The sequence below is a fragment of the Manis pentadactyla genome, chromosome 8, assembly GCF_030020395.1.
Source record: "Manis pentadactyla isolate mManPen7 chromosome 8, mManPen7.hap1, whole genome shotgun sequence".
Classification (NCBI taxonomy): domain Eukaryota; kingdom Metazoa; phylum Chordata; class Mammalia; order Pholidota; family Manidae; genus Manis; species Manis pentadactyla.
The window spans coordinates 131,148,985-131,292,087 of record NC_080026.1 but is presented as its reverse complement, the minus strand read 5'-3'; the positions used below and the strand labels follow the sequence as shown (position 1 = coordinate 131,292,087).

At 46.3% G+C, this 143,103-nt stretch overlaps 1 protein-coding gene and 1 pseudogene across 4 annotated transcripts; one reads left to right on the top strand and one right to left on the bottom strand.

The window, feature by feature from the left end:
* Positions 1 to 33,779: 33,779 nt before the first annotated feature.
* Positions 33,780 to 136,275, top strand: FGFR2 (fibroblast growth factor receptor 2). 4 transcript variants are annotated; one of them, XM_036898519.2, is made up of 18 exons: positions 33,780 to 34,223; positions 38,098 to 38,357; positions 59,816 to 60,082; positions 60,963 to 61,040; positions 70,497 to 70,666; positions 81,503 to 81,626; positions 97,342 to 97,532; positions 99,924 to 100,068; positions 102,114 to 102,310; positions 113,665 to 113,816; positions 116,634 to 116,755; positions 119,422 to 119,532; positions 120,974 to 121,164; positions 127,429 to 127,551; positions 128,118 to 128,188; positions 129,870 to 130,007; positions 131,534 to 131,639; positions 134,590 to 136,275. In XM_036898519.2, exons 2-18 carry the CDS (start codon positions 38,192 to 38,194, stop codon positions 134,752 to 134,754), a joined length of 2,517 nt encoding a protein of 838 aa, XP_036754414.1. In that variant the 5' UTR covers positions 33,780 to 34,223; positions 38,098 to 38,191; the 3' UTR covers positions 134,755 to 136,275. The 4 variants fall into 4 exon arrangements, with proteins under 4 accessions (XP_036754414.1, XP_036754413.1, XP_036754421.1 ...); XM_036898518.2 differs by lacking the exon at positions 99,924 to 100,068 and adding an exon at positions 98,591 to 98,738; XM_057506397.1 differs by lacking the exons at positions 59,816 to 60,082; positions 99,924 to 100,068 and adding an exon at positions 98,591 to 98,738 and having other exon boundaries at positions 33,781 to 34,223.
* LOC130684519 (tigger transposable element-derived protein 1-like) lies at positions 110,654 to 112,438 on the bottom strand (annotated as a pseudogene).
* Positions 136,276 to 143,103: the final 6,828 nt, after the last annotated feature.

Here is a 143,103-nt window from a genome sequence, read left to right as displayed (position 1 = left end):
TTTCTCGCAATTTATGAGGCAACAGTTTCCTGTAGGAAATGGGCTGGAGAGCCAGAAATCATGTATTTTGTTCCTTCCCTTTCTTTCAAGGGGAAGGGGAATGCTCTTGGAAAATGAATCAGACGCACATGCCCACTTGGGTTTCGTGAATTTCAGGCACACTCGAGGGGGGGATGTGACTGAGCCTCAACTGGAACTTTCAGAGTGGGCGGGGGAGTGGTCAGTGGCAGAAAGAACCAGTTTGAAGCCTTTTTAGAGGCTCCTTTTCCTCAAACTCTGGGCAAAGAGGCCAGGAGCAGGGGCTGCCTGCAGGGCAGTCAGGAGTGTGAGAGGGTTTGCCAAGAGCCCTGAGCAGAGGTGCCCGGGCAGATGCTGGCCCCACAGGCCTCCCTGGTTGGGGGGACAAGGAGAAGAAGGCACCAGAGTGAAGGCTGACAGGGAACAGAGGGAGGGTCTTCTCAGAGCAGGAGGGTGGGCGGGAAAAGGCTGGGGAGTGGGAGGAACCACCCCTGAGAAGGAGCCTGCGAACCCTTCCTTGGAGGGAGAGCTTCACAGGTGTGTTAACTCAGTTAATCCTCCGAGGATTAGGCAGGGGAGTCTTTATGCTCATTTCACACATGCAAAAATTTAGGCCCCTTTAAAGGATGTCGTCACTTAAAGCCACAGGGTGGCCACTGGCAGATGGAGCCCCAGGAACGCCTGCGTACGCCTCTGTGCTCACCAAACGCTCTGGGTGACTCCAGGTGCATCACAGTGAGGACCTCCTGTCTGGGGTGGGGTGGGTGGCAGTGGCCATTTTTCAGAAAGGACCATTTTAGCTCTGAAAATTAAGATATAGGATCTGTGAAAGCTCAATAGAGAAAAATAGTCAGCGTAACATGACTTTCTAGGTGCATTCTGTGGATTCTCCTGGCGACTAATTTCTGAGCAAGGACTGTGGGCCACAAGAGTTTCACAACTGCCTGGCACTAGGCTGTTCAAAGAGCACTTATTATCATACATCTAGTTGAGAGTGGCTGGTGATTCAAGCTCCCTGTTTTCAAGCAGAATTGGGACAAATAGACAGTTTTATGTTTACTTAAGTTCCCATAAGGAAAGACCTTTGTCTTAAATATTTTACTGTCTCAGGGTTTTCCAAGCTGTCTCATCTTGATCTGTTGCGGTGCAGAACTAGAGTAGGTGTATAAATATTGAGTCACTGGTGGATGTTTCCCTAGTATTTTATGATATGCCAAATATTTTTGAGTTGTGCTTCCCTCCTAAATAATCATAAGGAGCCTGAGTTGGGTACTGCTGTTACCCTTATTTTATAGGTGGGGGCATTTAGACCCAGACAGGTTTGCTTGTTTGAAAATTTTTTGTTTTGGAAAAGTTCAAACATACAAAGGGAGAGATAATTGGTTAATGAACCTTTATGTGTCCATCATCCTCTTTGAACAATTAGCATCAATCTGCCATCTTGCTTTAATCTTTCTTCTTCACATTTGTTGATTTCTGGAATATTTTAATTCTAGATAGTATATCATTTCACCTGTAAACACTTTAATAAGCTCATGTAACAGATAAGAACTTTTCCAATTTTATGTAACTGTAGTACTATTATCATACCCCCAAATTATTCCTTTATATCATCTAATACTTGGCCCATGTTCAGTTTTCCCTGATTGCCCCCAAAATGTCCTTTTGCAGTTGGTATGTTTGAATCAAGGTATGACTACCAGACCCTGCATTCGGTTGATGTTTTTTAGTCTCTTCTAACCTGTAACAGTTTCCCACTATTTTCTCCCATGCTATTTATTGGTAAAATGTTCTAGATTTTGCTCTTTCTGTCTTGGTGCATCATTTAACATGTTCCTCTGTCCCTCGTATTTCCTTTAATTTGGAAGTTAGAACTAGAGATAGGATTCCATTGAGGTTTAATTTTTTGGAAATTAATTTCATGGGTACCACTCTTCTTCCCTATTACATGTACTGTCTGGTGATTTAATTTGTAATGATGTGAAGACCATTCTGTGGGTTCAGGTGGTGTCAGCCTGCGCACTTCATGACGCAGGTCCTTGTTGGTCATCCTTCTGTCTTAGCAGCCATCAGGGAGCACCGTCAAGGTCCATTGTATCACACAGCACATAGAACAGTGGGCTTCTCATCCGATGATTTCCGATCTGTATCCAGTAGCTGAGCTTCTTCAGAGAGTCGTCCCACATCAGCCACTTGCTAACCCAGGCAGTTTGACTTAAGAGTTTGTGCTCCGAGCCTGTGTTTCTCAAGCTTTCATGTGTGTACAGATCACCTGAGGGTCTTGTTAAAATGTAGATTCTGAGTCAGTAGGTCTGGCGCCTACTGGGGTCTGAGATTCTGCATTTTTAATAAGCTTTCAAGTTTTTTGCCGGTCTGCAAACCACACTTTGAGTAGCAAGGCCGATCAATCACCTCCCAATTAAATTTTCCTGACTGTTGCCTCTGTGGAATTATTGGCTTATCTACACATTGCCAAACAGTTGTGATGGTAAATTGTAATTGTGTGTTCACCCTTATACAGGCAAGACTACTGGTTTTTAAACTTCTTTCTTCAAAGTTGCCTCCATGCTTTAACCTAAGCTCCAGAGTATGTTGTTCAGAGTACAGAATGTTATTCTAGTTTAGAATCTTGTGATAAAAATCAACCCATCACAAACATAATACAAAGGTGCAATTTTTTGTTTCAGTTTTTTATTTTGTGTGTGTCTCACATTTTGTTAAAAGTCAAACGTTTTTCTAAGGGGAAAACAGCCTGGTGGTGTGCCAGGAGGAGAACCGTCATCTTTTGGGGATAAGTTTATAAACATCCGTGGTTTCTGGCCTCCCACCCCTGCCAACTACATCCAGGACCCTTCTTTTGTTAACAGAAACCTGGTGTTGCTTTGGAGAACTATCTCGTCGAGGTGCTTTGCTCTTGCTTAGTCAAGGGGTGGGCCAGTCAGGTCTTCTCTGTGAATGTAAGTCTTGAATAGGGTGACACTGGGACCGAAGATGGTTGCCCATGCTTATTTCAACAGCAGCGTCGAGAAAGGACTGTCCTCTCTGTCCTTCCTCTCAGGTTTCTAGAGCTGTCCTGGCCCTCTCTTTTCTAGGTCTGGTTGTTCGTCTTTGTTATGTCAAGCATCCCATAATTCCACATGATTATTTTCTGCTTAAGTTAGCCGGAGTTGCTCTCTGTGGCTCACAACCAAGAACGCCTCACTGGTAGAACCTCCATCAGAGAGTCTCCAATGGTGGGACTTACCCGCTAGCGCTGTGGCAGGAAGAGCAGGTAAACCAACAGGGAGATGCTCAGTCACTGGGTCACCGATCACCCTTCAGTAGTGGTGGTGCAGCAGAGGGCCCTGTGAGCAGGAGCGGAGATGATGAGTGGGGCAATGGGGAGACTCCTTGGAACGACGTTTCTTCCTCTTGACTTTGCCGATGAATCTGGTTTTGCAGGAAGTACACTTTTTCCCCCTGATCAGAGGGTCATGGGACTTTATAGGCTCATCTCATCTTTATGAAACAGCGGGAAAGGAGCGAGAAACTACCAGCAGCAAGGATTGGGTCCTGTCACAGGCTTCTCAATTCTCTGCCTCCCATAGCAACTTTATCAACACCTGTAGTTGCAGCCATATCCGAGAAACATTTCAATTATTATGGTCTCAGTGGAGTCCCTGAGTTGTCAGAAAAGTTTAGGTTAGTATATTTTGCCTAAGAAGGTAGATGGGTACTCATCCTCCCCAATTCCCAAAGAAATAAACAAATTAGTAAACAACAACAATCCACCCACCCTCACCCACCCCCCAAAAAACCCTACAGAAAACCACAAGTATTAGTTAAGCACGGAATTCCCTTCGTTTAGAAAAGGCATGACCTTGGAAAAAAACAGACAATTCTGATGTAGTACAGCTCCTGAATCCAAACCTATCTCACCCAGAAAGCAGAGAGGTGATTAAATTCAGCATTTTTACTAATGCTTTTCAATTTACAGAGAAACAGGATCTCTAGCAGAGAAGACAAGAATATGCAGAAAAGCTCTCTTGAGTTTGGAAATCCTTCAATGTCACCTTGAAACCTTGGGGGAGAGGAGAAGTTGCCAAAGCTTACTTACCAATGTGCAGGAAGCCAAAAATTGCCCAAATGTGATAGAAGCTTGGCTGGGTGGAAAAGAGAGAGCAGAGTCCAGGCTTCCAAGAGAAGGATCCTGGTCATGTTCCCCAACCCATGACCTGACCCTTCCCCATTTCTGTTCCCTAGACTATAAAAGCGTGGAGAGTTAGTAAAATCCACTACCACCCTGTAGCCTAAAGACAATGAGCCCTAGATAATGTGAAAAGGGAGTCTAGGATAATTCCCTCACATTTCAGAATAAATAAATGTGTACAGAGTTGCACTCATTCAACTTGAATAAGATAAGACATGGTATGGCAACCATGCAAATACATTATAGCAAAGAACAACATACAAAAGGGAACATAGCTGACAAAAAAATACATAAGCAGCCTGTCCTGGATGAAAATATATTCCAGGAACTACCTATGAACATTTTGGATAGTAGAAGAACTTACTAAAACTCTGAAGTCAGTAAAATAAGACCTCAAAAGTGAGAGAATATAAAATAATAGAATGATATTTTAAAAGATTTCAGTGCAAAGGAAACATAATGAGAAACTTCAGAATTATACTGATGACACAATTAGTGCATTAGAAGTAAAGAATAATAAAGACACTGCTGAGAGATCAAATTATGGACAAGGAAGAATTGCCAAAATTATTCTTAAACAGGAAAAAGGCAAAGATTAAAGTAGGAGATAGCGACAGAGGACAAAGATGATCCAAGACAATGATAATTGATGTCTCTGAATTGGGGACCCAACAAATGAAATAGGGAGAAATACAGTCAGATAGATAAATCATCAGAATGAAGTATAAACCTTTAGATCAAAAGGGCATCAGGAAAAGACTGGCCTGTAAGTACTGACATTAGCTGTGTCCTGGTTGAGATATTGAACTTGGAAGATAAACAAAGACTTCTCAGATATTCAGGCAGAAGAAACCTACTAGGGGAAGAAGTCAGGTGTTCCAGACTCATCAAGAGAGGACAATGGAGCAATGTCTGCAGTGTTCCGAAGGAAAGAAAGCAAAATTCAAAACATTTAATTGACAGGCAAACTGTCATTCAAGCAAAGGAGCAGTAGGCAGGCATTGCGGCAGGAAAGAATTCAGGACTTCTAGAGCTCATATGCTCCTCTGGGAAAGGGTCCAGCCAACCAAAAAGAGGAATTAAAATGAAGAATATGGAAATATAATACAATTAACAATAACTAGGGGGTGGGAGGAAATGAGTCCAAATTACCTCTTTTTAAAAAAATAATAAAAATTAAAACATAAAAATTTGAAAGAAGCTTAATGACTCCAATCACTTCATCACTTTTAATCACTATTTTAAAAAATTAGGAAGAACTTATAAGAACTAATATTTCTTTTGGAAACTCAGTAAACTACAAACATTTATTTGAAGTTTGTAATTCCATTAGCTGTTTTACCTTTCATAAAATTAAAATAAAATAAATTTCCTATTTTAAAATGGCTTTATGATAGAATACTATTCAGCTCATTCATTCAACAACTACTTATTTAGAGTCTTCTCAGTGCCAGACACTGTTCTGGGCACTGAGGAAAAGGAAGAGAGAGAAAAACAGAACACAATATTTTATCTATATATTATTATATGTAACCTTATTTTATTTATCTATATCTATGTATAATGCTTTAGAATTACTTCTACTCATCCTTCTGTCTCTCCTTAGAGAAATGCAGAATGACATCCACCAAATATTAACACTGTGATTCCTTGGTGGTGGGATTTGAAGTGTATCTTTGAATCTGTCATATAGATTAAACTGGTTTTATAAAGCATATGTATAACACTTTTCAATTGAGAATAGGTATTTTTTTTTGAAACTTGAATGCTTTAATTAATTGGAAATTGGGGAATTATTCCCTTTCATTTATTAATTTTGCAATTCTTTCATTACTAATGATGCTGAATGTTATTCCATATCATTGTTAACTAGGAATATATTAACATTTGTTTAAATATCTGTTATACAGTGTTTCATTTATATGCGTTTATATATAAATGTGTTCTTTTTCTCTTTGCTATATTCATCATGTTTCTTTACTGCAAATATTATTCCTAGTTTTGTTTGTGTATGTTTTTATTATTAAAACCATCTTTTTTTCTTTTCAAAAAGAAAATGATCATTGTAGAATAGGCAGATAAAATAAACAAATAGAAAAAATACCACACAATTCTACCTATTCAGATACAATTTCCATTAACACCTTGGAGTACATATTTCCAGATGCTTTTCTATATAAATACCAGTTGGGATTTTCTTTTTTTAAAACCAAAGTGTCACAATGCCACACTGTTTTGCAATATGTTTTTCTTCACTTAATTTACTGTAGACATCTTTCCATGTCATTAAAATTTTCCCCCAAACTTAATGATTATGTACTATTTTATTAGTTGGCTGTTTATTTTTAGTGAATTCACCCATGACCATTTAGATGATTTCCTGTCTTTCACTATTATAATTCATAATGCAGTTAATGTGCCTTATAAAAAAGTTAATTATATATTCATAATGCAGTTAATGTGCCTTATAAATAAGTTTTTGTGCACACCCAAACTTGCTGGGGCAAAAGCTAAACTCATTTTTAAAAGATGTTTGGCTATCTAGGAAGACTGACCAAATTTTAATCTCATCAAAAAAAAAGTAAGGGTGTTTTTACCCTTACAACTCTCTGTGTAGGCATTCCACTGGTGTCTCAAGCCCTAAAGGTTATCAACTGTGTCTGAAAGTTACTTTAATGTGAAATTCTTTGATGACTAAGGAGTTTACTTCATAATACTGATCGATCGTTTGTTTCTCGTTTATGAACTGCTTCTTCATGTTTTTTTACCATTAAAAAAAAATCAGGCATCTTTTTCTTCTTGTTGGGAAATAGTTATGTTGTAAAGATAGTAACTCTTTATTACACATTTTATAAATCATCTTCCAGGCTTGACATTTAGTTTTTATTATGATCTCAGTGCAGAAGTTTCATTCATTTCTGCTGCCAAATTTATCAAAATTCTCCTTAAAAAACATTAGGGAAGTGTACAGTGTACTATACAAAAGTTTCTATTTAATCCCAATGAAAATAGAAAACCTGAAGTGCCTGACCTTGTAAGCTGGTGCTCTGGCACTACTCCTTCTGTTGGTCTCCTATCACTCTGGTGCCATCACAGTTTGCTTTCATCTCTCCCCAGGACATTGGTGACCTATGGTCATGCATTTCTCTCTTCGGGAGCACTGGCTATTAGAAGGTTCTGTGGATGGGGAGACCAGAGAGATGGGGCCTGTTCTCAGGGCAGCAGGGCTTTAAGCCAGGCTGGTGGGGCTGCCACCAGGCACCAGCCCGGGTCCTCCTGCACAGGCAACCCCTTCCCTAGGGGGTACCTGCCATCATGCCAAAGGCAGGAGGTGTAGGCTTGGGTGCCTGGGGGATGTGGCCCCAGGTCAGGACTCCATCTCTGGGATGCCTGAGTGGAGCAATGTGATGCTTATCACAGAGAACCTGGGGAGTCAGCTGGGAGCCCTGGACCAAGGGAACGAAGGGGGCCTTGCTACTGACCGCCAGGTTTGTGGAAGCATAGTCATGAGGAACAAAGTGATCGCCAGGGTCCAGAAACCGGAGGTGGTCAGAGTACGGCAGCTGCCGGAAAGGGGTTCTGAAGGCTTTGACCTTTCTTGACTTTCCCCTCCTCAGGCCTGAGGCAATCTCCCCCTTCTTTGAGCGCCCAGAGCACTTTACCTGCTTGCTCTTTAGGATGCTTTGCGTTGTGTGAGGGTGACTAATGGTTACGTAGTATCTGCCTCCTGGATTGTAACCCTCTGCAGCTAGTCTCATCCTGGGGTTCCCATGGGCACCCACCGTAGTACTTGGCTTGCACACACCTTGCTGCAGGACGATCACCTTGCAGTGTGGTGTGACCATATTCCTGTCGTAGCTGTCAAATTAATGGTGGCGGCTGCTCCTCTGCCCCTCCTCCCATCATGATTGGGATGCGGCTCTTTCTCCAAGGTTGATCATGTCATTCATCTTGGAAGTTCAGTTAACCAGAATCACTCAAGAAACAGGGTTTCCCCAGCCATTCATTTTTGTCTTGAAGATGAGGTTTGTTGTTAATAAGTTTTTCTTTGTTACAAAGTGTGAAAAAGAGATCCAAAATTACATTTATGGGTAGGCTTTCCTGAGGCTAGATCTCCAGGCAGGAGCTCACAACGGTACTCCCTTATCGGCTTCCACAGGACGAGCCGGGACCATCCACCTAACGGGATTCAATAGTTCGATGAAAATGGAAGGCAGGTAAGCCTGTGTTCTGCCTGAGCAGAGTCCCGAGGGACACTTCGCTCCCAGGACCCACTTTATAATGTCGTAGAGGAAGGTTACCCTGAAACCACAGAGGCCAAGCAAGACCTAGAGACCAAGTAGCCTCCGGTTAGAGATTTGACATCCCAACCCCTGGGGCAGAAGGTTGTGAGAAGGAAGTGGGTCCATCTGAAAGACACAGCAGGGGATACTAACACTCCTGCGCTGTGGTCTCTGTGCCCAGCTTTTGAAAGATAGCTGCTGAACATGAATCTGAATTACTTCTTTTCCTGCCCTGCTCGCCCTTCTCCCTTCTTGCTGGCACCAGCCTAGAAGCACAGGGTGTCAGACAGCATTCACAGCCCAGCTCAAGTAATCAGCAGGCCCTGTGCGCTAAGCAGGCGTGGGTAAGGCCGACCTCCCCTCTCCAGCGGGCCCCCTCTGGGTCCCCTGCCTGGGGTCCTGCCAACAGCAAGGGTGAAACGCCCATGCGTGCAAGTGCTGGCTGACTGGGAGGAGAAAGGCCAGAGCCTGGGCTTGCCGACAGCCTGGTGCTGTAAACCTAAGATCCCCTTGGCCACCAGAAAGGAACAGAGGAGGGTTTGTTCTTTGAAGTGTGTCTTTTAAGCATCTGGCAAGTCACCGTACATAAAAGTAATGCATGTTCCAATGAAAGGAGGGTTTGAGTGAGTAGAGCTGACTATTCACTGTCTGGCCTGGTGTGTTTGACTTAGTGACAGTCAGGAGGACGAGTGCTCACTTGACATTTCTTCTGAAGTGGAGTGTCTAATGTGCTGCCAATCTGTCTCCAGGACGGGAAGTTAGCAGGGACCTCCTCTGTGTGTTCACCAGCAGCCGTGTGACTTCTGAGTCACCCAGCGTGGAACCGCTTTGGGTGAGAAAACTCAGGGATCTGCACTTGTTGGTTCCCAAACCAAGCTGGGGGTGTGGATTCCCTGCTTCCAATTTGAAGGGGGCCACTTTGTAGCTGTGTCACTGTGGGCAGGTCCCTTGGCCTCTCTGGGCCTCCATTCAAGCATTTGTAAAGAGCAGAGGGCCCAACTTGCATTTGTGAAAACCTTCTTTAGATCAGGCGCTGGCGAACTATGGCCTACGGATCAATCTAGCTTTTCTATAGCTTGTGAGTTAAGAAAGGGTTTTCTGTTTATAAATCATTGAAAAAGTCAAAAGAGTAGTAATCTGTGACACACAAAAATTACATGAAATTCACCTTATACCTCATGAAATAAGCCAGACACAAAAGGAGAAATACTGTGTGATTCCAGTTCCATGAGGTCCCTAGAGTAGTTCATAGAGAACTCAAGTTCATGGGGACAGAAAATAGAGGGGTGGTTGCCAGGGGCTGGGGGAGGGCAAGATGGTGTTTAATTTGTGTGGAGTTTCATTTTGGGAAGATGAAAACTTTCTGGAGATGATGGTGGTGATGGCTGCAAAACAATGCGAATGTACTTAATGCCACTGAACTGTACACTTAAAAATGGCTAAAATGGTCAATTTTATGTATATTTTACTACAATAACACAATGATATGAAATTTTGGTGTCCATAAATCAAGTTTTATTGGGATGCAACCATGTCCGTTCACTTACAGATCATCTCTGCTCCTTTTGCTACACCAGCAGAGTTGAATTGTTGCAACGGAGACCGTATGGTCACAAGTCTAAGTGCTTTCTACCCGGCCTTTTGCAGGAAAGTTTGCCGATCTCTGGTTTAAAGTTATAAAAGTTTATGAGGGGGGCATAGGTTAACATCAGAGCACTGATTCAGAAACAAACTGTATCCCCCACATATTAAGGCATCTCTGAATCCAAGGTGTCATTTGTGGAGACAGAGTGGTGGGACAGAAAGAGATGGTAATGTTGGGGGTCCAGCTCTGTCATACCCCATCTGGGTGACATTGGGCAAGTCCTTTCCCTCTCAAGGCCACAATCTCCTCAGAGGTGTCGGGGGAATGGACCCAACTCGAAATACCTATTTATATCAGTGTTTATACATAGTCAGAGCCGCTTCTGAGCTGTGGGATACTGGACTAGTTACTGTGCCGCTCTGTGCCTCATTCCTCATCTGTAAATGGGGATAATGACAACCTACCTCATAGGATTAAAGGGCAGATATGTGTAGTTTAGGATAATGAAAATGTCCTGGCGACAAATAATGGTGATGTTTGCACAACAACATGAATGTACTTAGTGCCAATGAACTGTCACTTAAAAATATCTGACATGATCAATTTGATGTTATGTATGTTTTGCCACAATAATAAAGAATGGATTGTGCATAGTGCTTAGAACTGCACCTGGCACACAGCAAATACACAAGGCAAGCCATCTGTATTGTGAAGGGGAGAAACTAGATGACTATAAAGAACTATGGTAATGGGCGTGTGCACTTTGGAACCCAAGTTCGTTCTGCACACGTTAATTCGTGAGAGCAGAATCTACTTGCTTCACATTCTCTTAGAGGGCTTTTGTTCAGTGCCAAACAGGGGAAGTTGGGTAGGTGCTAGGGTTTTCCTCCCATCGAAGGAAGCCAACAACCAGAGGAACATGCTTGAATTTTTCCTACTTGATACCCATGTGGCTAAAATATGGCTTCCATCCCCATAGTGCCCCCTGCACGTGCTCCACAAGACTCAAGGAACAACCAGCCTGAAACGACTGTGCACCATGAGTTTGAAATGAGAAGTTATTGGCAAGGTCCTTCCTTGATTTCTTGAACAAAGAGTTTTCTTTAGGATGATTAGGAATGTCACTGTTGCACAATTAACTTGTCTTAAAACCAGCTATCCCAATGCAGTGACTTACTATTTTTAGTAAGCTTTTCCAGCCTCCGTGTTTTGTTTCCAAAACAACTGACTTACTGCTAAATTAATGAGTGATCGGTTCATTGCTTTAAAAGGCTTGCATCGTCTCATGGAAACAGCCATTTCTAACGGAGTCAGAACACTCTGTGGAGGGCAGTGGAAGTTGTGTAAGAGTCCTCTTCAAGGTAAAACTTTGTCTTCAGTTTAAAAAATCATTGTTAGGAAACGCTCATGGAGAAAACCAGTTGGAGCCCAGCCTTTATGTATTGTTACCCAGAGATCCCTGGTGCATGGAAACTGACCAGAACTAGAGGTAGTAGTAAAAGGAGCATTTCACAATTCCAGCAGGCTTGCTGAAAATCACAATGTAGGTTGCAAAATGGCAGCTCAGGTTTCAGCCTCAGAGATTTGCTACAGTCTGTGACCATCCATTCAGTCAGGCTGTAACTTAGTTCTGTTGTAAATCAGTGTTGCTCCAAAGGAGATGTTTTTAGCCTGGGGGCGGTGGGGGTGGGAGTGGGGGGGGCTCTGCCCAGCCTTTTCTTGGCAGCCTTGCTGCTAAGAAGCGGTGTGTGCCTTTTGCCCTGGTCAGATCCTTAAAGGTGGAATTGAGAGCTGAGGAACTTCAGCCTGTTTAAAAGAAACTCAGTCCACATGTGGACCCAACCAGACCCAGGGCATGCTGGGCATCAACGCTGTGATGATTACACTTCGATTGGAACGTGGCAGGGAGGAGTGGAGGGGGACCGGCTCCTCTTCCAGCAAGTAAAGGTAAGTGTGAGATGACACGGATCTGAATGAAATTCCGAAAACACGTTTTTGCAAGAAGCTTAGTAAACGGACTCATTTGGGGAAGAAACTTGGTTGTCAAAGACTGTTGTACATGGTATTTCTATCTTTTGTAACGGTAGTGTGCTGACTGCCCGCGATTGCCGGGGAAGGGTAGAACTGAGAGAATCGGTAGAAATTGGAAGGGCTGAGTGAACAAATATGACACCTACAATCAGGGTTTTGTGCCACATGTCAGTAGTGTGCTGGTAAATGTTTAACAATTTACTCTCCAAAAAAAAAAAAAAAAAAAAAGGTGAAAAGCCCTGATTTATAGTATTTACTGATTCCTGTGGTGTAAATACTCGCACCGCGGCCACGTTCAAGCTAACCATGTGAACTCTCTGGACAAGGCCTTGGCAAGAGACGCACAGTTGCCTCCCGTGAACCAGGAGGAGTGGCTTGATCACATGTATGAGATAAACAGTGATTCTCCAGGATTTCAGAGAAACATGGAAATGTGCATGGGGGAAAAAGACCTGAATGGGAAACCTATTAGGCATAAGGTAGGCTCAGTTATTTAGGAAGGGGACTGTCACACATCATTTTTCCCTGGAAGAAGGACATTTCAGCAGGGACATTTGGAGCCCTTTTTGGGAATTTTCATGTCTCAATAGGCAGGAAGCTGTATCACTGTTGGTTCCTGTTGGATTGGCAGCATTGTGGCTGATACTGAGAACATTTACTTCCAGCAAACTTCTATTTGAGGGGGCAGTATACCACTCCTGTGCCAGGTGCAGCATCTCCTCTACAGAATTCAGCCTCTAGAAACAGACATATAAGCAGGTAATTGTACTCTGACAGAGATGTGTATGGGAGCAAGGGGCCGGGGGCAGTAAATTCTGACGAGGATGTCTGCATCGTGCACCCATCAATGACCAGGATGAATCGGTGGGCTCGAAACCCACTGCAAGAGGATGGGTGAACTAAAAGTAAGCTGCTGGTATCACAGCCAGTACAGCACGCTAAGGACCAGTGGTGCTGCTAGGAACCACGCAGTCAGTCCTACGCTTCTGTGGAAGAGTCCAGGAAACCGCCTGTGGTCCCAGCACCTGCACTTATGGCTGTGCAGCCTTGGGCAAGATTCTTACCTTTGCAGAGGTTGACTGTCATCCTTTGCAAAATGGGACCTCACAGCACCGCAGTGACAGTGAGAGACCACTTCCTCCTGGAGCCTCTCAGCCACGCTCATGTTGCGGAGGGTAAGGAGCTTAGCAGCTGCGCTGTGCCCCTGAGCCTGTGTTCTGCTAATAGACAGTGACTTTAGGTCACTCTTAACCTCCCTGGGGCTCACTGGCTTCACGTGTCCAATAAACCTGCTGGATTTGCTGATCTCTCTGGATCTCTGGTATTAAACAGTAATAGCTACGGTGACCACATGTGCTCACTTACCTGGACAGCTGCCTGCTGTTCTGGTGTGATTATTATTGTGCCCTACACGCTATCAGAAGTGTCCCCGTTTGGGACACATATATAATCACCTTTAATAGCTAACATTTTTCAAATACTTGCTACTTACCAGACAATGTACTCTGTAAATATGACTTCATTTATTGATTTTACCTTCATTTAAGCTTATGAAGACATCAGTTCAGAGAGCATAAGATCTTCCAAATCAACAGAACTGAGACTTGGACCCAGATTCTAGGTCTTTCTGAAGCCAGCGTCTCCATCCCCGTTAGCCACCAAACTTTGCTGCCTCAATGCTGTTCACTCAATAGATTTTGTAGAGTGCCTATTATTCCATTCTAGTCCTGTGGTTCAGAAGAGGTTTCCAGAAAGAGGTTCAGAAAGTTCTGCCTGTGAAGCTGGTTATGGCTAATACGTTAAAGCGTCATTAATTAGGCCCATGCCCATGCCACACGCTGGAGGCTTTCCTGCACATGGGCTGCACATGGCATATCCAGGCCTCAAGGAATCTTGCAGAAAACGAGCTTTGCCTTTTCAACTGGAGGCTTTGGGGAGGCCAAAATAATGTGAAACATTAGCTTAAGTAAAGCAGCAATTAAGTAGGTGTGTTTGGTGCAGGGCATGTTTCTGCTTGATAATTGTTCTTTATCATACACAGATGTGGGTCAGATTCCCAGAGATGCCCAACCCTGATGCCAAAGAGAATCAGGGAGACCTACCAGGGCCTTAAAGAGACAGTGCAGCTTTCTCAGGTACAGCTGGTTTGCTCAACACAGGGACTTCGAGATGAAGGGAAAAAGTAAGGGATCCTGTAGGAGGGAGAAGGCGAAAGGTGGGGAGATGTGGATTCACTGTTCCCCAAGATCTCTTCAGGAGAGCCCTGGTGTGTCAGGCACTGTTCTACACACCACTTTTGCGTGGTGGTTATATGAGACTTCTCTGTGACTCCCAACTGCTGTCACTCCCTCTCACTGCTGCAGACTCTCCTGATGCACCGAATCCCCAGAACTGTTGCCATGGCTGACTCTCAGCTGGCTTCCTTCAAATTCCCAGCTAAGAGTCCTGGTCTGTCTATTTCCAGGCTGGATAAACTCCTCCAGCCTTCTAAATCTGACCGCTTATTATATTAACCATGGCTGTTTGCTCTGATCACACCATGATACTGCCAGGAAAGGAGGGCAGTGTTATTGGCCCTGGGCACAGATGGACCACCAGGTTAAATGCTTGTTAGTGATGTAGCTGGGCTTGAGTGCCATCAAGTCCAAACCAGTGATCTTTCCACAGCAGCCAGGGCACCCGGGGACTGAATACAACTCTCAGCGACCCAGGAATGATAAAAGGCAGGTCCAAGTGGAGTGCAATGGCTGGGGTGCCCTGGAGATGTATCTTATGGCTTTAGTCCACACAAGTTAATGCATATCCCCAAACCCACTTTCCATCATTTAGCCATCCATCCACACCACACACCAAGCTGGAAGAGAATTTTTTTTCCCAGGCAAAGGTACATTTATTTGCTTGTTTTGCAAAGATCCTGGCACCTGGTTGAGATACCTCAGAGCTCTCCCATAGCCACTGGCTGGGGTTTGCAGGAAGTGCTGGTGTTCTGTGGTCCCTGGACCAGCAGTGTCAGCATCATCTAGAAGCCGGGCAGACAGTATCTCAGGCTCCAGCCCAGAACTACTGAATCAGACTCTGCATTTTTACAAGACCTGTACACACCGAGGCTGGGGGCTCTGTAGGGGGCAAGTGGAGACTGCAGCTGCCCACCTACAGGAGGCTGGGCTCCAAGCCAAGAATGAAGTCCCATAGATACTCCTCCTGACTTCCATCTTTTCCATGCTTGTTGCAATCTGTAATGTCTTGTTTAATTATTTATTTGTTTATTGTCAGTGTTCTCCAGAAGGTAAATTTTATGGAGGTAGAGAAGATAATTGTCTTATTCGATGCTGCATCTCCAGTGCTTTGTCCAGACCCCATAGGAAGGCAAGTGTGAAAATCTTAGTAGGTTGGCTGACTGGTTGGATGGAAATGAGTAAATGAATAGTGAATGAGTGAATATGGAGAGTAGGGAGAAGGGAGGAAAGGAGGAGGTGGATCTGTTGACAGCTGGCTGTTCTCTTCTTCAGTTCCCTAAAGGCAGCTCTTGTCAGCCTCACTTGCTTGTGAACTATTTGTCACTATTTGTCACAAAGCTGCCATTAGTAGAAATGTGTAACGTTTACAGATTGACTGTAAGAAATGGAGGTTGTTGGAAGGATCCTTCAGTCATCTAGCTCTATAGTTGTCACATTTATTTTCATTTTGCATTTTGTGAATGGAATCTGATGCATCATAATTTCATTGTAAGTGAAATTAGAGACATATGTAACTGGGATGTCCATTGCCCTGGGGTTCCAGATCAAGGGACACCGGCATGCTCAGCCCAGGGGACGCTCCCCCCAAAGTGCCCTGCGTGGCAGCGGGGTCTTCCTCCTGGGCCATTCTGGGGGCTGGTCTGGGACCTCCTCACTTCCATCTCTCTTGTTCTGACCCTGGCCTTCTTTAGAATGCAGCACAAAGCTCTCCATCTTCTCCCCTTCACGATGGGGCTCAAGGTCGGCAGAGTGACGCCAGAGCTGGTGTGCCCCTCAGATGGGGCACAGAACAACGGGGTGGCAGCCAGGCCCCCCGGGAGCCAGCAGCCTTCCCTGGTCTGCACAGGGGGAGCTTTTCACAATGACAAATAACAGATGGGTCCCTACCACAGCCGTGGGGTTCCTCCAGGGGGAACCATTCACCCAGTTGCCTTCTTGGTGCCTCTGAAGAACTGCTCAGTAAGAGAACATGGTCAGCCAGTCCTTCCCACCCAGTTTTGCACATGAGGAAACTGAAGCCAAAGAAGGTCAGCGACCTGCCTTTGGCCCCCAGGGTCTGAGCCAGGATGAGAATTGCTGTTCCCTGGGAGGTCTGGCTCTTCCTCCACCTCCTCAGGCTGACCTTCTTTTTTGGCAAAAGAAAAATGCGAAGCATTAGCGAGTGCTGTAGACGGAAGGTTTGTGTCCCCACCAAGTTCATATGTTGAAACTTAATCCCCAGTGTGACAGTATCTGGAGGTGGGGCCTTGGGGGGTGATCATAAGCGCAGAGCCCCCATGAATGGGATCCTCATGCCCTGATAAAAGAGACCCTAGAGAGCTCCCTCACCCTCTCCACCATGTGAGGACACAGTACGAAAATGGCAGTCTGTGCACCAGAAAACCGGCTCTCACCAGACACAATATGCTGGCACGTTGATCTTAGACTTCCTAGCCTCCAGAACTATGAGAAATAAATATTTGTTGTTTAAGCTACCCAGTGTATGGTATTTTTGTTACAGCAGCCTGAACTGACCAGGACAGCGTGTCACTAGGATGATGGACTGTAGGGGTGAGTCGTGAAGGGGTGGCTTGCTTTTCTCTGTCAAGCGTGCATTTACTGGTGTGAAATTTAGGCAAATCTTTGTATGCTATTTTGTGGCTGGGTCATTTAATCACATCCGGGGCTGTGTCAGTCACAATGCAGCAGCAGACAGCACTTGCTCTCAAATCACTTGTTCATGAAGCATTGCTTTTTCAGTCAGGACTTTGGTTTAGAGCTGCAGAGTCAAAATTGTGGCTTTTCATTGACACAGAACGGATAACACAATTCGTTTTCGCAGTAGGGAGCTGCTCTGTGGCCCTCTTCCCACCTGTAATTACTTACTGAACACCTGTGCACCCCCTTGACTGTGCGCCGCAGGACAGCAGAGGCATCTTGCTCACATTTGCTGCTGGTTCTGGCTCTGGCATCCCAGGTGCTCAATAAATGTTGACTGGATGACTGAATAAACAGATTTATACATCAGTGGAACTTGTTTGGAGTTTCTTGGTTATTTATTACTTGTTTGTCTATACAATGCCTTTTTATTAAATGCTCCAGTTACCTCCCAGATACACGTTGATGTGGAGATTGACCATCTTTTTTGTTTCATTTTGTTTGATTTTAAGTTTGCTTTGGGATCACAATGCAAAAGAAAGTAGAAGACTACGTTGAGACAGCTGACCGGCTACCCCATTCGTCACAGAGAGGGGGTGGTGCATGAATGCTGAGGCTGTGGGTGCTGCTGGGCCGCCCTCTCCAGCTCTGCCTCCATGTGCTCCGGAATTGCCTGTGGATGAGAAATCACTTTCTGGAAATCTGGGAAATCTGGTGTGTTTTTCCCATTACTCACTTAGGAGGCATTTAAAGCCAATTCTGACACCCACACCCATCCCCCCTACTTTTCCCAGGAACTGATTGGACTGGCCTCTTGGGTGGGTGTGCGGTGGGTCCTCAGGGGCCCAGCTCAGTGGTCCCCGCTGGGCTAAGGCGATATCTGCAGTCTGTGTATGTGAAATCAGGCAGGGCTGGGAGAAACGAATTAAACAACAAAAACAAGTGTGTTTCTTTCCAGCATGCCAGCCATGTAGATTTAAATGTACTACACATGAATTAAAAACCCTAGGTTTAAGCTCCTCTTTGTTTAGATCAAAGCACTGTCATATAAAAGAGGCACTGGAAAATGTTCTGGAACTTGGGATTGGAAGGCACAGGATGGAGGTGGGTTTTGCAGTCAGTCTGATCTCACCAGTAGACTATTTACCTCAGGGACATCCAAACTCGAAAGGAGAAGATTTTAAATGGCTAAGGCCAGGGCAATGTGGCTTCAGAGTCAAGCCATGCCACCTGCCACCGCTCACCCATTGAGGGAAAGATAAAGATGTTCCCCTGTTTCCTGACTTTGTGCCTCCAGACATTGGTCTTCCTGCTGGGTTGATTTTGATCCAGGACAGTTGTGTGGGTTGATCCTTCTGCGCAGACTGTTCTGAGTCCTTAGCCCACAAGCTGGTATCTTTAGCACCCTAACAATGTGGCCAAAGTAGAGTGTCATTCTCCATTCCCTGGTGATGCCACCAGTGGTGGATTAAAGATGGCTGCAAATTCTTTGCCACTCCTCCCCTGGAGGGGTGAAGATCTCTTTCCACTCCCCTGGGGTTTGGGCGGGCCTGGCTTGCTTTGGTCCATAGCAGGTGGAGGAAGTGCTGCAGTGCAACCGCCAGGGCTGGGCCTTAGCACACCTGCCGCTGGTGCTCCGCTCCCCTGGGCCACCCGCGCTTGGAACCCAGTGCTGCACTGTGAGCAGCCATAGAGAGGGTAAGAAACTGAGGGGCTTCTGCTGGCAGCCCACCTGAGCTTCCGGATGACAGCCAGTGCCAACTGCTGGCTCCGCGAGTGAGTGAGAATGTGCCATTCAGCGCAGGGAAACTCCTGCTGAAGAGCAGCCCCTGCTGCCACCACCTCGGAGCAGAAGAGTCCCAGCTGATCCGTCAGCCCATATGACTATGAGAACAACTGGCCATCGTTTGCAACCACTACCTTTTGGGATGGATTGTTATGCAACAATGGATAACTGAGAACCCAAAGATGGGCTTGCTAACAAGATTTCTGAAGGTTTGGAATGGACTTCCCCCATTTCTTATAAAGCAGTGTGTTTGGTCAGTTTTCCAATGAAGACAGCACCTGGCTGGTGGGTTCCTTAGTGTTAAAACCAAAGGGCTCCTTGTGGACCTCGCCACCCACCTTTGATTTCCCAGTAGTGGTGCCCCTGCCCCCAGGGTCACCTGGCAATCCCTGTCTTCGCTTTGGCATCAAGAAGCCTTTCTTTCCCTTGAGGGATCTTCTCAAGCTGTCTCCCTGATGTGGATGGCACAGCGTTGACACCTCCCGCCCCCCCATGGCCACCCAGCCAGCAACATCTGGATGCTTTTTCAAGCTGAAACTTGGTGCCCGTGGCCCCCAAAATGCCAAAGGTTGTCTTCATTCATCTTTGACAGGAGGAAAGTTGGGGAAGAGTTAGGGTACCCAGAACCTCAGTGCAGTCTCCTGCTGTCTCATGTCTGGGGGTCTCTTTTGAGCAATACTCCGGAGTCTCTGCCAGTTCTGGGGATGCCATAGAGTCCTCAGCGCTCAATGGACGTTAATCCCTGTTTCAGCTGAAATGCGAGCAGCTTGGGACTCAGGGCTTTGACGCTAGGAAGATTCACACATCACCAGGGAGGCACGAGGGAAGAACAGGATGCCTCTTGGATGGGGAGCGGAGGGCTAGGCGACTCACCTTCCTTCTCGCCCCTGAGTGGGCCTCTCTGTGATGACTGTCATGTGACCTTGACCAGCTCTATGCCCTCTAGGTCAAACCAAAGTTCAGCTTTTGCTATTGTTTTAAAACAGACTTGGAGGCACAAGGGAAGCTTCCTTCCTGGGACCACATCTGTGCAGGAATGAAGGAAGTGGGACTCAATGAGAGTGAATGGTGACATGGTCACAGTGAAGGCTGCAGGCGCCTCTGGAGCCAGGCTGGCCCCTCCGAGCTGTCTCTCCCTTCAGGGGACAGGCCTTTCTGGCAACCCCAACAACTTGGGTGACGAACTGTGGGTGCTCCCGGCAGGCGGCCTCGCAGTCCCAAGACGAGTCGGTCACCCTGTGGGTGTGGGCCGCCCTGGGAGGCGGTGTGGCAGCGGCAATAGGAGGGGTTTCTCTCTCCAGCGGCAGGTGATGCCCCGTGGGCAGCCCTGCTGAGTCACGGCTGACTCACAGCAGCCCAGGGAGCCGGCCCCTCAGTCCCGAGGGAGGACCCGGGCAGCCCTCCAGCCCCCCAGCCCTGGTTTCTTTCCTGCAGTGTTCCTGGCTGTGTATGAGGAGCCAGGTAGAGTTAAAGCAGGAGTTGGAGCGGGCCCAGGTTTCTTTCTGGGAGTTGGGGGCGTGGCCCCTTCTGCCTGGGTGTGCGTGCAGGGCTGGGCCCCGAGTCTAATGAAATCCTCTTTTAGTCAAATTTACCCTTGGAAATCTCTGGAGCAGAGTTTCTCAGGCAGGTTTCCTTCTGGGGCTGGAGCTAATCTCCAGGTCTTCGAGCATCAGAAGCAGAGGCCAGTTTGCATTTTGTAGCCGTATTGTCAAAAAAAGGAACACGAGGCTCTCCTCAGGGCCATGAAGTGCTGTGACAGGCACAGAGGCCCTGGGGAGGCAGATGCCAAGGTGCCTCAGAGTCGTGATAAAGAGGGGCCCCGGCTTAAAAGCCTCAGGTGGCCTCTCACCTGGCGTCCTGGACCTCACCTGCTTTAGGCTTAGCTGAGTCTGGCAGCAAGGTGTGCTGGTAGCCGCTCACTGGACCATGTGAAGAGTCACCTGGCTTGTGCCGCGGGCCTGCCTGGATGGCTCCGAGATGAACTGGAAGGATCTGCTGCCGGGACTCTCCCTTCCCCACGTCGTAACAGGGAGCATTTCCTCCGAGCGGAACTTTTACACACAGGCCATAGGAGGGGACCCATAAACTAGGTTTATTAACCAGCTGAAACGCGAGCAGCTTGGGACCCAGGGCTTTGACGCTAGGAAGATTCAAACATCACCAAGTTTGTTTATTTTTTTTAAAGTTTTTGAGCGAATGTATATTTCTGCATGTTTAGAGATTGGCAGCCCTGGAAAATGAAGTTTATTTATCTACCAGATACACATCATATAAACAGCTGCAAACGCCATCCCGCCCTCCCTTCCACACGGCTGTGGCTCTCAGCTCTGGCCTGTGGGACTGTGCGCTCTGCAGCTGAAAGGTAGTTGCATTTTCCTGCATGCTCTGCCCTTGGCCAGGCCTTGAGGTGATGGCCATGGGAAGGAGGCAGCCTGCATTCTGGGACCCAGGTGGGGCTGCAACCAAGACTCGGCTGCAAGTGGGGGCAGCTTCCAGAATCTTGTCTGCTGGCCTCAAATCACTTCTAGGTCTTCATCTACTTGTTCATTTGACAAACCAGTATTGATCTTTCCCAGGCCCTGGAGATGCCAAGATGATCAGCCTGGCCCCTGGAAGACCCTCACCCCAAAAGGGAGATCCCCCAGGGGCAGTGTGTTGAGGGCCAGTGGTGACTTCCCTCTGGGGCATCTTTCAGCCCAAAATGAGCCTGCCTGTCTCATCCATTCCCCAGCTGCGACAGCTGTCCCTCGTCCTCCCAGTTCCGATCCCATCTGTGCTGGGGGAGGGAGCTTAAGGACATTTCCGGAACTGAGGAGAGGTCAGGGTGCTAAAGTGTTTGGAAGTCATCCTGGGGAACGACTGCTGAGGCGCTGCTCTCCACCACACTCCACCTGTGGGGCTTCTCTGGGTTTGCACGTGTTCTAATTTATTAAATGTGGAGGTACTAAAAAATAGAGTGAGATTCCTGGACTGCTGATGGAATCTATCAAACCTTTCCTCCTTTGCATTTGAAGGCAGGCCAACACAATAATAATAAATGTGCAGGGGTGGTAATCAACCAATACCCAGAGTCTTGCATGTAGCACAGACCCCAAAAGAATTATGGCTCCTGGAAGGCTAACTTGGCAAGAGTGTTTGGATGTTTTTGTTTTTCTTTCTAGGAAGAACAATTCACATTTACAAGATGGATTATCATCGGACCAGGATCAGCAGGGGGTGCAATTTCTTGCTTGAAAATTACTCTTCTTCTGAACCTTTCAGGCCCTGAGTCAGCACTTGCTTTGTGTTCATTTCTCCCTGGCAAGGCTGAGTTTTCTATCTGCGTTTCCTAACGGGAAGCCTCTTTTTCCACCCAGCTGAGCAGCAGGGTTTCCAGTAGCATAGCCTCTCCCTTGTGCATTTCCAATCAGCCCAGCCTGCCAATGGGCACAGCACCTAAGGGGTGGCTTTCCAAACCAGGTAGGACTTGAAGAGTGGCCAAGATGTGGACAGCCTGGGAAAAGGTGTCACAGGCGAGGGGGCAGCCTGAGTAAAGGGGTGGAGGTGGAGTTGAGCACAGGATAGTTCAGTTACCAAGGCAGGACAGAAGGAGGCGTGATTTCTCAAGCTCTTACTACACACGCACTGGCCGACCCCATCCCTGCCCATAGCGCCCCAGAGCGCTTGACGGTAGACTTGTGCAATACCCACTGCTACTGCTGATAAAGCACTGGCCACACGGCAGGCTCCATACTAGGTGTTTTTTGGCATTACTTGTGTTTTGGGTTGAATTGTCATGTTGAAGTTTTAACCCCAGTATCTATGAATGTGACCTTATTTGGAAATAGGATCTTTACAGATGGAATCAAGTGAGGACAAGGTCGTTAGCACAGACCCTCATTCAATATGACCAGTGTCCTTATAAGAAGAGGGAAATCTGGACAGACGCACAGGGAGAAGGCCTGGGATGATGGCGGCAGAGATCGCAGTGATGCAGCCGCCTGCCAAGGAATGCTAGTCACCACCAGAAGCCAGGAGAAGAGAAAAGGGCTTCTCCTTTAAGGTTTCAGAGGGATGATGGCCCTGCTAAAAAACTTGCTTTGGGACTTCTAGATACCACAAGTGTGAGCCAACAAATTCCTGTTGTTTTAAGCCACCAAGTTTGTGACATATTTTTACAGCAGCCTTAGGAAACTAAGTCACCTTGTTTTACCCTGTAACATCAATTCCCTATCTGTCTCTGGCAGAATCACACCCCCCACGCCCTACCCCCAATGAAGATGTCCATCTTCTCATCTCCAGAATCTGGTCAAAGGACTTTGTAGATGGATTTGAAGTTATGGTCATCAGAATAGGGAGATTAGCTGGGTGGACCCAACCTAACCACATAAGCCCTCAAAAGCAGAGAACTTTAGCTGGAACAGAAGAGATGCAGCAGAGAGAAGTCAGAGGGGTGCAGATGTGAGGGCTTGTGATGTTTAGTTGCTCTGATAATGGAGGAAGGGAGCTGAGAGAGGCGCCTGTCTGGTGGCCAGCCAGGAAACAGCACCTGAGCTCTGCAACCCGAATGAAGCTGGAAGCAGATTCTTCCCCCAGTGTCTCCAGAAACACAGCTCTGCTGCCGCCTTGATTTCAACTGAACCCACCCAGGCTTCTGAACTAATACTGTGAACCAGAACTGTGACATAATACATCTGTGTTGCGTCAAGCCACTTAGTCTGTGGCGATTTGTTACAGCAGCGTAGGACACTGATATGCCATCTAGAAAACAGGTGCAGCAATGGAGGCACAGAGAAGCTAGGGAACCTTGCCCGAGTTCAGAGAGTCACTGAATGGAGAAGCTGGCATGGGAACCCAAATCTGACTGAAACCAACATCCAAGCCTTACCTGTCCGAAGCTGAAGGAACTTGTGGCAAAGGTGGACAATAGGAAAAGCAAGCCCAGATGCAGAGAGTGTCACCTGATGGGACATGACAGGGGCTGGCAGAGAGGACAGGTGGGGTGAGCAGTGGGGTCTGTGACCTCTCAGGCTGGTATGGGCGGTCCTGGTAGCGGAAGGCTGACACTGGTGGGGTCATGAAAAATTGCTGGGAACCCAGCAAGCTTGAGCAGAAACCTGGCCCTGAAAACCAGAGGTAGAACAGCAGGTGCTGGCACCGGAAAGTAGCCCGAAGATGGGCCGGGTGTGTGTGGGCGCATTTGTAGCAGCGGTTTATCTGCCTCCATCTTGGACCAAAGCTCCATTTTATCCATCAATTACCTCTCCATAGGATGACAGAGATCAGGTGAAGAACCAGTGGCTCAGAGGGCTGTACACAGGTTTTGTGGCCAACCCCGCCTAGATCCACGTCAACTCTGGCAGAAAGGCAGGAACCAGGGGGGCCGATTAGATACCACTCCTTGCTGACATGGTCACTGGGCTCTGAGAAATGGATGGAGGCCAGAATTCCTCTCCAGGGCAGGTCCCAGAAGCTGGCTGCTGAGGATCTGCTTGTAATGACTGCTTTGTCTGGCTCATGGTGAAACTGACCGGTACCTTAAATGGTTGGTGTCTCATAGAGACTGTGCGCTGTGGTAAGACTCTGCCCAGGGAACTGACCACAGCCACACATTCCATCTACACACTTGATGACCAGCATCATATCATCCTCAGTGGTGTATAGTCAACACTGAGGCTGCTACTTTCATTCAAAGGGAAACATGGCTTACAATAGATCATTAGCATTATCACCAAGTATTCAACTAGCTCTGTCAATATATAAATGAATCACTTCAAAATAGGCCCAAGTCAGCCATACGATGGCCCTGGAAGAGCATCACAGAGTTTCTGGTCAGACCTGCCACCCACATGTTTAACATGGACTTTTCCAGTGTAGGTCCAGGATGGAAGGAGAAGGAAGTTAATTTTCAGTGATCTCTGGAAACAATGCCCACCTCTCTTGGACTCACCCACTCAGTCAACCTACCTAGCATAGGGTTGACATACAAAATGTAAAATATCCAGTCCATTCTGAATTTCATTAAACAGTGAATAATTTTTTAACATAAGTATGTCCCATGCAATATTCATTCATGCAATATTGAGGAATACGTACACACACAAAAAGTATTTGTTTTATCTGAAATTCTGATTTCACTTGGTGTCCTGTATTTTTATTTGCTAAATTTCATACCTTAACCCAGTGGTGTCTTGAAGTAGCATCTTGTCTTTTTTGGAAATGTCTCGATTCCTGTTTTGCAGTACACAGAGGACTTTTACACCGGAAATGAATGTGTCTTTTCCTTGTCTGCAGAAGTTTGGACAACATGATGCCTCAGTTGGATAAAATGGAGAATCTGCTGATTGTTGTGAGCCAACACGGTGAATTTCTATGTGATGCTGGGAAGCTTTTAAAAGGAAGTGTTCCAATGCTCTCCCTAGACAGTTTGAGCAGCTACTGGAATCAAGACTATTAGAGGTGAATCATGAACAGGGTTACATCCAATATTCACAGTCTCCAAATAAGGACTAGAAGCTCAGAAAGGCGGTGTACCTTGCCCATATCACACAGCAAAGAGAAGTAGTACGAAAGAGGCCAGGGTTAGGACAGGCCTACAGAGACGGAGGTCTGAGTGCCGCTAGTCTGAAAATAGTATGTATCGGTCATTTGCCACGAACCAAGTGCTTTACCTAAAGCCTCTAGTTTAATCTGCACAAAACCTCTGTTAAGTAGTACTCCATTTTACAGAGAAGGATGTGATCAGAAGGGGTAGACATGAAGCCCACTGAGAAAGAACTGGACTCCAGATCCCATGTTTGTAGCCACTACAGGCCAGTGGGGGAAGCAATCTGCAGACCACAGGCCAATGTCCAAAAATGGAGACAACTGTCAGAATCTGGGTGGGATGGCCAGCTTCTCTGAAGGGGTCAGAAGAATTGCCCCCAGCGGCCTACACTCCCATTCATCAGCTCAAACTGCTCTGCCACTCTGGACTTTACCCCCCACCTCCCCCCACCCCGACACCCCACAACTGCTTAGGGAATACTGGCAGCATTGAGGAGAAGCGCACGCTCCAAGGGTTCCCTCCATGACTATTGGGCAAGTTCTCAATGCTTCCACTGCCTGATTTGTAAATGGGGGTCATAGTGGTACCTACCTCACAGCGCCCTTGTAATCAGCAAACGATAATCAATTTTTAGGGGCCTGACCACAGTCCCTTGGAACACAGTGAGCACCCAGTGAATGTTAGCTACCAAGCACCCACTCCATGCTAAAAGGGAAGTTGACATGGTTTTCCTAATGCGGAGCTACCAGCCGCTGTGTGACCTGATGGAGGAGCACGGCAGAGGTCCCCACCTCTGGGCAGAGTGGCTGGCAAAGAAGAGAGAACAGAGGCAGAAACTGCCCCAGAATCCTAAGGATTCCCTAGAAAGCCAGGGCAGTTTCAGGGGTACTAGGGAAAAGCAAACCAATGAGGATGGGGTGCATGGCTTTCCAAAGACAGCCCCCATCTGGGCGTGGACTGGCCTTGGCGGGAGGAGAGCTGGAAATCCCTCGCCTGGAGGGTGGCAGCCCAGGTGGACGCTGGGGCCAGAAGCCCAAACAGGGGGCCGCAAGTAGAAGTCACTTTAAAGGAGAGGGTGCAGAGGTAGTTCTTAGGCATCAGGTGGAGAGATGCCGCCACAAGCTGTGGACAGAGAGGAAGCCGGAGGTTATCAAGTCTCCAGGCCAGGCCCCTGTGGAGGCCGCTGCCACCCCTCGCCCCTGAAGGATCCCGAGCGCCGTCGGGGCAAGACCTTCCATCCCGTCTGTGCTTTAATACATCTCTTCTGGTGACAAATACTACCTTGATTCTGCATTTGTTCCTTGTTAATTTAAGAATGTCTTGAAACCATATGTGATATTTGAGTATGGGTATACAAGGAAAAAATATACTTCCGCTTAGTTTCTTTGACTTTAAAATAGTGTTATTTTTCTATAACTGAAATAAATGCTTCTACCATAGAAATAAAATTTGCCTATGCTAACTATCAAAAACAAAAACAAAAACAGGACACGCCTGGACAGCCGACGCTCATCACCAGCACAGCCCGAACGACTTGGGGCGCGGCCGGCCGCAGGCGGGATCGCCCCTCCTCCCTGCAGGGCTGCTGCCCTTTTTCCTCCCGCCCGGCCACCCCCTGCCCGAGCACCGCCCATCCATCCACCCCACCACCCCGGAGCGCGCCGGGAGTCGCGGCCACACGGCGGCGCTGGCGCCCGCCGCGCGCCTACCTGCGCCGCGCTGGAGAACAAAGGCAGCCCTGGGCACGTCGGCCTCCCGCACCTGGAGCCACCTGCTCCCCGGGCGGCGGCCCCAGCGCCCCTCCGGCATCCGGTCCCCGCGAAGGAGTTAATTTTTGTTCAGCGATCCTTTTAGAAATCTGTTAAAGAAATCGCCAGCCCCCTGGTGGCTTTTCTCTGCAGCCCGGGGACAAATACAAGAGCTCAGGGACTCTAAAAGGGTTACTGGGTTTGTGGTTTTACGATGCGACCTGCTCTGTATTCCCGTCTCCTTCCCCCGAGTTTACCAGGATCCTGGCAGCAGCAATTTTCTCCCCTTTGGTTTATTAAAGTGAACTTCTTTTCACGTTTGGACGAAGTAGTCACACACCCTCGGGAAATAATGTAACAAACCAAACGCAGAAATCAAGAAAAAAAAGGGAAGTCATTGTGGAAATTGAGTCATTGCAAGGAAGGCAACCTTGCACAGCACAGCTAGGTCGCCCTGCCCTAGAATGGCCTTTCTTCTCTAACTTAAAAAGATACCTCATCTACTAGGTGCAAAATACCATGACAGCGTACCCAGACGCCTTAATTAGGAAACCCCCAGAGCCTAGGTTACAATCACCGTCAATCAGCGGGTATCTATTGAGGGCCTGTAGGCACAAAGGCAGCTGGATAAACTGCTGCCAGCTAGCCAGGCAGTGTGCCAGACTCTGGAGGGAAAGATGGGAGAGGCAGGACTGGGCTCTTCTGGGTGTCATAACTTAGTGGTCTCCAGTTAACCCCTCTCTCCCAAAATTGTTTATGGGGTCTATTTTGACTGCGCTTTCTCCAGGAATAGTCATCTTTGTTCTGTTGACCTTCCTCCCTCTGGGTTCCTGGCTCTTGACCCCACGGATCTGAGTTCCTGAGGATTTGAGGGAACTGGCAACCCTGGCAGAGAGGAACTTAGGGCTTACAGAAACTCCCCCAGAGGCTAGGGGCTGCTTTAAGAGGACCCCAGGATCAGGAGATGATGTTGCGGACACAACATGACTTTGAACAACAAAGACCTATCCTGGGTATCTCCGGCACCCTTCCCGTGCCGAGTAGAGTTCCGTTCCTAAACCCTACTGGCAGTACAAGATGACCGAGCGAGCGTGTGGGCTCTGGAGGGAGTAGGGCAGAAGTGCCTGGGGACTGCCTGGCTTGGAGGAGACAGGGGAAGGGAGCGGGCGCTCTCCAGTGCAATCTGACAAAGCCTTCAGCCGCGGTGACAACTTCCTAGAATATGTGTGCTGCCCAGTTTGGTGGTGGCCCTAGGTATGTGTGGCTGTTGAGCACCTGAAAGGTGTCTGGTGCTACAGAAGAGCTGACATTTAAGTTTTATTTAATTTTAGTTGATTTAACTTGAAACAATCACATTGGCTAGTGGCTGCCATATGGGACACAGCAAGCACAGCTCCAGGCAGGGTTCAGCGTGGGTGCGGAGGGAGCAGAAGGTGGCAACAGGACATTATTGCTAATCTCTTCCGAACTTGCCCCACACCTGCGAAAACCACATTTTCTCTCCAGTCCGCTGGGAGGCGATGTTGTGATGGAGGTGGTGGCTGAGTACAGGTGGGGGTTGGTGGGCGGGCACAGAGTCTTATAGCCAAGCACTGACATGCTGTAAATTGCTCTTAAGCAGCAATGGGCCAGGGATTAGAGGACTTTTCCGGTAGATACCGTTACCAGTAGACAGGGGTCAACAGCAAGGGTTCCTAGGCTATGGTTTCAAACACATTAAAGTGGATGTTGACTTCCTGTAAACTGGTCACTCTTTGGTGATGGGTAAGTGACTTCTCAGTTTCTTTGGCATCAAGGGATGTTCAGAGATGGGAGGGGCTGGATATCATAAACAAATTTATCTTTTAGGCTAGAACGGGGACACTTCAATTATGCACAAGTAGGTGAGGCCAAGGAGGAAGGGTCATGTTCAGTGATTTTCCCAGAATCACATAGTTCTTGACAATGTTGGGATGAAAACCCAGAGCTTGGGTGCTGTTTCTACTGCACAAAGTTGCTTGTCAAATATGTTTAAGTGACATTGAACATTGTAGACATCACATCTTGCTGATTTGGCCAACCAGTGAATTGACCTGGCATTTTCTTTTCACGTGTTCCGATTGGCAGATGCCAGATAGGCAACTGCAGTATGAGGGGGTGGCACAAGGGGGCAGTGTTGAGGTCAGGATAAAATTTCCCCACTTGTTCTTCCTCCCACTATCTTTTACAATGATTTTTGTTTTTTTTGAACCAAGAATGCAGTCAACATTCCCGGATTGTCCCTCCACTGGGTTTTAAGTAACAGCTTCAATTGTTCAGTTGTAACTAGCAAATTTGTGGCAGAGTTTTAAGTTTAATTTCTCAAATGCAAGCTTTACCAATTCTTCAGAAGGTTCCATTTCCATTCTTCATAACAATTAGAAAGAATCATTTTATGAACCACAAATATTGGTCCTCGATTCTGCCCCTATGTTGAAGACTATGCAAATTCAGCATAGAGACGTCTGACAATTTTATGAATCTGAAATTGAAGGTTCTTGGAAACATGAATGGGCAATAATAACCTTAACACAAACTCTTCTTCTTGGGAGCACTGAAATGGCCCAAACCTGTGGTGAGTGGTAACTGTTTTCTGGAAACATGAACATCTTGGGAAGGAAAGAATTCTACTCAAAACATTTCAATTCTACACTGAGTCGAATCACCTAGAAAGAGCATAACTTGGCATGGATAGCTCAAAGTGGTTGACTTGCTCTGTGGCCCCTGGAATGAACCCCAGCCTGCTCAGGAGACCAGACTTCTGGTTTCCCTGCCATTAACCAGTGAAGGGTGGCCTTGAGCCTGTCACTTGCCTTCTCTGTGCCCCACTTTCTCCCTGTAAGATTCGGGGGTCCACATGATGGTTCAACACACACTTCCTTCCTTACCTTTGGGCCCAGTCTCCTGAGGAAGACCTATGTACGTCACTCAAGCCACTTGGAAATTCAATAAACCACTAGGGTAGGGCATAGTGGCAATTTTAATTCAGATGCTCCTCATGTTTTTAAAGAAACCCTTTCTTTGGGACTAAATTGTGTTCAGTGTTAAAAGTGCCTTGTTCAGTGTTAAAAGTGCCCTCTACCTGACATCACCCCCTTCCTTCCTTGCTCCCCCCTGGGACTACTGCTGGAGAGTAGTGGGTACCAATGAGCCTTCCATTTGGATGGCCTTGTAGGACTCAGGCTACCTGCCCAGGCCACATGTCATCTCAGTTGGGTCTTGGGTCGGCACCACCAGGCCTTTCAACTGGTGCAGAAGGGGGATTGTGGAAAACTAGGTCCATAATAATATCCAGGTGGCGCTAGTAGGCTCTAGGCTCTTCACTGAAACACTTTAATCCTTCTTTCTAATAGTCCCAAGAGGTAGGAATAATAAGAATGCCTAATAATAATCATAGGAAACACACTGCATTGCCTACATGCCAGAGAGTTTCTCTAGAACCATGAGTGTCTGAAGAATAAGTTATTGTCACACCTTCATTCACTTAATCCTCTTAGTAACCTGTGAAATAGCTATAAGATAGGTACCACTAATTTCCTCATTTCACACCAGAGAAAATGGAAGATTCAAAGAATTTAGGTAGCTTGCCCAAGGTGACACAGATTATTGACTGAAGAGAGCCACACCTTGTTGGAACAAAAGCCCCTTTGCCTCAAACTGAGGAGGGACTTTCAGAAGTACTTTGTCTCCAGGGAAGTCTCAGCTTTGAGATTCAGTTCAAAGTTTAGAATCAGTGCTGAGACCCATGATTCTGCTTCAGTAAATAGCATCAGCTCCTGAAGATGCTACCCAGCTGCCAGGGGCTCAAGCCCCTCCCCTCACCCCAGGAATAACCACTCTTACCATCCTTGGACTATTCTCTATTTCTCTTTTCCAATGCTGCTTTTATGCTACCGGCATTTTTGAGATATAGTTGGAAGAATGAAATTCATAGTTTTGCAGGGAGCTCAGAACCACTTCAGAAAGGCTCATTAGCACTTATATGCTGGCAGCCTTTATTCATCTAACTCGTCTATAGGGTGAAGGACCTGCCACCCATTAGAAAACAAATTATTTAAAGAAAAATTCCAAATGTTTCAAGGAGAGAGGCCTGTGGCAGCAAGGGCTCCCCACCCTCTCCCTTTTTCTCTTCCCCAAACCAATGGGCTAGTGGCACAATTTGTTTCTTCAAACGTATGGGGCATCTGAGTTCTGGTGTCCTCATTTTTCTTCCTTCCATTGATGTATCATTACTAGGGTGAATAGAGAAGGACGTCTCGAGGGCTTTTGAAAAAAAAAAAAGGGTGACCACTCAAGACATTTTGTAAAGGGGGGAAAATTGTGAAGAAAAGGGCCCTCGGTAGGGGGTGAGGGGCTGTGAATGTGGCCTTGTCTGGCAGTTCTTTCAGCTGAAACCTGGTGCTGGCGTTCGTAGTTCAGTTCAAACTGTCACCTTTAGTTCTTGCTGGCTTTTCTGCCCTCGGCCCTGAACCTCAACAGATTGGGGCTTATTTACCTATTCACACCCGGTCGTGGAAGTTCATTAATAGGCTTATTAGCGATACCATTCTCGGGAGGCCATTGACAAAAGGGGTTCCAGCCACTTGAAGAGAGAAGAGAAAAAAACTGCAAAGAGATTATTTTCTCATTCAGAAGTCTCGCTGGTGTGAAAGCTTTCCTAGACCCTCTGAGGTCACTTGAAGCCTAAATATGATGACAGGATTGGTTTTTGAAAAAAAATTCCAAACATGCTTTTGCTTTTCTTAAAACTGAAGAGTTTGCTGTCGTGGGCTTACGGGCTTTGCTCACTTAACAATGAGCCCTCTTAAAGGAATAAGAGGTTTCTGATGGATGGGTGTCTTTTCATCCCCATAAAGAATGAATTCTGCAAACTGCATCTGGACATTAAAGTAGGTGTTCTTATTTGTCATTTTCAGAGGAAGGCTTCGTTTTTATGCAGCGTCCGTAAAACTATTGATGAATGGGGACAGGGACAGAGAGCTTCCTGCACCAGTAATTTATGTGAGAACGTGTTAACAGCATTTTCAATGGCTGATGGATGTGTTGCAGGATGGGAAAGGAATACGTTCAGAGACACTCAAGTTGCCCACTGGTGGGGGATGTAAAGATGTAAGTGCCAGCCTCTTAGCAGGCAGACACTCAGCCACATCTCTTTTTGTGACCCCAGGTCTGAGCACTTGGAAAGGTATTAGTATATTCAGAACACCCCAGGTGAGAGTGGATGCCTGAGGGTCACCTGGCTGAGTGAGGTGTCAGTTAGTTAAAAGATTTTGGGACTGCTCTCGGTTATAAGACTTGGCCAAAAACATACCACCCACTCCCATGCATATGGACTAATAATTGTGTTTGAGGATCAGACTTATTATTTTTGCTGTCAAATTTCCAAAATATAATTTTGTAGTCATTTGCCTGAAGCATTTCAATGGATTTGTTCCTCCTGGTTTTTAAGTAATTTACATAAAAGTTTTCTATGATGTACTGGGGAGAAAAATGATTTTCTAATGATGTGGCACCTTGAAAAAATATTTTCATAAATGTTATGAAGTGTGTGGTGTCAGTGACCCATGAGCACATGCATGTTCTAAATGCAGGAAAAGTCAATTTTCCAGGTCAGTTTTGTGCACTCTGCACCATCTATCTTCAGGCCTCAAAAGCATTCTTAAGGACTTCTGGGTTTTAATGACCTTTTCTAAGGGAAAATAATTAAGGTTTTTATCTATGTTGTATTGGTCTCAAGCACACCTGCTTTGGAGCTGGGTGAGTGTGGATAGAAAGTATATTAAAAAATAAATTATCCTGTAGACACAGCCCAGTGAAAAAGGTAAATGGAAAATATGAACTTTAACCAGTTACAGCTTGGCATTCAGCTAAAGAATCTGATTTTGCAGTTGGAAGAATCCAAGATGCGGGGACAGGGATTTGCTCAAGGCCATACAGCTATTTATAGCAGAGTTGAGTCTTTAGAATCCTTTGAATTTCTTTTTATTAATCCAAATATATATTACTTAACCACACATTTTTTGTTGGTGTTTTCGACTTTCTTGAAGAGAGCCAGATTCAAAGTCAAGGCTCTGCCAGCAACCAGCTGTGTGGCCCTGGACAGATTACTTAACCTCTCTCATCCTGTTTCCTTATCAGCAACTGGGACTATTACTCTGCAGGGTGGTTGTGCCGATTAAAAAGAATAAGCTATTCAGTAGGGCCTCCATAAATATTCGTTCCTTCTTTCATTGCTATTGTTTTGAAGAACAGAAAAGTGCAATGGCCTGCCAACATTTCCAAGTAGCTTCCGCTCCCTCAAAAGTTGCCGTTGCATTACATTTTCCTCCCAATACCATGTAGACGCATTTTGCAGTCTCTTTAGGGGTAAGGCATTCGTTTTCTGCCTTAAAATAAAGCAGCGTAACGCCATCACCCGGCAACCCGTCTATCATGCAACCCCCAAGGGCACGAAGCAGGAGGCGGCGCGGGCCCAGCCAAGCCTTCTTGAGAGGGTGCGGCTGCATCCCTGCGTCCCCGCGATGGCCGGGCCCCTCGCCTCCCCGGCTGGTGCCTCCGGGCGGCTAGCAGGCGGCGGAGCCGCGCGGAGTCTGGGCGGAGGGCGCGCGGCGCTGATTGGCAGAGCTCGCGCCGCCGTCCAGGAAACGGCTCGGGTTTCAGCGGGGGCGTGACCCGCCGGGAGGGGGCGGTGGCGGCGGCGGCGGCAGGGAGAGCGCGGCGGAGAGCCGAGCGGGCGGGCGGCGGGTGCGGAGCGGCGAGTGAGCGAGCGCGCGGCCGCCACAAAGCTCGGCGCCGCGGGGTCTGCGCGCGGCATAGCTGGCCCGGCGCGGCGACTCCCTTCCAGGCTGGCGGGGCCCGGGCGCCCCGAGGCGGCGGCTTTCCCGGGCGTTCGGAGCGTTCCCAAGTTGAGAGCAAAGTTTGCTGGAGAAAACGCCGAGCCCGGGTCCTTTCTGCCTCGCGCTCCCCGAACCCGAGGGCAGCCCGCAGGCGTCATGCCCGCACTCCTCCGCAGCCCGGGGCGCGCGTGAAGTCCCGGAGCCTTGGAGTCTGCGAGGACCCGAGGACCACGTCTGTGCTGGAGTTGCCCGAGCTCCTGGCTTCCTGCATCCCGCCCCACGCCGGGCTCGGCGACAGAACCGATCCCCGAGGAGCGTTGCCATTCAAGGTAATTGCCATGTCGTGCGCCTCGGGGAGCCTTGCCAGCCGGGAAGGTGGAAGCCGCGGGAGCCCAGCACCCCGGTTGCACTTTCCCCCGAGCGCAGGGCCCGGGCTCTGGGTCGGCGAGGCTGCTCGTGGCCCTTCCTCTCTGGCTGCATAGGTGATGGAGGAGCCGGGTGCGTGCGGAGGGTGGCGTTTGGGAACTCCTGCTTCCTCCACCCCGTCCAGATGCTGACATCTGCCTCTGGGGCTGACACCCCCCCTCCCTGTCAAACTCCGGCCGGCGCCGTCCCGCCAGCCGGGCGCTATCCTCCGACCGCGGAGCCGTGGGGCGAGCGGCGGCGGGGCTGCCTCGCTGGTGGCGCACATCCCCTCAGGTCCCGAGCCCGGAGAGGCGTCTGCGGGGTGCCCCATTCCCGGCCCCATCCAGGCCGGGGCGGGGGACCTTTCCCGGGAGGGAGCCACTGGGGTGGGGCCCGCGACATCCCCGTAGGGTTGGCGATGCTCGGGGGTGGGGGTGGGCTGGCATCTTTGGGGAGGGGCTGCTTGGGTTCCCCGATTTCAGTGCCGGGTGCCCCTCGCCCGCAGCCGCCGTCGGCGCTGGAGGGAGCGCGGCGCTCCTGGAACTAGGGGGCGAACTGGACCGACTTTTTCTAGTTCGCTGCCTGCTCCGCCGGCTGCAGCTCGGGGATGTCGAAAGCGCAGGCGAGTTCTAACTTGCGCGCTCCTTCTTTCAGCGCCGAGGCCGCGCTGGGGAGCCAGCCGAGGGCCCCTCAAGGCGCTAGCTCCTACCCTCCCGGCCAGAGGGCGAGGCGCAGAGTCCCGGGCGGCGGCGTTGAGCCTGAGCCTCCCCCCTCGCTGCCCGCTCCCCTGCAAACTCTTCGCTGGGCCTTCTTTCCTATGGCCCAGTTCAATATAACCTACCCTTAAGAGCAAACCAGCTTTCACACCCGGGCACCCATTATGTGTTTGGTGTGAAACGCTATCAACATTTAAAACCCCATTGTCCCCTTGGTCCCAAATCCCCATAAATCTGCTACTGGCCTCGACTCATTTTCATCTGAAAAGCCTGTTTAGTTTGAATAGAAAAGCAATCAGGCGCCCCTCTCCCTGTCCCTGGAATGTCAATTAAAATGCAGATTTCTCTGAGCTCTTTAGCGCCCCGAGAAGGGGGAGAGAAACCGGGATGTTCCAGGCAAACAAATGCGAGAAACACTGCAGTGAAACCCGGTTGGTGGTGGTGAGGAGCTCCCCAGTGGCCGCTCCCAGTTCGTATTGGCTTGCAAGAGTTAAGGGGGAGGCGGATTGTCGCCCTGGGTCAGCCTGTATTTTGTATTTTTTGAGATTTCAGTTATGTTGAGGAATTCCACCCCCCCCACTCCCAGCCCCCAGCCCCAGTTTGAGCCCTTGATAACTCCCTCCTGTACTCAGCTCTGGAGAGAAGGGGAGCAGTAGATAGGTCTGCCCCCTGGGGGACCTGGGCATCCCCAGCCTTGCAGGGCACTGCGGACTTCCCCTTGCGTGAACTCCACCGGGACAAAGCGCCCCAGTACCGTCAGAGGGCAGATAACCATTTAGGAGGTGGAAGCTCAGTTAAGGCAGGCACTCTGTGGGCTTGCCGTCTTGCAGAGTGGGGGAATGGGAATGCTCCGGTAAGTTGAGTCCCGCATAGACCTGGCATGGGGACCACGCCCCAGTCAGACTTCCCTGCTCGTCACTTTGCCTGTCTTGGGGGGCAAGCTTGTGCTGAGGTGAAAATGGGCCAAGGGAGCGGGTGGCCGTGAAGAGCCATCCATCACAGAGAGGCGACAACTCCCGCGTGCAGGCTGAGCAGAGAGTTCCCTTTCAAGGGGAAAAATAAGCACGCTGGGGCTTTCTGTGAGGCTCAGACTCCAGGAAGGATTATGGTATTGAAGGCAGGAAGCCGGGGCTGTGACCGCCGGCGGCACGCTGGGCCTGTGTTCCCAACACCGAGTCTCAGGACCTAATTATCCTGCCTAGGAGGTCCCTCCGTACTTTTGTCCACTCTGGCGAGGAGTTGTGCAGACCTGCTGCCTTTGGCCTCTGCCTTCCTGAGGTTTGTTTGGGGAGGGGGGCGGCTGTGCCACCTGGACCTAGAAAATGGCTAAAATTCAAGTGTCTGGTGCACACTGATGGGGTGAAGGAATGGTTTGAGTTTTAGCTGAGGTCACGCACTGTCTGAGAGCAGAGGGAGCTCCTGTGGGCTGGGAGAGGTTGGCGAGGAGGCTGGGGAAGCAGCCTACGGTGAAATCTGCTAGGGTTTGAGTGTGTGTGAAGTCGTGTTAGAGGCAGCAATTTCCCATGCATTCTGGAAATCAGGGAGAATGTTTGTGTACTTACCTCCCACATGTATGTAGAAATAGATACCGAATTATCTTTTGAAGTTCTTAACTTCAAGAGGAAGGAAAAGTTGGGAAAAAAATCGTGTGCGCGCACATCCACACACTGGTTTGCTTTTGCTGTGAACCATACCATTTCACATGTGCTCTCTTTGAAGCACAGATTTTCTTTATTCCTCCTCTGGAGTGGTGCGGGATCCTCTTTCCTCTTACCCATTTTAATCTTCAGTCACAGCTAAAAGGAGTTTTTCTGATGGAGCTTTGGGGAAGCACAGGCACTGTTGAAATCCTATGTCATAATTTGGAACTTCAGTTTGGCATGCAGAGAGCGTGCTGTTGAGATATTTTTATATTAAAGGTCTCTCATCCACCTCCAGTCATGTAAAATGTGGTTCATTCATATAATTCACAGAATCTGTGATTGTTTTAACCAAATCCATAAAGTTTGTGCATTTTGGTTCCTCACTTAGTAATTGAGAATACTGAACAAATGTTACGGTGATTCGGACTGTTTTAAGCTTGGAAAATTCTCTTTGCCTTTGGGTAAACAGAGTAAGTTCACCCAATCGGGTACTCAATTGGATGAATGGAGTAAGTTGAGCACCCTCTTGTAACTAATACTCTGAAATTTTAGCCAATGGGTTAGCATATTGAAAGTAACTGGCCCAATCACATACCATGACAGTAATTTGCATATCATCATCAGTTAACCGCGCTATTCATCAAGTTTGCATCCACTCCATTTCTTAACCCACTGTATCTAGGTTGACGACATTTACGGGGCCTGGGCTGCCTTTTAAAGTTACAGTGGAAGGGGAGTCAGGCTCCCAGTCTCTTTTGGGTTGTACTGCAGTGCCACTCATTCTTCGTAAGTGGCTGCTTGGCAAAGGATTGAAATACATTTCTGCTTTTGAACATGAATCTTGACAAGTGCAAACTGGTGGGAATTTTTGGTAGTCTTCCTGGGGTTCTTTTTATTCTTCTGGTCTCCTTTCTTCATGAGAATTGCGGTGAGGATGGGGCAAGCCGTGCTGCTCCAGCCCCCAGAAATAAGTCTGTAAGCAGATGCCTCTGCGTTTCAGCTTTCTACAGCCCAGTTGGCCTGGGAGTCGTGAGTGACGCTGGTCATGCCAACCCCGGCATTGTTAACTTGCTTTTCTAGTTGCCCTTGAAACTAAGGTCAGGTCGCTTCTGCTTTTTTGAGGGCGGCAGAGGTGACGGTGGAGAGGAGAGTACCCTTTGCCTAACTGAAGTGGCTGCACGTATCTCTGTCCTGTAGCTACTCTCTTTATCTCTGTGTCTTAAAAGTAAGCTTTTTAAAAGATCAGCATAACACATTTTGTGGACTGGTCTGGTGGAAACACCTGGGACTCTTGAGACGTGGATAGAAGGCATCTGCAGATAATGAGAAAGAGTTATTTGGTGTATTTGTGAGGCTGAAAGCCCGTTTTAGCCCACTTGTGTTTGCATGAATTGACCTTGGGGAGGATTGCACTGACTCGCTGGATCTCTGTCCTCTAGAGGCTGCAGTGGCCGCAGCAGGCACCCCGGTTCACGAGCCCACTGCAGGCTGAAGGCGTTGCTGGCAGTCCATGCCCGTAGAGGAGGTGTGCAGATGGGATTGACGTCCACATGGAGATATGGAAGAGGACGGGGGACTGGCACCGTAACCATGGTCAGCTGGGGTCGCTTCATCTGCCTGGTTGTGATCACCATGGCAACTTTGTCCCTGGCCCGGCCCTCCTTCAATTTAGTTGAGGATACCACACTAGAGCCGGAAGGTAAGTTCTTCCATTTCACGTTCGGGGTGCCAAGTTTGTTCTGGGATTGGTCTGGGGAAGTGGAGTCAGGTCAAAGCCTCTTTTACGATCAGCTGCCCTTGCATTGGAAATGAGTCTTCTGAGAGCAAGGGAGGGGGTCTCTCTGCTCCCCCAAGTCAGAGATTCCAAGAGAAGGTTCTTTGCTGGAGCACTGTGGGCAGACAGGTGGTTTGGTGGTTTCTTGGTGTGTGCGGGTCTCTGTGCTGGGTGAGGGAGGCAGCCGATGGCTCCCCTTTCTCCAGCGGCCTGCAGAAGCACTCTTGTGGAGGGAGTCATGCATCCAGTGTAAGGAATAGCTGTTTTCTGACAAAAGGAGCCACTAAGGGAAATTGCCAGCTTCTGAAATGCTGACATTATATTTTCATTGTTTAAGGAGAAAAAGGAGCTTCTGAAGTTCAGCACAGAGATGCCTGACATATTAGATATTTTTTAGTTGTTGTAGTTTATAACACGTAAGCAATACGTCATGGGTGGGAGGAGCGGTGGGCACAGATGATATTTTACATAATTTGAAAGCAGATATACCTGGGCATCTCCCACATCTGTGAAACCTTCCAGATAAACAAGACATGTATTGGTGTTTTAGCTTTGGAAATTTAATTTTAAAGGCCTAAGGCCAGTTGTGAGCACTAAATGGGGCTGAATTCAGCTGGGCAGATTTGGAACCTCTCTCCCAGGTCCTTCTGAAATGGTAACAGCCAACCAAGCCTCTACTCGGTGCAGCGTTGAAATCTGTCATCAGTAGGGAATATTGGTAGCTGAGTTATTTTTTGAGTGGTAATCCGAGAATAAAACGGCAGATCCCAGCACTCATCGCCGCTTAATGAACCTGTTTGCTGAGAGCCCACCTGGTGCCTCCTTCGCTTTGGGAACCTGCCGCAGTCCTGAGTGGTCGGGGGGTCAGCTCAGCTGTTCTGGAAGAGGACAGAAAGCCTGTGCAGGATAATAAGGGATGGAAGGCTGTGTTCCCGTCCACACTGAGAGAGGGGCTCCCAGTGAGACCTGTACTCTAGTCAGTGGAGGACAAGGGCCAGTCTTTTTCTGCAGCAGAGGCCCCTATTACCTGAAGCAGTGAAGCAATCCCGAGAGGGAGCCTGGTGCCCTTTGTCTTATGCAGAGGGCTGGAGTCTTTATGCTGAACAGGTGTGGTGACATCCCGGCAGCTTTCACGTCTCTGGGTAAGAGTTTGTGTCTGAGGCACTTACCCGCTCTAGCTGTGACGATCGTGGGACTGCCTCCTTGTGACATGTGCTGTGACATAGCATGAATCCAGCTTGCAACGGTGATGCATTTTTAAAGGGCTCTAGATGAGGGAAAAGATTCCTGGTTTCTGAAAGTTGTGTCTGTACTTCTTTCATTTTGCTAGTAATTAAAATGGATGTTTCCCTAATTGCTGGTTTTCCCTTGACTGTGTGGCTCAGCAACACACCGAGGTGGCTGAGCTGGGATTTCCTATAGTGTGAGCCCAGGAACAGTTCAGGTTAGCAAAAAACTGTCATTTTTCATTTAGCCATTCAGGGCAGCATTACTGGGAGTTTATATCAACATAAAGTGTAAAATGGTCCTGGAGGACTTCTTTTATCGTATTTAATTATGGAAAAAAGTTTAAAATATGTGTGTATGTGCAGGAAAAAAGAGGTGAGGCAGAGAGGGAGGGAAATCAGTGGACAGGGCTGAACTCTCCCCAATGGTTCTTTGTGTAAAAACGTGTGTCCAACAATGTGAGTATTGTTGAAAGTAGATCTTCCCAACCTGGGATGTGGATGCACTTGGGGGTTGGGGGAGGTTCACAAATTCCCTGAAATTGTGGGAAGTATTTTGCAAGTATCCTTTTATGCATTTTTCTGGGTTCATAGCTTCTGTGAGGTTTGCATACAAGGTTGTGAGAGGTTTAAGGAAAAAGATTTAGCAAAAGGTGCAAAAACCTGCGTAGAGGGAGCTTCGGAAAAGCGCACAAATCCCTGGGCCTCAGTTTCCCTTTCTATCATCTGAGGATTTGATAAGCTCTTTAGAGTCTCTTCATTAATGTTAAGCAAATAGTGCTATGCTCAGAAGTCTTCTGATTACCCGCCTCAAAGGTTGCTGGGAGATTTCAATGTGCCTGGGCATAAGGAGCACTTAGCATAGGGCCTGGCATCTAATAAGCACACCCAGGACATGTTCTCATCACGGTTCCCAGTGAGCTGGGCGCACGCGTCTTCCCAGTCACGTGGGCTGGCTGTGCCGGTTGTCACAGTGTCAGGACACTTCGAGGCTTTTGGAGACAGTAAAGAAAGATGCTGTCTGACAGAGGAGGCCTTTTGGGTCTCCAGGCAGCCCTGTTTGCTTTCTGTAGGGTCTGCACTTTCCTTTGTCTGTTCATCCAACATTAGCAACCAATTTGAGTCCTGAGATGAATTCTTCCAGTGCAGCTTTGTTTTGGTGCCAGAAGTTATTAGGAAGGTTAATTATAGACAAGAAAGGAGTTGTTAACAACTGGAAGCAGGCTAACAAGGGCAGCTCCAGTTTAGGCCATGGTCCTGCTGAATTGGGGGCAGGGTGGGGGCAGAGAGATTGAGAGAGTGTCCCTGTCTGTGTGTCCCTCCGTCTGTCTGTCCTCTGGTTACTTTAGCTGTAGTGTTGACCCTGCGCTAGAGGGCCCCTGTGCTTGCATCTTGGCTCTGCGCAGTATCATATCGTGTATCTTCATGTATCATACGTCATTTGTCTTCTGGCCACGTTATGAAGTAGTAACAGTAGAGGTAGTTCTACTCAACTGCCTGAACCACAAAACAATCTCTAGAAGATTTTAGTTGTTAATGTTCCAGATTAAAAATGAACATATTCAGTTGGTCATTCCTTGCTGTAGGGGCCGGGGAAGGGTATAAACTGAGTCCAAGGGAGGCAGTCCTCAAGGCCAAGCACTTTTCTGTTGATTAATATTCAGATCATTTAAAGTATAGTCAAGCTTGATTACTCTGGGGAGGAGAAGACTCTTACTTTCTAGTTCTTCCTGAGTTGTCACCTACTCTGGTTAATTAAGTCATTGTTGACATTAACTGACATCTTTGTTTACACCAGCCCAGTAGGAGCCGAAATAAAAGGGCTTTCCAACCCCAAACTCTTAATTACTTTCCCACCCTCCATAAAGTGTGATTCTGAAAAGTAACAACCTGGGAAGAAAGTAGTTTGTGTTTTTTTTTTCTTTTTTTTTTTTTTAACCAATATGTTGGCAGCCTTCTAAGAAGTGATGCTGTCCTGGTGGACCAGTGTGAGTTGGTCCCAAGGTGGTGGGAGGGATGCCCACGGAGACCTCCCCAAGTCAGATTTTTCCAATATGGTTAAGTCCTTTGTTAGAAGTATTGTAAATGCCATAACATCTGCCATACGCATTTAATTGCAAGTTAAAAGAAAAAAGAATATATCCGCATACCAAGAGTGAATGATTTAAAATAATCTTCTGTTTTGTATTATCTGCATCTTTGTTCCTCAGTATGAGTGTTAATATTTAAGAGTTAACTGTAACTTGATAGTTAGCTTAGAAACAAGGACTTATTCTTGGTCAATTAAACCAAATGCAGGCTTATGCAGTTAAATACACAATGAAGTACATATTCTTTATTCGTATATAAAGTATTTCACAATTCATAGACAAAGAGCTGTGTTTAATATTACGTCTAGAGCAAAAGTTTGGCAAGCCCAGAGAATGGTATTTGTATACTTTCTGATCCGAATTTGTGTGTGTGTGTGTGTGTGTGTGTGTGTGTGTGTGTGTTTGGCCTATTTATTATAACCAGTTAAAACATCGAGTACCTACGTTGGGCCAAGTCCCCCACTGGGCCATTACTGAAGACTTGTGGAAGGCTTGTGAAGATGCTCCTGTCTTGCTGGCCCAGATGGTGGTGAGAATTCAGATATCAGAGCAATCCACCATGACGTGTTTCCAGTATCAGACTTAATGAACAATCGCAAGGTTGTGAAATAACTGGGGTAGTGTTTGAACAGGAAGAGTTTTGGTTAATGGCCACATTCTCAGTAAAATGTGTCTAGTAGCCTTTCAGCTTGCAATCTGTTGTTTGAGTGTTTACTTATCGAGAGTAATTATTAAAAGGCTACCACCCTCTTTCGTCAGAGTCTGGCTTACTCTTACATTTCAGATGTCTAGTTTTTGTCTTCAAAGGAAAACGTGGGAAAAAGATATTTGGATGTCAGCCTCTTAAACTAGATGGGAAGCACAGCCAGTGTGCTACTTTGAGCTTACTGATTTGAGTCTTACTTAGCAGGGGGACTTGTGTGGGTCAGCAATTCAGAAATTATTTTCTGTCAGTTTTTCAGGCTCTACCCCAAATGACTGTGACCCACTGGGTTTTATGCAGCTGTGCAGAAATGCCCATGACTTTTATTATTATTTTGCTTTCCTTGAGGGATGACTTTAGGCTTAGGTTTGCATTCTTCTTATACTTTTGCTATATCCAAATGAGATTTAGAAATGGCTCTGGTTTTCCAGCGTCTGGGCATTGCAATGCTTGGTATTTCCAAACAGGCCACACCTTTGCTCTACATCTTGCTGACTTGTCTTCCCAGTGTAGCTCCTTTCAACTGCTGGTGACAGCGTTGAAGGCTGTATGTGGCTGAATAGTGAACCTAATAATAAGGGCTGAAAGTTTGTCCTTAGCTGAAAAGGCAGGTTTCTGAGCAGTTAGGCTTCAGCATCATTATTTCCCAGATGGAAAGACCTCTGGGAATACAGCTTTGACTTGTTAGAGACTCTTGAACTTGAGGTTTTAAAGCTGTGCATGCCCTGTGTTCCATTTTAGGGAAAATGTTTATCTTCACGGGAAGCCTTAAGGCTTTCTGGCAGCCTTAGCATCCCCACAAACTGGCCACTTCCTCCTGCTTACCCAGGTAGACCTGGAGTGACCCAGCCAGGCTTAGCTGTGGTTTTCTTGGATTAGGGAATGTGAGGAGGAGGTAGGGAAGCCAGCCTGATACGAGGTCACACAAGCTGCTGGTCTCTGCACTCTGATGGTCGATCCTGCATGTCTTGGAGATGTCTCCCCAAATTAACAAAAGTCACACTTTTCCCAAGTTTTTCTTTTCCCCTTTGTCCTGATCCATTATTCTCCCCTTTCAGGGCATGATAGAAAATCCACAATGGTAGCTGCATTAGTGCTGTATTTGGTAGTTGCAGGTTTTCACTGACCTCCATTTATTTCACTTCAAGCTTTTACCATTTATATATTCATGCAAAAAGATATTTAATTATCGGGATAGAACACAGTCATCCTTGAAGGGTGTCAAGTAAAATAGGCACGCTCTAGGTTTTCAGTAACTTTGGTTATGGGAAACTTGCACCATAACAGAGTTCTAAGATGTTGGGTGTGACTGTTGTCATTTATTCCACTTTGTAATTATGCCCCATTCTGGACTTTTGCCATTTCATGTGAATATTAAAAATTTCAGAATCTTTTTGTACTGAGTCAGGGAGCTAAGCTGTGGCTTAGTCTTCCTCTAACCCCTTGTCCAACTAAAGAATGGTGAATTCCAAGTCATGTCTAAATGGGATGCACCTACATGGAATTTCAGGTTATGGTGAGCATGTTTCATGAGGAGGCCAAAAAATAGCTTATAAAGGAAAAACTGATAGATTAGGAATGAGGACATATTTATTTGTATGATTTAAATGGCATCTTTCCTTAAAAGAAAGAACTCAATTCTGAGCTCTGACATAATGTAAATTCTGCATAAGCTGTCATCATCATTTTCTAACCCTGGAAGTCCTATATTATTATATGTGGCTTGTTTTTGCACATGACTCTTTACTGTTAAGGTTTCCATACATGACCAGTAGTAATGTCGTAAAAATATCAAGTGATTGAAAAGGCCAACTTTGTTTTAATATGGAGGTGCTATGAAATGAATATAAAGATCTTTGCAGTGACAAGTTTAGGGTTTAAACTTTTTTGAAAACCCTTAAACCTCAGATTGTTAGATGGCAGTGAGATTGCCCCAAAGTGTGGCTGCCTTCAAGGGTCCTTCCCATTCACCAAGCCTCCTGGGCTTCCACCGACACATGTTGTATTCTTAGCTGACCGGGGTAGGTGTACGGTGGAATATATCTCCTAACTGTTATAAATGTTTCGAACTTAAAAATCACTCACATCTTTAAAAGACCAAAGATTCCTTACAAAAGTAATCTAAGTTCTGTATCTGAAATTTTTTCGTATAAATGAGTAAAATCATTTGAATGGCAAGTGATGTTTTTTCTGGAGACATAAACTCACAGAAGGAACTTGGCCTTAGGAGCTAGGAAAGTGGGGGTTTGAATCTCTTCACTATCTCCTGGTGTTGTGACCTTGGACAAGATAACCTCTCAGCCTCCCTTCTTTAATCTGAAATGGGGCTGATACTGTCTGTCTTGCAGGGGGAGTATGAAGATTAAATGCAAACAGGAAGTAAAGGCCCTATGCATTTCCTGGCCTATAGTAGGTGCTCAGTACACGCTAGATTTCTCTTTACTCCATGCCACTTTCTTGTCAAGGCAAAACCTATCTAGGTTATAAAACCAATTTTCAGGGATATCTACCCTATAGTATATAATGATAACTCTTCTGATGACATGCATTTGCATTAATTAAAATAGAAAAGGAGCCCCATGCCCTGGATTTATCCAACACTTTTCATTATCTTGCATGTTTGTAGGCTGGACTTCAGAAATGCGTTCATCCTGCTGCTTGCAGTCCAAGTGGTTCAGGGTTGACATTGTTTTCCCTGTTGAAAAAAGTCAGTTGCAGCTATGCAGTAATGGCAGGACACACACTGGAAGAGCAATATATGTTGGCAAGGGAAGCGTTTTCTGTTTGAGGCTTCCAAGGGATTGTCATTTGGCCCTGTGAAGAGTGATGATGGAGAGAGGGTTATGGCATCGGGTGGAGGGAGGTGGGGTGTTGCACTCTGCTTTTGTCTGGTCCAGTGAGGGGAGCATCAATCACAGTATGTTACCTTCATCTCTGCCAGGCTTGCGGTAGCAACTTCCCTGGCGCAGCGAGCTGGGCATTCCTAGTGTCCAGGTAGCCTGGCTTTCAGTCTTTGTGGCAGGGAGCTGGCTCAGGGAAATTGTTGTAGGACCCACAGTACTGAAGGGAGAGGGGCTGAGCATTCATTGGCACGTTACACCCCTGTGGGGTTACTGATGGAAGGGCAGGGGGTGGCGATTAATATGGAGGGGGTCATATTCTTTTAGCCCATTCCTTGAAAGGCTGAGGGTGAGGATAACAGTAACTCTCATTACCATTTATTACGTGTCTGCCATCCTAGGTATGTGCTAGCCACCTTGACATCTTTAATCTTTTGTTCCAGTTTTATGAAGGTATAATATGCATAAAGAACTGTAAAAGTTGAAGGTATACAGAATAACGATTTGACTTACATGTGTCGTGAAAGGATCACTAGAGGAAGTTTAGTTTCTATCCACCACCTCATGTAGATGCAAAAAAGAAAAAAGAAGAAAAATGTTTTTCCTTGCGATGAGAACTCTCAGGACCTACTACTCGTAGCAACTCCCATACACCCCATATGGCAGGGTTGACTGCCCGTCACCGTGCTGTGCTTTGCATCCCTTGTCCTTACTTACACGTAACTGGGAGTTTATACCTTGTGACCACTTTCCTCCTAAATTCTCCTTCTCCTACCATCTCTACTCTTAATCCAGCTCACCCCAGGCATTCACATTCCCATTTTATGGTTGAGAGTCTTGGAGATGAAATGATTCCTCCAAGACCCCACAGCTGGTGAGTGTGGGCCCGGGCTTCTGGGTGACTTTACTGGTGCAGTCAAGATTCCCCAGATGATGCCTTTGCTTTCCTGAGCAGGAGGACCTTTTGTGGAATAGTGTGGTTGCCTCTCATTCTTTCCTTAATTTGTCACTTGATTATTAAACACATAAAGACACTCCTGATTGATTGTGTTTCTGCCCCACATATTCACACCTAGTCCCCTAAAGCTCTTTGAAGAAAAACCATGGGCAGTAAAAATATTCCAATAATTACCACTTTGTGATTCTTCTAGAATGACCTCTAGTGGTGTATGTATGGCTGATTAGTAAGAAGCTAAGAAGCTAATGTGCTCTGCTGCCTTGGAGACTGGAGGGACATTGCTCTGAGTTCCAGTTAGTGGCCTAGAATAAGTGGCAGGAATTCAGGACAGGAAGGGCTGGCCCATATTTGCTCATAAGCCACCTCAACAGAGCAGGAGCAGAGCAGGCCATCCATTCTCCCCTCATCCCAAGTGCTTCTGGTGGTTTGCCCTTGGACTGAATGAGTGTTTGTCTTTTGGGTTGTCACTTTGACCGTACGTCACACTTTTCTTCAGCATTTGTGCTTTGCAATTAGGTCCAGGCCCACCTGCAGAGACCAGTGTACCTGGGGCTCCTGCAAACTATGCTCATGAAAATGACAAATGCCAAGGCCTACATGGCCCTTCCACTGTCAGAAAATAGGAAAGCACACAGTTTCCAAGAAAGAAAGGGCTGAAGCAGCATACCTACCCTTCCTCCAGCTTGGCAAGGAGGGGTGTCCCAATGGGAAAGAGAGTCTGGGGAGGAGAGCCCATTTTTGAGGCAAAGTTCCTTTTGGTGGTTTAAAAAAGAAAAGGGATCCCTGAATGGTGTTCTTGGCCTGGAAGTAAATGGAGGCTGGTGAGACAGCTGAACTTGACACAGTGATGCAGGACACTCAGGGGTCATAGGCATTCAGAGCTTGGGATCAGTGCTGGAGAGAAGTTGTAGAATGCTTGGCTGGAAGGAGACTCTGCAGCTCCCCTCTTAACCTGGCAGCGCTGGTGGGGCAACTTATGGAGCCGGGCAGAGGTGATGAGATCAGATGGCACACTGTTCCAATTGCAGCATAATTGCTGTGACTTCTTTGAGTTTATTTCCCCAAAGAAGTTTTTAAAGACCCTACTTAGTGCAGGGACTGTGGGTGCAGAGTAGCAAGCAGGAAACAGTGTCAAGTCCTGTTGCGAGGGGGAGACAGGCATTTGTCAGATCTCTGCAAAAATGAGGGGGCCAGTCCGCATCAAGGATGAAGGTATTCCGAGGGAATAGCATGGTGTGTCTCAAAGGGATTCAAGGGAAGGAACCCTAAGGGGGCCAGCATGCTGCTGGAGTGAGGGACGAGCGGCACGAGATGAGGCTGGAGAGGTTGGCCAGGCCAGTGTGGGAATTGTCCAGGGCTCGGCCTGGCCTCTCTGCTGTCAGGTTGCACCTTTTCCTGAGAGGTGCCCCCCGTCAAAGGCATGGCAAGTGAGAACGTGGTCAAGGGCAGCCCCCAGCCTTCACTTGAGTGGGTCGTTTTAGCCTGCTCCTTGACGGTCTCTTTTCGGAGCTGCAGCTTCTTACCAGGGCAACGTGGAGGCAGGGCCATGGCCCGAGGGCGGGGTGGCCTGGGAAGCCAGGTGGATCTGTGCTGGGGAGGGAACACGGATTCTGCTTCCCTCTGGGGGCTCACCCTGGAACACAGGGATTCAAATAAGGCCCCCTCTACTCCCTGGAGGGATGCACAGTCTTGGTTTAAAATGGGCTGTGCAGCCCTGTCCAGGGGGTGCCAGGATGCTTGGGAGCTGAGCATAGCCCCTTCTGTGATCAGAATCTCCTGAGGGTTTTGTAAGGGTCTCTGCTGAGAGGTGGGGATTCTTTAGTTTTTGAGCAGCTTTTGTACCTCTATGCAAATGTGTGACTTAGGGCTGGGGAGAAAGGCTAACCTTTAACCTTGGTGGGCCCTATCTTAATTTGGAATTTCCTATATGAAGTGGTTTCAGTGCTCAGGTGTAGGATCCCCCAAGGGGGAGTTTTTCTTTTCTCTGGAAATCACTGGAGAAAAGTGTTCCCTGTGGCTTCAACCTGCGTCTCTGGGTCCTGCGGGGCAGAACCTGCTGGGAATGTGCCTCGCCCACTGCCGAGGTGCCCTGCCCACTCTGAAGTTAGGGAAACCTCTCCAAGAGGTCATTCCGATCCTGCTGTTTGCTGAAGACCCCTCGGGCTAGGAATCTGTGCCTTCAGCCTGAACACGACTTCAGCACTGGCCAGGCCTGAACTTGCTGATGTCTGAGCTGCCAGATCAAACCCATTCAAATGAGGAGGGCCATCTGGTTCCCGGTATCCAGCTGCTGTCCCTTCATTTGCAAATGACTGGGATGCTGCTAGGGCGGGTGGGGGGACCAGGCAGGGGACACATCTGCAGGCTCAGAATGGGTTTTGGAGTGGGGTCCTGCTGAAAAAAGAAGGCTGAGCCCATTAAGTAAACTTGGTGAACAGTACCTCCAAAAGGTCCCCCAGAAGGTCTGGAGGTGAAAAAGTCAGAGGTGGCCTCGCCGCATGGACTAATGCTCAGCTTTCCATTTCCTTTTTTTCCTTCTCTTTTGTCGCTGGGGCCACTTTAAATGTGTACATGTATTTGGAAAGTACTTCCTGAGGGAGGGGCTTGGCGAAAATGTCAGGTAGGATTAGAACATCCATCTGACCTTTCAGGGACTTAGAAGGCACATGTGCTCACTAGTGTGTGCACTGTGTATTGACCATCCATATCAGTAGCAGGAGGTGAGCCGGGCCCAGAAGCAGCTTCTAGAAGCCAGGGGGTAACACCAAATGGGGAAAGGTGACCACCCCTGAGAACTTGCTTCTGGAATGTAGTCAGACTACTGGCTTGGAGGCATGCTTTCTGGAAAGCAGGCCAGTCACCCCCCTTTCTGCCACCCAGGTCCTCCAGCTTGTGAGCTGTGTGGGACACACACTGGGCCCCTTGCCTGAGGGGTTTGGTGTTCAGGGTTATTCCTGGCAGGCGGTGGGGTTGTGATAAGTCATCTCTGAGCCCTGCTGGGATCCTCGTCTCAAGGCAGTCCTGTGGGGGTGCCCACATATCAATATCAGCTTGGATGGATGAATTATAGATGGTATTTTAATAAGCCACAGGCCTCTTCCCTCACTAAAGTAATCAAACAGGTGTTATTTGGGGGTTTTGGTAATGACAACTCTCACATGATCTTTTGATGTTTAGTTTCATTTGGGAACATTCCGAAAGTCCCCACTAAGGTAATATACATACATGCATACATACATATATGTATGTGTGTGTGTATATATATGTAAAATGATGTGGCAGGTTTCGTTTGCAAGAAAACCCTGTTTTAAAGTCAGAGGAATACAAATTGAGGTGGGGAAAAAAATCTGCTGATCAGTTGGCATGAAGCTACAGCCCACAAGCAGGAACCCAGGCCTGCTCCCAGCAGCGCTGGGCTGCAGGCAGGGGCCCCCCCACCGAGGTGGGGGTGCTTTCTCCCAGATGTGCCTCCCACTTTAGGTTTACAAAGGCCTTTCCAGGCAGCCTCTAGTTTTGTCCTCATGGTGACCTTGACTGGCAGCAGGCTAGCCTGGAGGTGTTTTCTGTTCTGTAGTCCAGGACTCTGAGTCTCAGCCATGGGAAGGGGTTGCCCAGGTTGACATGGGTCATCACTGCAGAAGCATGTTCCAGACTCGTGTCCTTTGACACTGGAGCTGAATTTTTTCCAGTGTGGCCCTTGGAAGACCAGCATTATGATTACCTGGGAGCTTGTGGGGAATTCAAAATCTCAGTCCCCACTCCACGTGTACTGACCCAGAAACATCAGAAGTGGGGCCCAGGAAGCTATGTTTTAACAAATTGACCAGGTGGTCTTTATGCACAATGAAGGCTGAGAAGTACTGCGCTAGCCCCCTCGCCCTTCTGCCCCCACCACCTACAAGCAGCTCAGTTGGAGTGAGGTGTTCGGTGGGGAAGGCAGACTGAATTTAGCTGTGTGTGTACTAGATGGACAATCAAAGGCCAGGATACTCTGCCAATGGGATCAGTACAGTCTGTCTTAGTAGGAATCAGAGGAATTTTCACAGGGTAGATGATTATTTGAACCGGCTTTGAAGGCTGAATAGGAGTTTGCCAAGCAGAGTAGCAGGATGAGGGGGATACAATAGGGGAACAGTGCCTGTGTGAACAGACAAGCCAAGGGTGTGAGGGAGAAGGTGGAGAGGGATCTGGGGCTCCGAGCAACCAAAGCCTTAATGTGCTGATGTTTTTCGGGCTTTACCTGTCACAAAGTGGGGTGGTGCATGCCTTTTTTTATTTTGCTTATTTTTTTGTTTTAAAGTAGAGATCAGATTTGCTTTTCAGAAGATCACTGTGGTGGTCCGTGGCAGACACCTGAGGTGGACCATGGGTGATGGGATGTGGGGATTGCAGAAGTCTTTTGCAGAGAGGGTAGAGATGTGGAGTGGACCTGTGGGGGTGAGATCTTGCCCTTGCTTCTTTTTAGAGCTGTTTCAGAGATAGAATTAACAGGGAGGGGTGTGGGGACTGATTGGGTGGGGGGCAAGAGGGAGAAGAGGCGCTTTAGGGCCCGCTTGGAGCTTGAGTTGATGTTCTATGGTGAGTGTGTTCGGAAGGAGGCCGCAGGAGGGGGTGGAGGGTAAAGGTCACCTGCTAGTTTTGGGTAGGACCTCTGGAGACAGCAGGTAATAAATTTCCTCAGGCAGGTAGAAATACGAACCTGCAAGCAGGGACTTGAGTGGCATCCACATGGAGTGGGTGGGACAAGCTGCAGAGAAGGAGGAGATGAGAATGTAGGGCAGGGACTGGAAGCTCCAGGGGTGGAATTCTGAGCATGTTCACAGATTCAGCAGGGTGGGGAAGGAGGAGGTTCCTAGAAGGGCAGGAAGACTTCCATGACACATACCTGTTCTTATGAACACACACACACACACAGCATGACACTTTAGATAGTTAAGCACTAAACTACGTGTTGGGGGCTCTAGAATCATAATACAAGGTTCCCTGTCCTTTCTGTCATCTCTAGCTTTTCACATCGAGAACACTTGGTCCCGTTGCTTTTCTTCTATTCCTGTGTGGTGTCCTGCTGCTGAGGCGTCATGATTTCAGCAGGACAGTAGTTCCTGATGGCTGATGCATTTGAGTTCTTACCAAGTCCCGGGCGTCCTGCTGGTGGCTTTCTGTGCTGCTCTTGTTTGTTTCTGTTCCTGGTTTGCGGGTAAAGTACATGCAGTGAGCAGAGAAGCCTAGGGGCGTGTCCCAGGTCACACAGTTTGTCGTGGCTGAGTTGGGACTCAGATTCATTCTAACTGTTCTTTTAACATCCCCAGCCTGTCCTGGCCTTTTCTGAAGAGTCTCCAGGGAGGGGATAGAGGTGAGGCCGGAGCTTTCATGCTAAGGTACAGTGACGTGCTCAGGGGTCGGGTCTGGGAATGGAAGGAGCATCTGATTAGAATGAGGGCTTACCACCTACCCAGTGAAGAGGCTGCCTCGGGGCCGAGTGCTGTCATCAGGACTCAGGGGAAGAAAACATTTTTGGGGCAGAGGATTAGGTTTTCAGAACTGGAGATGATGTGTGTTCATTTTATAGCTGACACCTCTGCAGGGCCACTCTTGACCTTAAAGACTGTGTTGACAAAGGTCAGGCAAAGCCCATTCATCCTTTACCTCCTCGTGAGGCCTCTGAGCCCCCAGTTCCCTTCCTGCTTGGTGACACAGGGAGTACAAAACCTTCCCCCTGAGAATGACATTTTCCAGTGGTCTCGGTCGTTGGCATGGCCAGATTTTAGATGACATGGTTTTCCCTAGAACAGTACTCCCTAGGAAGCCCTGAAGATTTTGAGAAGCTCTAGTTTCCACCTGCACGTCTGGCAAGCAGGTGTCCAGAAGGCAGGAGGCTCGGGGCCTGGGTGACCAGGCAGCTGAGCACGTAGGCTTCTCATTGTCCGTCCGTCCGGGGGGTGCGGGCTGCTCTGACATAACTTGTGGTGCTGGTTTCTGCTTCCTGGGCGCTAGATAATCTAATGGCCTATCTCTTTGGGAATGTTTTTTGAACAAAGGGCTCAATCTTGAAGTTCTTACTCAGGCAGAGCTGCCAGTATCGAGCGATTGTAGGCAGATGGCATCCTGATTGGTCCAGGGGGAATTCTGCCCTCCCGAATACAAGTTTGATGCAAGTATTGTGACAGGGAGACAGCCTTCCCTTCTGGGCACCTCTCTTCCGGAGGACACCGTAATGAACAGCCTGAAACACCAGGATCAAAGGGGAGGGGATCCCAACAAAACAGGGAGCGAATATTTCCACTTCGGGTCCAAATATCAGGCGATAATGGCAACTCCCTCTCACATAAGGGCATTCTCAGGCACTTTACTGTTCCTACATTTTTTTCTTTTCTCATGGGAAACAACATAATTTCTTTTCCAGCTTGAAGAGTGGTTCACCATGTATCTCTGTGATTGACCTAAATTATATGAGGGGTGTGCCTAAATATATAATTTTTAATGGTTCCCATATTGGAAACATTAGCCATTATCCCTTCTGATCATGAGGAATGGGAGCCAGTCTAGGGTTTCTGGAACAGTCGAGCTACTGTGGCAGAGGTAGCTATTAGTGGTTGTTACGGCCCCCGTGATACTGACAAGGAGAGTTTTAAGTCCTGATGTGTGTCTACAAGGCACCTGACGGTTGGAGAGAGAAAGCCGCAGCTTTTCAGCCTGTTTACGTGTCTGTGTTTCATTGCTTTGACTTCTCTTTGTCCCCCAGTTTTATGTCAGCAGTATTTCTTGAGGTAGACAACTTTCATCTTTATATTGTGCAGAGGATTTGTCTCTCCCCCCTGCCTCTTAAAGAACGAGTAGCACCTATGCCTTATAAGGCCTCTGTTTGATGTCAGGATTTTTGTCTTCTGCAAGTCTGTTCTTGAAAAGGGGAAGCTTTGAGGGTGTCTGAGCCGAAGGAGCCAGCTCTGTCGCCGCCGTCTTCATTGTCTGTGTGTCTGCAGAGCCCCCAGGGTAGGGCACGCAGGGTGGGCATTTTTGGCTTCATCGTAGGGACCCCAGTACCTCTATAGCTTTCTGTTGGTAAGTTTGGATGCCAACGAGGTTGAACTGTGCCATAAATGAGCAGAAGGGACTTTGCTTTTCCGAAGCCCCTATGCCATAAAAAACCCTGGGCTGTTGAAAAGCTTTGCTGTAATGCCAGGTATCTGTCTGCCTGTCTGTCCAGACTCCCTCCGTTTAAACTTGTAAAAAGTACTCAGGAGTGCTGTTTGTATGAGGGGTTCTGTATTTCATTCCTGGGGACATGAAATTGGGTATCAGCCAGTTCAGAATTCTTACCAGGACCACGGCATGGCTGCTGCAGGGCCTAGGAGAGCGAGTCGAGGCTAACCAGGGCACCCAGGATCAGCTGCCACTTACTTGCCATGTGTTTCGTGTACTGTGACATTGCAGTGACACCTGAGGCTCCGTTCTGTGTGTTTTTTTTTATCAAGACCTTGGCAGCCCCGCAGCAGCGATGTTTATTCCTCTTGCACAAGGTGGCAGAGTATCTGGGAGGACACCAGGAAACCACGGCCGGTTCATTGCTGTTGCCCCTGATGCTGGTGTGTGACAGTTCCCGTGGGAGCCCCGAGCTGTGCCAAGAGGCACAGGTTTATCTGCCACCGCGTGCCAGGCCCAGGACCTGCCTCATACCCCTGCTGGCGCCCGTACCCTCTTTCTTTTCCTTCTCTTCCTCCCTCCCTCTGTCCCAGTGGAATCTGTTTCTTGATTTCTCTCTCTTTCTCCCTTTCTTCCCTTTTTCTGGAGGAATGTGTTTAGGGCTTGGGCACCCCTGGCTTCTGGAACAAAAACCTCAGGGGGCGCCTTCAGGGCCAACCCCCTGCATCCTTGAACCCCCTGCTCCTTACCTGTGGTGATCTTGACTTTTGAAAAGACCCTGTCCTGAAGAAAACCCAGAAAAGGCTTAATTTTGACGTGAAGGCTTAAAAGACGTAGTTACTTGTCCCATTGGTATAAACTGCTTCTTGCATCCTTAACAGTTTAAATCTGTCGTCCCTTCTCCACGTGAGGCTTGGACAGGGCAGGACGTGGGTGTCCCATCTGGTCTCTGTTTGCGTTTGGGCGCCATTTCAAAACCACACGGGAGAGGTTTATAGGCAAACATTATAAAAAGTGACAGTCTGAAGTGCTATCGCTGGTTTGGCAGCAGACAGTGTTACCTGAAATAACTTACTGTTCTGCACTCTCTTGAGCTGCTCCGATTGTCTCGGGATATTCCAACTGATGACATGGTGACGAATCCAGCTGGACATGTACAGTGACGTCACGGAAGGCACGGCCTTTCCTGACGTTGTAAGGTTAACCCCTCTCAGGGGTTGCTCATATGCAGCAAGGATTTGTTTCCCTTTGTTTATTTACGCGAGGTAAACACAGCCACCTGGTGACAGCCATGGGATGCCACACCCAGAGGTCATGACCTCTACCCTGGTCTGCTGAGGGTCTTGGTGGCAAGTAGCCCCTGCCTCAGTTTCCTCCTGATCCTAGCTGGAGGCCCCTCAGTTCTAAATTCCATTAGCGTTTGAGGTTACTGGAATGAGTCGTCTTTTGGGGGCGGGGGCGGGGGCAGCTCAGAGCAGGAATCACACAGACTGTATGCAGATGACTGCTATTACTCATATCACTCAAGTCCTGACTAGCTGTAGAAGTGCCCATCTCTTTCATTTTTTAGTATCAAGAGTAGTCAGTTAGTTTTCTGAAGCTGTGTGAGCACAGCGTGCTGGCGCTTTCTCAAGTGTTTGGAACTTCTGGGGAGAAAGTTCAAATTGATGCAGTTCAGTGTCTACACAGCAGAGCTGCCCACGTGCATCGTGTAGCTGCGGCAAGTAGAACAGGTGTGTTGGGCATCTCCAGAAAGTAAACTTGCTGCCATGGTCATTTAGCAAATTAACGTAGTAGTGACAAAGAGCATCCCACTTGTGTGTTTGTTCCAGCTTTCTTGCGTCTTTTGAATTTTAATTATGAAAAATACATGGACACGTATTTTCTGTCTGTCTGTGGAAGCCTCTGAAAGAGCATTTGGTGTGGAGCAAAGGGACTTCTGGAACCTTCCCTCATTGTGTTTTGGCTAGAAAACACGAGGGACATGATGGTCTGTGTGCTCACGTGGTTAAAAGTATGCCGGAGCATCAGAAAAAAATAAATCCAGGAAGCATTAATATTACTCTGAAAGGGGGTTGCACAGATCTCCTGGGAATGCTTTGCCCTGGGTCAGCCCTCATGTTTTACAGAGCAGGCCGCACAGCGTGGTAGCTACAGGGCAGCCAAGTCCAAGTTGATCAAAGTTAGGGAGGCCGCTAGGGTGGCGTAGATGCGGCACCGCTGACGTCAGACGGGATGGGTAAGTTGTCTTGGCTTCCACAGAACAAGTGAGGGAAATATCGCCACGGAGATGTTGGCAGTGCACTTGGGGGGCACGTTTGTGGGGAGCGGGCAGGGAAGGCACCTGTACGATTCAAGCGAGGAGGAGAAACCAAAGCCCCCGATGGCATCTTGGGGAGGAGCAGGGACAGAGCTGCCTCCACTGAGACAGCTGTTTGGGATCCAGGCTGAGCGCCATGTTCTTGGCCCCTCGGCCCAAGATGTCGCTGATGCAGGAACCTGCAAGCGAGGCTGTGCTGTTGGGCAGCACCCGCCCCTCCCCGCCCTGTGCCCCACACACCTGCTCCCTGCCTCTCTCTCGTCCCAAATTCCCCCCTTTTTCCCTTTTCTATTGCTTTTATTCACCCATTCGCCCCCCTCCCACAGATGTACTGGAAGGCCTCCTACGTCCTCAGCAATACTGCTAGGTTCTCTGGGGTTCCCCGAAGACACCGCATCCCCAAGATGAGCCTTTTGTTAAATGATCACCCGGGAGAAAGAAGCACATGTGAATTTGCCGCGGTGGCGGTCACAGGTCTCAGAGTCGCAAGGCTTGATTTTATGGATGAGCGTCATTGTCGCATCTTGGGGAGTTACTTTACTATCCTTGGAAAACTGGGTGGCAGTGTTGACTGTCAAGTCATCTTCCCAGTCCACTGAGATGGGAGCCCTTCAGTAAAATCATTTTGTATCTATGGAGATAAAAATCCAAATAGTCTCTGACTATCCTCCAAAAGTAGTGGTGTTCAAGGTCAGGGTTAGCATCTTCAGCCTTGAAGAGTGACAGTGATAGTGACTGCATGGGCCCAGGAAATTGGAGTTTGGGTGATTAGGTTCTTATGTTTGGCTCCTCGGATCCTCCGGGTAATACCCTGTTATTTGGCATTCTTGCTCTGCAGCAGGTGAGGAACCTGAGGCCGACAGAGTAGTCAGGAGAGGAGCGGAGTGGGAATCCTTGCAGGCCAGCGCACGTTTATCAAACACCTGCTGGTCCAGCCCCAAACAAGACATGGTCGCTGCCCTTGAGGCCTCACTTCACCATATTCCTTTTGCAGCCAGCAGGTGGTGGTGACGTTTGGGGTGGCATTGGTCCAACATCTGAGACACCCCTGGTTTCAACAAGACTGTGACTTACCTATTTCACGGGAAGGAAAGGATTCTCAGTAAGTGCTTTCCTTTAAATACAGAGAAATCATAACTCCCCTTGTGTTGGGAGACAGATTTTTGTGCACCATAATTGCAAATGTCTTCCTTTTTTTTTTTTTTAAGCAGCCTTAGAGCATTCCACTGCCTCCATGAGCTAGGGATGGGGCTTCTCCTGTTTGAGGGCCAGGACAGAAGCAGGTTAGCTTCCCTATAAAGGAGGAAGCATTGCTGCTAAGGTCCGGCTGCTTCCCTGCTCAGTAATTTCTTGATGACCAGTTCTGGCCCAGAGGAGAGCCAATTCCATAACATTCTTGGTGATTTGCTGATCACACAGTATGGTCCTGATAAATATTGATTATTTTAGATCCCAGGCTAATCTGTTGTAAATTCATTCTAACATTGTGGTGCTGCTCCAGTCCTGAGTTGTTGGTCATCTGGTCCTTGCTTCCACCAGCTGCAGAAGGGCTTGGACCAGGTGGCCTTGTGGCCCTATCAGTTTTGATCTTGGGACCGTAGGATGCTGGAAGTGGGACGTGTTCTGAGATTAGGGGCCCAAATGAATTCCTTTCTCTTTCCTTCTTCCTTCCCCACTTACCTACGTTTTTCTTCCTCTCCCCTTTCTACTCAGGAGCCAGAGTTCAAAATATTTCTGTTAGTCACTCAATTCAGCTGCATTAGGACTTAAACAGCTTTGGGTGATGTGGCCCAATGACCTCAGGAGGCATGACCTGGGGACCTCAGGACCTTCTAACTAAATTCTCAGCATCTTTGAAACAGAACTTTGCTCTCTGCTTCTCTTCTCTCTGCCTTCTATGAAGCCTTCTCATACATCAGAGGTTGGCAATTTTCTGCAAAGGGCAAGACTGTAAATATTCTAGGCTTTGTAGGACATAGGGTATCTGCTGCAACCACTCAACTCTGCCATTGTAGCACAGCAGCAGCCCCAGACAATACATAAATGAACGAGCATGGCTGTGTGCCAGTAAAATTTTGTTTACAAAAACGGGTGATGGCTGGGTTTGGCCCCGGGGACTGCAGTTTGCCAACTCCTGCTCCAGGCTGAGTCTTTCCCCACCATCCCTGTAGGAGCCGCTGACTTGCTGTATTCTTCCTCCTGGTGCTTAAGAATGCCTCACGTATTTGATATTTTTGTAGGTTTTGTATTGTCAGTCACCCACTGTGCAGCTCCATAGCTGCTGCTTTTATCATTTCCTGTTGCTTCCTGAACATGCAGAATGAAGTATGGCCCATAGTAGGTGTTCAATAAATGATTGCAAGAGAAGGAAAAACAAGCCTTTGGAATGGAACCTGCCTGTGATTTGGGGTTTTCTCCCCTTGTTCAGGGTGTTTGTCCCTGTTAAATTTGACTTCTGTTTCTTCCTTGTATTGTGCTTATCGCTTTGTATTCACGTCCTGTCCACCATCTGGACCTTCTTGGCGTTAATGCCTTGGGAGGTGCCCCTCTGGGGGCCCTGGCCCTCCTGTATTGGTTGATGGTGGTGGTGGTGAGGAGGATTTCTGGAACCTGCTGCACTTGGCACTTGTTGTCCCTTCAACAGTGGGACTGAAACAAGAAGCAACTTATTTCCCTGTGAGGTCAAGATTTGTCCAGACCACACTGCGAAGGACAGAACAGTTGCCTGTGAGCCTGCCGGGTTTGGAGCTGGCCCAGAGCTGAGAAGCTGTGTGTTTTCAGGGCCTGAGATACTCTTCAGGGTTCTCACTGTGAGGGAGGGAAGCTCATTGATTCGTGGACCTTCATGGGTCCCAGCAAGTGGCCCTGGCCGCTCCCCTTCCAGGCTCCTAGTTGCTGCTCAGCCCCACTCACAGGTTGTGTGGGCCAGGTCCTCGGTCCCGTCTTGCCCTGCGAATCTGGGAGCTGTGATCATGTTCAAAGTGGGCCGCCTCCCGTGTGTATGCTTCGGGATGCGAGGGGTGTCCAAGAAGCCCTCCGTCTAGGATCTTGGTGACTCCTTGGGAGACAGGATATCTGCATAAGATACTTGGCACATCCCCAGGAACTGGAGACCTAAGCAGATGAACGGGAAGGGGTGACTGGTGGCAAGCGCAGGCTCTCACCCAGGAGGGCACCGCAGGTCTCGGAGGATGGACTGGATTGAACAGGGAGGTGGGGGAGGGATGAGGATCCCTACAGGGCACAGAGACAGAGGCCTGAAGACCCTGCATGTGTGGAGGTGGCTGGCGGGCAGGGAGGGGGCCCAGCTTTATCGTACAGGGTCAGGCGTGCAGCACCCAGTGGCTTCATTTCAGGGTCTGTTTTAAGTGCCTCTGGGCTGTCTGGGGCATTTTGAACTTTTTTCGGTCTTGGTGTTAAGGCCACTAAGCTTTTATCATTTTAAGAAAAACAAAATGTCACAGCTGGCCCAGCCCAGAATCATGTCTGTTGACCAGCAAAGTGCAGATCTCACCTGAGAATCTTATAAAAGGACCCATTAGTTCCCTTGAGTTTGAGGCATTTCATTTTAAGAAGCTTGGCTTTGTGACAACGGGCAAAGTCTAGCATAGATAGATTGTGTGTGCATGTGCGTGTTGTGTGTGTGTGTGTGTGTGGACACACAACCATGCAATCCTGTTGAATGAAAAAATTTGTGAAACACACAGCCTTCCCAATAAAACACACCACAGTAATAGGATTTCCTGGGTGTTAACAGTTGCAGCCAGGCTTTGGATTGGCGATCGACTTCCGGGTTTTCCTGTGCAATATCCTTCCACGCTGTGTTTTGGATCTGTGTTTAAAGCTCTACAGTTTAGGGACACTAAGCGGGGCAGCTTTTGCTGGGTGCTTCCTTGGGGTGATGGTTCGGCTGCTCGGTCTGCTCTGTGCGTGAGGGCGGCTGCTGGCCTCCAGGTGTGGGGACAGGTGAGCGCCTGCCCGGGCCGTGTGCAAAGCAAGAACTGCCTCTCCTGGGAGTAAAGGGGCCTCCACTGACTGTTGTTGGTCATTCTCTCCTTTTCCTCCTGCCCATCTGTCTCCATCTTCTCTCTCCCACCTTTCTGCAGAGCCACCAACCAAATACCAAATCTCCCAACCCGAAGTTTATGTGGCTGCGCCCGGGGAGTCGCTTGAGTTGCGCTGCCTGTTGAGAGATGCCGCCACGATCGGTTGGACTAAGGATGGGGTACACTTGGGGCCCAACAATAGGACAGTGCTTATTGGGGAATACTTGCAGATAAAAGGTGCCACACCTAGAGACTCCGGCCTCTATGCTTGTACCGCTGCTAGGACTGTAGACAGTGAGACTGTCTACTTCATGGTGAATGTCACAGGTGAGTTGGCTTGCGAGCCCTCGGTTCTCTCTCCTCTGTAGCCATTTTCTGGGTAAAATTTATGGGACAAGTGAAATCATAGTGGGATCTGCTAATTGGATGCCAGGCACCGAGCTTCATAGTTTGTTATTGATCTGTTCTTGAAGTTCTTCCGTGGGACCTGGTAATACCAGAGATAAGCGCTAAAAACGACAGGATTCTCATGTGCAAAGTAACATTTTTCTTCTGAGACAGCATGCTTTTATATAAGTTAAAGGGCACCTTTTTTTCCCCATGCCACTGGCATCCTTGGCATTTAGACTATGGGACTGAAATTTGGATGCTGAAGATCTCTGATTCCTTTTATTAAAACTTGAGCATCCTTGATTTTTTTCTTCCATGCAGTGAGTTGCAGGGGGTGAGGGGGTGCCACACAGGCCCCCTTTGTGGCTGAGTTTCAAGTTTTGTTTTTAGAATGTTAGTACGTGGATGGAAGGCCACACAGGGGCTAAGTTTTGCTGGGGACTAATTCCCTTCTTGAAGGGGACCCCGAGCACCCCGAGGTTGTGTTGGAAAGAGTCTTTAGTTAGTACACAATCAGTAAATCTGTTGGGGACTTGAAGACTGTTTGAAGCTTGAAATCCAGTTTCAGTATATCCAGTTTTATAGCATGTTTAAATAATGTGAAAGCAGAAAGCATTGAGGATCATGATACAGACCAACTGTCATCGCAGAGAGAAAATTTAAGCCATTAAAACCATCTTAACTAAACACGGTCTCAGCCTTCATGCTTGGGCTCCTGGGTCTGGGTTCCCTCTCCCGGAAGGCGAGGTTGTAGATGATGGCAGCCTCTTGCTTTGCAAAACCACAACCATGGATATATATATTCTTTTGAATACAGATGCCATCTCATCTGGAGATGATGAGGACGACACCGATGGCTCCGAGGATTTTGTCAGTGAGAACAGTGACAACAAGAGTAAGTAGTGGCGGCTCTGAAGGTCCTCGAGAGAGGAGAGCCTGGTGGGAAGCCCGACTCTCCCCTGGCTTCCTGCCGACGCTTCGGGATGCTGTGTCCTGCGGCCCTCACCTGTCCCTGCTGTGTCTGCTCTGCTAACTTTCAAGTCTGAGAATAAACCAGTCTTGCTGTACACCCTTCTCTACTGTTTGTCCTTCTTTTCGTGTCAGTCAGCCAGGCACTCTCATTTGAAAGCAGTTACCATATTTCTTTCCGTGTCTTTCAATTGCTCTTTGGTTTCTCAGTATTTAGAGGTGTAACACCAGTAGGCCAAGCACCATCCTGATTTTCTTTTTAACCACTGATGGTGCGAGGGTTAACCAGTGGTCTCAGTGGGGGTGGGGAGGGTGGGTCTCTCCTTCCCCACCAGGGACTTCAGGTAACATTTGGTTGTCTTGACAGAGGGTGAAGGGATGCTCTTCGCGTAGAGGCCAGGGGGCTGCCTTATAAATGTCCTACAGTGTACAGGACAGCCTGTAACAAAGAATGATCTGGTCCAAAATGTCAGTAGTGCTGGGCTGAGAAGCGGGGGCCTTATAATTATTATGGCATGCTGAGCAGAGGTAAGGGAAGTGTGTCTTACTTTGCAGATCTTGATAGAAAAGGGGACCAAATGCTGCCTACTTATTTCAAGGCAGTCAACACTGAGCACTGATATGTGGGAGGCCTTTAGCTGGTGAGTAAGAACATGGCCTTTTGGAACTGGGTTTGAATCTGGCTCCACCACTTCTGAGCTGGGTGACCTTGGGAAGTAGTTTAACCTCCGTGCCTCAGTTTCCTCAACTGTATGGTGGGAATAACAATGTCTGATAGGGTTGTGTTCATATTTATGTTCACATTTGTATAGTCCTCAGAAAAATGCTTGTGAGGGTTCATTCAATAAAGAAGATAAAATATAGCATTGGTTGTGTTTTCCAACAGCATGGATGGAATGTTCCCAAAGTGATTTTACATCGGTCACTGGCATTCTTTGCTTAGGTGTTGTATTTATACATCTTCTCAAAAGGATTTCAGTTTAATACATTTATTATAAAGACACTTAATTATTAAAATAGGCCCAGGGCATTTTAAAGGAAGAAGAGAAAATCAATGTTGTCAGGTACTTGGGAAGATGTGTTGCTTACACTTAAGCAATGAGATTTACCTAAGTATAATTTAAAATCCAATTTGAATTGAATTTGTGCCTGAGTCTCCTAGCAGCTTAGGCAAAAAGGGAAATATTTTTGTTTGCATAGTTTTTACTTTTTGGCAAGAGAAAGCTTGGGGCCTGGACCACTAGCTTCAGCATCATCTGAGAACCTACTAGAAATGAAAATTATCAGGCCCCATCCCAGACCCACTGAGTTAGAAGCTGGGGTTTTTCTGATGAACACTAAAGTGAGAATGACTGGAGTAGGGATGCACATTTGCAGATCTGCCTCAAACAGGAATTTACTGTTAGAAATTATGTTCATAAAATGGTGGGTAATAAGGTGAAAGTCTCTTTAACTGTGGTGACTAACAACCTTCTGACAAGGTGTCTTAAAATTATTCCTTAATAATAAGAATTCTCTGGTACATCAGAAGACATCACTCACTTCTTATTAGTTCTTTGGCTCCATCAGGGGAGGCAAATGAATGACTCTGGCAGTGATGGTGAGGTCCTGCTCTGGGCAGGCTCCAAGCGGGCTCCTAGCCTAGTGCACCCAACAACCCAATAAGGAGGAGAGAGGAGTTATTCCCATTTTATTGATTGGAAGTTCATGATTCCATGAGCAAAAGGCAATGCTGTGATCCCGGTGTAGGCCTGCTGCACGCTGACTCAGTGCCACTCTGCCTACACCCAGGGTGATCGTGGGGCTGGAGTGGACACTCGCACTGGTGTGCAACTCTAACATGGCATCCACATGTGGTGTGCTATCGCAATTGATTAGAACGTCGGATTCCGTCAGCTCAGTTGTGTTGGTTGTCCTGGTGATCAAAGCATGCCTAATAGCACATTACCATGAAAACATGGGAGTAATAAAATGTAACAGGAAGGTATAGGTTACATAACAAGTAGACTGAGTGGCCTGAACCTCTCTCTCTGGTGATGGTTCAGAAGGATTACCAGCCCTGGACCTCTGGGTTTTCATCCTGAGCACTATTGCCGACTACCCAGTGCCGGCACAGAAGGTCCAGGTGATAGAGCTCCATTTAATGAGCGCCAGCCCTCACTGAATGAATTCACCTTGCAGCCAGGGTTTTTGTAATTAGCTCTCGAATGACACCAACTCAGCCCTAAAGTGGGTGCTCTGCAGTGATGAAAGGCTGGTGTTAGCTGTACCAGGGAGACACTGCTGTCGGCAACTGCCTCTGTTTGGTGCCTGTGAAACATTAGACGCGATTTAAAGTGATAGCAGGTTCTTAGCTGGCTACTTGGCCTCTGCCATCTGTTAGTATGATTAGGCTGGTCTGATTCACAGGTGCAGCCTGGGGCAGCTGAGATTAAGCAGCTGTGGCCCGTGTGGACAGAGGAATGCCACGGCCAGGGTAATTGGCCAGGCGGGGAATGGGATGTTGCCATTAAAACAATTTCTTGCCACCTCAAGTGTCAAATGCCTGACCTGATTAATAGGGAAAATTGTAGAAGCGCCACATTCTTTGCATTTTCAGCCACTTGGAAAACACCCATGTGTCCAAATTGATTCCTTTGGTGCCTTCTGATTGTCTGGAAATGCCACTGAGGTGTGTTTCAAAGTTCCTTTTCATTGAAGCTAACAAATGATGCTGCAGTGGCCCTTTGCTGACAGTGGTATTTCTGGGCTTTTCTGAAGTTTTTTCTATTTTACAGCTTACAGCTGGAAACTATATTGCACCTTATTCCCTCTGTTGGTATAGTAGGTTATTATTTATCTAACTTGGGTGGTTAACTATTAAGAAGGCAAGCTTATCCACCTGCTAGAGCTCTTTTTAGATTCTGTACAGAAAGCATGGTGGTCAAATACAATGGCAAAACTAACAGTCAGAAATTAAGCCAAACTTGTTGAATTTGGGCCATGACACAAGGTCTGATTTGACTTTATTGGAATGTTCTGCAGTACTCAAGGTGACCTTAACTCTTACCTCATCATATGGGACCAACTGAAAATTGGGCTCCTCTGTAGAGGATTTCCAAGTTTACCGAAGCGAGTTTTGAGTGTTTACATGTTCTGTTGTGTCGTATCACATGCAGCCTTGTGTGATGGCTAAGACCCGCCTTTCCCAGTAAACTGCTTCTGGAAGACATGGACTATGCTAGATGTTGAATGAATATTTTATGGAATTACAGTGCTCACATACATCTTCTGTGGATCTCATTAAAAGCAGCAATGTCTGATCTGGTCTGTACATTAAGAGTGTAAGCTTCTGTTTCCCAAAGAATTTCCCTTGGAACCCTTGTCCAGAATAATTCTCTGCCAAAATTGAGTTGTATTTTGAAATGAATTTGGAAAATACCTTATACTGTGACTTACAGTGTCCATTAGCATAGTATAAACTCTGAAAAGTTCTGCAGTGAAACATCTGTTTAATTTTGTCCTTACCTAGGGTTTCCCAAACTTATTGACCATAAGATCTTTTCTAAAGTACAGCATTTATTAACATTTTGTTGCATGTGTTTTGAAAAATCCCTGCGATGTGCTGATTTGATTGTTCTGACTTTCCCCCTGCCTTTTAAGTCAAGTTCTTCCATCACAGATGTCAGGGGCGTTCTCAGGTCATATTTTAGCAGCTGACTAGCTGATGACCTCACACCTTACCAGCACTCCATGTTTCCCTGAGCAGAACGGTCCTGTGATGTCATTACAAGCCTGTCTGCCAACAAGTAATGTCGCTACATATGCCCTTCAGTGAAACAGACTCTCCCCCGACAGAAAGTTGCCATTTCAGATGCTAATTTTTGAAATGCATCCAGATTGAGGGTTTTGAAAGGCTCAGAGTTTACACCTTAGCATACGACAGCGTAACTTAACTAGTCCTTGTCTTCCCAATAAATGTACTAGGTGTCTTAATGGATTGTCTGGCAGCAGATAAGTAGACATGTATGCCCATTATTTCCAGTGAATTTTCTTACCTCAAGCTTGTGATTAAGTGATGAATGTTTCTGAAGAGTTTGAGACTTGGTTTTTATGAAGACTGTGATTGACAGAAAGTTCAGGTTGACTGCTTCACTAGAGGGAGTTGACAGTGAGACAGCTGTATCAAGATTCCCGCTGCTAAACTGGTTCTTTCTATTGCATGAAGAGAGAGACAGGGTAATTTTCTATTTTGGTTTTATTCCTGTGGAGATCTGCAGATGCCCATACTCTGTGTCAGGGAAAAGGGTGTGTGATTAGGGAAAATGAAGGTATTTTGGCCTGAGAATCCAAACTCCTTTCGTTGACTAATGTGCTGATAATAAAAGCTGCAGTCTTCTTTGCTCTAACTGGGACTTTTACTTGGTAGAGATCGAATCTAAGTTGGTAAGTGTTGGTTTCTTGGCTGTGTTGAAGTTTCCAGGAACTGGGAAAAAAAAAAAGCACAGAGGTTTCCTAAATTTTTTGACATGCCTTTGTAATGAAAACCTCCTCATAAGTTGGTTTCGGTGTTTTATCTTAAAGACCAGTTGGTTGAACTGAACTCTCTCCTTTCTTGGCCATCCCTCTGGTCAGCCGGCATAACCAGTGACTAGAGGGTTATCTTTTGAAGGCGGGTTCTGGAAACTCCTACAGGGCAGCCAGACTCCCAGTGGACTCAGCCATTTCATACGTGGGTAACTTGCCTGTGTTGTTTCTTGTATTTCTTATCAAATGCCTTGCTGGTTAGCAAGTTGTTTTTAATGAGATTTCTCAAATAAAGTCCCTCATCTGGGCCACGGTCACACACTTACTCCTATCTCCATATTTTGTTTGATTTGTTTTCTCTTATTTATGCAGAACTGAAAACGGATGAATTTCAGTCTCCTGGAAAGAAAGGAGGGTGGGTAGAGCTCTCAGAGACATAGCCCTCCTCACCCCCTGGCCCTGGTCATGGGTCAAAGCATTCAAATGTCCTGATTAGTGATATTTTTAAAGGTCCTAATTATAGACTTAAGACAGAAGCCTTAGTGGGGCTTTAGGGAGTTTGTGAGACTTAATCTAGTAGCTGAAACAGGCTGTGTTTTTTTTTTTATTTTTGCATCAATAAAAATACAGTTGGCAGTCATCAGCATCCACAGCTCACATAAATCTTGAACTTTTGACTTAATTACCATGGGAGAGTTCAAAGGGCAGCTTGGAGTGGTTGAAAGAGCACTGCTCAGGGAGCTGGAGACTGGGTCTAGCCTCAGCCGGGCCTCTGGCCATGCAACCTTGATCAGATCACTTAACCTTTCTGGGTGACATTGATCACGTCAGCCGTTGGGCCAGATGGTCACCGAGGCCTCTTTTGGTGCAGTGGTAATATGAGTCCATGTTTTTCCTTTAAACTGCTGGGCTGTATCCTCTCTTTTTGATTTCAGAGTGAAAGAGGAGACCATCAGCCTTCGATGTCAGTATTGGGATATGTATGGGGGGTACGTAAGGGCTTTCGTCAGGGGCAGGCTCCGCAGCCCATGTTTTGTCATTAAGTTTAAGCTGTAGAATCAAAAGAAATGCTCTAATCCTACCATTTGTTGACAGAATCAATATCTGCCTAGAATGTAGATACCGGGAGAGAATGTTAGAACTGGGAGGGACCTTATCAGAACAGTCAGTTCGATTACCTCATTTTATTGCTCAAGCTTTTAATAGTCATCCATCTGGTCTGTCCGTCCGTCCATCCATCCATCCATCCATCCATCCATCCATCCATCCATCCATCCAGTAAGCGCGTGGGTGCCGACTCCATGGGCTGAAGACAACTGAAGCTATGCTGACCAGGTGCTCTGCTCTTCTTGGTCAGCAGACATCGAAAGAAATATATTTCAGAGTGGAGACACTCTGGTGATGGAAACACCCATAAATAACAAAGAGGCCCAGAGAAGGAATAATAAATCTTCACTGTGGGATGGAGGTGGTAAAGAAAGGCTACGTGGAGCAAACTTTAGGGCAGTTTCTGGGGGTTATAAATCTCTGTTTAACCAGCCACATCTGAAGAGGCTTGTGCTGTATTAAAGTAAATCTACTTACTTAGCATTATCATAAACGTACAGTGACTGTTTCAGTGTGGAAAATGATAATGAGTTGGTGTGCTCTACCTTGACGATGGGATTTCACTTACTTTTTAATTTTGGCTGGCTCTTACTGTTTAACCTCATCGTTAGCATTAATGACCGATAAGAGAGCATCATTCTTTTGCTACCTGCTTCCTCAGAAGATTCAAGAATGTCAGAGTAGAAGGGGCCATATTATCATCCAGGTCAATTTGTTTACTCCTGTTTTAGTATGAATTGTTTTTTTATGGCATCAGAGGTTTATACCACATAAAACTAGTTTATTTCAGGAAGAGCCATTGTAAATTAATAAAGTAATTCCTCCCCCTCCAGCGTCATGCTTGTTATAAAATATGGTGAGTGTTGACTTCTTAAAGGAAGGCCTAGTCATAGAAGTATGTGATGTGACTGTGTGATGTTAGCACACTGCAGAGTCGGTGGGCAGAGGATTGGGGGTGGCTCATTACTGCCACCCAGGGAACCTTGAAAACTTGGCTCAGTGGCTGTATCTGTTGAGTCATGATGTAGTTAGTTGCTCAGGAAAGGAGCATGTTGTGAACTCAGATTTCAGGCAATAGTCATGTAAGTGATCTGTTTTTACATTGTTGATTAGATTTTAAGGTGCCCTTGGATCTCTGAGACTTTGGGTGGGAAGCATGGCACCCACACCTTGCCACATGGCCGTGGGTCTGTTTTGCACGAGCAGATTTTATAGGTGCAGTTTTGATGATTGAAATTTCACCCCAGGGAAGTGGCTACTTGCCAGAAATTCCAGCAAAATTCTTTCACACTTGTCCTTGAATCATTCCTTAGATGCCAAGACAAAGGTGTGGGTTGCCAGCAGGATCTTGCCACAGGCCATGAGCACACGGGCCCGCGTGGTCTGGGGTGATCTCTGCATGGGTGCAGCCTCACTGGCAGCTTAGTGCAGCGAGCAGAACAGAACAACACTCCTAGAACGGAATCCTACTTTTAAGGAACATAAAAATCATGCCTAATGGTATGTAAGCACATAGCTGATGACTTCTGTTATGTAAAAAAGAAAAGGCATTCTAAGGAATCAGCTCAGTTGTAATAATTGATGGTATCTGAAAGAGTTACTGCATTAATATTGAGCTAATTCATATGAATAGGCTATTGTGTTTACTTAAACAAATGACATGAGTACAGACACCTGACAGCATGAGGTACGCTTTTCATTTACGTCAAATTTATAAAAGTCTTTGTGTAGCGACAAAGCTCATTATTTATTTTGTGCTCTTAATGGCTTCTTTTTAGTGGCTGTAGCTGTGGATGGATTTTTTTTTCTCAGTAGAAGCTTTTAAAATGAAAGATTGTTGAAATTGTTCCAGCATATGCCAGACCCTGTGAGTCTCATGATAAGTAGGACTCATGTACTCTGGGGTGAGCCCTCCAAAGAATCGGTGTGCTTGGGGTATGGGAAACCCAAAGCCAGATGGCTACCAAGTTGCCTACCCATTGCAGATGCAGCTGCATTCAGTGGAAGGGATGTGGTCCCTGCCCCCTTCCTCTGGCCTTTCTCTGCTGTACTGACCGACCACTTCAGCTTTGCCTGAATTGCATTGTCTTGCCATTGTGTAGACACCACCTATGCCCCACCACCTTGAGGCAGATAAGCAGAAGGATAAGAAGATACACTGTGCCCTTGTTAAGAAATGGCTCAGCTCTCAGAGCAGCTTTCAAGAGCAATGGGTGGTTTCAAGATAGGGTGGGTGTTTTGGATGGAATGATCCTGATTCCTCCTTCTGCCTACTTCTGGCTAACTGAAGGGGGCTTATAGAGTAAGTAGTTGTGCTGTTTCTCAGTATAAATCTCATCAGTAGTAAGCTCAGTTATGAATCAGTCTTCTAGAATTTCAGTGTTCTGGAATGTTCAGCACCCTGTTGATGGTTGCTTTAGGGAAATACAGAGATTTTGGTTACCTTTTCGCTTGGATAGAAACGTACATGTGTAAAGTTAAATGGCTGTACAAGATTTCAGTGGCAGTTCTGAGCAGTAGTAAAGGAGGCAGCACTCCTTAAGCCCAGGCTGGCTGTCCTGCAGTCCAGTCTTAAACAGCAGAGCGGCTAAAGGAATGGATACCGACACCTTGGAGAAGCTGGTCTTACTAGCTGTGTAGAGCAGGACTGAAACAGTGGGCCTTGGAATCAAACGGCCTTGCCTCAAATTCTGGGTGCACAGCTGCACTTCTTCCTAGCTTTGCAGCTCTGGGCAGATTACTTAACTGCTTTGTGCCTCAGTTTCCCCATCTGTAAGCAGCAGTTATTATAGCAATGCCTTTCTCATCAGATTGTTCTCAGCATTAATGTGCTAAATGTGCAAGAGCTTTTAAAGCTTGCATTTGACCAGGGAGTGGCCCCCCAGTCAGTAGTGCTCATCAGCTGTTATTAGAGGGCATAAAGAATTGCATGGTATTCCGGAGGGAGGCTGTGGTCCTTAGTTAGAAAAAAATGCCCCTCACTTGGGAGTATTAAAAGTTAACCTCTTTTCTTGAGCTTAAAAAAAACCACTTGTATCCATGACTACGTAGAGGGCCATTTGGAGGGCTCAACTTTACATAACATTTAATGGGTAGCCTCCTATTCCGTTATCTGCTTAGACATGGTGATAGAAGTACATGGCATTCACAACCACCAAAAAAAAAACTTTCTATCTTAAAAATTAAATGATAGTTAGTGGTATGGCTTTTTGGTTGGTCATATAAAGTGCTGGGAAGTTACTGATGGCTCCCTGAATAATTTTATCCTGTTAGGATGATAACATATACTATTAATTATCCTTGAAAGGGAAGATCCAGGGGGTAAGTTGATGTGGCTTTTGAGCACAGGTTTGTGTGTATATGTGATCCTTTAATAGGTATGGGGATCTCAAATGATACCTTTTTGGAGGACTCAACTGTTGTATGTGTTCTCGCTGTGTGTAGAAAGTAGCATTTAAAAACACGATCCAACATGAATTTATATTCTGGCACTAAGAACAAGGAAGAGAAGGTGCCTCAAACACTTATTTTCCCTATTAATAGACATAAACTAATAAGTATTCTATCTCCAGGGACCTTCTGCTAGGCCATCTGGACGAGACTCAGCAAAGTTTTTCCTAATGCACGCATTACCCAAAGACTTTGAAAATGTCGGATTGTTCATATGCACAATAAAATGATCTTCCCTGTTAGGGGTTGTGGAATGGAAGCCATTAGTGGAGTGGAAGCCATCCGTCTATATATATTATCATGTTGTTCTCCAAAACAGGAGCACCGTACTGGACCAACACTGAAAAGATGGAGAAGCGGCTGCACGCTGTCCCTGCAGCCAATACTGTCAAGTTTCGCTGTCCAGCTGGGGGAAGTCCAGCACCAACTATGAGGTGGCTGAAAAACGGAAAGGAATTTAAGCAGGAGCATCGCATTGGAGGCTATAAGGTAGACTTAAGCTTGTAAAATACCTGTTTCTTGTATTTTTATTTATTCATTGTTTAAGTATCCAACATTAGCAGGAACTAGAAGGTATATATATTTTAAAAATCAGTAATTCCCATAACTGATCATTTCTATGTTTGATATTTTAAAAAGTTACCCCAGGCTTGTGTATAATTTTTAAGGACAATCCCCATTTGCATTGTTCTTTATATGAGGAGAGTTTATTAACAGAAGGGTTGAATGTTGAGGGTCTGTTTTCTATATGCTTTATAGTCTGTAAAATTCAAACTAGAGCAGACTTTGAGAAGCATTAAGTTCAGTTGCCCAGTTTGAGCAGGATCGTAGTGGATGGACTTGGCTTGGAGGCAGGAGTATGAAATACTACTTTTTAGGAGAGATGGCTTCCAGGACGACACAGGCAATCTCTCTGTCCTCCATCTGCAAGAATTCTGGAGAGCCCATCACTGAGTATGATGAATGTAGTCTCATCATTCACGGGGCGGCTGAAGGTGATGGCCATCTCCCTGAAGATACCAGTGAATGTGTGTCAGGCTTTTGTTCGTCCATTTGGCAGATGCTGATTGAGCACGCAGTGTGGCAGGCACTGTCCTGGGTGCTGGACAGAGCGTGGCTCAGTTCAAGGGGGTGCCTCATCCAGCAGGGAAGGCAGACAAAAAAGTTGGCCATCTGGACTCTGTAGGGTTGAAGTCAGAAGAGCATGGTGTCTTGTGGACGTGAAGGGAGGGGTGATGTTGGGTCTTCAGGAGACTAAGAATAAAAGATCAGCAAAGTATTCTGGGCTGAGTTTGAAGGAACGGTATCTCAGAAAGAGATATGGAACCTCCATATTATTTAGTACAGGAGGGGAGACCTCAAAGAATTTAGTGTATGAGGAAGACTTAAGGAACCTTACTATGAAATTTGTTGGTGCATTTAGAACATAAATGGGTGTATTTGTTACCTATTGCTGCATAACAAACCCACCCCAAGATGTAGCTTTAAACAACATTTATTATTGCATAGTTTCTGTGGGTCAGGAATCCAGGTGTGGCTTAGCTGGCCCTTTGTCTCAAGGTGTCTCCCAGGACTGTAATTAAAGTTCCAGGTAAGGCTGGGTAATTCTCCTCTGGAGGATGAGCTGGTGAAGGATCTGCTTCCAGACTATTCCCGAGGCTGACGTCAGGATGCACTTCCTTGCCGGCTGCTGGCCTCAGGGCCTCAGTTCCCCACTGGCAGTTGGCCAGAGGCTGCCCTCAGTTTCTTGTCCTGAGGGGAGGGGTTGTCCATGCGCAGCTGATTTCCTCAGTGTGAGCAGGCAGGAAGAGCTAGAGGGCGAGTGTGAAGAAGACGGAAGTCACAGCCTTTGTAACCTGCTTATGGAAGGGACATCCCACTTTGGCTGTTTTCTGTCATTACACAAGTTGCTAAGGGAGCAGATTACCTAAGGGCATGAATATCAGGAGATGTGGTAACCCCTGGGAGCCATCTGAGAAACCGGCATGGGGATAAAATAGAAGATGCTGCAGCTTGGACCCCAGGTCCTTAGAAACCAGGTAGGAGGGACTTCCTGGTGCCAGCAGTGAGCTGCCTGGGGGGTTCGTTGGTGTACCTCTCACCTGTGTTTAAAACACTGGCCTCGCTTGAGAAGGCACACAAGCACTTACATCATCGCTACTGCGGTTAAGCGGACTTTCGCACCACGCAATATGCCTTGGAGCCCTTTTCTGAAATATTGTCCACAGTCACTCATCTTTAGAGGATTGTTTTCTTCTGCGAACATTTTGACTTTCAACATTTAAAAGTTAGTGTCTAGAAGCCCATACCCAGAGGGTAATGGGGGGAGGCCTATGAGTACATTTCTAAGAGCAGATGAGGGGCAGTTACGTGTAAAGCATCTGCCGGAACGTGGGTGCCGTCGAGGCTGTGGAAGCAGCTACCGCAGTGTCTTCCCCGACTCCTGCTCGTATATGGATCATCTCTTTGTTCCTATGTCAGTCCCTTCGGCCAGGTACTGTGAGATTGGGACATTGGCTTTGATTCTTTCTTAAACAATGACTAGCTAAAGATGTCATTGGGTGATGGGGCTGGAAAGGAAGAGTTAAGCCACTAAAATCACAGCCCCTGGGGTCGTTCTAACCACCAGATACTCTCTGAAAACATAATTAATGCAGTTCCAGTGATTGTTTTCAGTACAATTAAGTGTGAGAGTGGTGGTCAAAATCCTGGTGGTTAACTAATTTCCCCACTTAAAACAGCCCTGGAAAAAAGTAAAAAGAGTTGATGAGCCTCCATAAACTCCTGTCTCAAAATAAATAGGACCAACATCATTATGGGTAAGGCGCTTTTTTTGCAAATCTGAGTTAGTGATTATAATATGCTGGAAGACTTAGAGTGGCTAATGAGAAAATGCTGCTTGATTTTTAACAGGTGCAGTTCAGGTTTAATTACTGATGACAACATTCCACTAAATGAAGAGCACCTATGTTCTAAAAGCAGAATGGGAACCTTCAGCCGAGTGCCTTTAACCTTACCCCTGCAGACGTGCATGATCGCAGTATTTTGTGGTTTCGTTTTGAGTCATTTTTGAAGTGAAAGAGAAATGGAATTTGAGTGCAGGGGAGCAAAAATCTAAAGGCTATCTAGCTTAAAAAAATAAAAAAAGGCAAGGAGGTGAGAGTCCTGGAAGGGGATATGCTGGCTGGCAGGGACAAGGGTGTGGTTCTGGCCCTGCTGGGCTTTCTCTGTGGAGAAGAAAGACTGTGGCAGTGGGCTGAGTGGCCTGGGGGCGGGTGGGTGGTCACCCAGTCGAATGCAAAGGTAGTCAGATTGGAATCGGTGGGGATCCACTGGGCATTCATTTTGGGGATACCGGAAACTCTTGAAAATTCTTTCAAGTCCGAGTGGCTTGATAGAGAGACCTCTCAGCTCCTGGGAAATGTGGCTAGACTCACCCCAGGTCCTGAGGCCTAGGTCAGAGAGGCTGACAGCCACCTGTGGCTGCTGCCCCCGCCCCCAGGCTGCTCCCAGCACCCGGGCCATCCTCAGCCTAGCAGGGCAGAGTCAGGAGCGTGGTCCTGTGTTGGGTTTCCCCTTGAGCGTTTTCTCGGTTATCTACATAAACTTTTAAACTATGCTTCAAACCCTGGACCTGAGGGAGCCGTGCAGGACGGTGTGCAGTTTCTGTTCCTCAGCATCCCCCCACAGGCAGAGACCTAATTGGCATGTGGAGGGCCTGGCATCTAAATGTTCCTGTCACCAGACTCCCATCCCTTTGCCTCTTTATTTAATGAGGAAGTGAAGTGTCAAGCTTTCCAAGATGTATTTTTCCAGAAAGCAAGAACTGAAAGTTTCCACAAACAAACGTGTGTTATTTCTGTGATTTTTTTTTCCTTCCTTCCTAGATCTCATTCCGTAAACCAGCACTGAGCTCCAGTGCCTAGCTCTTTTCTACCTGTTTATGAGTCGGGCACCTTGGCTCTCACCCACTGTGTTCCAGCGTGCGTGGAAGGGGTATGCATCTGTGGCTAGTGAAGGGAGAAGGGAACACAGAAAGCCAAAACAAAATCAAAGAGAATTATGAAATGGGACTAAGAGCTCATTTAATTAAAATGGCCAATAGAGCTATTTGGTATTCTGTGGTTCAGTACTTATCAAAGAACTCATGCTGATCCATCCTTACATGATTAAGAGTCAAATTATTGTTTTTCTTAGTATGTGGGCAAAGGCTGGTTGGATGTTATTAATGTCTTTATGGTGATACAGGTTGACTTGTAGCACAACTGTGTCTCCCGGGTTGTACTTTCTTACGCCTGGGCCTTTTCATCAGTCTTGGCAGCAGGCAGGGTGTTTAAGCTCTTTGTGCTTCAGGTCTCCTATCCTCAAAATGAGAAGATCGGAACCATATGATTTCACTTATTTGTGCAATATAAAAACAAAACAAAACAATGAGCAAAATAGGCTCATAGACATTGAGAAGTGACTGGTGGTTACCATGGGGGAGGGGCTGGGGGAAACGGAGGCGGGGGATAAAGGGGCACAAAAATTCTCAGTCATAATGTAAGTCAGTAATGGGGATGGTAGTACAGCATGGAGAATACAGTCAGTGATTCTGTGATATCTTCCTAGGTTGACAGATAGTAACTGCACTAGTGGGGGGTGAAGATTTAATAATAAGGGTAACTGCTGAACCACTGTGTTGTATACTTGAAACTAATGTAAGATTGTATATCAGCGATGCTTCAGTAAAAAAAATGGAAGCCTGGATAGATAATCTTGAATGTTTGATCCCTTCCAACTCTAAGAACTGTGATTTAGTAGTGTACCCGTGATGCAGCATCTGCCATTTTTCATCATAAAGAGGTTACCTTTAAGGCTAGACATTTCACAGGGCTCTGAGCAGTTATTAGAATTTAATGCAGAAAAGCAGGAAGATGACTGAGATAATTAATAGACTACCTCCTCAACTCATTCCTAGGTAATGACTTAGGCATAGAGGGGAAGAATATTCTTAAGAACCATCTTTCATGCCACTTTCTAACCGCATCAGAACTGAGAGATCACAGGATAAAGTACTCCCACTGCCTGGCTATGGAACTGGCATGGGAGCCCATGGCTTCAGACATCCTGGGGGCTAGAATTCCATGCAGCCCGTCAGCACGGTGAAGCATTATAGAGTTTGGACTATTTGTTACCAAGTATATTTCAGGTCTGAGAAAAGGCAACTAAGCTTTTTTTATCATCACAACTAAACTGGTGGCTTTGATGGGTAGGTGGGTTAGATTTATATTTTCTAGGTTACTTAAATGTCATTTTAGAGACTTTTAATTAAATGCTGTGTTTAACACCAAAATATGTGTATTTGGAAAAATCATTATGAATGTACTTATTAATATTCTTTGTTGAGCTTATTCTCAGCCAAGACATTTCAGCTTTAATCCTAAATCAGTCTGTGACAAGGAGGCAGGTGTGTGTTGGTGTTAACCAGCATGCATTGACTGCCTACCTGTGTATTTAACGTGCTCGGTGCTTCCTGTCTACTCCATCCCCTGCACAGTCCAAAGAGGTGGGTGCTGTTATTTTTGCCCCCTTTACAGATGAGGCTTGTCACATGGCTCCTGGATGGTGGAGCTGCCATTCAGACTCAGGTGGTTTTGCTCCAAAGTTCATGCTCTTATTAACTTGCTTTCTTCACATGTGAGTCCATGTTTTATTAAAAACACGGATATGATGAATGGGAAACATGGAGGTTGTAATGGTGTCCCAAGCGCATCCATTGGTCCTAGGTATATGGTTGAGGTCAAATTTGGGATATGCTGCTGTTTTTCCCTCTTCTATGACCTGTGAGGTCTTTTTTTTAATTGTAGTAAAATACACATAACACAAACATTTTTATTTACTTTCAAGACTTTTTCATCACCCCAAACAAAACTCTGTATCCATTAAGCAGTTAATTCCTCATTCCTCCTCCCCCCAGGCCCTGGGAACTTCTAATCTACTTCCTGTCTCTATGAATTTGCCTGTTGTCAGTATCTCATGTAAGTGGAATCATCAGATATTTGTCCTTTTGTATCTGGCTTATTTCTCTTAACGTGTTCAAGATTCATCCATGTTGCAGAATCAAAACTTCTTTCCTAATTGTGGGGGCATGGTATGCCGTTATATGGATATACCGCCTTTTGTTTATTCATCTGTTGATTGGACACCTGGGATGTTTCCACCCTTTGGCTGTTGTGAATGATGCAGCTGTGAACATGGGTGTCCAGGCCCTGTTGGAGTGCTTGCTTTCTGTTCCTTTGGGTATATACCTGGGAATGGAATTGCTGGGTCATATGGTGATTCTGTGTTCAGCTTTTTAAGGAAGGTCATGAGATTTTTCAAGAGTTAAATTCAACAGGCAGTGGAGGCCCTGCTGCCAGTCTGGCCCCAGGGCACCTTTCTGAGCACCTTCAGGGAACAGGCATCTATGAACAGCCTTGCCTTTTGTAACTTACTTCTCACTTCCTCTGGGGAGATTCACTGATTGTTACCTGGAGGAAAGTGTTTGTGCCACTGGTCTTAGAGGATCCAGAGTTCACCCAGCCCTGCTCTCTGGACACCTCCTGAAAAGCAAACTTCTTGGAGTTTAAGCATTAATGAGATGTTTGCCCCACATCTGCATGCTGATAAGCTGCAAGCTGCAGTAAGTACTATAGCCCTTGACACATACAAACTCAGTCTGTGCACACACATGCAAAGGCATGGTTCAGAGACCCCAGGAACCTGCTAAAAATGTGGGTCTGGTGTGGGAGTGTAAGATTTTGTGCATCCAAATGACAACTGGTCTGTTGAATTGTAGAAGTTCATAGGTCACCTTTATGAAGACTGGGGCTAAAACGATTGCTGTCTTTCTCCATGAACTGGGGAATGAATACTAGTGGAAGGAAGTCTTTGGAGCATTTACCATCACATGGACACAGCATTCATGGACTTGGCACCAAATAAAACTTTCCTTCCAGCTTCTGGATGTTTATTCTGCTTGTTATTGAACACCTGGGTATTTGGAAATGTCCGGATTTTTTGCAATGTGGAAACCAAACATCCAGGTGACAGCCTGGGTCTTTGACCTTTGACCTTTCACCCAGGTGGTTTGGTATCACACAAACAAAATCTACATTCCCCGTTGTCACCTGAAGGTAGCTGGGGGCTTACCATGCCCCTGAGAAGATTTAGGTAGCAGCAAAAGAATTCTGAAAAAACCTGTCCAAGCTACCTTTTGTCTTTGGGGTGACAAGGTGTGGAATGTTTGTGGAATCCGCTTTTTGTATTACAAGTCAGAGAGTTTAGGCCATTAGCTTCAATCTGTTTTGTTTCAGTATTGAAATGTTATTTTAAGACGTCTTTAGTGAACCTAGTTTTGAAGCCTCCTGCTTGCTAATTCGGTTCTTTGGCAGACGAAAAATAATGATGAATTCCACAGAGATTTGGCCATGGACAGGAATAAAAAGAGAATTGTGCATGTGTGGATCGTGCAGGCTCTCCCGTCCCTGGCTTGCGTGTTTGGGCTCCCAGAGTTACCGTACAGTGGTTCTGCAGAGCAACCACTACCAAAGGGAGACATGGGGAGCAGCTTCAGTTCACTTTTTGTTTATGTAGGGATGTATGTGTGATTTAGTTTAAATTTGAAAAGTGAGAAGGAGAAACAAGTGAGCAACATTCATAATCCCACCACTTAATTATATAAAGTGTATTGGTAACAATTTAGTACATTTTCTTTCTGATTTTAGCTGTGTCTGTGAAACCATGCTTACAGATTCAGGCTTACACGCACCTGTGAGATTGTGCGTGGGTGTATATTTTTTGTGAAACGGAGTATTTGTATTCAAACTACTTTTTTTCATTTTGTCAGTAACTATTAATGAACTCTTACCAGGTCTGAACATAGGAATACCTCCTCCTTTTGAATGACTATATGCTATCTGTTGGAGTGAACTATACATTAGTTCATGTAGATGAGCTTATGTGTTACCTGACTTTCTCCTTGATAGATTCTGATTTTTTGCAGTTATAGCCTCAAAGTAATCCTGCTGTTGTCTGTGTAGGCTAGATTTCTGAAAGTGGAATTAACTGGGTCAAAGGAAAAAAATGTGTGTTGCTTATTTCAGTAGGCACTACCAAATTACTTTACAAAACAGTTTTTTTTCAAATCCTTTTCTGTTCTCAGTTCGAGTTCTATTTCCCTGCAGCTTTACCAAGTATTCAATGATGTTGATCATACTAATTTTTGGTAATCAGCTGGTGAATAACATCATCTTGTTATTGTTTTAATTTGCATTTCCATGATCCTTAATGAGGTTTAGCATCTTTTCATATGTTTATTGGGTATTTACATCCCTCTTCTGTGAAAGCAAAGATGGTTTTTAGGCAGACCCAACTGGCTGAAAAGTTGTAGCACTAAAAAGCTGAGGAATGGAGAAAGCACGTTGAAGGGGACAGACAGGTTGCGTTTTTGTCGGAAGGATAGTGTCTTAGGTTTATGCTGAATCGTGGTATGGAAACAGAGTGTTTAAAAGAAACCACAGAAATCTTTGTGCCTTTGTTTCCTGTTTTGGTGGAGTTACTGTTAGTTGTCTGTTAGCTTGTCATTAAGCAACCACTAGTTAGGGTGGGATATCCCCTCCAGGAGTGTCAAACAGTTCCACTGTTGGTGGCTTCCAAGGCCATCTATTTGGAAAATGCCACAGCTTACAAAATTTGGGATTGGTGGTAGGTCAAATACTGGAGTGATGGTGTAAGAAAATAAATATTAACAGCACTGCATGGGGCAGTATTGATTGAGCACCAAGTTCTCTGAAAGGGCAGAAACACCTTGTTTGGTAAATGTGTTTCTCATTGTGAAAGCATTTTATAAATGTTAACTTATTAATATTTGTAGTGAATCTCCAGGAGTACATATTTAGGGAGCACATGCCCTTGAAGAGGGATCTTATGTGGAATACCGTAGCCCCAACAGAGACTGGCCTTGACCGCATGCCCTATGGTTAAAAACGGCAGTGCTGTGCCGAGCTGTGGATGCCAAGATTGAATGTCTCAGGCACAGGCAGATGATGCCTCCCTGTGCAGTTCAGGTTCAGCTGCATTTGGAATATGCCATGTGCCAAATGTGGATCCAGGCACAAGAAAGACATTGACAGTTTGGATGGGGTCCAGAGATAGGCACTAGCCATGATTAAGGGCTTATGGGCATGACATTTGAGCAGGGGCTCAAAAGAACTGAATATTTACGGCAGAGCTAAATGCTGGATTACGTGGCTTGGTGACGTTAGGGCCTGTAGTTTCATCCCTAAGGTACCCTCACGTGACTGGTGCCTCTGAATCCAGGAGAGCCCGTTCCTGATAGGCCTGAGAGCCCGAGATAAGGGAACATCTCCCTGTGGGCGCATGTGCCCCAAATTAAATCAGGGAGCCAGTACCTGCATCTCCCATGCTGTAAGCATGCAGCTCAGGGTTAGCACCCCTGGGACCAGGATTTTGATAATTCTCATTGCATTGGAAAATTTAGCATCTACATCTTCTCCTTTAGAACGCCTCTGCATAGAAAGAAGGTGCTTCTCCCTTCTAAGAGGAGATGTCGCTTCTTGCTTTGGTTCTGTTACGGGTCTGTGGCCCAGCCCAGAGCAGAAAGCATGTCTTTTCCAACAGACTCTCAATTGTAGGTCTGATGCCTTCAGATTCATTTTACTGCCAGACATTTCACCTGACACTGAGCATGGGTGTCTCATCATCAGCAACATGACATTGGCCTGACTCAATGTCCTGCTTAAGCACAGGGGTTGGTGACAGGCAGCAGCTGCACAGAGTGACTCTGACTAAATTCAGTGCTTATAGAAGAAGACACCAGCCTTCACGCCCGTGCTCCTTCATGAGACTGGCAGCGATGAGCAGTGGTCTTGTTGTTGAGCTCGAGCGCGGCATCAGTAAGTCGGCTGTGCACGGAGGGCTTGCGCAGAGCCAGGCCTGAGGGAAGGGTTGTGTTGGGCGTGCTCTTACAGCCTCTGACTTTTGTCGGCACTGCTTTTCAAAGTGGACAGCTGCTCGGCCCTCCTGTTTTCATAAGGGGCATTCATGAGATGATTTTCTTTATTCTCTAGTTTAGTTCCTTGAATCACGCATGGGCTTGCAAAGGCTCTGCCGGTATTAGGGGTTTTTATGTGATTAAGGCAGAAAACACTTGTGGTGCACAGGGAATCATTCAGAAGGTCAGTTGAAATTCCTGAATCGATAGTTGAGATTAGTAGGCCCTGGCTTTTAATTTTTTTTCCATGTCTCCAGAGGGCCTCCTTGTCCAAAATACTTTGAAAGAATGATTTGGATTCAGAGAGAAATTTTGAAGCCTTGAACCCAAAAGATGAAATTTGCATTTTGGTCCTGCTAAGGAAAAAAATCATGCTTGCTTGAACATTTGGGTCTATTAAAATAACCCCAAAGCAGGTTGGGAACTGTAGAGTGCAGGGCAGGGTAGTGTAATGACCGAGCTCAGAACTGGAGGAGGGTCCACATCAACTGTAGTTGCTAGAATATTTGGGTCTATTAAAATAATCCAAAACTAGTCTGTTTGTGTGTTGATAGAACTGTGGGTTAGGAATCACAATAGCGTATTTTCACACGTGCTGCTTATCTTTGAAAAGTCTCAAGGAGTTTGTAAACAGATGGACGTACAACTTCAGTTTCCTGAGGATTCATTGCTCCCATATTTGGTATTCTGAGTATAACTCTCAGGAACATGTAACATCTATTCAGCCACCAGCAAGGGTGGGAAGGGCAGACCTCTGCTCCCAACTGAAACTTCTGGAGACTTCCAGACAGCATCTGAGGGCCATGGGGAAGGAAATGAAAAGCTTTCAAACCAGAAGCCTGAAGGAAAAATAGCAGCACCTACTCTGTGGGCTCCTTGGGAGAACTGACATAGCCAAGGTGGGCGGGAGTGTGCCTGGCGTGCAGCACATGCTCACTAGCCTTGGCCCTAGATGCCTCCTTTGTGCCGTTGGGGATGAGCGACCTGGCAGCCCACCTGCCTTGGGCACTGATACGTGCAGGCTAGGCTTCATGTTCGTTGGCCACCCTGGCAGCTCCTGGAAGAACCCTCTAGCATGACAAGGACGGACCCACTGAGCTGTCATGTCAGTAATCCACGTGCTAGACGTTCACCGTGATGATAATCATTGTTTTGGCTGTATAAGGAAAATTTAGAATTCAGGTGATTCTTTTCTACCTTCCTTGTCTTCCCCAACTTCTTTTTAAATCAAGAAAGCAACGGACCTGGTATTCTGTGTTAAAGAACCACTTTTACTTTGATCTTTTCAGGTACGAAACCAGCACTGGAGCCTTATCATGGAAAGTGTGGTCCCATCCGACAAAGGAAACTATACCTGTGTGGTAGAGAATGAATATGGGTCCATCAATCACACATACCACCTGGATGTCGTTGGTAAGTCGGCTTCTCCCAGAGTGGCAACCAGACGCCAGCCTGCTATAGCTTGACTCACTTGAAGGATTCTTCTGGCACTTGAGGATGTTCTGTTTTCCGATCAACCAGGTTTTATGTGTTTCGCGTGGTCCTCTTGGTCCCCAAGTGTCATCTTGTATGAAATGGACACGGTGCGAAGTGTCCTCTGGAAGCCGAGATTATGCTGAAAAGTATTAACATGTGCAGGGAAAGGGTACAGATACGTTGTAGGAGAAGTTGTTTTTAAAAGAGAGGCTCCGTTATCTAAGAAGGGTGATTGTGTAATGCTGGCTGAAGAGTGCAGGGCAGGGTAGTGTGATGACCGAGCTCAGAACTGGAGGAGGGTCCACGTCAAGGGGTCGTGCACTTCCTTCAGAAGAGCCGTTAGGCGCTACAAGTTCAGCGTCTGTGCCTAGAAGCTGTTCTTTGAAAAGGGAACTGTGTATCTGGGCTTATCCATACCTTTCAAACAAAGGGCTGAGATAAGTAGGCTATTTTAATTAAATACCTGAAGAGCACATAGCCTGTTGTCCTGGAAATTCAGGTTTTTTTCTCTCTTGTCTATGTTGGGTTTTGTCATAACTGATGAAGAAAGGGTGTTTCTCTGCCTTGTAGCAGGATTGGTAACATAAGGAACTACATACCCGGGCTGTGTCTCACTGTTGCAGGGTCGGTGGGCTAAGGTCTTGTGTGCAGAAGCCATCTTTTCTCTGTCTTGTCATCTACCCTGTCTCAATATCGCCACCTGTCCTTGAATCCAGGCTGTGGGTTCCCTAATCTGTTCTCCACATGCAGGTTGCTGACTGCCACTAGGGGCTCAACTCAAAGCCCACCCTGATTCATTTTGCCTTAAAGTGACCCTTTGTAACTCCACAAACTCATGACTCCCCTACTGTGTGTCTGTAAACAAAGGCTTTTGTCCATCATTTCTTATGCAAGTATTCCTGGTCTCATTTCTCATGTGAGTATTTCTTCCCCTTCAGTAAACTATGCACTCTTTGAAGAGGGAGATCTCCCGTAGATATTTGAACCACCTAAAAAGCCATTAAGAAACTTCAAAAGCTGGATTAACCAAATTAGGTTAATTGAAGTTTTAGGTTAACTGAAAATTTTGCTTTTCTATCAAGTTAAATCAAATCCATAAGAAACCCTGCCTCAGAAAGTATGATACAGTCTTTATTTCTATTTGTATGTAAGACTTCAATGAGACAAGTATTTGTAACATTTTTTTTTTTTTTTTTTTTGTTCAGAAGGCTTACTGTGAAGTATGATAGGTTTTTTTGTAAAATGTAGATCCTGTAGCTGTTCCTAAAAGACTGAGTTTTAGAGCCCTCTTTTCTCAGAGGGACATTTGTGGAATGTTTCTTACTGGGAATTACTATGCACAGATACTTTACAAAACAGAGAAGTAACACTCAGTATGAGAAGAAAATGGTTAACATTTAGTGTGGCACTGATGAACTATAAATCCATTGACCAATGAGCACATGACTTGGACTTCACTTTGGGCCTCATGTATCCTCAATGTGACATGAAAGTGTTTCTATTTTAAGGAAAGAAAGATTTGGGGCTAAAAGTGGTAAATACCTGATTTTGAAAATAAGTAATGTATTGTGAGAATAAAATAATTGTGCTGCAGCAGTCTTTGGGGATTATGGTTGCACAGGTCACAGTCGTCCATTAAGATTGGTTGGGGCCATTCCAGGATTCAGGAGTCATCTCTCGGCCACTTCAGCCCTGGGCTCCTGCTCCGAAGCAGGTTTTGGGTTGAGTTGTTATGTAAAACATTCAAAAGCCCCTCACCCCCACCTCCCCTTTGAGCTTTCTGGCAGCTCATCTCTGTGAAGCCCTGAAATCTCTCTTAAGCGTTTAGGGTTGGATTTGAATTGGGCTGCTGAATAATGGAATTGTGCTGTCTAATGTTAATCCCCTGGCAATCAGTCTTGTTGAAAAGAGCGTATGATTCAGTGGTGTGATGTAGAGGGAGCATAGAGTGTATGGGGTAATGCAGAGAAAGGCCTGATTATGTCACAAAATTGGGAGATTGCCCAGCTAAACTTTGGGCCAATAATGACACAATGCTGGTTGGGAATATCCATTAAAGCTCAACCCTAATAATTTTCCAAGCCTTGAACCTTCTTTATAAATAGAAGCCAGAAGTCAGTGGAGTGTAAGACATTTTCAGGAAAGATGGAGGTGTGAAATACTCTCATCTTTGCTCAAAACCCTAATAATTGCTTTGAGAAGCACTAATAAAATAAGAATTGAGTCGGCTAAAGAGTCTCATGTAGACTTCCAGGGTTGGCAGACAATAGTCATTTGGAATATCGCAGCAAGTGGAAACAAAAGGGATTTGGGCTTGAACAGCAAATTTCTGGTGGCCTGCAGGTCCAAGTTTAATATGTGGCTGTGTGATAACAGCTCCTCAACTGCATCTCTGTTTCACAGAAAATCAGAGACTCCTTCCCAGAGAAGGGGAAGTCCTGTTCTCGTTCACATTCTCCGTGGTTTTATTTTTGTTGCTGTGATACATAGGTTTGTGGTTCAGATATTATGAAGCATCAGAATGGGTGAGATCTTTTTATTGAAATTCTCCCTTGGAAAGGCATTCCTATAAGCACTTTAATGTAAAAGCCATGTAATTTAAGTGACATTCTTGTGTTCTGGAATTAAACAGCAAGCCGTTGTTGTGTGTGAGGGAAATGCTTTCGTTTATGGGATCCCTTTTAAGAGCCTTGCTTGATCCTTATTAAAATTGACACCATTACTTTTCAGCCATTTACTTGCAAGGGAAATTTAGTGTGAAGCTCCACATTTTGGTAATTATGGAGATAATAAAACGGGCTTCCCCAGAAGAGCTGGCTCCGGGAGGTGGTCTTTGCCATAGTTTGTCGGTGAGTGAGGCTGAAGCCCAGGATTCTGACTGGGGCCCTGCCACCAAGAAACTGAAGCTTCAGATAAGTTATTTATCTTTGGATTTCACAATCCTTGTGTCTGAAAATGAAGGAGGAGTGGAGACTCACCGATGTTAGAAAAAAGGCAGCCGGGTGTTGCGGAGAGCATAGCAGGTCTGCCAGCCCACATGCCACTGTACCCAGTGAATTGGGACAAGTCACTTAGCTTTTCTAAGCCTCCGTTTCCTCATCAGTAAAATCAGAATGATGGGACTTACCTCATCCCTGTGATGGCTGTATCAGTTTCCCGGGGGCTGCTGTAACAAATTGTCTGCAAGCTAGATGGCTTAAAACAGCAGAAATTGATCTGGTCTCAGTTCTGGAAGCCAGAGTCTCAAGTCCAGGAGGCAGTGGGGTGTTCCTTCTGCAGGCTCTGAGGGAGAATCCATTTGACGCCTCTCTCCTGGTTTTTGTGGACTGTCTTTCCCTTATTAAGACACCTAAACCCTGGATCATTTCATCTCGAGATCCGTAACTTAATTACAAAGACCTTGCTTCTGAATAGGATCATATTTACCAGTTCCAGGGGTTAGGACATGGAATTAACCTTTTTGCAGGTCACAGTTCAACCCATCACGGTGATTATGAGGAATCAGTTGATTAACAGATAAAAAACACCAAATTGGTATCTAGGTGTAGCCAGCCACAAATTCAGGCTTAGGCTTCTCCCTTCCAAATCTGGGCTCTTTGAGAGTTAGAATACATCTTTCATAGCTTTCATTAAGCTCAATCAAAAGTTTTATTCGACAAACTGCCATGTTGGGACCAACAGAAGTGGCCAGTGGCTGATGTTCGAGTGTTCTGCTGAGGTTACCACGTCTGGTTAATGCTGTCATCAAGGCTGTCCCAGGACTGATGTGGTTGCTGGGCTTGCAGAAGAGGATCATGGAGTTTGAGAGCCCCAAGTTCACTGAGTGGCCTCCCCCGCGCATCCCCTTCACAGCTGAGGAAATGCAGGGTTTGTGGAATGAGTGATTTGCTAAGGACTGGAAGGGACTCCGGAGCTGGGCCTCCACGTGGGCTTCTCACATGCCAGTTTAACCTCTGTGCACCACATGCTGACATCTCTGTTTTAGATTTACTGCGGTGGGACCAGGAGTGACCACTGCAGGCCCTGAGAAGGTGCCACACCCCAGGATCAGCTTCTTGTTACAAAAGAACAAAAAGTGGGAGAGAAGTGGAACTATTTAAAAGACGAGCTGCTCCTTCTTACTCATATGGACCCTTTGGCTTTGAATTACGGACTCTCTCTCCTTCTGGACACCTAGTCCTGTAGTCTCAGAGGCCATCGGCTGACTTCTGAGCTTTTCACCTGACATTGGATATTTTGGGGGGCAGAGTATAGTGGAGGCGCAGAAGGGCACTGCCGTCTTCTCCTCTGTCAGTCTGACTTTTCAGAAATGTATCCTCCCCCAGGACAACAGCTGTAAGTGGCTGGCAGTGTCTCGGTGGGTGGCTGGGAGCCGGTTGGGGCCAGGCATCCCGTCTGGCTGGCTGGAGGTCACTCAAGCCCCGTCACCAGCCCTGACTTGCTCGGTGGCAGACCAGATTGGCACTGTCGGCGTACAGCCTCTGTAACTCGGCTCTAGACATGATGGGACGCAGACTGAAAGCACAAAGGAATCTGTCCTGGTGATAACTCCCGCTCAGGTATGTGCTCAGGAGGAATGAAGAGTCTTTTATTCCAGGCACTGGCTGATAAGTCTGACCGTGGGGTTGACACCTGGCTCTGAGCTGTTGGCATCCCCAGTGGGAGAAGGAGAAATTGCGTAAATTGTTTACTGCTAGGGGCAGCCTCTGCCCGGGAAGACAAAGGCTCCAGTGTGATTCCTGAGCAGAAGGAACCGGGCTGAGGCGAGATAGGGACCCTCAGACCACACTTCCCCAGTGTGAATTTTAGAATGTTTTGCATTTGGGGCAAAGCAGAATTTAAGTAAATGAAGAAATGGTGGCTGTGTTAATTCATTAATTGGTTGGTTTATTACTGAAGCTGTCAAATTCAGGGCCATTCTTGCTCACTTGTCCTTTATAGAAGACCCCTCTCTGTCCTAGTTTTCATCACACCGTGGCTTCTGGACAGATTTTTGTCTTTCTGTGTGGTTGGGGTGGCCTTGGTGGTAGGTAAAATTAAACTAGGCAATACCACGGATCTGGAAGTTTTAATCCATTGAACACTCAACTCGCATGTTCTAAGTTCCAATGTGTGGACATATCTAGGGCGCTCACCAGGCCTCAGCTCCACAGAGCCACTTGGGGTTCTGAGCTTGGAGTGTCTTGACTTAGAGGCTTCCTGGCCAGGCCTTGTTTGGTTTTCTATGTTCATGATCTTGCCTCCAACTAAATCTTTTCCATTTCTTGCTCCAACTTTAAGACTTGATGTTAACCCTGATATTGGCTCACGTGCCCACTCTAAAGTTGTGAAATCTAGCTGGAGGGAGGTAGAAAGCCCCTCTATTGGAAATGGGGTTGAGGTGCCGTGCCAGGTAATAGGTCACAGTGAGCGCCTTTATACGTCGACTTGTTCAGCTAACACAGAATTGTGGAACTGGAGCAGGGATTGAGGAGGAAGCACAGGCCGATTGCTGCTTTTATGGTTCCAGAGTCATTTGCCGCTCCTGTTGCTCACTGTTGCTGCAGGGTCTGCCCTCACTGGTCTGCCCTCTTGCTGGGTGGCACCCCAGGAGGTTCCTGTGGGAACTGCAGCAGAGAGGGGCTCACAGTCTGTTTCTGTCCTCTGCTGCCTCTGTGGCCTTGGGAGTTGGGACCTCTGAGCCTCAGTTCCCTCCTCTGTAAAATGGGTGTGATGACACACATGCCTGTGGCACTGTTGGGAGGATGAGGTGGTGGGAAGGCGGGACTTTTTTTTTTTTTTTTAGATAATTATTTTTTATTGAAGGGTAGTTGACACACAGTATTACATTACATTAGTTTCAGGTGTACAACACAGTGATTCAACATTTATATACATGATAATTCTAGGTACCAGCTATCACCATACCAAGTTGTTACAATATTTTGACTATATTCCTTATGCTATACATTACATCCCGGTTACTTATTTATTTTACAATTGGAAGTGTGTACTTTTTTTTTGGTTGTTGTTGTGAGGGCATCTCTCATATTTATTGATCAAATGGTTGTTAACGACAATAAAATTCTGTATAGGGGAGTCAATGCTCAATGCACAATCATTAATCCACCCCAAGCCTAATTTTCGTCAGTCTCCAATCTTCTGAAGCATAACGAACAAGTTCTTACATGGAGAACAAATTCTTACATAGTGAATAAGTTACATGGTGAACAGTACAAGGGCAGTCATCACAGAAACTTTTGGTTTTGCTCATGCATTATGAACTATAAACAGTCAGTTCAAATATGAATACACATTTGATTTTTATACTTGATTTATATGTGGATACCACATTTCTCTCTTTATTATTTTTAATAAGATGCTGAAGTGGTAGGTAGATACAACATAAAGGTAGAAAACATAGTTTAGTGTTGTAAGAGAGCAAATGTAGATGATCAGGTGTGTGCCTGTAGACTATGTGTTAATCCAAGCTAGACAAGGGCAATAAAACATCCACATATGCAGAAGATTTCTCTCAGAACAGGGAGGGTGAGGTTCTAAGCCTCACCTCTGTTGATCCCCAATTTCTCACCTGATGACCCCCCTGCGACTGTGCCTGTCTTAGGTTGTTCCTCCCTTGAGGAATCTTACCCATCTCTGGCTAACCAGTCATGGAAGGCAGGACTTTTAAAGAACAGTACTGTGTGATTGTTAGTCGCTGTCATTAGGTGGTCCCACACCCGCTCTGTGTCTGGGTGGAGGCACGTGGACACAGCCAGGCCCCGGCCAATGGAGTGGTCTGTCCTCTCCTTCCCTCCAGCACAGAGATTTCAAAACTTCTTTTGGTAGTTGCTGTTTATTATGCTTGTAGTTGCTCCAGAGCAGCTTTTCATACCTGTTTCACAACAGGGATTCTGGGGGCAAAAACTGGTCAGTGGGCAGCTATGTCACCACAGATGGACTGACCAGCAGAAAAGTCCTTGCAGGACCCATACCAGCAAGAAGTTATCCCTCCCAGGTGCCAAGAGCAGGTTGTGTCTGTGGGTGCCTGCTCCCAGGGGTGGAGCAGGCACACGCCAGCGTGGACGGGGCGTGTTAGAACTTCGCAGTATCAACATTTTTGCCATGTTCTTTGCAAGCCATCAATTGCCCTCTGCCCCATAGTTGAGGAAGGAAGGCTTATTGGTTGCTTTAGGTTCTGGCAGGGAGCCAGGCTGAGGTGGCTGGTAGAAGGCTAATGTTTGCCGCCTTGACTAATCGCTGGCATTGGATCTGGTGTGGGCAAAGAGGATGCCAAAGTGTTATAGACAAGTTAATGTCCTACAGCCTTTTGTAAGCAGAGGGACTCTTCAACTTACCTGGAGATGATGCAGGTGGGGGCAGGAGTAGAAAGGAAGCTACAGCTATCAGAGCGTGGGTAGGTAAGCCTGGCATGAAGGTGTTGATTCATTGCTGGCAGTCATAGTGCCCAGTCATGAGCTTAAACTTCGTAAGATTTCTGTCAGTGTGTTCTGAATTGGAACAACAGAAAAAGGGTTTAACCAGTTACTTAATATTTGGGGTTTTGTGGTTCGTAACATATTGCAAATTCCGAAACAAGATCTTCAGAGTTTCTGTCTAAGCTCATACAACTTTACGGTCACCTTTGTAAATCAAAAGACCCTGCTTGTGAAGTATTATGTCAACTGTCATTAAGATGTGAGTTCTTCCCCTATTAAATGTTACCGCCATCAGTATGCCTTTAGGGGTTCATCCTCCTTTAGAACAGCCCACTTTTGTGTTCACAGTCTTCACATTTGGTTTATTTTCACAGTCAAGGACAAGGTAGGGCAGAAACGACCTAATGCTGTAACAGGGATGTACTGTCAACTTAGAGGGTAAGTTTGAGTTGGAAATGCAGCTTCTAGAGATACTGTCACGTCTTTGACCATAGTGAGATCGAGCGCAGGTGTGAGGTAAGGGAAGAGGCGGCTGAGGGGAGCGTGCTGAGGTTGCGACTGACAAGTTTTTCTGTTTCTCCTTTTGAGAAGAAAGGTGAGGAAGTGAGAACCTCATTGTTTTGGAGAGAGAAAATAGAGGGATTATCCATGTTTATTTTAATGATTAATCCTCTCTGCAGAGCAGCCTGGCTTGGTCTAGTGAGTGACAGTTGGTTTGAGTGAAACATGGGCTTTGTGCTCTTGGTTCTCATGCCACAGCACAGGGAGCCCCCAGACTGCTGCAGGGATGAGGTGATAAATAGGGGTGGAGATTCCTGGATCTCGCTAGAACTGCTTTTCCCTTCTTTCTTCCAGGGCCCCTCCCTGGTAGGATTCTCTCCATCCTCTAGTTCTCTAGGGCCGGTAGGTATTCTTTCCATCCCAGATAGGTGTACAAATCAGCAGGTCAGATTGTGCCCTACATGTCCTTCCTATCACATCAGGAGGAAAATGATCTTTTCCAAGATAGGCATTGGATATTATACAGGAAGGATCTTTCTGGAAGGCATGCTTTATTTGAGAAAGGAAGTCCTCATTTTATTTGGTTTGGTATATACTCTGGCCTGGGACTGAAAGGGAAAGGATTTTTAGTCCTTTACATTTTACATTTTGGCCCAAAGAAACAAAGCCATTCTGTATATGAAGCCATCCCTGAATGTTCAGCAGGGAACGGCCTGGGTCGCAGGCTGGCTTGAGGCATCCCATCAGGTTCGGACAGTGAGAAGGGAAGTGGCATTTGGACTGGAGCCTTTTGTGAACTCTGGGTGACTGTTTTGAAGCTTCTCTTCAGAAGGTGGTCCCAGCAAGGAGTAAGTATCTAGAGTCATTTTTATTTTCAGTATGAGGTCGCCTCTAAGAAAACAAATGAGGTTTTATCATTCAACTTCTCATGTGGATCATACCAATAGGAGGCTTTTCTTGTTTGCTCAGATGGGCTGAAAGCTTTTGCTTCTTCTTGAACCACCCAAGAATCAAAATAAGGCATCTGAAAGATTAGTGTGATAGATTTTTCCAGATTTCCTCTAGAATCAAGGCTTTTTAATGGGAAAGTCGATGAAACCTGTCAACATTACTTCTGTGCACATCTTTCCATGTCTATACATATTAATCTACTTCATTCTTTTTAGTGGCCCATATTCTCTTCTGTCCTGGATATTGTGTAATTTATTTAATCACTTCCCCCATTGGTAGATATTCAGGTTGTGCACACCTTTTATCTTCCAGTTACAGAAGAGGCTACAATGGCAAGCTTTGTGAACATTTATTTTTTGGGCACTTGGGTGAATATTTTTCAAGGACAAAGTTTTAGAGGTGGACTCACTGTATCCTTTTTGATAAGAGATCAACAGAACCTTTTCAGCCTAAAGAGCTTCATTCTGAGCACTGTCTTTGTGACCACCCCCCTGCACCCCCAAAGTGGTCTGGTTTTTAGCTTCTTTGCAAATCCTTTGAAAGGAGATATTCCAATTTGGAGTTCAGCCTTTGTAACAAGAGGGTGTGTTTAATTCCTGCACTTTTTTTTTTTAACGTTTCCAGCATACTCTTCCCATGAAGGAGACCCAGCTATGCAGACTCCAGCTGATAATCTTGCATTCCTGAAAGATGTTGCACCCTTAATGGCAAGTGGCAGGGTGCTGAGCCTCTGTGGTGTAGATCTCCAGTGTGACTGCTCTCAGCTGTGTTTACCCCAGCTCCTCAGGAGGGAGCCTGGGGAGACTGACGTCTGAGTTTTACATCAGCCTGAAAACAAGCACAATATAGGGAGGGAACTTGTGCAGAGTCTTTGTGGCAGGAGAGAGAGAAGCTGCCAGGAAACCGGACAAGATAAATACATTGAACTCATTGAGAAGATAGGTTTTCTGTGACTAGAAAGACATCTTGTTCACTCTGTGATACCATCACCTTTGCCATTTCTCCTTTTGTAGAATTGTGGTAATTTGTATAACATATAATGCACCATTTTAATCTTTTTTTGAGCGTACAATTCTGTGGCATTAACTACATTCACATGGTTGTGCAGCCATCACCACCCTCCATTCCCCAGAACCATCCATCATCCCAAAGCCTTTCAACCAAAGGAAAGGCATTTTTGAACCTAAATTTGACATGATTTTGTGGTCACCAAAGGGTCTTCATTCAGGTCTTAACTTTTTGAAGGCACAAAGCTCAGGGTATTGTAAACATTTGGGGTGTAAATAACACACAGCCCAGCTCCTGTCATTTGCCCAAAAGACCTGAATTGACACCCAGCTGGTAGAAGCCACTCAACCCCCAGCCACACAATACTGTCTATGACATTAATTAGGGGAGGCACTTGGCCTCCACCTGCTTTGGTCTTCCCAGGCCGCCCAGCCTCAGCCAGCACTTCACACCGCTTCTCCAGCTCACCGAGCAAGCACAAAGGAATTAGTGGTGTTTTCCTTCTAGCATTTCACATGATGCAGCCTCCATAAGTCACTGAGGGACTTCAGCGCTGGAGGGAAGACGCCTCGGCTGTCCCCAAACAAGCCTGCTCTACACACTTTGCTCTCTCTGCAGAAAAACCTGTATGGTTTGGCGGAAGCTGGATCACCAGCCCAGTTCTGAAGACTCTCCAAGTCAAATGTCCAGGCAGGAGGAAAATGAGGCCATGCTAAGCCTAGGATGGAGGAAGAGCAGCCAATGAGTCACTTTCTTCACAAATGTGGTTTCCCTTTTTCATTGTGAAAAAAGTCTGGGTGCCCAAGTACCCCGTTCACTTGTCTGTTCTAGAGGATAATAAGCCAAAATGCTGGCAACAGATACTTAGACCAGGAAAATGTAGTAGTCCTTCCCCTACCTCCTAACCGTACCTTTTCTACTGGGCAGTGCTGTTCTCACCTCTCTCTGTGCCAGGCTACAGGCTGGAGAAAGCTTAGGAACAGTATAACTCAGAACGCGACTGGATTTGTCCCGTCTGGTTTGAGTGCATCTTTGAGAGTCTTGACAGGCAATGAACTTGGCCTACTAATTATAATTAGCGGAGGTCTTTAACAGATTATTGGGCTCCTTGAGCTTCAGAGGGCTTTGATCATCCTCCCTAACAACCAGTCCTCATGCGAACTGCTGTAGTCCATTTTTATGCAACAAAGGCAACCACTGCCTACTGGTTAGAAAAAACCTGGGACGGGCTTTTAGGAAAAAGAATTCTCAGTTCATTTCCACTTGTCCCCCAAATCGCAGAATGTTCTTTCCCTATTCAGCCCTTGGGTGTTGCTAAGAAACTGCTATTTTAGAGAAAGGGTAATTAAAATTTGATTTTAATTTAAAGACAGAGCAGGCAAGGTTCTCTGGGCTCCTTAAATGAATGGGTGTCCCAGAACAGGGGACTTGCTGCTTGCAGATCAGTCCTGGGCACTCACTGTGATGTAAGTCTCTTGGTGTCTCCAAGCCAGAGAGAGAGGCTTTGCAAAGGTTCTTTGTGGCAAGCGCTGCTTAACTTTGGGGGAGAAATGCTTAGGTACGAGACCAGTGTGTTCTGGGAAACCAGCAACTCTGGGCTTGATTAATTTATAGGTGTAATTTAAGAACCTGGTTCTCCTTCTGATCCCGGGGATGCGTATTTACTGAGCCTGTAGACATGAGGCCTCTCCGCTCAGTGGATGTTTTTTATGGCCTTTGCTATGTCAGAGTAAAAGCTGTAGATCTCTTATGAGCAAACATATTATTATGTCCAGAGGACTAGCATGTTATAAAGTTTCAGTGGTCAATTAACAAAGATTTATTCTTTGTTACTCAGGTATTTTCTGTCTCTCTCCCTCTCTCTCCCCCTCAGTAGTTACCTCTTGGAATGAAGCAGGCTGTTTTCCGCCTGCTGTCCCTGGTCACGGCTTCTAACTTCAGAGCAGGGCTTGAGAGAGCCAGTTTTGACGTTTAGGCTAACAGAAGCTGGGCCTTGTGCTTTACGAAAGTGGATGCATTTGGAGCACTTGACAAAAGGGAGTGAGAGAGAGAAAATGCGGGGGAGCGAGTCTTTTCTTTAAGCACTTCAGTCTGTGTTTACTACGCACTTATTTGATGGAACCTCATTCCAGCCATGCAGCCAACTGTCCCATCGGCAGGAGCCGCACCCTTTGGACTGCTTTCCCGTCTGTCTTAACTTGGAATTCACACAGGGACTTTCGAATTGCCCTTTCAGAGGTTCTCAACCTGTGTCAGGTCCATGCACTGTCCATCTGTGACCTGCTGAACTCAGAGTATGTATATTTAAAATTGTAATGAAGACACAGGGGTGAGATGCTCACCAGCTTTTCTGTTTCTCTGTATATTTATTTCATTCCCCCTGTAGGGAGAAAAATCTGTTTTATATAATATCTGAGAGTTAAACATGCAGCAAGAGAACCTTGCCTAAAACTGTAAATCCTTCCTGGTGGAGAAGATGTGATTTCTGTTACCGCATGGAAGAACAAGAGGTGGGCCTGCTCTGGCTTTACTTCTCTCTTCCAGAGATAATTCACTGGCTTATTCTTTTTATGTCAGCTCAACTGCCCAGCGTCTTGCAAACGTGAACCTGGTTGGCCCAGGGCCTGGGGAGATTCTGGGGTGAGTGCTGTCGCCGTTGGAGGGTCCTCGCACTCACCATCCCTGCCCGCCCCTGCAGTGCTCCCACTGGGCCCCTCTCTGCAGGAACTGCCGCCCAGCTTGAGCCCCCAGCTGCCATCTGCACCCTATTTTCACCCCAGCTTTTCAGACGTTACAGCAGGGGTCCAAAGACTGTCACCCCCGGCTACTGATCAGTGGTCTTAAGGGGCTGATGGACACCAGAGGAAGAGTGGTCACTGATGGGTTTGAGGCAAGAAGCGCCATGCTCTGCAGATGCTGGCACCCGGGACCTTTTCCAAGATGTTTCAGGCCTCATTCTCCAACTTGTTTAAGGGCAGAGAATAAGGTTGCAAAGGAAATCAAAGCCTGATGTGGAGAAACGAAACATGAGGCCTACTGACTTTTTAAAAACATTTTAAATAACATTCTCTAAGGTTTCATTTTATACTGAAGGCAGCTGTAATAAGTTTTGGAAGACGGTGTAAGGTTTCGATTACAGAGCAATCCTGCTTGCCATTTTTGTACCCAAAGTGAGAAAGGGCCGAGGGGGAGAGGGGGTGGTTAAGAGGTTATTTTGTATAAGGTGAGAAAATTTGAAAGGATGAATTTAAGTCTGCGAGAGCGGCTAACATTCGGTACGCTGTAATTTGCAAATGCAATAACATGAAACCATTGCGAAGTTGGTTTTTTTTTTTTCTTTCTTTGAAATTTTTTTCTCTTCATGAAAATAGTCCAGATAGCAATGGAATAAGTTAATGACTAGAACTCAGCAGCACGTTGACCACAAGTAAAACTAGACTGCGGCTCTGCAGTGGGCCCTGCCTGTGCGGCCCCAGTGACTCAATTCTCTGCTGAAGGCTGGCGCAGGTCGGAGATGTCGGGCTGTATGAAAGCACTCATTGTTCACTGGGCATCGTTACTGGGTATTACATGCACAATGTTTGCTTGTGAAACGATTTATTAGAAACAAGTAAGTTTAAGAAAGAGAACTTGGTTTGAAATTCAGTTGATCTGACTTATGACATTTAGGATTTTATAGTACCTTTGTTTCTAAGAATAAATATTTGGGTCCACTGTAAATATTTATCTTAAAACACCCAACCACGTGGGTGCAACATTGAAAAACTGAGCCAGAGAATGGATTGATATCTAAAATTCACCACTCTATGGGAAGGAGTAAACCACCTCGATATTTGGGCTGGACAAAGGAGGAGCATGGGTGGTGGGCTTGGCCTGCCGTGTCCAGCCAGGAGGGCAGCGCCCTGCCACTGAGTCTCTGGGGACGAGGCCTGGGGAGGAGGTGTGTGCGTGCACTTAACTCTGGCCTTCTCGCGTGGATGCTGCTGGCCGGGATTAAGCAGGCAGGTCCCTGTGGCATCCAGCTGGCTGTCAGACCTGAGCAGGAGGACTGCCATGTGCATGGGCCATCGCCAGGGTGGTGCATCTACCAGTGAGTGAGGGCGTCTGGTGGTGTCTGAAAGGTCCCCAGCTTTGAGATTCTCTGCCCACAAACGAGCAGTCTCCACTTCTGGGTGCTTAGCTCAGCCTCCATGGATGATGTTGTGGCAAATGAATGACTTCTTCGTGGGCTCTGAAATCCTTATCTGTTTAATGTGAAAATGTGGGTGTCTATGATGTGATGGGAGATTCTGGAATGATATGTGCTAAGAGTAACCACTAACACATTGCTTTTATAAACATGTTTTTGAAGACCAGCAACAGGCTTGTGTAGTAAAATCAATTTGCACATGGTCTGGCCCTTGTCCAACAAATTCCACTAAATGATTCTTTAATCTGAAAGGCCCCAATGTAGAAAGGCTTAGATATCTGCCATTCTAGTTTGTTCTTCCAGCCCAGGGCATGGGGATACTCAGGGGCAGTGTGGAGACATCCTTGATGTGTTGGGCCAGCTGGGTTCTCTTCATTTCCCTTGGCAATTTTTTAAGTTGGAGTTCAGGCAAGTGGCACCCTCAGAGCAGGGAGAGGGATGGGAGGATGGCTGGCAGGTGCAGGAAGGTGGGGATTTGTGAACTGACAGATGATTGGGTCTATGTAGATCTTGGCTGAGCCACCATGTGGGAAGGTTCTGGTCACTTTGTGATTGTAGCGCCATTGTGGACAAGATCACACACAGCAGGCTGGTCTGTTACTAGGTTTTTGAGGACCATTGTGTGTAGTTTCTGATGCATCTTCACATGGTTGCCCCTACAAGATTTCTGCAGAGACCACCTCTCAACTGGAGAGGACCTTTTCCAGGCCTAAGACAAGAGAGAGTGTCTTCTGTCGAGAACTTTTGCCCTAGAGAGAGAGAGGCAAGTGATGATGGGAAGCAATTGCTTAGCACAGCCGCTGTGGGCCTCCTTTAAGACAGCCTAAGTCATCACCAGGATTTGGGATCTGGTGTCCCCTGGGTTTCTTTGGTGCTACATCTGAATAAACTAAGGAATGTCTCCTTTCACATCAAGCGTTTGGCACACAGCACCACTTAATATTTATCAAGGAAATGAATGAATGCATAAAGAATGAATAAATGGAGTAAGTTGCATAGTAAGAAGGTAAATCTGGTTGTTCATTTAGTCTGTTCATAACTTTGGGCTTTAGCTTTTAGTTTCTTTTCTATTTAAAACAAGGGGTGGAAGTCTTTTCAGAGCACCTCACGCATGTTTTAGGAGAAACTGTGCATTTTTTTTTAAGCATTCAGGGTGACCTTATGGTTAGTCTTGTCACTTACCTGTGATGTCAAGCCTATGGTCAAGGGCTTGTTTCTGATACTATCCCAAGTGGAGTCAATGAAGAAGCACCTACTCCCCTGCCATTTACCAATCTTTTAGGTTGTCAAAATCTTTTTTCCCTTGTTCATTAGGTGGCCATGGACAACCAATTGCTTGAGTTATAATAAGTTCTTTTCTCAGTTTTCGAAATAAGTATTCTTTTTACAAGGGTCGCACTCCCAGCAAGCTCCTTTGAAGTCATTTTGTTATGCACTGGGCCTCGGTGTTATTTCAAAGGAGTCAGCCAGCAGACTCGAGGCCTTTCTGGCTCGAGTTCACAAACAGCCTTCTGGACAACACAACATATTTATTCGTCTCCCCCGCCCCCGTCCCCACTCCCTGTTTCTTCCCTCTCTCCATCAGAGCGATCGCCACACCGGCCCATCCTCCAGGCAGGACTGCCAGCAAATGCGTCCACTGTGGTTGGAGGGGACGTGGAGTTTGTCTGCAAAGTTTACAGCGATGCTCAGCCCCACATCCAGTGGATCAAACACGTTGAAAAGAATGGCAGCAAATACGGGCCCGATGGACTGCCCTACCTCAAGGTGTTGAAGGTGAGGACTTTCTGAATCCGAAGATGCTTGCAACTGCAGTCTCCTTAATGGGTCGGCCCCATTCTTTGATTTCCTCTTGAATTTGAGAGAAGATGATTCCATCTTTGGCCAGTAGAGAGTGTGTGAGAAAACTAGCTTGCTAGCAAAATTTCAGTGGAGGGAACTAGGGTAGTGGAGGGACCCGTGAAGCTGGAGTCTAAGAGTTCAGCTATTTATCAGCCCTGGGATCTTAGATGAGGCGTTTTGGCTCAGCAACACATCTATAAAAGTGGGGAGAGTGATGCTATCTTCCCCTTAGGGCGGTTGTGCCGAGTAAATGGGGTGGAGGAGGTAGAAAGAGCTCTGTAAACTCCAGGCTTTGTCCCATGCTTATTGTTACGTTGATGTTGTTTTTCTTACAAAGTGTTAGGATCAAATTTCAGTACCTTTGAGAACCGATCTGCATTTTCCTTTTAAAAGGAATTCCTTAACCTTTGAAATTCATTCATGTGCAGTTTAGACAATCAACTTTAGAAAAATCTTGAGCAAGGAAACTTACTTTCTCCTTGTATCATTTGGTTCCTGCAAGTGCCTATTTTAATAGCATCAGTTTATTTGTTTAGATCTGTCTTGCTTCTCAGGATGGGGATAGCAAACAGCAGCTGAGTCTATACAACTTCTTAGCCCACCGCCTACCACATTTCGCACGTTTAGTTGCCTATAGAGAATGTCCTCCAAAGAAGCCTTCCTGTAGAACCATACATAGGTAGTTCCCCTAAGCGTGAGTTATTCTCCCAACTGAGAATACCAAGGGCTGGAAAACCTGGGACAAGATGAGCAACCTGGGGAACTCCAGCCCATTCTGTTATGTATTGATCATACCCTCCACCCCTTCTCTCCAGCTTGCCTCTGTTGTCCACTAGTTGACTTATTTTGTTCTTTCTGAACCACAGCCCTTTATTGCTGCTGTTTAGACATAACGGAGGTTGTTTTTTTTGTGGTGTGTTGGTGGTGGGACCCTAGACAGTGTGAAGTCCTTCCTGGTTGGCCGTTATATTGTTCTCCTGTGTCTATTCCAGCACTCGGGGATAAATAGTTCCAATGCAGAAGTGCTGGCTCTGTTCAATGTGACTGAGGCGGATGCTGGGGAATATATATGTAAGGTCTCCAATTATATAGGGCAGGCCAACCAGTCTGCCTGGCTCACTGTCCTGCCAAAACAGCAAGGTAACAACGTTCTTGTGTTTTTTTTTTTGTTTTTTTTTAAAAGAAGGCTGGATATAGAAGCTGAAAAGACTTGATGCTTTGGGAGACTGCAGGCAGCTTATAGGCTAACTCTGTGGCCTTGGTATATTCATAATAATCTTTCTTTGGTGATGCAGCTGGTATGATGCCAGCAGCCATGGAAAAATACCCACACTGTTCAGAGTGCTTGCTGCAATTTCTTCTAAAGATTACCTTCCATCCCCACCTAGTTTTGAGGTCATTCCTTCTGGTTTATCTTGTTTGGGCTGCACATTTCCCACTATTACACAGCAAGGCTCTTTTAAATGCACACCGTCATGCCTATTGAAATGGGTGGCATTGGCATATCAGTGGAATCCATACCTCCTCCTTCCCCAGATTTTTAGAGAAATGTTGGCATAATATAATTTGTCCAACAAAACATCGTTTGTTTGGTTACATAACTGATATTTACAAATACTGTCCTTGACCTTGGTCTCCCAAATTCGAGGATAGTCTGTCTGCTGAATGAACGTACTCCTGGATGCTGTGGAAGGCAGCAGGTTGACCTCGTTAGTCTCTTATGCCTCACATTCAGATGTTTATATTTAAAGAGATCATACTTTCTTCCATTTTCTTTCAATGCAGTGTAAGTCAAGATGGTTATACAGGGGTAAAAATAACCTGAGCCTTGTAACCACACAAAATTCCACCCTGGTTGGTTCCCACAGGGCTGATGTGCAAGGTGTCCGCTTGGACTTATCTGTAGTGTTTTGTTTTATAACATGACAGTACAGACAAATTCATCCTTTTCTCAAAGTGGGATTCTGCAGCCAACTGGACCGGAACCTAGCTTGGACTTTTGGGTGCTGTACTTTTGGAAAACCACCCCTAAATCCAAAGCAGAGGGAAGGCCAAGAGAATGGATCTCTGTGGGTTGATTTTTCCATGTGTTTGATTGCATGCATGTCTAGGTGGTGAAGCCGGTGTGGTGATGGGCCTGTGGAGGTGAGCTGCTCAGTGTCGCTCAGAGTCTCTCGGTTGCGGGCTTTGTGGATGGGCTGCAGTCGGAATCTGCCGGTGGCCAGCACCCCCCGGAGCCCCCGGTGCGACTCCTCATGGTTCCATGGCCCCCTTCCACAATCATTCCTGTGTCTAGCCTTTTCTCTTGCTTCCCTTGTTTTCTAGGCCGCCGGTGTTAATACCACGGACAAAGAAATTGAGGTTCTCTATATTCGGAATGTAACTTTTGAGGATGCTGGGGAATATACGTGCTTGGCGGGTAATTCTATTGGGATATCCTTTCACTCTGCATGGTTGACAGTTCTGCCAGGTATATACTGCTCTTTCTCTCCGTGGTTTTTTTCCTTTTCTTGGTTGATTGCTATAAAATTAACACAGCTTCTGTTTTTAGAAATGGCCCCTTTTATCCTTCCATAACGGTTTTTAAAAAAATGTTTAAAATGATCCCCCAGGGATAAGGAAGTTGCCTTGGGAATTCACACACAACGAGATCGCACACTTACATTTGTGATCAAGTGAAATTTCACCCTGAAAACCCAAAGGATCTTATGTTTTTAAGGAGTCATTAAGTCAAAGCATGAATTTGCCCATCCTGATTTCTCCTAAGGAAGAAGTTAAAATTACTTTGTAAAATTCAAAGTAATTTTTTTCCCATTTCAAATTCCATTTTTCTAAAACCCCATATGGACTTTCATTACTTTGGCTCCTCTTTCTATTTTTAACGAGCTGTAACTAGTTGGGTGTATGTCCAGGTGCCTGGGAGGGCCCCTCTGTGTGTAGGGTGTACAGAAGCAGTGTGCAACCTGCCTTGGGAATCTCGGTGGCTTGCTGCATGCTGCAATAGAATGGACTGTCAGTTCGCTTTTACCGCAGAGCATGCTCTTGCCGTCTTGGGCTTGATGTTATTTCTGCCCTACAGAGAAATCAACATCAGCGAAGCCCTGTAGCCTAAAGATAGCTGCTGTTTGAATCTTAACTGACATCTCTGCACTAGTCAAACTTTCTTGATGATCACTATCTACTTAGACGCATTTGCCTCTCTGTCATTTCCTTTGTGAAACTGCATAGACTATGGTTTGCTAGCTCCTGATGTTCCATTCCAGTTATTAATTCCTTATTTTTAGAGTATGGTGCCTATGCGCATGCTTATTTTGTATCTAGTGAAAATAAATCATTTCATTTTGTGCTGTGCTGCTGACAGTTTTGACTATCTTGCAAGTGTTTTCCTGATTAAAATGTATAAGCTTTAAATAATACCATTGCATTCATGTTTCCTTTTGTTGTGAACCTGCTCTGTGAATATTTGCTTTGAAATAATGAGATGCCTCTTAGGTTGAGCTTGCTTTTACTTGCTGTACTGCGTTCTGCAAGGGCCTAATTGGCGCTTGGTAACCGATTTGCCCGACAGTCCTAGCACATTAGCTAAGAATGCAGTTTGAGAAAAGTATTCGGAAATAACACTGCTTGTAGATTGGCCACTGAAGACCAAGGAGGGAGCAGACATTGTTGGAAGTTGATGTAAGAACGTGCTAACTTCAATAATTACATGTATACTCACATGTAATACCCTTTCTATTTTTTTCTATAAGAGAAAAGTTGTAGTGACTTAGCAGTGACATACAAAATTTGAATGGTTATTGATTAAGGAATATTACACACTTTTTATGGTGTGGACATAAGACTCTATATTAAAAGCATTTTGGTCTTTCTATTAAATGCATTTGCTTGTTTAGTTGAGTAATATACCAGGCTGTATTAAGCAATTTGAAACCTTTTCAGACCAGCCTACCAGATGAATATTTATTTCATTGCATATAGAACTGTGCTCAGATGGGGTAAACCACCCTGCCATGTCTACCTTTGGCAGAGCTCACCCAAATAAGACTTGAGGTACCATCCCTCCAGAAACAAAAGTGGGCATCCTTTGTATTTAAGAATTTTTCATTTGGTTTGCACCAGAGCCGATCACTGAAGACAGTCTTTTTGTTGTGGGTGTGGTTGACTGTCTACTCTGCCCAAAAGCCTAACAGAAACCGGCCTCATCGTCTGCCCTTTGTACCTTGGTGGTGGCCCACCCATTGTGATCACTGGTTTGCAGAGGGCCACTAAGGCCGGAGACAGTGACTGCCTGGGCGCTGGTGGTAAAGTGAGGAGCCCTTGCTTTATTTACCCTTATCTGGGGGAGGTGCATGGCAGACCCTAGCCCCTGTCATTCTGCACCACTGAGTCATTGTGAAGCCCCTTGTCGGGAATGGTGGTCACCTTTTGATTCCTTTAGTTTGCCAGGTTGCATCAATCCAGTGTCCTAACTCTGTGGCCTGCTTATCTGTTCCTCCTCTGTAATCTGCAATCTAGCTCCTGTAAGAGAAAAGGAGATTACAGCTTCCCCAGACTACCTGGAGATAGCCATTTACTGCATAGGGGTCTTCATAATCGCCTGCATGGTGGTGACAGTCATCCTGTGCCGAATGAAGTCCACGACCAAGAAGCCAGACTTCAGCAGCCAGCCAGCTGTGCACAAGCTGACCAAGCGCATCCCCCTGCGGAGACAGGTAACAGAAAGTAGATAAAGAGTTTGAAGAAATTTACTCCTCCCTGTACACCAGCCAGCTCTTGGGTCTGCTTCGCTGCCTAGGTGGACATCACTGTGTGAGTGGAGCTGATGGGCCTCTCGGTGGTCTGGCCGGTGCTTGGAACATGGAGAGCCAAGGGCTGGTGCATCAGTGAGGGCAATGGAGTCAAGTTCAAGGGCAAGAGAGCACAGTGATGTGAGATGCAGGTTCCTAATCAGCAGGTGTGGCGTTACCATGGAAGGCAATGCCCTTGTGTGTTTGATGAGCCTCAAGTGCAACAGTCTCTGTAATCTAATGTCGTGATCTAATGCTTTTTTGGAGAGAGGCTGCTACCACTAGTTGGGAGAGGAGGGACTCTAGTTCTCTGACTTATTTTTTTACATCAAGGTCAGAAAACTATGCCCTAGATGTGAACCTGAGCTATTCATTCAAGCTGGCCCATAATGTCTTTCTTAACTGAATTTGATTGGACCTCTCTGATCTTAAAATAGAACTGTATGCACATATTGTATAACTGTGAGTTGTTCAGAGGCATGGCTATGGATTCAGGGGAGGAGTGATTTTTATATGGAATAAGCAACAGATTATTTTTGACCTAGACCTTGGTCTTATGGTGGTTACTTTGTGCTTGATGTGCCTCCCAAGTAGTTTGAATTTGCTCTGGGGAGATGGGGCAAGATAGAGCCTGCACATCTGTCTAAAACTAAAGCCCCGTGGAGCTGAGCCGCACAGGAAATGCTTTGACTCTTTCCCCTGTGTTTGCAGAGATGTAAGGGAGAGGCCGATGGGCATGGAAAGTGTCTACGAGGTATTTGGAACTTGGTTCCGATAAAGATGTTTTTTTGAAGCCGCAAGTAAAACGGCTAACTCTCTGGCTCTATCACTGTGTGTACTGAGTACAATTTATAGGGTGTTTGTTAAAATTGCAGCTTCTGTAGTCTCAGCCTAGAGATTCTGGTTTAGTAGGTCTTAAATGCGGGCCAGGAATTTGCACTTTCAGCCAGTCCTTGGGTGATTCTGAAAGGCTCTCTGAGAAGCTCTGGGTTCATCCCAGCCCTGCCCCCCCTGGGGCTTGAGGTGGCTGTGGCTTTCTGGACGAGGCATTAGGAGGATTAGGAACAAGTTGGTTGGCACAGTTTGGGATGGATCTGGCTGTTCTCAACCCAGCTCCAGATCCTGGGGTGCACAGGTTCTTGTTGACTTTTTTGAAGCCATGTTTAAAGCATCTCTTTCTTCATGGAGGCTGCGGACAGCGTTCAGAGTTGTGCCAAGTGCAAGAAGATGCCCAAAGTGTGTTAACAGCAAGGGGGGGAGGGTGCCTGTGGGGTCACTTCTGCTGCCAAGAATCCTATTGTTACTAAAACAATGCCATGTCATTCTTGGGGCCAGGGAAGCAATGGCGGGGCCACCTGCCTAACTCTGGGAGAGTAAGAATCCTGACTCTTGGCCAGATAAACCTTCAGTGACCTTCAGGTGGGGTTCCCCCACCTGCCTCTCCTCTTTCTAGTTGTCTCTGGGCCATTCTTACAGCCATCTTGAGAACCTGACCTCTGGGAGTTGAAAAAGGGAGGGTTTTCCCCACCTTTATATTTTTTTCTAATAGGGAAAATGCTACCTTCTGGAGGAAACTTGTGACCGTTGTCCCATAATTATTTCATCATCTTTTTTTTCTGCAGCTGTTAACATCGCCCTTCTTTTTACTTAATATAAAAGAGGCAGATGCCCTTTAATCCCCTTGACTCAGCCCTAGTCATCATGTTTTCCATTCTCTCTGGCCGCCCGGCCTCCTGTTGTCCATCTCCACCTAAGCTGGCCATTTTCCCCACGCCCCCCTGTGCAACTGAGGGGGGATCCCTGAGCTCCCTTCTCCTTTTTCCTCCCTCCCTCCTTCTTTTCTTCATCATGGTTTCCGGAGTGCTTGGTCTAACCCAGGTTCAGTCAAGACACGTACTGCCTTCGCCAGTGGTTCCGGAGTTGCCTGAGATGCAGTGGCCTTGCGTTTCAGCAAGGTCCAGTAGTATACACGTAGCAGAGGACACTGGGCAAACACCAGTCCCCTGGAAAAATACATCTTTGGGAGGTGAATTATTTGGTAGAATGTTGACACACCTCAATTCCTGATATGTGTCAAATGGGATGACACATGTGTGATTCCCTGCAAAGAGCACCTACGAAGAGGTTGGTAAGCACGGCCCCTCTGGTGGAGGAGATCGCTATCGGGTATCTGGATAAAAGAGGGTTACTGGGCTGCAGCTGGAGTGAAAAGCCCCAGAAAGGCTGGCAGATATGTTGATGACAGGGAAAATACCACAGGTTGCCAAGCATGCCTTTACCTGGTGACAGGTGAGCCTGTAATCAGATGTCACGAGGATGGGTAGTTCCTAGGCCTTCAGGACACCACTTTTCATGCTGTGTTTGCATGACTCCTCTGCTGCACATGGGAAGCGCTGATAATGTCTTCATGCCGGAGCCCAAATTTTATCTTCTTGGCCCTGACCGGCCACCCCTCCTTTCCTCTCACGCATGCACAAAGCTTCTCATTCAGTCAGTCAATCATTGTTCTTTTTTTTAGAACAAGAGAAGTTTTTTGTTCTTTGGGTTTTTTATTATCCTATTGTAAGTTCTCCTTAACCTGTACTGGACTTACTGGCATATGACAGACATTTCAGTTTGTTAGTGTTTTTGAGCAAAAATATTTTTCTCCACTACTAAGAAGACATATCTTGCGATCATTTCCTAGAAACCGTGAGTTTTCTGAGACTCTTGAGCTTTGATGCTCAGGGAAAGAGAAAAACCTTTTTGTGGGGAGAGGTGGGTGACACATGGCATCTCCCTGTTCCCCTTGATGACTTGATCCCACATTCAGTGCCGGGGCTTGGCATGTGTTGAAGGGGACCGGCAAGGCCAGTCCAGAGAGGGGCACCTTCATGAGCTTGTCCACCCCTGCACAGGTCTCCAGGGCTGCGAGTGGACAGCAGGGGCTTCGGGAAGACATCCACGAGGTAAAGAGAGGGCCTTGTTTTCTGTGTTCTGCACCCATCACTTGGGTGGTGGGAGAGGGGTGCAGCAGAAAGTGAGGATGTTCAGGAGGCAGGTGGAATTTCAGGGTTTGCTGAACTGTTTTTTCAGTGAGTACACTGGGTTCTTTCTCTGAAGCCAGAAGTTTCCATAGGACAGAAAGGAGATTTAACTGTCTCTGTAAACAGATAGAGCTGTCTCCTGGGTGGGGAGACGCATACCCACCATCAGCATCTCAGAAGTGGCTGCAGGGTATTTGTTTCTCAGACTTAAGTTTCACCCTCTTGGTTGCTTATACAGGTAGATTGGAAACCAGAGAAAAATCAAGGGCAATCAGGGTCATCTTGTAACAACATCTTTGGGCAAATGGCATGTTGCCAGGGACATCACGAACAGGACAAAGATGTGGTATGGGGGCTGGTGTGTGTGATTCAGGAGCCAGTTCTTGGGGCTGTGTATTAATGCTTATTAAACACACGAGAAGGGAAGTTCTACTTCTAGCTGAACAACATGACCACAGAATGGTCTCTGTATTTTGATCAACCAAATGTTCTAATGAAAACTCACTGGTTCCAGAAAAGATGTGGGCAGTTAGAGTGATCATGGATGGCTAAGTGGAATCTGCCTTTGTGTGAGGGCACTTTGCCTTCCCCAGTCCCCATCTGGCTGTTCTCTCAGCCTCCAAAAGACAACAGTTTGACTAAGATCTGACCTGGATTTTGGCTGATGTGATCTAAGAACCAGCCCATCCGGGACAGCGAGCCATTGCTCTGATAGATAGGTTTGACTCTAGACTCCTGGGGAACTGCTGAGGGAAGGCAGAGACTTGCCCAGGGGCAAGAGTGAGTGTCTGATAAACTGCTTCGCCTCATGACCTACATTTTGTCATGGAAGGAAGAAATATCCAACCCCAGAAACCCCTTGAACCTTTATCTCAGCCACCTGGTGTGAGATGGTGAAAGCATTTTATTTGGCTATTGGGGAGTGCTGGGCAGGGCTGACAGCAAAAGTATGTTAACTCCAGGGCTTTATGTTCTGGTTTGGGAACGTGGATCTACAGCCTGAGTCAGAGGCTGGCTGTGGGCCAAGGGTGTTTGTGCAGCCTGAGGAATAAACACAGGTACTCACCACTCTTTCTGTGGCATCTCTGCATCTGCCTGCCCCGTGCCCTGGGAGGTCCCCTCTAGTTGTTCAGTCTGATCTTGTGTACAAAGAGAACACTTTCTTGGTGGCCCTGTAAATAAGGAAGTGTTTTTTTTCCTTGCTTTTCTTTTTCCTCTCCCATATGTACTGTGGAAATGTACAAAACACACATTCAGTTAAAAGTCTGATTTATGGCACGTGGTGAAGAGATTCTGGAAAGTGAGGGACCTGAGTGGAGACTGTGAAAATACACGCATGCTCAGAAAGTGCCTGCCAGGATGTGGGAGTGCGAAGACAGTGTGTATTGGAGTGTTAGCTTTACTGTTTATAAATAATTATCACTGTCAACGGAATCATTTAAAATAATATAAGAAGGAAACCCTGAACTTTAAAAAGAATATCTGATAGGGGGATTATGATTTTGTGCAAAAAGAAAAAAAAATAAGTGATAATCTAATAGTGCTGACCTAGTAAAAGGGTTAGAAGGTGGGCAGTGGGAATTGCTGGGCACGGTCCGAGGAAAGCAGTTTTAGTTAAACACAGTGTTTTCGGAGGAATCGCCTGCAAGGGATCGTTCCAAGTCCTGGAAACATGTTAGCTCTCAGAGTCAAACGGAGTGAAGAGAAAGTCAGTTGTATTTTACAGTCCCAGAGGGGATTTTAAAAGCATAGCAAAAGTGCATGGAGGTAAAATTAAGATATACCTCCATAGACAGTGATTGAATTCTGTAGTTTTGTATACTTTAGGCATTTTCTTAGCTTTTTTTCCCCTTTGTGTGTTTTACAAAAATATTGTCCCCATTTGTACATTGAATCTAAACCTCTACACTTCATCTGAACAAAATTTCCATAGGTAATCCTTTTTGTAAACACTTGAAAAAATTTAATAATAATGACAGCCACAAAGTTTACAAAAGTTTACAATTTTAAATGTATTCCCATTGAAACCTTGTTGAGACACTCTTGGGGGGGAAGATGTGTATGTATGTGAACTTCTGCAACAGGCTTGTGGGCGAAGATTCCTTTTGGGTCGTAGGTCAGCCACAGAGCAGTTACCTTCTGATTGAATGCAAGTTGTCCCTGTTCTTAGGACGATCTTACACTCCAGCTTTCCTTCTGCCCTGGGTCTGTTCCTTGATTCCAAGATCCTTATATTCCTGATTTGCTGTTTGGCTTGCTGGAGCCCCAACCCATCCTGGCTGTGAACAGAGGGTCTCACCTTCCAAACTGACTGGTCCTGCAGGCTGTCCTTCATGCCAGCAAGTTTTCTTTCTTCCTGTTGCACACTGAACAATGCTAGGCCCCAACTGCACCAGGCTCCCCAGAGGAAGGTGCCAATCATAAGCTCACTTAGATCTGGGCAGCAAAGGATTCTAACAAGGTTCTAAGCAAAATGACTGTGGTGTGGGTTGCTAATATTAACTGAGTTCTCAGCTAGTGTCAGGCTCAGTACTAAATGCTTTACGGGTATGACCTCATTTTACCCTTCCGGTAACTCTGTGGGGTGGGAACTGTTCTGGTCTCCTTTTAACAAGTGAGGAAACTCTAGTTTAGGAAGGTTAAGTGACCTCCCAAAGCTCTCACAGTCAGCAAGCATCAGAACTGCGACGTGGACCCCATAGTTGGACCGCACAGCCCCCATCGGTGCAGTTGGTCAGGAGCCACCGCCCGACACGGTGCCCGTGTCATAAATAATTACAGAGGAAGGGCACCACCTAGGGTTGGCTACATGGCTAGGGGCAGTCACTGGAGTGCCCATGTGGAAGGATGCAGACATGCCACAAAACCCAGCCTGTGGCACAGGGAAGGGGTGGAAGCAATGATGTCATCATTTGTAACTTATTGTAGAAGTCAGTGTATTTCAAGCCACATGCACTCCATTTTCTCTTCCCCCGTGACATGCTTCAGTTCAGATCCTTACTATTTTCAGAAATATTTATTTATTTATTTATTTATTGAAGGGTAGTTGACACACAGTATTACATTACATTAGTTTCAGGTGTACAACATAGTGATTCAACATTTATATACATGAGAAATATTTTTATTGTTAAATAAAGTACTTTCCTAAAACAAAAGAAATACATGTGCATGGTGATAAAGTTCAGATGGTTTAGAAAGCTCTGAAAATAAGACATACTCTATCCCCTTTGTCAACTTCTGATTCTCTCCCAAGGTGACCACTGCTAAGTCTCATATGCCCTTCCCGTAATTTGTGAAGAGAATGTCTGTGTTCTTACACCTCACAGCGGGAAGGCTGCTTTTCCACATCATATTCTGCAAGCCTTGCTGATGAGAGCAGAGCCTTTCGAGGACAAGGCACAGAAGCCCAGACAAGCTCTTCACCTGGTCACCTGGGACTGTATCCCGCCCCGCTGCCTGGACCCCCGGCCATTGTTTCCCCATGGGTTTCTCCTGTTCTCTGTTGCTCACAGCACACCATGACCTGTAGTGGAATTTTGGGTATCCTGTGGATTTAGGGTGGCAGGCTATGCTGCTGGTATTGCATGGGTTTCTGGCTAAAGAATTTGCCAGATCCTGGCCATTTGGGGCCTGTAATGTCTCATTTTGAGACTCTTGCTACTTTGCTTGGATCTTCTGTTGCCCCTGCCTATGATCCTCAAATACAAGTTCCCACTGCAGGAAGTGGTGATTTTGTCTGTTTACATAGGAGAATTTTATAGAAGGTTTTTTGGTCTGAAAACACCAGCATCCTTTTTTGCATTCGCAGCTCACAGCCTTGATGCAGGGCATTAGGATTTGAGGAAATAACTTTGGCCAAACCCATTCCTGAATCTTTCTGAGCCCTTCTCTGCAGATGGAGCTCAAGACATGTGTGTCATCCGTGGAAACTGTGGAGATCTTAATATTCTCTGAAAGATCTTGGTCTCTGATGAGCCCTGCAGCTTGAGGTCAGTGCGCTACAGTGAGAGTGGGTCCCATGTGGAGTCTATGAAGGGGTCTTTAAAGTTGTCTTGTGTGGCTAGAGTGGTGTCCCTGCCGAGACTGTGTCATTAGTGGCGAGCAGGGATTCCAGGGGAGTTCACACAGTTACCTTTTCATCATTTCCTCCTTACTTCTGCCATTTGTGCAGCCCAGACCCTTGGGTGTCAGTCCTCAGCCTCTTGGAGCCTTTCTACCCAAGAGCCCTCTCTCAGTTCCAAAACTAATGATTCTTCCATGACTTGAAAAAAAAAAAAATTTACGATGCGCACAATGAATAAACATGACTCATACTATCTGCATAATAAAATTTAGGAACAGCTCCCACTGCCAAAAGACTGCTCAGAAGTCTCAGAAGAAATGTTCTCATGTACATTTTAAAAGATAATAGAAATCCTGAGTTAAAAATCGCATACTTTTGATTTTAATACTGAAATCAACTTCCTATTCCTAAAATGATCCCACCCCCACCCCCACCCCCGCCAGTCCATTCTTGGGCATCTCCTCTGGCTTCCGCCCTGAGTTGAGAGCAAGCTAGATTTATGAAGGAGAAAATCAAGGTTTTCCAAATAGGATGTTCCTGGGAAAGTACAGGTCTCTTGGTTCCCTGTGGGACGATCCAGGTTCCACCCTGTGAAAGCTTATCCTGACTGATTGTTCATTTACCCTCTCTCTTTGCCACCTTGATTTAAAAGGTGTTTGTAAGCAGAGCTGGGAAGTATGGCTGATCTGGGCGGTCATGCGCGGGATAGAACTAGGGTGGGCAGGTGGCTGCTTTGGCGGGTCATGTTTTATTAACCCCATATTCCAACACTCTTGGGCCGAAGTTTTGTGCATGATTTAGAGTAAGGTGGTGTTCGAGCAGCCCATGACTGGACCAGAATTGTGTAATAAACTTCAGAAGTGGCCTTTGAGTAGGTTCTGCACATTTTCCTTAACAGAAACCAGTCCAGGGAAGACGATACAGACATAACTTGGGATATAGCAGGTTTGCTTCCAAACCACTGAAATAAAGCAAGAATCTTAATAAGGCAAGTCCAATGAATTTTTTGGTTTCCCAGTACATATGGCAGTTATGTTTACACTATGTGGTAGTCTGTTAAGTGTGTGATAGCATTATGTCTAAAAGAGTGTATGCACATTAATCAAAAAATAGTTAAAGAATGCTAACGTCACCTGAGCTTTCAGTGAGTCATGATCCTCTTGCTGGCCGGTGGTCTTACCCTGATGTTGGTGGCTATTGACTGATCAGGGCAGTGGTTGCTGAGGGTGGGGGTGGCTGTGGCAATTTCTTAAAATAAGACAGCACTGAAGTTTGCCACATTAACTGACTCTTCCTTTCACAAATGATTTCTTTATAGCATGTAGTGCTTTCTGATAGCCTTTTACCCACTGTTGAGCTTCTTTGGAAATTGAAGTCAGTCCTCTCAAACCTTGCTGCTGTTTTTATCAACCAAGTTTATGTAATATTCTAAATCCTTTGTTGTCATTTCATCCATCTTCACAGCATCTTCACCAGGAGTAGATTCTGTCTCACAAAACCACTCTCTTTGCTCATCAGTAAGAAGCAACTCCTTATCTGTTTAAGTTTGATCATAAGATTTCAGTAATTCAGTCCCATCTTCAGGCCTCACTCCTAGTCCTAGTTCTCTTGCTGTTTCTACCACATCTGCACTTACTTCTCATGCTGAAGTCTTGAACCCTTCAAAGTCATCTGTGACGTTTGGAAATCACTTCCTCTAAACTGTTAATGTTGGTATTTTGACCTCTTTGTATCAATCACAAATGTTGTCAATGGCATCTAGAATGGTGAATCCTTTCTAGAATGTTTTTAATTTATTTTGCCCAGGTCCATCAGAGGAATCACTATCTGTGGCTGCTCTAGCCTTATGAAATGTATTTCTTAAATAATAAGACTTGAAAGTCAGAATGACTCCTTGATCCATGGGCTGCAGAATGGATGTTGCGTTAGTAGGCATGATAACCACATTTATCTTTTTGTACATCTCCATCCGAGATCTTGGGTGACCAGGTGTATATTGTCAATAAGTGGTAATCTTTTGGAAGGAGTCTTTTTTCAGTAGGTTTCAACAGTAGGCTTAAAATTTTCAGTAAACCACATTATAAACAGATGTGCTGTCATCTAGGCTTTGTTCTTCCATTTCTAGAGCACAGGCAGAGTATATTTAGCATAGTTCTTAAGGGCCCTAGGATTTTTGGAATGATAAATTGGCCCCGGGTTTCAGCAATAAAGTGACATACAATAAAATGAGGTATGTCTGTATATTAAAGAAACAACTGTTTTACCAGACACAGACTGAAATGGGTGCATTAGCCCCTAACAGGAGAGTCAACCTGTCCTTTGAAGCTTTGAAGCCAGGTATTGACTTCTCCTCTCTAGCTATAAAAGTCATAGATGGCATCTTCCAACATAAGGCTGTTTTGTCCACACTGAAAATCTGTTTAGTGTAGCCACCTTCACTAAGTATCTTAGCTGGGTCTTCTGGATAACTTGCTATAGCTTCTCTATCAGCACTTGCAGCTTCTCCTATACTTTTATGTTACGGAGACCGTGCCTTTCCTTAAACCTCACGAACCAACCTCTGTTAGTTTCAGACGTTTTTCTGCAGCTTCCCCACATCTCTCAGTCTTCACAGAAGTCAAGAGAGTTAAGGACTTTGCTCTTAGGGGTTAGATTTTGGCTTAAGGGGTGTTGTGGCTGGTTTGATTTTCTCTCCAGACCACTCAAACGTTCTCCGTATCAGCAATACGGTTGTTATGCTTTCTTATCGTTTGTGTGTTCCCTGGAGGAGCACTTTTAAATTCCCTCAAGAACTTTTCCTTTGCTTTCACCACTTGGCCTGACTCTTTAATGCAAGAGGCCCGGCTTTTGACCTGTCTTGGCTTTCGACATACCTTCTTTGCTGAACTTAATCATTTCTAGCTTTTGATTTAAAATGAGAGACATGGGACCCTTCCTTTCACTTGAACACTTAGAGGCCATTGTAGGGTTATTAATTAGCCTGCTTTCAATATTGTGGAGTCTCAGGGAAAAGAGAGGCCCAGGAGAAGGAGAGAGGCAGGAGAGGAGAGCTGCAATTTGGTAGACCAGTCAGAACACACCCACGATCAATTAAGCTCACTGTCTTCTATGGGTGTGGTTCCTGGTGCCCCAAAACAGCTACAGAAGGAACATCAAAGTTCACTGACCATATATCACTACAACAAGTACCATAATAATGAAAAAGTTTGAAATACTCTGAGACTTGCCAAATTGGGATGCAGAGATAGGAAGCGAGCAGATGCCATTGGAAAAATGGTGCTGATAGTTTTGATTCAGGGTTGCCCCAAACATTCCATTTGTAAAAAAATGCAATGTCTGTAAAAAGGCAATAAAGCAACGTACACAAAAATGAGGTATGTCTGTATATTAAAGAAACAACCGTTTTACCAGACACAGACTGAAATGGGTGCAGGTAAATGAGAACAGTGCCTGCTGCCAGGTGGGAGAGGAGCTTCCCCGTGCGATGATGAACGGAAGGTGTTTTTTCTTTCTCTCGACTTTTTGTCCTGTGTTCAGTCTACTGGCTTCTGAAACCATTGTCGATAGGAGGCAGAGTCCATTTTCACCGAATGGCCTGGGCATCAGGCAGTTCCCAGGACTGGGAAGCGGCAGAGGATGGCCCCCCACTGCCCGGGTCCAGTCCCAGAGCTGGTTCCTTGGGATACGCTGCTTTACATTTATAAGGCAGGAAGTACTGAAGAGTTGATTTCCCCAAAGTTTTCTTGCAATTTCGCAAGCACAGCACTGACTGTGACCTGAGCTGGTCTACAGGAAGGCTGATCATCTGGGGTGGCTCCAGTACAGGTACAGAGGAAAAGGCAGTGCTGAAGCCCGTGGGGCTCTGTTTCTCCGTACTCAGGTGACTGTCTTGAGGAATTAGAGCAGAAAGAAGACTTACATTTGTATATTTTGATCAGTCTAACCGTGGTCTTAAAAGGTTAGAGGACCTGGTTTTTAGGAACACACGATTTGGATGAAATCTAGTTCTGCATGGACAGGAGGAGAGAAGAGTAGGAAGTCGCATGGCTCTGGTCCTACATTCGTGACTGGTCCGCTCCCTCCTGTGTTCCTTTTTGAGAGCTGACTGTCTGGCTGGGCCCCATCTGGCTTGCAGCCTTCTCAGGCGGGACCCGTGTTACAGGTATGTCTTTGCATTTTGTATCCAGGTTTCTGCTGAGTCCAGCTCCTCCATGAACTCCAACACCCCACTGGTGAGGATAACAACACGCCTCTCTTCAACAGCCGACACCCCCATGCTCGCAGGGGTCTCCGAGTATGAACTGCCTGAAGATCCAAAGTGGGAGTTTCCACGGGATAAGTGAGTACTTCTGTTGGGCACATTCCCCAGTGGAGATGTAGGCATAGATGGGGACGTTGGGTTGACATTTTTTTTTTAATGATCCTTAACCACAAAGGTCTTCCTTTGACAGTGTCAATAGGAGTGGGGAGGTTGTATTTCTGAACAGCTGTCTCCTGGAAAAGAAAAGAATTGATTCTCTTTTTGAATATTTTATGGCTCGTCCCCAAACAAGATGGTAGCTTATTAGCTTTTTTTTTTTTTTTTTAACTTTCTAGATAATTTAAACCCAGCCAGTTGGAATAAAAGTGGAATTATTCCATTTGTAACACAGATCTGACATTCCAACTTCTGGTGACTAGAACATGACTGTTTGGTAGGTCATCTGCTTAGAGAAATTAGGTGTGAAATATAAATTGCCTTAAGAATCTTCACTCAGTGTTGCCGTTTTTAAGGGTTATTCATGTAGTATGGGGCTGAAAAGCTTCCATGTGGTACCTGACCTCAGATTCCTGTGGCCATAATATTTTCCTCATTGGATCATATAGAGGTGCTCTGATAAGATGTTCAAAGCGTGGGCTCTGTTCAAGGCATTGCTGGGAGCAACATATATCTTGATGTGACTTCCCATCCATGTCTTTGGGCTCTGTTGGGCTAGACTGGAATCCTGGCTTGGCCAAGCCACTGACTGGGCACCCTTGTGTGAGTCACCTGATTCTCTGAACTTAATTCCTATAAAATGAGAATATGGTATAGACCTCCCTGTACTGGGCACAGTACTTGGCTCCTGGGAGTTGCCCTGCCCTCTCTTTCCCTTCATGCATTGGTAACCTGAGGACACCTCAGCAAGGTGTTGCTGGTAGGCATTGAGTCAGTGGAAGAGATCTTGGGCTCCCAGCCCTCTGTCTTCTAGACAGAGACCAAATTCCACACCCACCTGCAGAAATGAAGTCCGGTGGTGACTGAAGGGCCATCAGTTCTCTTCTGGGGTACCTCTTACAGTAATTAGAGTCTGAACAGCTTGGATGTAATGGCAGGTGGAGTTTGCTGACTCTACACCTGCCTCTAATCAACCGGAATAAGCTCTTACCTTGCTTCTATACAGATACCCTGTTTGTCTTGACATTTGCAGTATCTTCCTGAGAATATGTCAGAGAAGTGTTTAATTACAGTTGAAGGAATTCATACACAAATTTGGAAATTCAAAGATAAGCGTTTCCAATAAACTGGACCTGATGAGCTCTGTTTGGAAGGAGAGGTGGTTTACATGGCACTTGTGATTTTGGTTGGCACAACTCTCCACCAGTTCTGCTTCCCAGCAGCCAGTTTAGAAATACTTACTGTGCCGCAGGAGCTAGAACCACCTAACTGTATAGGTATCACTGATGGAGTGTGAATGGAAGTAATTTCAGGTTTATTTGTGTACTGTAGTGAAGAGACCATTCATTCATGACTTGTTCATTGAACGTTATTGGTGAGGCATTAGAAAAAATACAAAAGAGTAGTTTCTTTACCTGTAGAATGTAGAGCAAAGGGGTCATCTCTCGTGAACCCTCCTGTCTCCCTGGGTTTGATTATATAGGCAGGTGGGTTCATGGGCTTTCCTGTGGTGAAGGACGGCAGCTGTCTGGTTCAGTCCGTAGTTCTTGCCACCAGTGACACTGTAGTCAACAGTGGGAGTCTGTATGTGCCTCACTGGAAGCTCCACCTGGGGGTACTTGGTGTGTGGAAAATCTGAGTGCTGAGCATTTCAGAACTGTTGAGCGCAGACGTAGGTGGAGCAGATTTCCAATGAATGAAGGCTATTTAGAAGCGGTTTATTAGATCAGAGGCAGAAGTTACACAAAGAAGGGATTGTTATGCTTGTAGTAGCAGGGCAATCGGACATAAATTAGCCATTTTCCAATGCAAATGTTTATTTTCTGCCAAGATATTAAATTTAATTTTAGTTCGGGATAGAAACAGAATGACCTCAGCATAGCTTATGCTGCCCTCAGTCTTTGCTCTTGCAAACCGTTGTGTACTTACCATAAATACTGTTTATTTGTTAAAGGGAGCTCAATATGCTGTGTTATGCTTAAGTGAAAAAAAAAAAACCACATTCATAAATATTCCAGAGACTTCTCCATTCTGTTGGCTTCAGTAATACTCAAGGACAACATATGGCTATTAGTATAATATGCATAGAACTTCTGAGCTTAGAAATTCAGTTTATTATGTTCGTTTTGGATTTTCTTCATTATTTTGGGTAGTTTAGGATTTCTAGATTGTTATGTCAATAACCACCTCCCCTCCCACATTTCCAGAATTTTCTTTTTCCTTTAGGGAAAAATAAGTGATTCCTTGATATGTGTTTAAGATTCTTACCATGTAATGTGGCCAGGAATGTGACCATAAAGCAGTTTCAAAACAGTGGGTTTGTATTTGAATAATAGTGATTTTAAAGACATCACAGAGACAAAAAATAAGAACAAGCTTTAACATTTTTCTTTGAGACATTCTAAATTCCGAATATTCGACTGGCTCAAGATCAAAAGCTTCTCGCTGTTAGCACTCAGGAAGGCTGACCACCTCACCAGCAAGGATCCCTTCCATAAAGAAAATAAATTGGGAATACAAATGTGAAATTTAATAACGGTTCCTCCAGTAACTGACATTCTCTAAAACGTCCCTAAGAAAATACGCAAGCACGTGCGTACCCAAGTCTCATTAGTTCCATATGATAAGTGCTCCAAGCTTTTGCAAGCTGCCGAAAGATCGGTCTGTTTAGTTCTGGAATCTCCCTCTTTACGCCCCTTCACCAGATGCTGCGTGCTAATCCCCTGTTTACACATTTAGGCTGACGCTGGGCAAGCCCCTGGGGGAAGGTTGCTTTGGGCAAGTGGTCATGGCTGAAGCTGTGGGAATCGACAAAGAAAAGCCCAAGGAGGCCGTCACTGTGGCAGTGAAGATGTTGAAAGGTGAGTGGGAAGAGGGTGGGTGGGGGCGGGGAGGGCGGGAAAGTCTTATCAAGAATGTTCCTTCTGTGGCATGTGAACTCTATCATGGCAGGGGGTCAGAGAGCACATAGTTGACCCAGGGGTTGAGAAGTTTTCGTTATAAATCAGCATCTTGGACAGACTATTTATCTTGAGCTGTGTGCAATAGTAAAAAAGAAAAGCCGGTTTTATCAGAAAGTGGTAGCCTTCCAGGTTGTGTTATTCTTTGACTCCTTAAAGATGAGGGTGATTTTTTTTATTCCCTTTATATTTGTATGTGCTTAGAAAGTATTGACTCACATATAATCGGCTAATTTAGTTGAGTGTTGGTATGTTGGATTTGGGGCCAAACGTTAACCTTCAAATAAAGGAAAATTGGCAGTTTTGGAAGGAGCCGGGGAGGCACAGGGAGAGGCCTCACCTCTTTCGCAAGAGGAACAAGGCAGAAATGACACTGGTCTGGGAGGGTCACTTAGAGAGCTGAAGGAACTAACAGGATTGGCTCTGTGTGTGTGTGTGTGTGTGTTTGTGTGTGTGTGTGTGTGTGTGTAAACCATTCTGGAACATGTAAACCGTTACCCCAAGATGTCAGCGTCGAGTGGTGTTCGTGGGAGGCCGAAAGTTTCTGCATTAACCTTCCGACCCTGCTTTGTGCCTACGTCCAAGGAGCTTGAAGAACTGTAATCATTAACTTCTTCCCCTGCAGAATTCTTTTATGAGAGGGGCTATGGGGAACGGTCATATTATAAGTCCTGTTGTGCGATCTCAGAAAGGACATCCCAGCCGAGCGTTTCCCACGAGTCCAGGAGAGAGAGCTGATCTCGTCTCGCGACAGGGGTGGTGATGTGTTTAAACGTGTTGGGAATTAGGTCTCTTCTTTCCTTCGTGTGTTCTTGTGGGATACTCCCCTGCCCCTCCTTGAGGGGAAGTAGCAAGGTGGGAATAGTCAAAAAGGTGTTGGCTTTTTTAAGCTGTTGATCTCAATGGCTCCCTGGGAAAGCTAGGGTGCTTTGAGCTGCTCCCCGCCGTGAGGTTTGATGTTCTTACCCCATGTATCTTGGCTCCACCAGCAGAGGCAGCCCCCTGGTTTGCATCCTGCATGCCCAGGGCCTGCCTTGCACGCCCTCGCTCTCCTGGGGGCCAGGTGTGGCGGGCCGATGCGCTGCCGCCGCCAGCCTGCAGCCCTGGGCCTGTACGGGGTGAGTGCGAGAAAGGCCCCAGCTTCTAGTCTCTGGGCAGAACTTCTGATTTGGTTTATGGAGCTCAGAAAGGGAGGTCTGGGAGTTCACTTCCTCTGGTGGACCCAGGTGGGCCTTCCCCGATAGAACGGAGAAGGACGTCAGCACAGAGCCCTTAGGACGTGTCCCTTTTTATAGCCAGTGGGTGGCACAGACCCTAGAGGAGAACACTGAGCGCAGTGACCCCGGGCATCCTCTTCCTCTGCCTGGCAGGGCTCAGCTCATGTGCATCAGAGTATCTACATATCTGTCTTATCTGTATAGCTGTGTAGACATAGTGTGTGTGCGTGTATAAGTTTAATATAAAAATACATATTTTAATTTAAAAACTTAAAAAAAATTGAAGTGGAGTTGACATAATATAATAGTTTCAGGTGTACAGCATAGTGATTTGACATTTTTATACATTACAAAGTGCTCACCACTATAGGGGTGCCTGCCATTTGTCACCATACCGAGTTACTGCAGTCTCGGTGACTTCCCACACCATGCCTGTCACTGTGACTGGCTTATTTCGTGACCGGAGGTTCGTGCCTCTTGCTGCCCTCCACCTCGCGTCAGTGTGTGCTTCGCACTCCGGTCAGTAGCGTTGCTCTGCCTTTTGCTGAGTAAAGGTGCTTCCCCCACATGGCTCCTGTCCACGCCCCCATCTCAGGGTTCAGTAAGCACAGCCTTTTCTGTATTGGATTTGCTTAAAGTGGGGACGTGGGGAAGTCATGCCACTTTCTAGAAGCTAATGGTTGAGCCTGTGTATGCAGGACCTGAGCCATTCTTGCTTGACATTACAGCAAACGGGTTTATAATCTTATTTTTTAGGATGGGAATCACAGCCTCCTTTTAGAAGCCCACTCAAAACTCACATGCGCGTGTGCACGCGCACACACACACACACTTTTGTACATGTTCATGAGCCACAGACCTGCCTGGGAATGCTCAGGGGCTGGAGGGCTTGGGGTAGCAGCACTTGGTTCAGAGAAAGTCTGCAGTGATGTAGGATGCCCCGTCCTGTCCCACGTACCCCCCAACTCTGATGTCCTCAGGGCTGCTTCAGGCTCCGTGAAGTTGGGTGTGGTTTTCCGAGGCACCTTAGATCTGCCAGAGAATGGGATTATTTTGCATAGAGTTTAACACCCCCACACTTGTGAGATTTGCTGGAAAAGAGTAGACCCTAGCGCCAGAGGCCTCTATTCTAGTCATGCCTTTTGACCCTGTTGACCCCAGATTAGTTATTTGACATGGAGCAGCACAGTCCCCATCTGGCCTTGGCCAATAAGATGAAGGAGATGACTTGGAAGGTCTCTCCTGGTTCTAAAATTCAGTTTTCTGCTGCTTTGGCAGTTTTGGCAGCTAACAGCCTCAGACAACGGGTAGAAGGGACTATTTGATTTTTAATTTATCTGATGTTTGTAGATGATGCCACAGAGAAGGACCTTTCTGACCTGGTGTCAGAGATGGAGATGATGAAGATGATTGGAAAACACAAGAATATCATCAACCTCCTCGGAGCCTGCACTCAGGATGGTGAGTAGGGGGAAAATCTTTCGCTCTCTCCAAACAACCTGTGCTTTAGGGTGAGCATCATTTTAGAAACAGTTGGATCTTGCTTTGAGGGCACCTCAAGTGCGTGTTTAAAGTGCTCTTGAGGAAGATGTTCCTGGCCATGAACACAAAGGGGGCTCTGTGACCGCCCCTGGGGGACTAGGGAAAGGTGGGTGTAGGGTGGAGACTTCAGGCGGGAGGGCCTTGTACCAACCTGTTGTTTTTAGGGCACAACCTAGAGAGTATTTGGAAAAGGTGGGCTCCTTATGTTATTGTTCTGTGGTGCTAAGAGAGATTTCTCAAAACAGGATCCTGCGTTTTAGTTGACAAATCACTTAAAGTGGGGATGGAGGAAGCCATGTCTTGCTATGGACAGCAGGTGGCTGCCCCCCACCCAGGAGTAGCTCAGAAGAGGAAAGAGTGGCAGGAAGGGACACATTATCTTCCTGAGAGGGAAGAGACCCCTGGCCTGTCATCCAAGGGTGCCTGGTACTTTCCAGTGCCCAGAACTGATGGGGCATCAGTTTGATGCTAGCTAATAAACTTGAAAATGCTGTCTTGGCCCTGGCAATTTCTCTTTTGGATGTATACCAGGATTTGGGAGGCTTTTTCTGTGAAGTGTGGTTGTAAATATTTTCAGCTTTGTGGGCCTGCTGGTCTTTTTTAGGACAACTCCTCATCTCTGTTGCTGGGAGAAGACAGTCACAGACAATTGAGAAATGAACGGCCTGGCTCTGTGCCAATATGACTGAATGACAAAAACAGGCAGTGGGCAGGATATGGCCTGTGGGCTGTAGTTTGCCAACCCTTAGTCCATATACCCTGGAGAGAGGACTGCATGAGGGTGTAAGCAGATGTGCAGAAATGTTCACTGTGCACGGTTAGGACCCAAACCTGAGAGCAGCCCATAGGGGAGCGGGTAAATGCAATCCAGTATTTTTATATGATAAGAGTATATGTAGCTATGAAAAGGAACTATCTAGATTATTTTTATCAACCTGACTGGGTTCCAAAAGCATAGTAGGTGTGGAAGGATGTTGCAGAGCTATATCTTTATTATTCATCTGGTTAAAAATAGTACATGGTTTATTGATACATAGGTGTATGTCAAATGGCTGAAATGAACAGGAAGGAGCAAATTTATGGTAGCTATAGATTTCCAAGAGGGCTCAGGGGAGAGATGGGATGGTTGGGAAAGGGCCCTCCCTGGATCTGTTTTATTTCTTAAAGACTTTTGAAGCCATCTTGACCACGTGTCGATGATGATTTTGGGGAGATTAGAATGCAGGGGTTCTGTTGTTGTGTGTGCTTTTCTGTATGTTTACCTAAAGAAGTACTGGATTATAAAGCTGAAACTTTACTGAGCTGCCTGAGGGCAGATCAGGGTTTGCTGCCTTAGAGAGCTCGTCTTCTCCGTCTCCAGGGCCGCTGTATGTCATAGTCGAGTATGCCTCGAAAGGCAACCTCCGTGAATACCTCCGGGCCCGGAGGCCGCCTGGGATGGAGTACTCCTATGACATTAACCGTGTTCCCGAGGAGCAGATGACCTTCAAGGACTTGGTGTCTTGCACCTACCAGCTGGCCAGAGGCATGGAATATTTGGCTTCCCAAAAAGTGAGTCCTTCACCTTCTGGGTTGGGTGGATTCCAGTTAAAAAAATGTCTTTGAAGAAAACAAGCAGTTTGGACGCACTTGTTTGCTAAATCAAGCCCTTGCATGTCTTATACAACCTGGAAAATATTTTTTGCATTATTCACATTAGGGTTTATGAACACCTGAAAAGCCAAAGTAGCCTCATAAACCCAGCATTGCAGAGATGAGCAGGAGAGATGTCTCGTCTCTGAGGCTGGGCTGGGTATGACTCTCCTGGGATTCAGCTCTCTGGGTAGAGAGGAGCTGGCTTAGGGGAGTGCTGCCTTTAATGCTGATGATTTTGTGGCTTTATTTTTGTGGTTTATAGAGTTTTGGGACATAGACTTTTAATGCTGTATTTACAGCTTTGAGTTTGAAATGGCTTTAAATAGTCTAAGAATAAAGATCCAGTGAAGGGATATTATAGTAACATTGAGTCCTGGATATCATCTGGGTTTATTTTGTCTCATTTAGTGGGTAACCCTCTGCAGTTAGAAGTTGGCCAGGTCCCCTGAGGTGAATTGCCTGCATTCCAAGCATGCCACTTGCAGTGGAACTTTAAACATCTGAGTTATTCTGAAAGCAGTTAGACAGGTGCCCAGATATCCTCTGGGGCATTTTTGGATGACAAGACACCCTTCCTGGGCCCCTGTGTGGCGAGGACACAAGAGGTAGGATCAGTTCCTACCTGTGATGGAGCGTGATGGAGCCCCAGGATTCCTCAGGCCTTCGGAGAAATGAGACCCTCTGGCAGGCGTGGATCGTGTGTCACCTGGGGGCCCAGGCTGGGTCGTGGCCATGCCAGTCATGACTGAGCAGGGCTACCTATCAGATCATTCAGCATGCAGGGGCTCAGGGAGGGTGGCTGCACCTCAGCCCCTGCTCTCTGTGGCCACGTAGGAACATGGTCAGAACTACCACGTGATCTGTTTCTTGTTTTGTTTTTTATTTTCAAGACAGTCCAGACTTGAAGACTCTAAGATTTTTTTCCTATAAGTCTCCCAATGTGTAGATTTTAGGAAACAGAATTTTGATCCTGCGATTATGTGCAGTGCACATACACAGGGGAGTTAGCCAACTGTACAGCCCTTGGCACGAGGAAACTGTCTGATCCAGAATGTGGGACGTTTGACAAGACATTGCTTCAAAATGTCAACGTCACGAAAGACAAAAAAAAAAAAAAATGCTGTGCAGACAGTTCCAGATCAGCAGAGGCTTAAGATACATGCTGGCTAGATGTGCACGTGTGATCCTGGACTGGGTCCTACCGGGAATGGGAGTTTGGGGGACAGCTTTACAAAGGACATTTATGAAAATAGAAGTTTGAATATGGATTGTGTGCTAGATAACATGACTGTATCAGTGTGAAGTCTGGGGTGGAGGTTGTTGTGGTGTGTGAAGGTAGTGAATACATACTCAGGCATTTAGATGAGAAGTGTCAGTGAGGCTTGCAACTCACTTTTAAATAGTTCAGCCAAAACAGTATGTGTGTGTGTGTGTGTGTGTGTGTGTGTGTGTGTGTGTGTGCACGCATGTGCATGCCAAGAGGGTGGGGGTGGAGACAGAACAAATAAACATAACAAGCCAGTCTGGCAAAACATGGATATCTCTTATTGTATTTCACTTTTTCTATAGCTTTGAAATATTCCTAAATAAAACACTGGCCCTCTGGTCTCTCTCAGTCCGTGTCCTCTGCGTGTGGGAGAGAAGGAAGCATTTTTGGTGCTGCTACTAATACAAACGAGGTAGGAGGGCTGGCCTGGCCACTCCATGGACCCTTCATGAGCCCCTTTGAGCACTCCTGGCCTGGATGCCTCGTGCCCTAGGTCAGGCTCCCACATGGGGAGGCCAGGGCGGACATAATCCTTGAATTCCTGGAGCAGAAACCCTGGGGGACAGCAGGAGAGATCAGTAATAAAAGTGTGGGAATAAAAAAAAGTATGTAAAAGGTTCAGAAATGTGCATGGGATCAGGATGGGGATTTAGGTGGCTCGTGAGCACTCCTGAGAGGGGTGAGCTGGTGGAGCCTCTAGGGAGAGATTTGGTATAGGGGGTGGGGAGGAGAGGACATGTGGCTGGGCTGGAGACAAGCAGGCCTGCCCATTCCGGTCCTCACGGACCCAGGCAAGGACTCTGGACCACGCGCAGCGAGGGAGGCCACCGACAGGGAGTGACTGATCAGACTTGTGCCATAAGCTCACTTGGTCTCATGCAGCTTGCAAGGAAGGTTGGGGGCCCTGAGTCCTGGGAAAGGTGATGGTGGTTTGGGCTGGGGGTTACTGGCTCCAGTAGCCCCTAGAGAAATAGATCAAATTGAGATCTATTTTGCTATCAGGATGGTAAATGGATTGATTGGACGTAGGAGAGAAAGTGGGAGGGAGAGTGGGTCATGGACCTGCAACTGGAGAGATGGGATGGTGGTGTAGCTTATGAGGATGAAGACTGGGGATGGGCAAGTATGGTGGGAATAGGTTTTAGTGGAAAATCCAAGGTGCATTTTGAACATGTCCAAGAGTCATTCAAGGGCAGACACCGACCAGGAAGCTACAGGCTGAAGCTCAGCTCGGAGGGCTGTGCCAGGCTTTGGGAGCCTGCAAAGGAAGTCTTGGCTGAGGTCTTGGGGATCGGCAGAGGAGGGGGGTTAGAAGCCTGGAGGCCAGCGCTGAGGGAATTCTCAAATCTAGAGATTGGCTGAAAGTGCAGGAAATGGCAGTGGAGGCTGAGAAGACAGGGCCAGAGGGGAGGAGGAAACCAAGGCTGCGGGGCACAGAGGCCACGCAGGTGTTCCAGGCGGTGTGGTCTGCTGTGCGTCCTTCTGCTCGGAATGAGGAGAGAAGGGTGGTGTGTGCGTGTTGGGTCTGGCTCATGGAGCCAGTGGTGCCCCCCAACCCCATCATATCCCAGCCCTAAGAACCCAGATCCTTCCTGTTTTGAAGCTGCTCGATATGGTGGAGAGAAAAGAAGCAGAAGAACTTTGGGAAATGGGACAAATGAATACATTTTAGAATGACAGACTGAAAATACCCTTATTAATAGTGTTTGTGATGATAGTAATTATCATTATTGCCTATCACTACCACTTCTTGAGAACTTAACGTCTGCCAGGCACAGGGCAAGCGTCTCACAGTGTCATCCGTAACCTCAGAACAGCTCTGAGGTAGGTGCGGTTAAATCCCCATTTCGTGGGTAAGACTGAGGAAGCGCTGTTAACTGTAGGGATGGTTCCATTTGGGTGGGAAGCAAAGCTTTGAGTCCTGGTGTGTCTGAGTCACTGTCCTCATTTCCAAGGTGGGGTCTCATAGATGCACAAAGCAGCCGGTCCCAGCCTGGCCTTTTGGTTTTCCGCCCACTCCTACCACTGCCCAGCCGGCCTCCCCTGCCCTTGGATAATCCCTGCCTCTCTCCTGACCGAGGGGAAGACCAGTGAGATGCCCTGGCCCAGGGCTTACTGCACCAAGCAGGGTACAGTAGAAGGGACAGAGTCCTGTTCTGTAGGGCTTGGCAGGGTTCAAGGCCCTAGGGCAGGTTTGAAGCCAGTGGTAGAGGAAGGTCTTTAGACTGGTTCCCCCAAGTGGAACCAGCTTCTGAAAGTGGAGAACTTATTCCTGATGGTGGAGAATGAGAAGCAGGGCACGATCAGACCCGCCTACCCACCCGCCTATTTGTGGGCCGCCATGGGCTTGTTAGCCGTGCAGGGGTCTGTCCCGTGACCTCTCTGGCTGGCTCTTGATGGGGCGTAATGATGATTCAGCTCAGTAAATGGTCACTGGGTCAGGCTCTGTGCTCCGTGCTGGGAATGTGGAGATGGACATGCACGGCTTGTCCTCAGCCGCTTTCAGCTGTGCGTGCATGTGGGGATCGGGGCAGACGAGAACAGAACCACCGTGACGTGTACAGTCATACAATTAGGCAATGGGGTACTTGAGCCTTAACACAAATTCTGAAAGCCTTGCTCTTTGTAGTCCAAAGTACACTAAATTTTCTTTTTTACCAAATCCCCAAACCAGGTAGTTCTCTAAGCTATTAAACCTGAGCTGTCTTGTTTGTTTTTTCAGCAAGCCCACCCCAGTTTCCCCATCTGAAAAGTGGGTGTAATAACTACTTATCGGTTGCCATGGGGATTTAATGTGTCAGCTGTGCAGAAGCACCAGGCACACTGTCTGGGCCATAGTGCATTTGTCTTCCTTCCCTTAGCGACCCTTTGACCTTCACTTATTAAAACTGTGGAATACCTGATAGTCTGAGGGCCTAAAATGAGCAGCTCTGTGCTGGAGAACAACCCAGATGTCTGTGGACGATGGGAATTTGGCTTGGCTTTCTTTTCTTTTTCATAGCTGTTGGTTCCAAGTCTTCTTGTTCGGCCTAGAGGGTGGGCCTCGGCAGGTCCCAGCACCTGGGAGGCGGGCGGTGGGTGCTGGATTTGGACTCTCTGAGAGCATGGTGGAGTTGCTTGCCGTGTGTCTGAGTTGGGTGCTGATGTGTGATCGGAGCCCAGGGCTCGGGACGCCAGATTGCTCACAGCTTGCCAAATGCACAGAGCTTGTGTCGGCAGGGAGCATGCTGGCGGGAGAGCTTGGCCCTGGGCTTGGAAGTTCCATTTGAAGAGGCCTCCAGAACTGTGAATGTGGCTGGGTCCCAGGCGGCTCTGTGGGCTCTCACATTTCCTGCTTCCATTCTGGCCCCACAGGCACGCTGTGGGCCTTCCGTGCTTCCCCTTTTCTGAGCTTAGCTGCTCCAGTGGGCTACAGACACAGAGAAAAACAAGGAATAATTGGGGGGTGGACAGAAAAAAAGAATTTCTAGCATGTTCTTCAGAGAGAGAGTTAGGCTTGCTCCTTTTGTAATTGGCCGTTTCCTGGAGTGTCCATCTGAAATCAGCCCATCTCACCATTGTCAAATGGCATGAAAAGACTCTCTCCTTTATATGATAGTTACCCTTTGCCTGGAACCTGTGTAAAAGCATTTGATAAGGGTGTTTGTTCCCTTCTTTATGCCTTACCTTTCCCCCAAGATAGGGGGTGATGATTTGGGACCCTAATAACCATGCATCATTTTGAAACTTTGGTATATACATAAAAATATATAAATGTAGCACATAGAGCAGCTTACAAAAGTATATGGTTTGTAGGAAGGAAAAATAGAGGTTATAACTAGACCTTTCTGAGACCAGAGAGTTAGAATCACGACTGCAAGTCAGCTGCCCTATAGCGAGCATTTCAGCCCCTCATTCCCATGTATGTGGCAGGCACAGGTTGGGCCTTTCATGTGGGCCAGGTGTTGCACTAAGGGTAGAATATGGATGGATAGTCCTTGGCCGTGACAGAAGCCAGGGAAGGACAGATCAGTTCTGTCAGAAATGCAATTTGTAGGAAGCATAGAAGGTGCACCAGGGATGAGTTTGGAAGTTTGGAGACCTGTTAGGTAGGTGGTGTGGCCATGTGTGGGATGGGGTGGGAGGGGGCGGACAGTGGTGACATCCTGGACGAAGACGTTAGCAGTGGGAACAGCGTCAGGTGGACAAATTGAGAAGCATTTGGGAGTTGAGATCAGCAGAACATGGGGGGAGTGTGTAAAGAACTGGGGTATGTACCTCTCTGGCCAAGAGAGACCAAGAAGATAAGAATTAGGGGAGGAGAGTTTGAATCATGTGAAGTGCCACTGGGTGTCAATGTGGAAAAGTCCCATAGCCTTTTGAAAATGAAAATGTGGGTCCCAGAAGAGAGGTCAGGATGGAGTAGGAATTTGCAAACATTCTGCATGTACCTAAGAACTGAAGCCATGAAGATATATGGAAATACAATTGATGGGACAGTTCCTCTGTTTTTGGGGACAGAGGAAGAGAGGAGCTAGCTAAAGAACCTGAGAGGGTGGGGAGAGAGGAAAAGAGTGAACCAAGAGAAGGGGTGGGGTAGAACTCAATAGGGGCACAGTTTTCAAAAGGGTTGGGTCACTGGGGGCTGACAAGAGGTTCTTCCTGAGTTTTAGGAAGGTATTTAGGATAACTGACCTCAGATCTTGTATGAAGTATGCTGGTAGTGTTGGTCAGCTGCAGATAAAAGAGAAGGTGGTTACTTAGTCTGCCTTTGCTCTCTGAAGTTATTGGGGCCTTGGTTTTTTTAAATTTATTTTTAATTAGAAAAGAAATAGAAATTTTTGACTTAAGGTGTATTTTCTGCCCGTGTTATGAGACGTACGTTTTGTTCTTATTCTTGAAGCATTTTGAAATGAGTTCTTTCTCAATTTCAGTGTATTCATCGAGATTTAGCAGCCAGGAATGTTTTGGTAACAGAAAACAATGTGATGAAAATAGCAGACTTTGGATTGGCCAGAGATATCAACAACATAGACTATTACAAAAAGACTACAAATGTAAGTCCATGGCAATGATTGGGGGGTGGGGGCAGGGGGACATGGAATGTTCTAGATGTCATTTGATAGATGCTCAGAGCTACAAGGACCAATGAGGGCTTATTCCTCTGCCCTTCCTTCTGGTTCTTTTGCCCTACTCCTCACAAACTTCTCAATGAACACATTTCGGCTATATTCTAAGATACATGTAGTAAATGTGAAATAGTCTTATATACAGAATAATCAGCAGCCTCTAGGATCTTCTTAAGGTCCATTGTCAAGGACTTCCCTAGCAGAGGTTACAGCTTGGGAGTTCCTGGGTTGATTTTTGCCAAGAAGTTGGTCGGGGTGTGTCTGTGTGCTGGGGAGATAGATGATCCTGAGAATCCAAAGGAATGACTTTTCACGAATGTGCTCGAATCTGAGCACCTGCATGTGATGTGTAGCCCAATTGTTGCTTATTTTTGCTCTAGCAACTGACAGTGAAAATCACTAGAATGCAGCTCTTGAAAGAAGCAGGGCACAGCCTGCTTGAGCTTGCTAAAAGTAAACAGGTTTTAACGTACTGGCTTCTTCCACACTTGCAGGGGAGACTTCCAGTCAAGTGGATGGCTCCAGAAGCCCTTTTTGATAGAGTGTACACCCATCAGAGTGACGTGTAAGTAACTCCATTGCTCTGGCTTCCCCATCAGGTTGAGTTGCAAAAAAATATTGTATGTTCTTTGCCTTTCTTCCCTCAGTGCCTGCTGCATTTCAAGCACTCATAGAAGGGGGCGAGAGCCTGCCTTAGAAAGGATGGATTTTATGGTAGGCTGGTAACCAATGCTCTGTTACTAATTTGCCTGGCTTCAAAGCCCACAAGAGGTGAAACTGCTCACCTCCTCCTGCCAGAGCGGAAGTCAGCCCCTACAACCCCAAACCCCCAAACTTACTCGCGGATGTGCAGCTACCAAGCTGCTGTCTAATTTGCCAGGCTGTTGGAATGTTCTTTGGTCCCTTAAAAAGAAGTCCTGAAACTTTTCCAATTTGAGGGTGGTTTGTCCTATTTCCCCCTGTCCTAGGTTTGTCCTTATAGGGTGAAGCTGAGAAGGACACAGTCAGCTCAGGTCTCCCCGGGATCTGCTCACTCTGTTTATCCTTTGAAAATATTCTGAGCTTGTCTTAGCATCTTTGATAATGTTATAGAAATACAGTGAAAACTGTAATATTTCTGTTATACATTTAAAAATACTATCAGAGTCAGGCTCCATCTGACAGAGAAGTTTAGGTTTGGAAGTTTGGTTGAAAGGTGGCATCACCGTGGGAGGCAAGGCGAAAGGTACAGCTGTTCTCTGTGCACTGTTTTTGCAAGTTCCCGTGGGTCTATAATTATTTCAAAATAAAAAGCTAAAAGAAATCAGTTGAGCTATTTTTGTCCGTGTGGGCAGGAGGATTTCTGGGGGAGGCACTGATTCGGCTTTCGCTCCTGGCCCTCTTCAGCAGTCCTAGGAGAAGCGCTTTACGATCACCTTTTTGCAGTGAGCAGCCTGCCTGTGTTGTATTAGTGCTTTTGCTCTGTGCAAAACTGGAGATGATTCCGTTTCTGAAACTTACTGAAATAGAGTCAGGGATTGTGTTTTTCCTGAACGAGGCTTAGGCAGTCCAGCTGTGGTCTGTGCAAGGTCAGGTGTGAATTGTGTCCTGGGAGACACTTTGTATTTGTGTTGTATGAAACTTGTCTGGGTGCAGGGTTCCTCCATCCTAACCCCAGCCCGGTGCTGACTCCCCTCATGACCCTAGTGGGCACGAGTCTTTGGTGCCCTCAGATGCCCCACTGGCTGCTTTGGGCAGCTGTTATCTTGCAGAATTAGCTTGCTGGCCTTATTCTGTCAGCTGCCCATCCTGGTAGGTCACAGCCTAGGGTCAGGCACATAGGCCAGTGGAAGAGTTGAATGGAGGCATAAAGAGCTTTGCAGCTTAGGAGTTGAGATCTTCATATTGCTGAAACACTGCATTTAAAACAAAGAACTTTTGGAATAATGGAAGAAAAAAAAAAACAATCCCAAATCTCCAGTGGGGGGGGAAAAAAAAGAGAGTGTGATGATTTACCATCATTTGTCTGTTGCCTGTTGACGAAAATTCTGCCAGAACACCCCCAATCATCATCATCGGGGGAATACCTCTTGGGGGCAGGAAGGGCATGTAGGTCGAACAGGGCGACTCTGGTCATTTGTCTTTGGATGTGAGAAGAGAGGGGGTGTTTATTTTCTTAACCAGGCGTGCTTAGGTGTCTGATGGGCTGGCTAGGTGTCTGTGATGCCGACGGGCTGGTAACGCCGTGTTGCCTCCCTTCTTTGCAGCTGGTCCTTCGGCGTGTTGATGTGGGAGATCTTCACTTTAGGAGGCTCGCCCTACCCAGGGATTCCCGTGGAGGAACTTTTCAAGCTGCTTAAGGAAGGACACAGGATGGATAAGCCAGCAAACTGCACCAATGAACTGTAAGGGCCGCTGTTTCCCCCGACACCGCGGCAGGCCCACCACACCATTAGCACTACTTCTGACACTTCCTGATTTTCTAAACATGCTCTTAAGAAGAATTGCTAAAGCCTTCTGGGCTCAACCCCAGAACTGAGGGAGTAGCTACACTGACAGCGCCGAGTGTCCAGGCGCATCATTCTGACGTGTATGGGGTGAGCTTTAAATCTCCGCAGGCATCAGGCTGTCTGGCCGAGGGCCCCCGACTCCGCAGAGCGAGCCAGGTGATCTCCCTGGGCTTCCTTGCTGTGCCTTGCTGTTCCCTCCCCTCAGAGTGACAGGAAGAGGCCTGTGGCCGCCCCTCATACACTGGCTAGGAAGCCACGGGGCCACCCTGCAGACAGTAAAGCACCAGCACGGCGAGTGAAAGCGGGCCTGTCTGCAGCTCCTTTGTGACCACATGAAGGCTGCTGTAGATTCTAGCATTCACATTGGCCACATTTCCCCAGAGAGAAAGAACTAGTGTCTGGTTACCTATATTTTACCCATATTTTAGAGAATTAAAAATTTGTCCAGGTGCCATCTTTACAATACCAGATCTGACTATAAATCCATGAGATCGTTTCTAGAAAGCCTACCCCATGTTTTAAATGGAGTTATGTTGTGTGTGTGACATGCATCTTGTGCAGTAAAATCAGCACTTTTAAAAGGAATCTCTCTTCCCAACCCCCCAGGATTAACTAAGAAGAGCGACTGTCCCAGAGACTACAGTCTATTGTGTCCCGTTTCATGGGGATTTTATATCAGTAATCCCATGAGTGCTTTTCAGTGTACAGTGGACATCTGATGAATGGCCACATTTTATAGTTTATTACATAAAGGCATTTATTGTGCTCCCTGTCATTCCTATTGCTTTTTCTAATATAGAGGGTCTGTCGAAACCTGTAATCAAGATAAGGCCTGGGAACCTGGTCCAATCTAAGAGTTAATCAGGAAGTTAATGTGCAGCCCAGTGGTGGCAGATTAATTCATAAAAACCTTACTTTAAAGTTGTGGTTTTCAAACTTCATTTTTTTTTAAACTGGGGAACCTTTGTCTACTGGAATTATTAAAACAAAGCGCAAAACGTCAGGCAGATAAAAACTGAGCTGTTTTGGTCCAGGCAGGTCTGTGGGGGGCAGGAAGACTAGGAACGCACCTGCTCTTATAAAGCTCTTCCTGCAGGAACCAAAAGCGCCCTGAAAATGTGGCGCCACGGTGGTATGTCACGGCCACAGGGAAAGCATGCAGAAGTCTCTTTCTTGATGGCACAGAACCATCCTAAAACTTTTGCGTAAAGTGATGTTTTTGTAAACCACAGTGTCTTTCAGAAGAACAAGCAGTGAATCTTTTGGGAAAGTGAATAACCATCTCCCGATTTACTTTCATGAAAGTTCTGATACATTTTCATAACTTAGGACACATCTCCATATTGCCTATTAAAAATGGCTTATAGCCACGCACCTAGTACTGGAGAATCTTCCTCACCAAGGAAATCTGCTTTCTGCAGGTACATGATGATGAGGGACTGCTGGCACGCAGTGCCCTCCCAGAGACCAACGTTCAAGCAGTTGGTCGAAGACTTGGATCGCATTCTCACTCTTACAACCAACGAGGTAGGAACCTCCTAGAAGCCCGTGGTTCTTGCTTGGGAGCCCAATGTGTCTTTTTAAATGCAGCCTTGCTGGTTGGAGTCTGTGATATAGTTGATCATTTTCCCATGGGAGTCAGGCAGAGTTAAACTCTGTGTTCCTCCTGAATCCTGATTTTTCTCAGAGCTGCCTTTTGAGTTTTAACTCCTGATACCCAGACAGGATCCTGTGTGCTGCTGCCCCTCCCCGTGGCTTTTCCGTGGCGGCCCCAGGGTCCGCGTGCACTCAGGAGAGCGGGGAGGGGATAGGAGTATCCGGCTGCAGCGTTCTGGGTTTGTGCGGGGCGGAGCTCGGGCCTACGGTGCCTGCTGGCTTCCGTGTGCTGGTAATTGGGGCGAGAGCTGCTGATGTCCCATTGCCGTGAGCTTGGTTCTGCTGTTCCTGCTTCGATGGAGGACGCGACACAATCCCACGTGACCCTTCCTGATGATGGCATGTGGCTTGTGGTCTCCACCTATGCGTGTGTAAATGTACACACCGTTTGCTATAATGAGTAACTTAGAGGATTTTTAAGTGAAAACGTGTACCTTTTGTTGAAGTAGTATTTTTCAGAAAATATAATCTATACCAACAAAAGAAACACTCTTACGTTGCTCTCTGTCTGAATTCAGCCATGCCAACGGCTGCTCCAGCATGCAGCTCGAGTGGTCTCTGTGGTTGTGGAAGGAGTGTGATCTGAGCAGGGAAGGTGATAAACCCATCAGGGCCAGAAAACACCCTACGATAGAGAGAAATTGTTAGTGAATGAACTGGAGATACTTAATTAGGATACAGAGCGGTGTTCCTTCAAATGGGGACAAATCCCTACAATGGTCTGGACAACAAAAAAGACTAAAATCGCCTGACTATTTTACAAGGAAAATAATACACTGAATTTATTTTCAAATAATACACTTAATAGTGTTTGAGTGATTTAAAAAAATAATAATCAAATGTTGTGATGGGAGGCCTTAAGCCCGCAGCGTTATCTTGTACGTCTGACTGGCTGGTAGAGGGAGAGATTGCATTAAGTGAATACAGCTGACCTTCAGAAGTTGAAAGGAAAGGAACAGTTCAAGGGAAAGAGGGAAAACTTTCTTCTCCTGCCAAAATAGTTGTTTCTAGCATAAGTTCCTCTAACCCTAGACTTGGAATCCACTGATAGCCCTATATTTTTTCTATCTGATCTAAACATTTATGGCCTTCATTTAGAAACTAGGAAAGCTCTAATGTTCCATTTTAATGATCCTGTGTCCATGCTCAGTGCTATTTATTTATATATTTAAATTTAAAGAGGGCCCATTCCTACTGAAATTTACATCTAGCCTCCTAAAATACAAAACCAGAATACCATATTGTCTAACGGATATAAAAATCGAAGTTTCTTTCCTTCTGAAAATCATTACCACATGCTCAAGAAAAATGGTTCCATTTAGGACAAAATTTCATTTTTATCATTATAAGCAAAAAGCTCCGTTTTGATGTGGTGGGTGTGTTTGCTTCCAGTTGTGCAGTTATTGCTGATGTTGGAACTGACACATCTCCCGTTCTCGGATGGGGACTCTGTCTTGCCAACCTGGGTGATGAATTAGAGTGGTTTTTTTTCCTGGTCTTTTAAAATGTATAGTCGCCAACATTCTGTGGACTCTTTCCTGACAACACCGAGGCTGGTGGGTGTTTTTCGCCCCCTCCCAGCAAAACCATAGTGTCTTAGAACAGTCGTTGGCTTCTGGGTGTGTGAGCTGAATGACCCCGCCATGCTGTCCCAAGCGAGGCAGGGAGACCCACAAGGGCCCCAGTTCAGAAATTTTCTCATAATTTCAGAAAAGGAGTCTGCAAATTTCTGTAAAGGGCCAGACTGTAAATACTCCAGCTTTGCAGGCCATATGGTCTCTGTCACCATAACTTGAGGGGAGAAAGCAGTCACAGACAATATGAAAATGAATGTGTCTGTGTTCTGGATAACACATTCATGGAGGGGCCCTAAAATTTGAATTTTACATTAATTTTATGTTGTTAATACAATTTTGATGCCATGGGATATTATTCTTCTTTGGAGTTTCTCCAACCATTTAAGCATGTTAGAAACCATTCTTAGCTCATGGGTCACGCAAGAGCAGACAGTGGCCCTCACCCTGTTGTAAGTTGGAGGAGCTGTGACCCTAGAACAACACTGGTGGACTCTTCAGAGAGCAGAAGAATTCTTTCTGAATTTCAAAACTTTGAAACTTAACCACCATTTTCCTAAACTTCTCCTTAATAGTCCATTATGGATTTAACATACATGAGTAGATGCAAGCCTTTTTTGAACCTGTTCACATTTTCATCTCAGCTTCTGAGGGTAATGAAGTACATCTGTGAAATTACCCACTGAATGAAGACATATTCCCTAGAATATGTTAAATTCTTAAATAGTTAAATAGTTAAATTCTCCTAGAAACTACAATAGTAAAATGTAATTTGTAAGGTAAATACTCCTGGTCTCAACTATTTAAAGAGGTTCTGGGAATCCACGACATGTTATGTTTTCATTTTCCTGGAGCTCGAACTTGAATCGTATGCTCCAGTGAGGCGGTCCCTTGGTCTGTGCACGTCTTGTTGACCACTCAGCACCTACACCAGGTTGCAGCCTTCCCCCCTTGTCAATAGTTTACTCATGATGGGTAGAAGAAAAGCAAAGGGAAGCCTGGAGTAAATAAAGTTGGGGTCCCAAGGAGTCTTTGTGGAAGCCAGGGGGTCTGGGTCTCTAAATCTTCAAGGGGTGCCCCGTCCTGTCCCAGCTCCCATGTCAATGTCTCAAGAGCCTGTGTTTGAAATAAAAGTATTCTCTTCCCTTCTTTCAGGAATACTTGGACCTCAGTCAGCCTCTCGAACCATATTCACCTTGTTATCCTGATCCAAGATGAAATAAAACGTCTCTCTTCCCTTCTTTCAGGAATACTTGGACCTCAGTCAGCCTCTCGAACAGTATTCACCTAGTTACCCCGACACAAGGAGCTCTTGTTCTTCAGGAGATGATTCTGTTTTCTCCCCGGACCCCATGCCTTACGAACCATGCCTTCCTCAGTATCCACATATAAACGGCAGTGTTAAAACATGAATAGGTTTGTCCTCCTGTCCCTCCACAGGGCAGCACCAGGAACCTAGCTACACTGAGCAGGGGGCCATGCCTCCAGGAGCTTGTTGTCTCCGATTGTATATATGGATCAGAGGAGTAAATAATTGGAAAAGTAATGTGCACACGTGTAAAGAATCCATGCAGTTGGAAACTTATAATCTTCACCAGGAGAAGAAGAAGGTTTCTGGGGGAATGGACTGCCATGGGCCACCACATGCCCATGACCCGCTGTGGGTACTGGCTGTGGACCAGCTGGACTCAAGGCAAACATATGTTCTGCCTTCCTTGTGAATTTTGTAATAATTGGAGAAAATATATGTCAGCACACACTTACAGAGCACAGTTGCAGTATATAGGTGCTGGATGTATGTAAATATATTCAAATTATGTATAAATATATATTATATATTTACAAGGAATTATTTTTTGTATTGATTTTAAATGGATGGCCCAAATGCACCTAGAAAATTGGTCTCTTTTTTTAAATAGCTATTTGCTAAATGCTGTTCTTATACAGAATTTCTAAATTTTCACCGAACAGAGGTGGAAAAGTACTTTTTCTTTCAGGGAAAATGGTATAACATTAATTTATTAATGAATTGGTAATATACAAAACAATAATCATTTATAGTTTTTGTAATTTAAGTGGCATTTCTATGTAGGCAGCACATTGGACTAGTTAATCTGTTGCTTGGACTTAACTAGTTATCAGATCCTCTGAAAAGAGAAATATTTACAGAATATAACTAATTCGAAGAAGACGAAGGTTTTGATTTATTTGTGTTTAAACCCTGCTGTCAGCTGATGGTTTCTGAACCACCTAAATGCCCGTAGTGAAGGAACCCCTTGCTAAGAAGGTGTTTTGTTTTGATGCGCAACTCTGCCCCTGGGCTCGAGTAACATTTAACTGGACTTCGCAAGACACGTGGTACCAGCATTCTCTTAAAAAGGTGCCTTAATGCCTTAATCCATTCCTCAAGGATGGACCTTTGCTGAGATGATAGAAGAATGTACTTCTCTGTGGCAGCTGGCCTTCTGCCCCTGAGTTGCACATTAATCAGATTAGCCTGTGTTCTCGTCCGTGAATTTTGATAATGGCTTCCAGATTCACTGGTGTTAGAGAAGCCTTTTAGGACCTTTACGTCTCATCATAGAAAATTGAAACAGAGTTTTCTGTTGATAGTTTTGGGGATACTTCCATCTTTTTAAGGGATTGCTTCTGGCAGGACCTCACCAAAAGATCCGGCCTAATATGAACATCAGACAAAATATTACCGTGTTGTTCCTTCTGTAATTAAAGTATCGTGTTTTGCTTTCAAAACGCCCACTCACCCTGAAATAGCCTTGCACGTGAATGCAGATTACACTGATTTTACGTGTTACGAAATTGGAGAAAGTATTTAATAAAACCTGTTAATTTTTATACTGACAATAAAAAAATGTTTCTACAGATATTAATGTTAACAAGACAAAATAAATGTCATGCAGCTTATTTTTTTAATACTCGTGTCTCACCAAATGGTTTCCTGTGCTTGGGTGTTGACTCAGTGATGTTTGGTGTGATTGTACGAAAGACGGAGCTGGGAAGGTTCATTGTTTCCCTGCAAAGGGGTGACTTGCCAGAGGGGTTGGCCAGGACCAGTAGTACCTGGGACAGTTGGAGCCATTGGAAGAGCAGAGCTGGCTGGGTCCGGCCCTGGTTGTATTGCTTACTGGGGCCCCAGGAGAGTCATTGTAACTTTCTGGGTCCTGACTGCTCCCAGAGGAGCAAATTAGGAAGTGTGTGGGAGAGAGCTTTGCAAAATGGAGCTGTTGTGAGGATGGAGAGGTGTGGAGAGGGAGGTGTTTAGAAGATCTGGGTTCTGGGGACCTTGAAACCATTTGGCTGGCCTCATCATGATGTACAGAGAGTAGAACTTGCTTCAAAATTTCAAAAAGGTAACTTGAACAAACTTTCAAATATTTTGACTGATTTTCATGCCACCAAGACTCTGAAGGGGGAAGTGCTGTTTTGCTCGGAATAAGTGCAAATCCGTGACTCTTAAGGTATCTTTACGTCTGCTTGCAAGCCTCCACGCCAGGAAAACAGGCCAGTATCTCCTAAACTTCAGCCATGTTCTCACTACTTAGTGGGGCTTTTAGTGGAAAGACTGTCATCTTTGGGGTCTTCGTTGTGTTTGAGGCCATTAGTAGTGGAGTGAGTGTTTCACTGGCCATCTGGAGAGTGGCCTACAGTCCTGGCTGTGCATTTGCCAATCTCCTCTGCTACCTGCCATTTAGTATCAGTAGGGCAGGGTTATAATCCCCCCTCAGAAGTGTAGTTTTTGAAAGTAAGGGGAAGCAGCCTTTAGTCACATGTGTACTAGAAGGTTGTGCAGGCCACTGGGCGTTTTCACCAGTGGGTTTCCCTTGGCCAGGGTGGAGGAAGGCCCTGTGGGGTGGCAGCCCGTGTTTACAGCAGGGTGCCACGGCCAGGCAGGTCCTTCTCTGAAGGTCAGCAGTGGGTACTCTATGCTTTGGAGACAGAAGGGGCAGTTTATGGCTTTTTAGTAGACAATGTTGGTTATTATCCTGTACTTGCTGTTGGCTATTTTCATTTTAGAACTATTTTGAGAGAGATTTGTTATCAAAGGAAAGAAGGTAGTATGGTTCCTGAGAAGGACGTGAAGTGCTTCTCTTTTTAACGAGACCTGCCCCAACAAGCAGGGCATGGAATCCTAGAGCTTAAGGCTCCCTCTCACCCTCGACCTAAGAAAAGCAATGGGAATCAGTTGAATCAAGATGTGATGTCCTCGAGACCTGAGCTCAGGTCATTTGTGAAGAACCTCGGTGGGCATGGGTCGTGCCTGTCTTCCCCTGGGAAGGGTGCATCCGGGAGGCTGCTTCCGGGTCCAGCTGGTGGGGTGGGGAGGCTAGAGGAGCAGGGCCGAGAAGTAGGGCTTTCAGGAGAATTCCATGGATTTCCGTGGGGTAGGGTACCCCCTCCACCTCTCGGCCCCTCAATCCTTCCTTATCTCAGGGAACTTCCTCCACCAGGCTTGTGGGACGTTCTCTGCTTCCACACACAGGCAACTAAAACGTGCAGGTCCAGTAAAACATTGGGCTGACTTGGCCAGCTGTGGACTGAGGACCGAACTGCTGTTCCGGAAATAAGAAGTCGGTCTGCTAGGTTGTACTGTGTAGTTGAGTCTTCAGAAGGGCAGCACACTGACGTCTCCACGGTCACAGATTAAGAACTTAGGTTTGCTGAGAGCCACATAGCTGGGAAATGGTCTAAATAAACAAGACTGCAGCCCTACACAGTACAGGAGAAAGATGATGGGGATGGATTGGAACCGAAATGGATTGGTTTATTTCTTAGAGCTGGGTGAGGCTGGGCAAGTCATGGAATCTATTCATTCCTCAACTGCAAAACTGGTCATCACCAGCCTTATGGTCTTGTCATGAGGGCCACCGGTAGGAGTGTAACTCAGCTCTGGCAGACTGTACTCAGTAAATAAATTTCTTTTTCCTGAGAATTTTTGTGCACTTACAGGTTTTCTTTAGTATAGTCCTAAGTTTGTGCAACCATCACTATCATCTAGTTTCAGGATGTTTTCATCACTCCAAAAAGAAGCCCTGTACCAATTATCAGTCACTCCCCATTTTCCCCTCCCCCAAGCCCTCGAACCACCAATCTGCTTTCTGTCCATGCATTTCATAGAAATGGAATCATACAATATATGACCTTTTGTGTCTGGCTTCTTTCACATGGCATCATGTTTTCAAGATTCGTCCATTTTGTAGCATGTATCATTGCCTCTTTCCTTTTTTATTACCAAATCCTATTCCATTGTTGAATATGTATGCATTTTGCTTCTCTGTTCATCAGTTGATGGACATTTAGGTGGTTTCTGCATTTGGCTACTAGGAACAGTGCTGCTGTGAACATTTGTGTACCAGTTGTGTGGTCCTGTGTTTTCATTTCTCTTAGGTATATATCGAGCGTGGAATGGCTGGGTCATATGGTGACTCCGTATTTAACCTTTTGAGGAATTGCCAAACTGTCTTCCAAACAGGTGCACTCTTTTACATTCCCACCAGCAATGTATGAGGGTTCTGATTTCTACTTTGACAACACTTGTTATTGTCCGTATTTTTATTATGGCCATCCTAGTGGGTGTAAAGTGTCTTCCTAAGAATTTAATAGCTGAGGACATGCCACTCAGATCATGGATCAAAGATACAAAATGGCTCACTGGGTTTTCTAGAACAAGATACTTAACTTGAGTTAGGTGGCCTAGCTTTTGCACCTAAAAGTGACCGAGATAGCTAAGAGGCTTTAGTGGAGCCTCCTGGAATGGAGGGGCTGAGAAATTGATCGATTCTTTCTCCTTCCTCTTGGCCAAGGCAGGAAGGGAGCTCTGCCATGTGATGCCAAGGGATAGAAATACTTTCTGGCTGGAATCCTTGAGTGTATCTTGATCCCATGTTCCTAGTTTCATACCAAACAAAGTCTAGTGTGCTTGAGCAATCCATGGGAACCGATTAATGCACCATTATTTATGTATGTACAGAGCCCTCCTTCTTCAGCCTGTTTTAATGTTATTTATTTTTTTGATGTTTTTAAAGATGAAAGCAAAGTTTATCTTCTCTCACATTTCATCCCCAGGAAGACTTGAAAGGACTTGGCTGGGCAGAGACTGCAGCAGCTTTCCACATCTTCAGTGACATTCCGGAATGGGGCCTTCTTAGGTCCTTTTGTCCTCGGGGCATCCTGGGGTTTTGATGAGCTTCTCAAAATTACCTCCAAGTCTGGTCTCAAAGGTCACAGGAGGTGCTGCGGAAGACAATGGATGTGAAGACTGTCACTGTGGACCATTTAGAAACTCCAGCCAGCTTTGCCATCATCTTGGGATCTTGGAAATGAAAGACAATGGATTACTTCTAATTTGTAAAGCTGAATTCTAGGGTATGTAGCAATTCAGGGACAGATGTAGGCTTAAAATACATATGCAGGTAAGTGAGTCTTCTTCCTGTGGCTCAGAACACTGCCTCCTTCCCGGCTATTTAGTCTCTTTCTCCTCTCTTCTAGTTTGGTAGTTGAGGGCACTGAATGGAATTTTGCCTTGTATCCCTTGCAAGTCAGAATCCTCAGCATGATGCCCTTGGAGAGGGACAGAGAACCCTTATGGATTTACAAATTAAGAATAGAGGTGGAAATGTTTGTAAATGGGGTGGCCAAATGATCCCTTTCTCAAATGATTGCTGAATTACAGGGATCTTACTTGGGAAGCATTGAACACAGTGCCTGCTAGCACTTAAGTATTAGCTGCGGTTTCATTGACCTGCCAATACAGATGTAGACATAGACATAGCATAGATACATAGGTAGATATAAAGAAAATGTGTGTGTGTATATATATGTGTGTGTACTTACTACTGAAGAAACGTTAGTAAAATTGCTAGTCAGTTATGAATTTCACTAGGGCCATGTCTCCCTCTGTCCTTTTGTAAACAAAAAATCACTTAATACGTTTTAAGGTGGTGAAAAAAATTATAAAGATTTTGAAAAAGTCATGAAATTATGCTTACAATATCCAACGTGTTACCCTCCCCTTTTTAAACAAGCGTTTACTCTATAAACACTGCCAGGCAATGTCCTGTATGAGCTTTAAGGGACAAGTCAACACTTTCAGAACTGTAGAGACCAAGCTGGTGAAGGATTTAAGAACCATGGTCAAAAAGGCAGACCAAAACAGAATCAAAAGTTCAAGAGGGTTTTTGCAAAGGAAGCTCCTCTCTGGCTCTGCATGTGATGTTGTTACAAGCCAATCAAAATGGGTAGCGTGACAAAAGGAAATATCGCATGGAAAAAATAGAGGAGGGAGACCTGATGTGTTTTCCAAGGATTACGATTGTGTATTGTTCAGAGGCCATCCCACTGACTCTTTGGGAACTGTGAAATTAGAGCAAATAACCCGGCAAGACTGCGGAGGTTGCAATCAACTCTCTTCTTTCTGTGGGGAAGTTCATTAGGGGTTGTGGTCGCTGCTGTCTTGATTCTGCAGTGGTACTGCAGAGGTTTAAATGGCAGAAGATGGCTGGAGAGTTTACACAGACTGGGAGCTGCCCTTTAAAGCACTTTGACTTGACTGGAAAAAGGTGTGGTGCATCTTTACGTGCACTCACACGGCAGGAGAAGATCTTGGAACCTATGTTCCTTCCAGGCATCGTCTTTACTCCCTGGGAGCCTAGCCCTCTGCTTGCTTTTGTCCTGGATTTGGATTTACCCAAAATGCAGATGCTCTTGGTCCATCACTGGCCATCACCCAGTAGCAGCCAGAGCTGAGAATGAAAAAGGCAAAGTCAAAACATCAAACCACAAAACGGGCAGCGATCTCACTGGGGCTGGGAGCATGGCTCGTGGGCAAACTTGCCCTGCGCTTATAGATCAGAGGTGGTTAAGCCAGATGCCCAGACCAAATCCAGCCCACTGCCTGTTTTTGTTCTGCTTCTGAGCTAAGTAAGGGTTTTACATTTTTTAATGATCGAGAAAAGATAAAAAAGATATCTCTTGTGACATGTGAAAATTAAACTCAGATTTCAGTGTCCATAAATAAAGTTTTATTCACATTCATTTACATATTATGTATGGCCGCTTCAGCACTTGAGTAGTTTCAACAAGCTGTGTGACCCTCACGGCTGAAAATATTTGCTATCTCTTGCCCTTTACAAAAAAGGTTGCTGACCTCTGGCTTAGATAACGATACACCTGTTGGATGCCAGACCCAAGCAGGTGGCTTGTGGGCAAGGACGGGAGCAGATAACAAGGTCCTGGAATTGGGTGATGCTTTCAAGACAGGGTCCACTTGAAAGAGAGGCCTGGGGGTGGGGATGGAAGTCATGAAAAACCCCCTTTGGCTAAGCGGGATGTTTTAAGGTCTTTGGAGACAGCGGCCAGCCCGGTGTGCTGCGTCTGAACCAGCCTCTCTGGCGCCGGCTCTCCCCTGCAGGACAGGCAGCAGCAGGCCCCGTGAGCTTCCAAACAAGGTGGCCACAGATCCGCAAACCAAAGGCTAAATAAACAGTGTGGTTCTTCCAGAAGAGGGAAAGTGAGAGGTTGACATTCGGATTTGAATGATGCTTGTTTGACAGGAAGTAAATCTGATCTCTCCCAGCTAAGGAGCACCTTTGTACCGTCCTCGGCAGGCTGGAACACCGGGTTCAGGGGGCAGTAGAGCCCTCTTCACAATCTTGTTGGCCGGGTTTTTTTTCCCCATCCTGCTGGCGTTCTTACATGCATTAAGATTTTCATGGGAGAGATGATAGGCACACATCCTTGTCCAAACTCTTCTCTGAGCACAAAGGCAATCCCAGGACAGATCCTGTTGCAGCTGCCTTCGTTCTCCAGGACACATAACTGAGTGCGGCTTGTATTTGCCTCCTGATAACTGGAGTGAAAAGCATTTCTAAGGTCAGGTTGCTGAGGGCTTGACGTGACAGAGCCCCTAAATCAGCGTGCAGCAACCCCACACAAACAGATCTGGACCAAAAAAATCTACATATGCAATAAACATGTGCAGGTACTGGAGACTGGAAATAAAAATGCTTGGATCTGGTTTCAAGGTTTCCCTTGTCTTCTCAATAAGGTTTAAAGCAAATCACACACTAAGCCCTTATTTTTCTGACCTGAAAGCAGGAGAGTTTAGTCAAGTGCAGGAGACGCGAGATGAAGGGGGCTCCTGGGAAAGGAATCCCGTGCGTGCGTCACTGCCTCGGGGCAGCTGAGCCCCTGACAGATCCCCAGGGTGAAAGCCTAGACTCTTTTCAAAGCCCGGGGCGGGCGTGAGGGAGAAGGCACGGATGTAAGTAGCGTCCCTTGAAAGGTACACATTGTTGGCCTGGCCTGATTCACACCGCACCTGCCGACCCACGGAGAACCCGAGAAGGTGCTCCTGGATGCCGTGGTGTTTGCGGGTTTACACCGCACCTGCCGACCCACCGAGAAGGTGCTCCTGCTCCTGGATGCCGTGGTGTTTGCGGGTGCGTGCGCACGTGCCCCGGGAGGCTAGGCCTCCTCAGCTTCTCAGGACAATACAAACATTCAGAATTCCTCCTGGTTACTAAAGATCTCCAACACGACCCAAGTGCATCTTGTGATCAGCTCAACATGTACAGAAAACACACCAGCTGTTAAGAAAGAAGGGGTGGGCGGTGGGCGGTGCCAGAACTTCTTCCTGGGCCGAGTTGAAAGTCTGACTCAGCATGGAAGACGGTTTGGGGAGCTGGGGAACTGGCTTGGAGCTGCCTTAGCATAGCAAGCACACTGCTTTTGTGTAAATCAAGTGC

What these genes read in the sequence shown, in the direction of transcription:
- FGFR2 (XM_036898518.2), top strand. Translation starts at nt 38,192, where the DNA reads ATGGGATTGACGTCCACATGGAGATATGGAAGAGGACGGGGGACTGGC. An exon ending in TGTCCTGCCAAAACAGCAAG is followed by an intron (nt 98,739 to 102,113) that starts GTAACAACGTTC and finishes TCTGCAATCTAG; the next exon opens with CTCCTGTAAGAGAAAAGGAG. An exon ending in GCAAACTGCACCAATGAACT is followed by an intron (nt 130,008 to 131,533) that starts GTAAGGGCCGCT and finishes TGCTTTCTGCAG; the next exon opens with GTACATGATGATGAGGGACT.